The 144,179-nt window shown below is 38.4% G+C and overlaps 7 protein-coding genes across 7 annotated transcripts; 6 read left to right on the top strand and 1 right to left on the bottom strand.

The window, feature by feature from the left end:
* Positions 1–15,891: 15,891 nt before the first annotated feature.
* snw1 (SNW domain containing 1) lies at positions 15,892–24,160 on the top strand. Its single transcript, XM_020919110.2, has 13 exons — positions 15,892–15,986; positions 16,566–16,719; positions 17,138–17,395; positions 17,485–17,591; positions 17,840–17,944; positions 18,064–18,133; positions 18,210–18,275; positions 18,383–18,499; positions 18,582–18,726; positions 19,762–19,864; positions 20,814–20,931; positions 21,316–21,479; positions 23,320–24,160. The coding sequence occupies exons 1-13, from the start codon at positions 15,973–15,975 to the stop codon at positions 23,510–23,512; spliced, it is 1,614 nt and encodes a 537-aa protein (XP_020774769.1). The 5' UTR covers positions 15,892–15,972; the 3' UTR covers positions 23,513–24,160.
* A 16,126-nt stretch (positions 24,161–40,286) lies between these two features.
* On the top strand, positions 40,287–76,051 carry LOC110155067 (rho GTPase-activating protein 18). The gene is made up of 18 exons (XM_055149642.1): positions 40,287–40,742; positions 56,600–56,936; positions 58,220–58,346; positions 61,509–61,591; positions 62,847–62,996; positions 64,156–64,225; positions 67,246–67,361; positions 68,298–68,369; positions 68,793–68,886; positions 68,976–69,067; positions 69,726–69,803; positions 69,981–70,140; positions 70,425–70,507; positions 71,512–71,718; positions 72,717–72,851; positions 73,500–73,621; positions 73,799–73,854; positions 74,255–76,051. Exons 1-18 carry the CDS (start codon positions 40,642–40,644, stop codon positions 74,344–74,346), a joined length of 2,175 nt encoding a protein of 724 aa, XP_055005617.1. The 5' UTR covers positions 40,287–40,641; the 3' UTR covers positions 74,347–76,051.
* A 1,441-nt stretch (positions 76,052–77,492) lies between these two features.
* Positions 77,493–90,687, top strand: sel1l (SEL1L adaptor subunit of ERAD E3 ubiquitin ligase). Its single transcript, XM_020919111.2, has 20 exons — positions 77,493–78,054; positions 78,126–78,172; positions 79,205–79,373; positions 80,625–80,792; positions 81,382–81,487; positions 82,207–82,369; positions 83,044–83,157; positions 83,272–83,353; positions 83,830–83,984; positions 84,236–84,292; positions 84,383–84,451; positions 84,774–84,851; positions 84,931–84,993; positions 85,351–85,438; positions 85,664–85,812; positions 86,417–86,582; positions 87,858–87,932; positions 88,058–88,230; positions 88,552–88,680; positions 89,122–90,687. The coding sequence occupies exons 1-20, from the start codon at positions 77,967–77,969 to the stop codon at positions 89,347–89,349; spliced, it is 2,367 nt and encodes a 788-aa protein (XP_020774770.2). The 5' UTR covers positions 77,493–77,966; the 3' UTR covers positions 89,350–90,687.
* An 841-nt stretch (positions 90,688–91,528) lies between these two features.
* si:dkey-177p2.18 (phospholipase B1, membrane-associated) lies at positions 91,529–98,609 on the top strand. Its single transcript, XM_055149301.1, has 13 exons — positions 91,529–91,673; positions 91,842–91,949; positions 93,297–93,361; positions 93,828–93,918; positions 94,646–94,704; positions 94,804–94,871; positions 95,859–95,902; positions 96,315–96,435; positions 96,531–96,582; positions 97,307–97,387; positions 97,533–97,598; positions 97,710–97,801; positions 98,483–98,609. Exons 2-13 carry the CDS (start codon positions 91,892–91,894, stop codon positions 98,607–98,609), a joined length of 924 nt encoding a protein of 307 aa, XP_055005276.1. The 5' UTR covers positions 91,529–91,673; positions 91,842–91,891.
* A 689-nt stretch (positions 98,610–99,298) lies between these two features.
* LOC129407711 (phospholipase B1, membrane-associated-like) lies at positions 99,299–101,992 on the top strand. The gene is made up of 4 exons (XM_055149643.1): positions 99,299–99,580; positions 100,087–100,182; positions 101,206–101,277; positions 101,346–101,992. Exons 1-4 carry the CDS (start codon positions 99,425–99,427, stop codon positions 101,448–101,450), a joined length of 429 nt encoding a protein of 142 aa, XP_055005618.1. The 5' UTR covers positions 99,299–99,424; the 3' UTR covers positions 101,451–101,992.
* A 1,691-nt stretch (positions 101,993–103,683) lies between these two features.
* Positions 103,684–119,934, top strand: chga (chromogranin A). The gene is made up of 8 exons (XM_055149300.1): positions 103,684–103,788; positions 104,046–104,095; positions 107,874–107,967; positions 113,186–113,254; positions 113,339–113,395; positions 115,004–115,074; positions 117,680–117,835; positions 119,830–119,934. Exons 1-8 carry the CDS (start codon positions 103,743–103,745, stop codon positions 119,932–119,934), a joined length of 648 nt encoding a protein of 215 aa, XP_055005275.1. The 5' UTR covers positions 103,684–103,742.
* Positions 119,935–125,298: 5,364 nt separating this feature from the next.
* On the bottom strand, positions 125,299–129,922 carry ccn2a (cellular communication network factor 2a). The gene is made up of 5 exons (XM_020919109.2): positions 129,559–129,922; positions 128,977–129,193; positions 128,249–128,503; positions 127,521–127,732; positions 125,299–127,310 (listed from the first exon to the last, which is right to left on the bottom strand). Exons 1-5 carry the CDS (start codon positions 129,613–129,615, stop codon positions 127,014–127,016), a joined length of 1,038 nt encoding a protein of 345 aa, XP_020774768.1. The 5' UTR covers positions 129,616–129,922; the 3' UTR covers positions 125,299–127,013.
* Between the last annotated feature and the right edge of the window lie 14,257 nt (positions 129,923–144,179).

The raw sequence follows: 144,179 nt of genomic DNA, 5'->3' as shown, positions 1-144,179 counted from the left end.
ATAACCCCGGACCTTTAAACGCTTATATTTTTATAGCAGTTTAAGTGGCGATTTACATAATTACTGAATGGTGGCATATAGACAGTGGATTTTTCATACCATTGCCAACCAAATTATGCGTCTCTGTGTTCTAATTATAAGACAGATGTGCAGGCATAGCTAAGGAACTCATAAAAAATTCAAAGTTGATGTGATATGCAGTTTCTATTCTTTAGTATGGGGTTGTTAGACCAGATAACAAAGTCCCTATAGCTACAGTAACATGAAGGGTGAGAGTCTGTGAAGGGGCATTCAGCGGTCATTAAAATACTGCTTATTTCTTCAGTGTCAAGCTGTGCCACTGTCAACCTTAATTTGGTGATGTGCCCGCTGGGTGACCTGTAATTCACACGTGTTAGATTAAACTGGTGAACTGTTACAAAATCCATTCTTCTTTTTTGTTATATATATATAGATTTTTAATCTACCATATCTGCTACTTGAATATTATGTATCCATGATTTTCTGTTCTTTTTTCACGCTCTAAAAAGGCAAGGCAAGGCAAGTTTATTTGTATAGCACAATCTGTACACAAAGTAATTCAAAGTGCTTTACATTATAAGAAATACAATAAAATCACAATACAAACCAATCAAAACATAAATAATTATCATAAAATTAAAAAGAGAGAGTGACATTAAATTAGAGAGAAGAGTGTGGAATTAAAAATGAAAACCTTTCAGTCATATGCACTGTTAAACAGAACAGTTTTGAGCCTGGATTCACAGAAGAGTCTGTCTCACATGTTCAGACTGTTCCAGGTTTTAGCTGCATGAATCTGAAACGCTGACTCCCCTTGTTTAGTCGTGACTCTGGGCACCAGCAGGAGGCCGGTCCCTGAGCTCCTCAGAGTGTGAGATGGTTCATATGACACTAACATGTCAGAGATGTATTTGGTGCTTGGCCATGGAGAAACTTGTGCACAAGCAAAGCCGCTTTAAAGCCTCTGAGCCACAGGAGCCAGTGCAGAGACCTGAGCACAGGAAGCATGTAGTCAGACTTTCTAGTTTGAATCAGGACCCAAGCTGCAGCGTTCTGGACATACTGCAGCGTCTCACAGCTTGTTTGGAGAGGCCAGTGAGCAGACCATCACCGTAGTCTAACCTACTGGAGGCAAAAAAAAATGCTGATCATATAATAACTGTATCTTATATTTTACATAGAAAGATTGGATGCTACATCTCAATATATTTCTTAAGACATTATAAAAAATGTATTCAAATTCTCCATTCTCCACTACTTGTAACTGTCCAGGTCCAGACTATCTGACATCTTCATCGGGATGTTATTATGTTAAAAGCTCCACAGTAAATCCATGAACATGTCTGTCGCCATGGAGACAACCAGCTGCTGCCACAAGTTCAAGTTATATAAGTCAGATCTGTGAACAGGTGACACCACTACGAATGTTTTTCAAGATATTATTAAGCAACGCAACACCTGTAATTGAATAAGTGCATGAAAGGTAAGTTTAAAGTCATACTGTAGAACAATTCCAAGCGAAGCAATAACGTCTCTGTAGAAACAAGTGGCAGATCACTCACCAGAAAAGTCTCCTTAAAAAGCTTAGATTTAGACAAACTTTACTGATTCACAAGGGAAATGACTTGGACACAGTCACTCAAACTTCACAATATAATATGATAACAAAAAGAAAAAATCTAAATTGTAATAATACATTCTAAATAAGCAGCAAAAATAGAAAGAGACTGGGGTCAAATAATGTATATAGATGTAGTAGTAAAAATAAAATATTGCTCATTGTGTCATCTTATATTTGACCACGCTGCTACAAAAAAACATGTTGGCAAATCTCTCCAGGAATCCAAAAATTTTAGTCAAAAGCCCCCGCATCTTCTCTGGGCTGAGATGGGGAGTCGAGTAAATTCCGTTGAGGAGGAAAACACTGTGTAAAGCAAGAGAGACAGCCACAAACAGCCAAGCACATGCACTGCAGTTCTCCACAGCTGCCCAGTGGGATTAGAGAAGACCGAGGATTTAAGCAACATTCAGCAAAACACATGCGTTCAAGGAGCTACATCAGTATCAGTGCAGAGGAAGGAGATAAAAGCAAGGGCACTATAATCTCCTCATGTTTATGTTTTATATTACTGTACATACCTTATCTGGGCAATTTGAAGGGCCTATATTACGCTGTTGTCTGATCTATGTTATAATGTTTCCTCATCACAAACATAACTGGAGTTGTGTTTTTTTATTCACACATGTTTAACACACAAACTTTAAAGCATATTTAGGCAGAGTTCGTTTCTCAAACAGAAAACACTCTTTCTTGAAGTGCTCTGCTGTCTTTTTGTGCATTTCACAAGGGCGTAGGTTTGTATAGGGACGGTGGGGACATGTCACAACCAATATATGACAAAATAGTCCCTACCAATATTTCCATTTCAATATTTTTTTTATTATTTTTTTTTTAATAAACAAAAATATCAATTTATTCCAATATTTTTTCAAACTCAGTAGTATTGATTTAACATGTTTTAGTTCAAATTTTGTTTATTAGACGTTCTGAGATGTATTCAGTGAAATGACAGGGTTACTCCTGCCGCTATTTCATTGGCTGCAACAGAGTGATGTCATTAGTGGAGCACCTGAAGATGTCGGCTTGGGCAGGCGTGAGTGAAGATGCTGCGCACCAAACTTTGAAAAACTTTTCAAAAACAACTTACGTGGCTTCATCTTCAAATAAGCTTGATTTATAATGAGTCACCATGGAAAAAGAGTGACTATCACTACAAGTGCACCTCCCAAACAGAGCCCTACTCGTGCACTGTCAGCAGCCGGACTCTATCGACAATATTCCATGGAAAAATGTTTGGACATTACCTCACAAATATCTCATCACCAACAAGCAAAAGAAAATCTGCTACAAACTTCTACATTGCTGTTATCCACTAAAGAATCATCTTAGAAGTTCATGGACACAAACTGTACATTTTGTAACTGAAAAATGAAACCTGCTCAGACTCTGTGTGTTTTTGGAAAGAATTCATAAAACTTATTCACCAAAGCTGAGACCAAACGTACGCCCTTGATGTTTCATGCAACTTCATTAAAATCATTTGGATCATTTCAGCCCTGGAATTGCCAATCTCGACTAAAAAACAAAGGTAAAAGGTTGCTGCTAACTTGAAAGCTACCACTTCATGACATCATACGGTGGAACAGAACATTTTGAGCTTTGGAGATTCAGACAGACTAATAATGCAAGATTACTCAAATGTACGTGAATGAAACAAAACACAACCCCAGGTATGTTGTTATTAGGGCTGGGTATCATTCAGAAGCTGCCAGTACAATACATACCTCAATACATGGTCACATTACCAAAGATATCTCAATAAGTTTCCTTCCTCTAAATGAGCAACAAAATTGTAGCACTGTAACAAAATATTTTAGTAAAATATACCAAAAAAATACTCTTAGTGATATATCGATACAGCAGCCCACGATACTGTATCATCACATTAAACTCATAGGATATATATTTCTATATTTTTGCACACCCCTAGTTGTTATGTTGTCAAAGAAGAAGGCGTCACCTCTACAAATCTGATCTGTAACTTAACCTATTGGTGAGATATACAAGTTAAAGCAATACTGTGGAACTTTCCAGGCAAAGGAATCGGGCAACACAGAAATGACATATGCAACTCTAGTTATATATGTTCAAATGTTGCATGTGGATGCAAAGTGAAATATATAGTGTTTATAAAGTAAGTTCAAGAATGACTGTGTTAATCCCAGGTTTAGAAAAAAGTCAAATAACGTGGTTGCTGTAATGGGCTAATTATGTCCATGTTCTGAACAACTTGCAAACATGAACAAGCAAAGTTTCATTGGTTTTCTACAGGGAGTAATAAATGTCCCTCTGAGTACATCTACACAGGCAAATGAGCAAAATGAATTCACCAAACCAGGAAATGCAGCTCTGACCCATTTTGAGCTGTTTGCAGATTTCATTTATTCGCTTTCTCCACTCCTCCGCACAGGCTCCCTCCCTCACTGTATTTACCTTCTCATTATTCTGACATGAGAACCTGGGCTTTGACAAATTCTCCCGAAAAAGTTAAAATTGTGACATTCCGTAAATTAGAAGTAATGAGGGTGTTATTTACCCATAGTATTGGTCTAAAACTTTCACCACCAGTGCAGAGCATGATTAAAACTGTTTGAGTAACATATAATAACTATGTAACAGGCCTAATAGTATTGTTCCTTTGCCACTTTAAATGGGTGTGTTTTTTCTCTTTGTGTGTGTGGTTTTTTTTTTTGTTTGGTGTGGGGAAATGGTCATGTAATTGGCCACTGGAAAGGGGGCACTTCTTATTGTTTAAAAACCCTGTGAACCTTCTTGTTGTCTCTCTGTCCAGGTCAGTAGGAAGTAGTTCACCATATTGCACCTATGGGACTCATTGTAAATGTTAAAGGGATGCTAATGTTAAATTTAATGTTGACCGGATTTCACTTTGTTGTTTTTAACTGAATGTCTGCTACTCTCTCTCTCACACCCTGCTGTCTCTCTCCCTGCATTCGATTATCCTCCCGAATCGACACCCGTGACACGCCCCTTTTCCTGGGACGGCGCAACTTGGACCTCACTGGAGGAAAAAGTAGACAGAGCAAGGATTCTGAGTCAGAATCCAAGATGGCTACACCTACTGTGAGGTGTAAATATGAACTGTTTTCATTGTGTTTGGACACTTTGGTGGTTTAAATGATAGTTTCAGTCACTTGTATTACTGCAATACCTTACCGCGTCCGTATCACTGCCTATGGGTATGGTAGTCAGTGTTGTGGTGAGGCTCTCTGAGTTCGACATAATAATACACTTCAAGCTCGGACATGAAGTCAAATCCAAGGTCCAAGTGGGAGTTGGAAGATAACAAATGCAGGGTCAGTCCAGAGGAGGTCCCCAGGTAGTCCTAAGACATGTCAGCTGCTCCGTGGGTGAAACTGGGACACGTTGAGGCCATGGTGCCATGACTGTTGACTGCCCGCCACGGAGCCACGTTAGCCGACCAAATGCCCGGACCTCTGGACAAGCTATTAACCATCTTTTTAACAACATTTTTTACCAACTCCCTCTCCCCTGGGCAGGTTGATTCCCCACTTATACAGAAACTGCTTCTGGATTATTGTAAATAAAACCCTTAAAATTAACTCTGCTGTCCATGGTTCTCTGATGATCCACAACACCTGCTGTGAGGGGTGGTCGAGCACTTAGGGGGTGTTACAGCTACTCTTTTAATACCCTTTGTAGTAGCCATAACAAAAACTTAATTCATAATGAACAAATAAGGTGCACTATGTAACTTTCCAGATGAAGGGTCCGCCACCTGCTTGTTTCCATTTCGATTGTATTGCTTTGTCTGTAATGTTCCACTGTATTGGCATTATGTTTCCATAGAGACAAGAATGTCACCAGGTCAAGTGACAGGTTTGATCTGTGGAGAGGCAAACACACTCACAGAATGTTTTTCATTTTCACTGAATGTTTTTTCGTGTATCTGATCTTTTAATGATCAGATTTTTTCAAATGCGACCCAGGACACTTGGATATGTGCTCCTAAAACCGATACATATCTGATCTTGATATGCGACTTCAGTCTGAATGGCCAGGTCACATTCATTCTATCTGTAACAAATGTACACAAAGTTCTTCTGGTCATACAAAAATTGTGTATGAACTTCATGTGAGTGAAGCAGTGAAGCACACATCAATCCCACCACTCTTGGCTGCGACTCTGCACCTACATGTTCCTTTCTACGGACGCTGCTGCCACTGCCCCACAAAACACCATGGCCAAAAACCTTGTTCTTGCCCTTCTCAGTCTCCTTAAAACAAATAAGCTGTACATGTTCTGGCTCCAGTATGACAGTAACTTTAAAATCGCCAGGTGCTCAGTGCTTGCGTCAGTGTGTAAGTTTTGCTGCGTGTGACATTGTCGTGTCCTTCAATGCACATGCAGGACACTTTTGGAGCTTTTAAAGTTCACACTGGAGATCACATACAAGTCACATTTAACTGGAAATATAAATGACCTCGCAAAAAATCGGATTTCACAAAAAATCTGAATTGAGCATTAAGCCCTGCAGTCTGAACGCAGCCTAATTTAATACATGCAAGAGACATACGTGTAATACCATACTATGGAACATCCAATACAGAACAATATCATCTTCATGGAGATCACCCATAACGTTCAGCTCCAGTGGAATGAAACTCACGAGGCCAGCAGTTATAGGGGCAAATTTGGAGGCAATTTCCATATCAGGACTAGGGATTTATTAACGAACAAAATATATATGTGTAGAGCGGATTTTAAGACCTAAAGCAGGAGCCTGAGTAGTTACATTAATTAAACTCTTATATATATATATCTTTTTTTTACCCATATTGTCATATTACAGTGCAAATTGGTGTAAAGTTGCTGGAGTTTGACCAAAGTGCCCAACAGTTCATAGAGTCCACTTTAAAGCCGTTGAGAGAGTTCTCCAACATGCCCCGCAGGACCTGTTCAACAACACGCAGGTTTAAACAGAGAGAAGCAAGCGAGAGAGAAACGTAGAGCGGGAGAGGGCAAGCAGAGAGAGAGAGAGAAAGCGAAAGAGAGAGAAGCTACCGATACAATCACTGAGGATGAGAGACTGAGGATGTCATGATGCAGCGAAAAAGTGGCAGGGCCTAAAAATGTCTGAAACTATGGCTAACAAGACAGAAGCTAAATCTGGGTCAATACTTCAGGGGAGAAGAGCAACTGAACAGTAATAACCAAAAGTAAGAATCAACCAACAACTCAGCAAATCTGGACTTCAGAAAGAAAACTAGCTATTGGGATAAACTCTGGTGCGGTTTTATATAGTTTAAAGGTTTAATTGTGCATAAAACTTTTGAGCTTTAAGTCATGTTACCTTATCGAAAATATACGCTGAGATGTGTTTTGTTTCATTCATCCATATCTGAGTAATCCTTTATTATTAGTCTGTCTACATCTCCAAAGCTCAAAATATTCTGTTACATTTTGTGATGTCATGAAGTGGCGGTTTTCAAGTTAATGACTACATTTTACCTTTAGTGATTTCCAGAATTCCAGAGGTGAAATTATCCAAATCATTCTAGTTTATGGAGTGGAATATGGAGAAGAATTCAACCTAAATATGCAGGAATTGTGTGTTAAAGATGTGTGAATGAAACAAAACAATGAAACAAAACACAACTCCGAGTCCAAGATTATAACATAGATCCAAAAATAGCATAATATCAGCTCTTTAATGTCTCCACCTTCAAATAAAGACTAAACTAAACCAGGAAAAATGGTTCTGAGAGTAATGAACCCTGCTCTCATAATGGGCACAGTCAGTATTCTGAGAAGGGCACCTTGAAACGTAGAAAATTGTGATACATGAATTGGTTAACAGCACCTGACAACCAAGACTCACAATGTAATGAATGCATCAATAGTATTATAACAAAGAGACTGAAATGCCGAATATGTCTTCAGAAATCAACAGCAAATCAACAGCAGAGCATCTTCTCTCATAGATTTGTCTCCATGGAGGTTTCATGGCCTTGTCTGAATGGTTTCACAGTATGAAATTCAGATTGGCTATCTTGGATGTATTTCACTCAAAGTTGTGCAACAACATCTCCAGTGTTGGGAAGGTGACTTTTAAAATGTATTCCCCTACAGATTACAGATTGCATACCCCAAAATGTATCTTGTAATGTAATCCATTAAGTTATTTAATGTGAGTAACGTAATCTGAATACTTTGCATTACTTGATATTGTCATCCTTTCTAAAACTACGTGAATGTAGCAAGTACATACTGAAAATTCTTCTTTGTTCTCTTCAAATTGGCTGTTGAGCCCAAGTCTCCATGAACAGGCTTTTGTTTGCTGTAGAGAAGCAAAGACGAGGATCTTCACATAAGATATTTTGTCTGCTAAAAGACAATAAAAAACAAGTCTTTACTTAAGCAGATTAAAAATAGTATTGATAAAGAAATACTTTCTTTATGAAATCACTGCTGCCTTAAAGTATGTCCAGCCTATTGTTAAGTGTGTCATACTGTTTAGACCTGGTTTAGTCCTGGTTTTAGTCCTGGTTTAATCCTGGTTTAGTCTTGGTTTTAGTCCTGGTTTTAGTCCTGCTTTAGTCCTGGTCTAGTCCTGGTTTTAGCTTGGTTTTAGTCCTGGTTTTATTCCTGGTTTAGCTCAAAATGTGAAAACAGGAAAATACCGCCATGTAATCCATTTATTTCAACAATGTAACTGTAATCCAATTACCACTCATTAAAACTGCAACTGTAACTGAATACAGTTACTCATAATTTGTACTCTGTTTATGTAATGCTGGTACATGTAATCCGTTACTCCCCAACACTGAACATCTCTTTAGAGGCAAGAAGATGCTCAGAAAAGTTACACAGTGTGCCTTTGCTGCATTCAGTGGCTCTGCAGTAGAACTTGCTGCCTCACCATACTGTATCATTCAAATCCACCTCTCCCCACATCACTCACATTAAAAGTACACCGACTCCATGTAGATGACTTAATGCAAACTGTCTGTGATCCTAGTTTGCAGGCCGGCCTCGTCTCCTTACAGGAAATAGATGTTTTTCCTCTGCTCTGGAACAACTTTGTGTCTTCCTTTAGGCCATTCCACGTTAGATCTTATTGATTGACCTTCATGCTCACATTTCCACATTGCTGCAAGGGCCAGATGGAATTAGTTCATGCAGACAAAAAGAAAACTCAAAGCGTTTTATGCCTCAGCAGTTTCCTGGATTTAAAACTAGAATCGATCATGTTTTGATTAGAGTATGAGAGGTTGTATCCTTGCCAGAAACTCAGATATTTACATAAAGTTCTTGTATGTATAATGCAGGTAAATAATCATATCAATTCTCAATAGATTTTTGATAACGATCGTAAGAAATCGATGATCCATTAAAATCTTAAAGCTACAGCAGATATAAGGAATGAGTTACTGTCTCTCCAGTTGCTGTATAAGATTTTGAGAAAGGGAAATTTGTGAATAGACTGTGTATAATTAACACATTTTTGCATAATTTGTGTCAATATTTTTGAATAGATACTCTATGGGATATTATGATAAATAAGGTAGCTGTAATGCATTTCACTTGGGGAAGACTGGAGGCAAATTTGAGCATTTACAGATCATAAATATACAGTATATATATATATATATATATATATATATATATATATATATATATATATATATATATATATATATATCCGCGGTTAATCCGCGGGTCGGGCGGATGACGTGACGAAAAATTATATTTTAATTAAATTCGGGCGGGTGGCGGTTTAACTACAAAAAAAAAAAAAAAAAAAAAAAAAAGTTATTGTTAGTATTGTTACCGTACATCTGAAAAGACGAGTGTCATTGTCTATGCTTGTAGTATGAAGTGTACGTCATGTCCTTAATTAGCCCATTTGACCTCGTTTTTATGTTCTGAAGGTTAAGGTTGTGTCGGGTTATTGATGCCTAAGGTTTACGAGGCACATATTATATGCAGTTTATTTTATTATTTCTAATTTATTTCAGCTGTTTTTTGTTGTTTTTTGTTTCGATATCAGATATATTTTAAAACACGCAGACATTATAGCGTAGACTGCCACTCGGGGTATTTAAAACTTAAAGAAAGACCGATGGAGTGAGGCTATGACTTTGAAATAACATCGGGCAATGGCAGAATGTTCAGAATGTAACAACATCCAACACGAAGGCAAGAAGGTTCAAAAATAGCCTAGTTGAAAAACGTTGTCAATTAATTAGCTGCGCAAGAAAACCAGGTAAGTTTGGGGTTGTTTCGGACAATTCAGAATGTGAACATACACGCTGAGCGAATTTTGGAATGAATGAGCTATAGAGTTTGCATTTTTATCGAGGCTCCTTAGTTTGTTTGCTGTATGATTGTTCTAAAATCTAAAATCAATCGGCGGATGGCGGGCGGGTGCGGTTTTGAAAAGCTTCGGTGCAAAATGGACAGCGGGCGGATGATGAGTTTTGTGTTGCGGTTGCGGATGAAAAAATAGCCCAGCCGCGCATCTCTAGTGTAGCACCAAATTATTAACCAGGCTGGTGCCACCTAGTGCCTCTGCTCAATTGCATTTCTCTCCAGCGACTAGGTCAGGAATCAGAATACACGAGACAGTTCGCAAAACGCTGGAAGTGCAAGTTCAGGCATCAGCCAATCAGCGAAGAGCCATACATAATGTGTTGTCAACGATTCCCGAGATCGAGGATTTAAAGCCTGAATAAAGACAATGTTTGGTGAATTTCATCAAGGAGAAAGACGTTATTTCCCTTCTTCCTATGGAATTTGGGAAAAGCTTAATATACCAGTTAGCCCCGTTAGAGGCACATTACAAATGTCATGACCAACTAGCAGAGATTGGTTAAATGATAAAAAGTACCCGCCTATTGTCGAGCGAACGAAATCTAAGGCTGCGAGGTCAGACGGTTTATACGAAGTGAAACAAAGTAAAAACAGGCTGATGAATCAGGCTACCAAATTATAGGGCCTGTATACAAATCATATTGGTGGGCCCCCACTGCATGTTGTCTAATAAAAAATGCAAATCACAGAATTGATGATAACTCTGTTCAAAAGTATTATTTCTTGGCTTTCAATATAATTTTCTCAAATATATATATGAATTAGTAATCAGTAATCAACACAACAACATTAACATTAATCAACACAAAGCATACACATTATCCCTCCGAACTCTGCTCCATATTCTTCCCCAAAACCTCATTCTACTGACTGTGACTGACTAACCGTTCCATTAAAAAGCCCAAAACATATCATTGATAATTTCACATGATTGGGTCTTGATTTGAGATAAAAATTCAATCTATTACCGAGTCATACCATGGATCATTTTACAAGATACATGACATTTGCTCTAAACAAAATCTGTTTCTTCTTTTTGCTTTGAATCACGATCCTCTTACAGCCATTAAAACATACTCATAGGCTGGTTTGCTTGATGCTGCAGTGTCCGATCTGCAGGTAGGACCCATAATGGAATCGATATAGGTTTTATAACATAGAGTAAACAGAGCTATCCCATCCTCTGGCCAATGCATTAAAGAAGTGGACCTCTGCATGATAAAAATCTAAAGGCTGCAGCTTCCTCTAACAAGCTTTCCTGGCTCTGAAAGCAAATCAATACAGACCTAGTGCGTTCTCTTTCTTATTTATTCTTTCCTCTTTGGGTAGGTCCGTGCATTTGCAGTTTTACAGTTGTAGAATGGCTCTGTTAACATTGGATTCCTTCGGTTTGTAATCAAAGACAGCGCTTTTCCAGATTTCTTATGGCCAGGAGCTCTGAATTAGCTGCCAGTGCTGCCACCTTCATGTCAACTTGAATCAAAGTGCTGTGATGCCTGAGGTAATAGGAGTTTTCCATTATAGTATGACCTTAACATTATAGAACATGAGGCTATGGCTCCCTGCACACCATGAGCTTATGTAGTATGAAGAGAAAGTAAAAAGAAATGTACAATAAGTAATAAAGATAGTATAAATAAAAAAATATACTGTAATGAGTGAATCTTTATTTGGTGCATTTTTATATTGCATTTTTAGTCTAAAATCTATGGATCATATAGTCTTTTTTTTTTTTGTTTCTAACTTGCCATGCACAAGCTGTTCTTTGTCTTACTCCCATCTTCCTATAGTAGGCAAGGCAAGGCAAGTTTATTTGTATAGCACAATTCATACACAAAGTAATTCAAAGTGCTTTACAGAATAAGAAATACATTAAAATCATAATAAAAACAAATCAAAACATAAACAATCATGAAGATTAAAATTAAAAAAGAGAGACATAAATTGGAGAGAAGAGTGCGGAATGAAAACCTTTCAGTTATATGCACAGTTAAACAGAAATGTTTTGAGTCTGGATTTAAACAGCGTCACAGAAGAGTCTGTCTCACATGTTCAGACTGTTCCAGGTTTTAGCTGCATGAACCTGAAACGCTGACTCCCCTTGTTTAGTTCTGACTCTGGGCACCAGCAGGAGGCCGGTCCCTGAGGTCCTCAGAGTGCGAGATGGTTCATATGACACTAACATGTCACAGATGTACTTTGGTGCTCGGCCATGGAGACACTTGTACACAAGCAGAGCTGCTTTAAAGTCTCTGAGGCACAGGAAGCCAGTGCAGAGACCTGAGCACAGGACTTATGTGCTCATACTTCCTAGTTCGAGTAAGGACCCGAGCTGCAGCGTTCTGGATGTTCTGCAGCTGTCTCACAGCTCGTTTTGAGAGACCAGTGAGCAGACCATTACAGTATCTAACCTACTGGAGACAAATGCATGGATAAGTTTCTCCAAGTCTGATTTAGACAGTAAACCTTTGATTTTTGCTATGTTTTTTAGATGGTAAAAGGCTGCAGATGTTATTGATTTTATGTGACTGTTAAAGTTCAAGTCTGAGTCCATTATTACCCCTAGATTTCTTGCCTGATTTTAAGGTTTTAGAGTACTACATTCAATGATTTCTTCTATAGCCTAAAATCACAGCAGCCGTTTCCTCACAGGGCTTCCCCAGATTTATTTAACCCACATAAAATTCAACTATGAAACAGTCACTGGTCAATAAAAGACAAGCAGATTAAGTAACATTTGCAGGAAAGAAGAAAACTGCCCCAGAGCACCACCTGTCCTCTCAGACGCTCCTCCAAGGTAAAGGAAAAAAGTGGTGAAAACAGAAACCACGAGGAGAATACAGTGAAAGAGAGAGATATACTCACATGGATGTACGGGCTATAGATGTGGCCAGGACATTTCGCATGATGCCTCAAACCCGATCTGACCAGTGCACTTTGTTGCGTCCTTGGGGCAAGACCTTCACTTTGCATGAATGCGGTGCGTGTGGTTGGTGGTGGCTGAAGAGGCAGATGGCGCAGATTGGTAGACTTGCTTCGGTCAGTTGGGCACCTGTGGCTACACAAACACAGGGAGGCAGTAGCTCAGTTGGTAGAGCGTTTGTCCACTGATCTGGTTCAAAAATCGCTCTCATCATAATCATCAATCAAGCACTTTATTGCTTGCAGTTTATTCAGAACTCTGCTGCGTGTCTTTTAACAGGGAGCAAAAAGCGTGATCACATTACCCCCAATTCTTGCGTCCTTGTACTGGACTTCCTGTTCATTTTAGAAAGGATTTTAAGATTTTATTATTTGTTTTTAAAGCTTTGAAGGGAACGCCCCACAATACATCTTGAACCTCATCCAGATTTACACCCCCACAACTGCACTGAGGCCCGAGGGCCAGCTCCAGCTCGTGGTGCCTAAAACGAGTCTTAAAACCAGGGGGGACAGAGCCTTCTCTGTGGTCAGCCCCAAACTCTGGAACAATTCGCATACGAACAGCCCCACAGTGGAGTGTTTTAAGTCTCCTCTTAAAACCCACTTTTATTTTCTGGCTTTTAATACCGCGTGAGTTGTTGGTCCTCTGTGTCTTTTATTTATTAATTTATTTATTGTTTTTATCTAATTAATTTTTTTAGTACTGCTTTTATATATTGATTGTATTAGTTTCCTCATGGTTGAAACATAATTCTGCAGATTTTTTTAAATTTAATTGTATTTATTTTTTTTAGTAAAATGTTTTACATTGCTATGTGAAGAACTTTGGAAACTGTCTTGTTTATAAAATGTGCTATATAAATAAAGTTGGATTGGATTGGATTGGATCAGTGGTTGAGTGGTCAAATCCACTGACCAGTAGGTTGGTTGGTATTATTCCACCTCCCACAGATGAATGCTGTTGTTGTGTCCTTGGGCAAGACACTTAACCTACCTCACCCCCAGTGTTTGCGTACACTGATGTATGAATGTGTGTGTGAATGGAGTCAGACTTGAAGGTGGAAAATCACTATATAAAAATGTGACCATGACTATTTACAAAAGTAGTTTATCACCAACAAATGTGGAGTGAATGAGTAATGACTGCATTTTAGTGCTTTGAAAGGCTTTTAGAGTTTGTAAAACAAGTACAACCCATTATTGCACTGAGAAAGTTTTTAGTACTTCAGACCAAACAAATTACTTAATAGACTCATTATGAAAATGTGAGCTGAACTAAAAAATATTTTAAAATAATCAAAATTTGCTTTTGAAATAATTGAATATATAGCACAAACTTTCTCTGAACAGGACTATACAATACCTGTACCACTTGTCATCATACAGCAGGTCTGTTGGGGGTCATGACATTTCACTCAAAGGTAAAGAGCGAACAGCATGTGAAAAAGAGCCCAATGATTGGTTTATTAGAGGCCTGTGTCCCGGGCCAGCTCTGTGTGATGAATGGGAGCTGACGTGTCCTTTTACCCACTGTCACATTAATGATGGAGTCTGCTCTGAGCTGGTGACAGAACGCCTCCTGCTACAGAAACATGCAACCAGAGGAGAGAGAGGGAGAGAGGGAGGAAGGTAAAGAGGAAGAGAGAGACAAAAGGAAGGAAGGAGAGAGAGAGGGAAGGGAGGAGAGAGGCAGAGAGAAAGACAGAGGCAGAGAAGGAAGGTAGGGAATCAAGGAGAGAAACAGAGAAGGACAGAGGGGAGAGACAGAGAAAGAGAGAAAAGGACGAGGGTAGGTGAGGAAGAGAGGAAGAGATAGAGAGGACAGGGAAAGAGAGAGAGGGGGAGAGAGGAAGGGCAATAGAGAGGGAGGACAGGAGGGAGGGGGAACGAGAGAGAAATAAAAAAAAAAGAAGGAAGGTAGCAAATCTAAGAGATGACAGAGAGAGACAAAGAGAAAAACCAGGAGAGAGAGAGAGAGAGAGCAGGTGACAGAGAGAGAAGGAAGGAAGGTAGGGAATCAAGGAGAGAGATAGAGAGAAGAACAGAGAGAGAAAGAGAGAGAGAGAGAGAAAGAGAGCAAGAGAAAAACCAGGAGAGAGAGAGAAGGAAGGTAAGGAATCAAGGGGAAAGACAGAGAGAAAGACAGAAAGAGGGAGAGAGAGAAACCAGGAGAAAGAGAGTGAGAGAGAGAGAGGTAAGGCAGGAACTCAAGAAAAGAGACAGAGAAAATGGCAGAGTGAAACAGAAAGATAGAGAAAGAGAGAGAGAACAGGAGAGAGAGAGTTTAACAGCTTGTGTGGCAACGTACAGTAGGCTCAAAAATGAGCACTAAGCATTTTCTTTACAAACACATGAGGATCATGTTTACTAATAAAACATTGAACCTTAATTAATTATTTTGTTTACACATGAAAAGGGAAGAAAGAAAATAATAAATATGTAAATTACATATCGGGACTTGGAGGAGAGAGGTAAAGAGACATAGGGAGAAGAGGGAGAAGAGAGCAGGAGAGAGGAAGAGTGATGGGGTTAGAAAGGGAGGAGAGTGAGGAGTGGGGAAGAGAGAAAAAGAGAGATACAGAGAAGAGGGATAAAGACTGGGGAGGGTATGAGTGGAGGGAGACAGAAAAAGAAGAGGTGAGCGACAGAAAGAGAAGGAATGAGAGAGGAAGGGAAGGATGGAAGGGGGTTAAAAAGGGGGGAGAGTGGATGGGGGAGTGGAGGGTGAGAGAGAACACAAATAAAGAGATGAAAAGAGAACAAAACACACAATAGACAAGGGGAAAGGGACTGGATTTGAACAGATGTGGTAACATTTTGGAATTTGTGTGCATATTGTTGTTGTATTATAAATATAACTAAATGCTGAAACCTCTGGAAATATTCAGTGATGCTGCCTACCTACATGCCTGTCAGATCCATGCCTGAAACCCATGTACGAGCCAAACCCGGGCCCCCAGAAGCTGGAATAACGCGATACTCTGCTCTGAATGCGTGGACAAATACGCACTACTGCGCATGCTCAGTCCAGCTGCTACGGCAAACGGCAAAGATGTCTCTGGCGGGGTAAGCTCTAAAACGAGGCCTTTATTCGTCTTAGAAATCATAATTTGTTCAGGCTTTATCTTAAATAGTGATTCTATTGTGGGATTGGTTGTATTGTATTATACTGAACTTTTAGATTGCTTAGATACCGTGTTATGCGGCTCCAAAGCTAAAGGATTAGCATTAGCATTAGCAAGTTAGCTTCGCACCACAATGTCGTGATCGGCGCAAACTTTCACGGCTGCGGTTCTGACACTTCTCGATCTGGGGTTCCGGCTTTTTAAGTGGAAAGTAACCCGGGCCCGATATCATATTAAAATAATTATATTTGACTGGTTTGGTGGCCCTGAAGGAGGTGGTCGCGGTCCTACTTTGGGCCCCGGCCCCGTGGTTCAGGATCTCTGCTCTACCGTTATTACAGTTTAAATGTTAGATGTTGTTATTGTAGTTTAACGGTTCCAACTTCAGTAATCAGTGTTGAATAGTCATTACTCTAGAAGAATACCATAGTCAAAATGAAAATGTAAATGGGAATCATGTTTTTTGTAAAATGCTAAACCATGATGCTAATAACTGATCGTTGCCATTTCGTTTGTTTAGCTTTTTACCGGCTCCCACGCAGCTGTCCCAGGACCAGCTGGAGGCCGAGGAGAGACAGCGGACTCAGAAGGCCTACTCCACTGCCCTGGTCTCATCCCGGAGAGAGCCACCCCCGTACAGGCACCGGAAAGGCTGGGTCCCCCGTGCACTTGAGGTAACTATAATAAAGCACAAGGTGAAACTGTCGAAAGTAACTCTGAAAGTGACCAGTGTTTAACGGTAGAGTGTGGTGATCTCTTGTCTCAGAGTAGCTTGTATATATTGAGGATTTTTATTTATTTTTTCCTCCAATATCGAAGTGAAAATACCACTTGAACTTTTGTCACTGGATATATTTATCAGTCCAAATGGAGTTTGACAATGGTCCTTTGATTAGCAAGAACAGTTTGTCATTTGCAATCAAAATGCATACTTTTTTGGCATAAGTAAAGATAAATTCAAAGAATGATAATTTGCACACCGATTAACACACACTAAAGACTACGAGCCTAGAGTGTAAGCATTTGATGTAAGATAAATAAATAGCTGTAAAAGAACACATTACTTATGGTTAAATTCTCTTGTGTCTTTAGGATTTTGGAGATGGAGGTGCTTTCCCTGAGATCCATGTGGCCCAGTTTCCCCTGGAGATGGGTCGCAAGAAAAAGACGTCGAATGCCCTTGCGGTTCAAGTGGACGCGGAGGGGAAGATCAAGTACGATGCTATTGCGAGACAAGGACAGAGCAAAGACAAAGTGGTGTTCAGTAAATACACAGACCTGCTCCCCAAAGAAGTGCTGAATGAGGAGGCTTCAGAACTACAGAAACCAGATGAGGAGGCCATACAAGAGGCAAGACCTACATTAATCAATCAGGGTTTGGTCTTTGGTTATTGCTTCATCTAAAGTTATACTTAATTTGCTATACATTTATTTTGTAGTTGACAGAGAAGACCCGTGATGCCCTGAGCAAAGCTGTGTCCCAAAAGATTGCTGCCGCCATGCCAGTGAGAGCAGCAGACAAACTAGCCCCCGCACAATACATCAGGTACCTTATCATTATCAGTTTGTCTGTTTCTCAGTTGTTGTTTTTTTTTTTTTAAACAAAGCATTATAGGAAAAGAATAATATTAGGGTTATGATGTTGTGTTCTTATACTCTGCCCGCAACAATAATCTCATAAATCAGAATGACTGCTGTAAACACAATAAGTTATCTTGGTCATTGTACTGGTCAGACTCTCATGATGGCAAAAAGCTTCAATTAATGATTTTTTTATTTTTTTTCCGTCTGTAGATACACCCCATCTCAACAAGGTGTGGCCTTTAATTCAGGGGCCAAACAAAGAGTGATTCGAATGGTGGAGATGCAGAAAGACCCAATGGAACCTCCACGATTCAAGTATGTAACTTGTTTTGTTATGCTTTTATGACGTGTATTTCTTATTATAATGTTTACATGGCACTGTTCATCATTCATAATTTGACTAATCTCGGTGTATCTTTCTTTTTGTGGTTTAGGATTAACAAAAAGATTCCCAGAGGACCTCCTTCACCTCCTGCTCCTGTTATGCACTCTCCAAGCAGAAAGGTATTATAGATTTTTGCTGCTGCCATAATTTTCTCAATTTATTATTATACTGTAATTTTCAATAATTGTCTTCTAGATGACAGTAAAGGAACAGCAAGAGTGGAAGATTCCTCCATGTATTTCAAACTGGAAGAACGCAAAGGTATGAAATTGAATAACAGTATTTGCATGAATTCAGTGATCTATTTCATATTTACAAAAACAAACAAAAAAAAAAAACATCTTACTAATTACCTTTCTCATTCATAGGGTTACACAATTCCACTGGACAAGCGTCTAGCAGCTGACGGCAGAGGGCTTCAAACTGTACACATTAATGAAAACTTTGCTAAACTGGCTGAGGCTCTCTACATTGCTGATAGAAAGGTACTACAATGCATTTTATGAACTACAAGCACATACGAAATTGTGTTCCTTTTTGTATTAAGTTTTTGTTGTGTGCTTATAGGCCAGAGAAGCTGTGGAGATGAGAGCGCAGGTGGAGAAGAAGATGGCACAGAAAGAGAAGGAGAAGAAGGAGGAGAAACTCAGGGAGCTGGCTCAGATGGCCCGAGATCGCAGAGCCGGCATTAAGACCCATGGAGACAAAGGAGGTAAGGCTTATTCAGTTTGAACCAGACACATTTTACACAACTGAATACCTCCACTTAAACTTAGACAGGCCATATCATATTCAACATTATCTACACGTCTCTACTGTCAAATCAATGTAGTGTTTCCTAGAAGACAAAAGTACATTTATGAAAAATTAAAAAAAATGAATGGAAAAAGATTGCACAATATTTCAACAGTTTTTTACTATATATTCAAAATGTGTATCTGCATTTTTGACACCAGAAGTCGTACCCCTTCATCAACCTTTATTTGGTGTGTTTCAAGAAATTCTAAGATGGGTACTGAATTCAATGCTTAAACTGTTTTGGATCTATTTGTATCCAAAAATGTTACATCAATGATTACAACATTGTAAAACGTGAAACCTTCAAAAACAAACAAACTTGTAACAAGTCCATTTTACTTTGAAAGCCTAGATGAGAGAGGAGCATGACTGATTGGTCAGTTTAAACAGCCCTTCACCTTTTTCTTTTAACAGGTGCGAGGTGTTACTGGCAGAGCTCAGAACGCAGTGTTAGAACTAAAAATATTCTCAAACGTCTGTTTTGTGCAATTTTGTGTTCTCTTCAATGTCAAGCATACAGTTCTCTTCAGATGAAACTTTGTTAAAGAACATGTTTTTTCTTGTACTTAGTAATTAATTTTGTACCTTGTTCTGATGTGGTCAATAGTGGAACGTAACAAAGTGGTAGTAGTGAAGTACTGTGCTTGGGTGAAAGCACTGAAGAATTTTTTTAAACAGGTACTTAATTAGGTGAATTTTTCATGTGATACTTGAGTATCTGTATTTTTACTTAAGTGACAAGACTTCTTCCACCACTTGGTGGTATATACCTTTTTTTTTTTAAAAAACCTTTTTCTGTACATTGTTTGGACTTAGTAACTTGACCTGATAAATAATTACATAAAAAACAGCTCATAAACATAGACTTTACATAATATGGCCTCTTTTTAAATCCAGTCTTGTCTCTCTTCTAACTTATGCAAACCCTTTTTTTCTTCTTCTGTGGCAGGTGTCGATGACGGCGAGGCCAGGGAGCGTGACGAGATCCGCTACGACAGACGGAAGGAGAGGCAGCACGACAGGAACATCTCCAGAGCAGCTCCCGATAAAAGGTGTCTGAACACGCTCTGTTCTTACCCCCTGAATACTCCCCGCTGAATAATTCACACTAATGCCCAACAAAGCCAGCAGGAGTCTGCACTGAGCCAGGTGCTGTTGGCACACACTCTTGTTGTGAGAAGTTTTAGGTCCCTGGAGAGGAGGGGGAAAAGATGTTCAAGAAATAAGGCTTATTACAATAACAGAATACTTAAGGAAGGCCAAAGACAGTGCTGTATTAATGATGTGACTGGTTTAATTGATTTAAAGGTGCACTGCGCAACATTTCTGGTGGAGGGTTGCTTTATCTATCGCGAGGGAGACAAACGGGTTACAGCATTACACTACATTACATTTCAGATCTGTGTAGAGTCACCCCTATTCACAGAGGGAATAACTATTTTTGAGCAATAGAAACACCCATAATGAATAAATGCTAGATGGATATGTTCAATGTCATCCTATGGAATATTTCTGGGAAAGCAATAACTATAAATATCTCCATGGAGACGAATACATAGCGGACCCTCGACCAGAGAAGTTGCATAGTGCACCTTTTAAGCTCAAAGACTGTTTTTACCTTAGCGTGGCTCAACATACACTTTAAATAGAGTACTTCTGCTGGTTTTAACTGCTAAAATGCATGTGACAGTTGACTGAGCTACTGCTGCCCTCAGTCTGCAGTTCTCCTGAAATTACTTGGCTGCAGTCTTTTAATTTTTTTGGTGTTGCCTTTAATTTCAAAATGGGGCCGTAATGTACTACAGAGATTGAATTAGGTCCTTTTCTCAACAGTGTGTTCAAGGCAGTGCTAAACAGTGTTCTGATCTGGGAGTGCAAGAAGTGCAGCTGCAAGTTAAATTACAACTTGGTCAAAATAGTTCTTGCAATACAAAAAAAGAAAATGTGGTTTGTATTCTATAATATGTTTTGTCAATGCTAATCCAAATTGTGTTTCATCAGGTCAAAGCTGCAGAGAGATCAGGACAGAGACATCAGTGAGCTCATCGCGCTGGGAGTCCCCAATCCGCGCACCTCCAGTGAAGTCCAGTACGACCAGCGCCTTTTCAACCAGAGCAAGGTCAGACCGGTCATTTCAGTTATTTTTATTTTGCGTCTTAAAAATACATTTTTCAGTGGTTCTCAAACTTTCCGCACCAAGTACCACCTAAGAATTTATTTGACCTTGTGAGTACCACCATATCTAAACTAAGTCTGAAATAGGACTACACTATACTAGACCTAAACAAGGACTAACCCAAAGGACAAAAGTGTAGACTCAAATTTACCAAAGTTTGAGAAATACACATTGAGCATCAGTATAACTGTAAACACAAGAAATGATACCCAAAAGTAACCACCACAGCAACTACTACAGTAATTTCAGTACTAAACTATTTGTCTACCAAGTTCTTTAGCCCCTGACTTATTTTGGTAACACATTTCTTTTCATATACGATTCTAGGGCATGGACAGTGGTTTTGCTGGTGGAGAGGATGAGACGTACAATGTTTACGACCAGCCATTCAGAGGCAACAAAAACATGGCGTCCAACATCTACAGACCGAGCAAGAACATCGACAAGGACGCATACGCAGATGACCTGGACTCACTCATGCGTAGCAGCAGGTACCGACTTCAGTCCTGTGTAACCACTGAAATTCATGTGTGCGGGTGTGTATATCACATTTGTAGAGGCTAATGCGTAATGTAGTATTGAGGGATGCAGTGATGCAGGTTTTTCAGTTCCAATACTGATATCAGTACAGTGTCTTTAAAGGTGCATTGTGTAACTTTTCTGGTGGAGGATCCATCAAATGGAGATGTTTTTGCTTTGTCTGGAATGTTTCACAGTATGGCATTAAACCTGTCTATCTTCACGCAAACAAGGTTACAGGTCAGAACTGTGGACAGGCAACCCCGCTCAGTCAGAATGTCTTGTTTTTTCTAGGTGTTTTTTGAGCTATAAAACCACCTGTAATTAAATAAATGTAAGGTAGAGCTGTTTAATGTCATAGTGTGGAACATTCCAGGCAGAGCGAGGACATCCATAGAGACAAGCACTGTGACGGACCCCCAACCAAAAACTTACAACTTTTTAGTGTCTGTTGATATCGGATAATACTTTATCAGTATAGGGATTGAAAATTATTATTTTTCTCTCAAAATCCAGTTAACTTATTACAAAATGTATCTGATTGTATTGTGTAACTGTCATTTATTATACAAGTAACCACTGAACAGCTTTGTATTAATTCAAGTTCAAACATCATGAGACATCCCGGGCCTGCATCAGTCAGTAAAGAGTCCAACCATGAACCGATATCATTTAATTGTTACCCTATGCAAATTTAGCTGGATGTGCACCAATATTTGTTATCGGTATTGGTGCATCTCTAGTAGCCTTCAGTTCAGAGAAATTTTGAGAACAAGTGGACCCACGCAAATTATTCAGAGCAAGATTTTCTCCCAAAATATGGAAGCCTTCTTAGAAACTCTTATACTGGTCATAAATCATTCAGATACAGAATTAACCAATTTATTAATGAGTATAATTTCCTTGTTTGAACCTTGTTAAATTGTTGAACTACTTAACAAAATAGCCTGAAAGATTTGAGGTCGTTCCAGCTTTTTGGGACACAGGAGGTCCCAGCAGGAGCTCTTGTCCTGGAGCAGTGGAGCAGATTTGGCCCATATGCTTAAACCACACTTGTCATTTTGTGCTGCAGGTTACCACCTCTGTTATACAGGCGGTACAGATGGCAGGAGCTTGTACCAAAGTCTAAAACAAGGATTTAGTGTCAGAAAAGTGTAGATCTGAAGTAGCAAATGGGGACTTTCTTACCCCAATGTGTCAACTCTCCTTCATGTTTAAAGTTACTAAAGCCTGGATTTGTAACCGTAGTAGTGGAAGTAGTGAAACTCTACTTTTATCTAACTAGTTTCCTGTTGAATAAATTCTTATTTAGAAATATATAATATATATATTTTGGGTGTACTTTCAAATGAATAACGTCAAAATATCCATACAGAGACAAACAGAAATTCATTGGTTTGATTTTAATTCTAAAATGTTTGCCAGAATGATTTGGGGAAAAATATACAACTGCTATTTTTCTGACAAGCAATTTATTTTTTTAATGGGATTCTATTCAGTGTTTCCCAGTAACAGAATAGACAATTATGTACCAATTTGTACAGAACTTTTAATGCCGAATAAATGTTGTTTGTGGAGGAAATATGGCACTTCAAACATTGCAGCCTTTGCAATTTGCAAATTCTGTGCATGTAAATTGTAATTTTGATTTGATTGAATTAATCTTGCAGCACTCTTAAAATGTTTAAAATGTTGCTGTGTTGCTGATTTGAGAGTCTTGAAAAGTGCTATACAAGTGTGTTATGTATTATATCATGGAAGTCTTGGCTTTCAGTAATATTGCATATTAACCCAGTCCCGTTGCCTCCTCAGGTTTGTTCCGGACAGAGGCTTCACTGGAGCGGACCACCAGAGCAGACCAGAGGGGCCAGTCCAGTTCGAGGAGGATCCCTTTGGTCTGGACAAGTTCTTGGAGGAGGCCAAGCAGCACGGAGGCTCCAAAAGACCCTCCACCAGCGGGCGCTCCAAAGACGACTATCACGACAAGAAGCGCAGGAAGGAGTGAAGAAGAGCTACGCAATCACTCAAGGTCCTGCTCGGGCTGTGGGGAGGATGTGAGAAGACGCCAGGCATTCTCCAACCACTGGAGAGGAGTTTTAATATACTTGTTAAAATGAGTTGTCCCTTTCTCATTATTTGTGAAGCTTATTTTACCCAGTTTTTCATAATAGAATTTTGTGTCATTCCTGGTATATGTGATAAGGATGCAGGCTGTAAATTTAATATGTTGATATGAAACTACTGGTGTTGTCATTTGTTTTGGTTTGTTCATTTTTATTCAAAATTAGGAACAAAAACAATAACTTTTGCCCTATATTTGAAAAAGTTCTTCACACAATTTTATAAGAAATAAATGGTCAAATGCAGTTTTAACTACCTCTTATTATAAAATCTACAAACTGTTGTCAACACCATTTTTCTACCAAACAGAAATTAAATTAACAAATTACAGCACTTCGGTTCTGCTTGTATTTGACCTTTTCTGTAATTACGCTACAAATAATTCACCATTTCACAACTTTTTTTTAAAGTAAGTTTTTATTTAAAATTGTTACGTCTGCGCTCCAAATATGTACAGCACTATAGCCTGTAATCAATAAAAGATCATTCTTGTACAGTAGCACCAGTGGAATAAACTTCATATCATGTCCAACTGACTCAATTGATTTTATGCCATTGCCAACAAATAATTCTAATACATTTGAAGCATGTCGTATACAGCAGCTTGGATACGATCATGTTGTTACCTCATCAAACCCATACCCGGAGTTGTTTTTTGTTCACACACACATATTTCAGAAATCCTGTGTTATTAGTCTGTCTACATCTTCCAAAGCTCATAATACTCTTCCACCTTGAGATGTTATTTAGTGGTAGTTTTCAAGTTAGCAGATACATTTTAGCTTTAGTGCAGTAGAGATTGGCAATTCCAGAACTGAAACCATTCAAGTGTTTGAAGGCGTATGGAGTTTAAAAACAGTGGAGCACTTCCTGTATTTCCACATGACATCACAAAGTGTAACGGAGTATTTTCCGTTTGAGATGAAAACTCAGCCCACATATGCAGGGTTTGTGTGTTAAACGTGTGAATGAAACAACACAACACCAGGTACAGTATGTGTTTGAGGAAGAAACATTTTAACATAAACCAGAAAATTTTAAGAAGTAATATGGGCCCTGTTGGTTTCCACAGTAATGACTGATTATCAATTTTTTTAACAGCTGATTTTGAAAAGGTTTTCTTCCTTATTACTTCATTAGAGGTTTAATTCTCGCAATACATTTTCCTCATTCAGAATCGCTCTCTGCAACTCATTTCCGTAGATGATGAAATGGGCAGAACCCAGTCACATAAGCCATCAACTCCACAACGTGAGTGGTGACATTTTCCCCAAACAGGCTTCGCGATTAATGTCGTGATTGGAACAAAAGTGGTCCCATTAATAACAATTATTAGTGATTTATGCAGGCTGACAGTTTTATTTTCCTCTGTTGAGAAATAATCAACAATAATAAACATCCTGGCACTCACACACACTCAGTGAGAGCCATCTTTGATTTGAGTTTGATTAGGACAACATCTGTTAAAGGAGCCTGATTCATTAATTCTGCTTTATTGTTTTGAGTGGTTAGAGTTAGCGTTACTTTTATATTAGCCTTAAGTTACTATAATACTATATTTAAAGGTGTACTGTGGAACTTTTCTGGTAGAGGTCATGTCGCTTGCCAGAGTCCTTGAAGATCAAATTTTTATACTGATAGAAAAACATACCTTGAAAACATGAGTGGAATAACTTCTCTACAAATCTGACCTGTGACTTGGAGATAAACTTAAAAGTGCACCTTGTAAGTTTTCTGGTAGAGGACCCGTCAGTTGCTTGTTTCTATGCAGCTGTTTTTGTCTTGCCTGTAATGTTCCAAAGTAGGGCATAAGTTATTTTTCTCCATACAGACAAGCAGGAGATCCCAGGTGAGATCTGTGAAGAGGAAACCCCACTTGCAGTCAGAATGCACGTTTAAAGGTATTTTTGAGCAATTAAAGCACCCATAATTGAATAAATCCATCTTATTTAAGTTAAATAAGTTTAATTACTTTGCCTGTAATGTTACATATTATGGAACATTACAGGCAACGTAATAGCATCTTCATAGTGGTAGATGCCCGACCTGAAAAGTTACTCAGTGTACCTTTAATGGAACCATATGTTACATGATTCAATTGTGACCTGTCTTTCTCCCTAGACATGAGGTAAACATGTTTAAGTCAAATAAACCTTTACTGATATGATGAATACAACTATCCAATCAGAAAACAGAATGAGCCTCACAAGTCTCATTTGGGTTAAACTTAGACAAACTTGATTGATTCCACAAAAGAAATTATTTGGACACAGCTCACACATCACAATATATTATATTAAATAGCTAAAAACATATGGTAATAATAAATTCAAAACAAGTGCAATCAGAGATAGCAACCTGGTCCCCCATGAGTCATCGGTGGGGGCAGTTCATCACCACAGAAGCAGTTTATGAGGAGCCCAGCCCATATTACATGATCGTTATATCCACAATACAATGTGTGTATCTGTACAGTGCCCATGAACATTTGTGTGATATTGGTCACACATGAGAATGTCTGTGTTTATTTTTTCTGAGATTTTGAGACCACTCCCGTTGCTCTAGCTCAATCCTTCGCGGAGTTATGACCAAAAATGCATATTTAACCTTTGTTACCTTGATCTTCAAGTGATCTTGACCAGTTTCAACCTGTAACATCCAGTGTACCCCAGTTATGTGTGTGCCAACTTGTGTGATGATTGGGTGAATATTTTAGCCCGGAGATGGTCCAGAAATTGCTGAAATTGCCTTTCCTTTATAATGGTGTGACCTCAAATGACCTCGGATTGTCACCAAACTTTTTTTTGCGGCATTGGGCAGAGTGGCTTGACCCACGTACCAAATTTGGTGACAATTGGTCCATAAATGGCGGAATTATCGTGGGTGGACAGACACACACACAGACATACAGGGTGAATACAAAACCTGGTCAGCCCTTCAGGGACCAGGTAAAAACAAGAGAATTGTGTCAAATAAGACAGGACAGAAATATAAAAATATAGTATTGTTTTGGGACTATATAAAAAGAGGTCTACAAAAGGAAAAACAGTGCAAAGATTAAATAGTGATTGCTGAAATCCAGTTGGTTCAAACCTAAACTGTTTCTCTCTGATCTGAATGATCTCTACCTAAACCCCAGCACCAGCAGGAAATCATAAATCAGTGCCAGTGCAGCCTCTTACAATCAATGCACGTAAACCAAAATAAGTCAATTCAAATGAGTAGCCCTAATATCCTTGAAGCAAATTTAACAGTCAAATTTTGTGTGCAAATGCTAACCTTACAAAAGCGCTGAGTGGCTTTGACCTTTCTCATATTGATCCAGAGTCGATGCCGGTCGCTGTGAGAGAAGGGGAACATTGTCAAGTCTGGAGCTGTTTACCGCACGCACGAGTCATGGAGTTAATAACATTAAGGCCACACTGGGCAGAGATAACTGCTCTAATCTGATCCCACACCAGTGTAAACACACAGGTCAGACAGCCATATGTCCTTATACAGTATTGCCATGGAAACATAGTACATATTATAGAGCTGGGAGGGGTTTGATAAATGGCAAAAAAAAAAAAGAAGAAAAAATTGATATAAAAATAAAATTTTAAAATTTGGATTTGGCATTTGAGCTGTTCTTCATTGCCTTTGCACAGTTTGACAAGAGCAGTGTGTGACTGCAGTGCAGCCCTTAGAAATCATCTCCAGATTTTGAGGTGTTTTGGTTTGAACATTTAGCTGGAGGATTAATAAAGTGTAAGTTTCAATGGTAAAACTTACACAGACATGGGAGAAAAGTTTTACAGTAATTATGTTGCAGCTCTCCAAAACAAAGTGCAAAAGATGTTGCATTATAAATTATGGCTTAATTTAAAAATTGTTAGCAGTGGCTCACACCTGGATGGCTGAGAGGCCAGTTGACAGAAATTTGGGGGACCAGGGGCAAAAGGGCTTACATGGGCCCCCCTGTAATATACCTGTAAGTGAAAAGGCAGAGCTTCCAATTCTGGGCCCCTTTGAGGAATCATACAAACAAGGTCCACCTAACCTAGAGAATCGATCTTATTGTTGAGAGGTAAGTGAGTTTTTTTATTGTTGTTTTCAGCCTGTAGTCCCTTAGCCAGGCTGGAGTCACCTACTGCTTCTGCTCAATTTCATTTCTCTCCAGCAACTAGGTCAGAAATCAAAATACATGAGACGGTTTGCAAAAACCTTGGAAGTGCGAGTTCAGGCACCAGCCAATCAGTGAGGAACCATATATTCAGTATGTCAACAGTTCCTGAGATCGAGGATTTAAAGCTGGAATAAAGAGAATGTTTGGTGAATTTTATGAAGGGGAAAGACGTTATTGCCCTTCTTCCTACGGGATTTGGGAAAAGCTTAATATACCAGTTAGCCCCTTTACGGGCGATTGGTTAAATTTAAAAAAGCACCCGCCTACCGTCAAGCGAACGAATCCTGATGCTGTGAGGTCAGACGGTTTCCATGAAGTGAAACCGGCTGATGAATGAGGATAGTAGTCACTGGCCCACCTCAGTACAAAAAAGTTTGGTCACAACTCTGCAGTATTTACCAGCAGCGTGACAAGGAGATGAAGATCGGGAGAGATATTCAGCAAGTTGCCAGAGCTGGGAATTAAACTCCAAACCATGACTAACCAAGTGGACTAAGATAGTGTGACGTTACCCATAGCAGTGATGGGGAGAATTTGGAGCCGAGGTCTGTATAAGGAGTAGGAATTGTTTTACAAACAAAATAGTGAAATGAAAACACCAGCATCATGTAGAGAGGGTTAATATGAACATTCTAAGATATGAAAATGAGGACCCTGACAGCAGAAGTTAGACACATGCTCACTTTATTTGGAATACAGAAGCTGGGCAGGTTATCTATGTCCATTTATATATAAAGTCTATGAGAGGAAACACAAATTTGAGCTATAACTGGCCATTGTTCAGGGTCTGTATAATGTTCCACAGGAGTTTAAGTAATATAAAGTCTAAGGCTATTTAGGAACACGAAGCAGGTCACCACCAGGGACACAAAATCCTCCAAAAAAGCAGTTCAATCAATGTAAACTTTTCACTTTGCCCCTCTTCAGTGAGACAACAGAAAGGATGTGCTGTGTTTGGACCCAGTCTGTTGTCAAAGTGTAAAAGACAGTTTGATAATGGCCCTCCACTCAGGCGCTGTCTCCCTTTAGGAACGAGCCGAAGACGTACGAGATCCTTATTCATGAAGGTAAAGAAGGAAATTGGTTCCTTGGCATCGCTTTTGTGTTCTCGCTCAATGTAAATGCTGACCGCAACGAGAAGAAGTGTAATGGAATCTGCACACAAACAAGACGGCAGCTCCTTATCTGAAAGCAGCGAGGAAAAATATACTAGAAATAATAAACACTGAGTTTCTGAGTAGCTTTTCTCTCACATAGTGCACCTTTAAGTATACATTTTAAAGTTGGACTGTGTAACCTTTCTTGATGGAGTCCATAAAATCCAACCTGCAATTTGGCTTGCAAGTCATGTTTATGTTTACGGCTACATATTCTACATATATACACATTCTGGGCACATCTCCATAAAGACAAATCACTACATTTGAAGCTTCTGTGTGTGACCTTAAGTACCCTTTAATTGCAATAAAATAGATAAATAGGTAAATACAACACATAAAATGACCTAAGGCCACAGGTAAGTATGTAAAATAAGAACAGAGACGTGACTTAAAATGTTTAATTAAAGTTTATTAAACACTAAAAAGGAGCAAGTAGAAAGGGTAAAAGTATTTACTCTATAAAAAGGAGCCAGGTGGAGGGTTAAAATAATAAAATGGCCAAGATACATAAAATATACAAAAATAAAGATAAAACCTTTGCAACCCCTGGGTGAAGGAACCAAATCTGGAAGAAACAGAAATAAATGTTAAAAAATAAACCAAACAAGGACGATTTAAGAGAGGGTCGCCCCACCCAGGACAAAACAGAAAGTGCTACCATGCAATCACATCGAAATAAATAACTTAAAACCCAAAGTGCAAAAGAAAAGGTACAGGCTAAACTCCTCCTAAGCACAACCCGGGAACTTAAACTGATTAAACTAAAAGCTAAAAGCCCAGGGACGGCAACTCTAAAAACACGTTTATTAAAAGGTGGAATAGAGCTAAGATACAAACATTTAACAATACTAAACAAAACAGTAAAAATAAAAATAAAACAAAATACAAAACCAAAAAAACAAACCCCAAACAAAACAGAAGCAGACCACACTCCTACAATAAAAAGGACAGATTACGACGAAAACCAACGATTAAAACCATGTTAAAACCCTGATTTAAAAAGATACCTGTCCTACCTTCAAAACGTAACTACTCGGGGGAAAAGGTCTGCCATCGGTAATATTTTAGCTCTACAACGATAAAAACCCATTAAAACCAAATTTTAAAAGAGATAAAATAATTAAAAAAGAGAAGATTGATTAAAACTTTACCTGACAAGAGCCAGCAGAAGTCAGGACTGAACCTTTGCCACGTGGGCTATTTAAGCCCGACCTCCGCTGGCACAGGAAGGTGGTGTCAAAATACTTTTACCTTTTACTCTTTAAGTATGTTTAAATGGGCACTTTAATACTTTTACTTGAGTATATTTTTCCTGTGATACTTTAACTTTTACTATTCTTTTGCTCTGGTATCTGTGTTGTTTTTGAGTAGATTTTCTGAGCTCTTAGACTTTTGGGGGCCAGAAATGCCTTGGTTTGTTTTTCGTGATGTCTTTCGTGATATTTGCTTCCTTCCTTTTTTCAGCAGTGAGGGAAAAGCAATAAGTTTGGTGATAAATGTGTGCGCCGCCGCTGTTGACCTGTCCAAGATGGCCGCAGCGGAGATGTTATCAGACGAGAGCAGATTTGTTTTGTTAGTGTTGGTGATGGAGAGCAGTTTGCTTACAGAGGAAATGTTAGGTTTTGTTTTTGGGTAAATGTTGAAGTTGTGAAAGTGCACTGAGTTTGATTTTATTCAAAACTGAAGGAAACTTAATCTCAGAAATGCCTCCATATAATTTAGTGGATTTTTTATAATCCTTACATAACAATTTTACTGCTTTTAACCTACAATATTTGTGTACATATCTGTGAACTGAACCCCTTGCCTCCTGAACTGAAGGCAACTACTACTGCTACTACTAATCAGAGGTGAGGACTTGCAAGTAGTGACTTGGACTTGAGTCTGACTTGAGTCACTATTTTTAGGACTTGAGACTTGACTTGGAACTTGACTTGGACTTCAAGGTCAGTGACTTGGAACTAGACTCGGACTTGAAGCCTGTGATTGAGAAGACTTGAGAAGCACTTTTAAATCTGAATTCTTTCTATTCTGAACATAATGATTCACTCAAAGACAGGGGTGTCAAACATACGGCCCGGGGGCCAGATCCGGCCCTCCAAGACCTTTACTCTGGCCCTTGGCAGATTTTCTACAAAAATATTTTAATTATATTTTCTATAAAAATATTGGTAATTTTCTGCGCTGCTTAGTATAGAGGCATCTCCAGTGTCTCTGTACGTGGCCCCTCCCACCAGAGCAGCACAAATGAAGACTTGTCTCTTTCCAAACGCTCTTAAAGGACGATCGTTTTGACTGTTGACCATGAAACCCTCATCAGATAAATATCCAAAATGAGAAAAGTGTATGCCAAGTGCAAGATTTTACAAGAAAAATGTATTTATTCCTATTTGCATACAAGTTCATGTCAAAACATTGTGTTGAAATGGCCTTTTTTTTAAAGTTTCAGGTTTTTCATAATATTTTGTAAAAGAAAAAGTTCATCAATTAAAAAACATTTCTGTAATAGATTTGCATTTCTCTGCACAAATATTTAAACTTATTGCTATTTTTGGGGTATATATGACATTATTTTTTTTTTTTTCCCGGCCTCTTTGGGATCAAAGTAGGATGGATACGGCCCTCGGACCAAAATGAGTTTGACACCCCTGCTCTAAGATCTTGTCAAGACATTTAAAAAAGAAAAAAAAAAAATTATGAATTTCTGCAAATCTTATATACTCTAAAAATACTAATAAATATACTATGTCACATAAATTGCAAAAATCTAAGCTATATTTAGTACTTTGGTTTAAAGACTTGAAATGACTTGAAGCTCAAAGCAGACGACTTGGTCTGAACTTGGATTTACATTATGCACCACTGACTTGAGACTCGACTTGGACTTGCCTCTATTTGACTTAGGACTTGACTCGGACTTGAGGTCAAAGACTTGAGACTTGCTTGACACTTGCAAAACAATGACTTGGTCCCACCTCTGCTACTAATACTATTAATACTATTAATACTATTAATACTACTAATACTACTAATACTACTAATACTTCTAATACTACTAATACTACTAATGCTACTAATACTACTAATACTACTACCACTGCTTGTTATAACTTAAAATTATCTACCAGTAGTGTTGGAAAGTAATTGAATACATGTACAGAGAATCTGTATTCGCTCATTAACTCATATGTATTTGCTCATAACTATATTCTAATACAGTTACTTTTTAATTTGGTACAGATACTTCAAATCAAAGGAATACATGGTGGTACTTGATCACACACTTTTGCTTTGAACTGCACATTTTTAGTAAGAAAATGCAGCTTTCGTAGTGTGTGTGCATGGAAAATGTCCTTCTCTAATTAGACTTAAATCAATAAATTAAATGAATGACAACACATAAAGCTGTTTGTAATTCTGTTGTATGTTGTGTGTTTTCACTATAATATTATGCAACTCAATGTAAAATTATTCCAAGTATTCAGAATGCAGTATTTTGATTGGACCATGTAACAGAATATGTTACAAAAAACAAAAACAAAACATGAAACTTGAATTTGGATATTGAGCATTCTGTAACTAAACATATTTTATTCCCATCACTGTGTACCAAAACCCTTCATAACCTGCTTTTATGATCCAATTGCAATGTTTCTGACCATCATTTCTAATAGATTTGAGATTTATATACTAATATACTATAATTCTACTGCCCAGGAGCATTAATACATGGAATCCAAAGCATGTTTGTAAAGGTCAGAGTTACACGGTTTGCAGGTTTAATACAGATTAGTTTTGTATCGACAGAATCAATAATATTACTACACAGTTTGCCAATTGCGTCCATCTTGCTTGCATATTTAATGACATAAAATTCCTCACTACTTTTCGACAGCCTTATAATAAATCATTAGCCTGTTATAGACCTGTAAGATGCTCATTTGTTTTACAGCTCAATTAAAGCGCTAAACATAAAAACAAATGCACTCAACATTTTCCAAGGGCAGAATTTATGACCCAACCCACGAGACACTGTAAATCAAGCTTTGACTTCACACTCGCTTCACAGTTTATGTCGACTTGTCAATATATAAAGCTGAAATTTATGACGCAAATAAGGCTTGAATACAACTTAGCAACATAGTAAATTGAATCTGCCATTGTAACATCCATCACTGAGGAGAAGACTTTCGCTCATTCACTTTCTTATCATTAGTTCCTTCTCTGTGCATATTTAGGCCAGGATTCACTCATCAATTTACCAGATATGAACGGCTACTATAGGAAATGGCTGCCCTGTCAAACTGTCTTACCTCTCCTGGAATACCTGAATGTGTAGATTTGGTCTCGGCGTTCACCATGATGTATTACGGGGAGTGGGGATGTAGACAGGCATAACAATCTCTAATGGCGTTGTCAGTCAGGAGGGAGCCAGCCGGGATAGCAGCTACATGGAGCGGGGCGGATCTGACCATCTGTGGAGAGAGTGAGAGGGAGCTGTTGATTTGTTGTGACAGAAATGGACTTGACGGGCAAACTGACAGCTTCATCCAAAGAAATGTTGAGGAAAGAAAGTATAGTGCGGATGGAGCTTGACAGTCCAGCCCACTTCAGTGTCCTCTCGGCTTCCAGAAGTACATCACCGAGACATTTTTCCCATAGACATTTGAGAAAAAATCTAGTATTAATAGCCAAAAGGTGCACTGAGTAACATTTCTAGTGAAGGGCCCGACACCACATGAAGAAAAATCAAACAATACAATAAATTTTATGGACGTGAACATTACGCACAGGGAATACGGCAGCATCAAAATAAAACTACACAGAAAACCAACTCACACTGACCAGTATCTCTTATGGACATCGGAACATCCCACAGCCCACATAAACTCTCTCGTCGTAAGAAAATTATTTGACAGAACCGACATTATAAGAGATGAACAAGACAAAGAGGAAGAAGACAGACATTCAAAATGCTCTGAGGCAATGCCAGTACACAAAATGGGCTATAAACAAAGGGAAACAACAGGTTAGAGAGAAAGAAAAACTGAAAATACCGCACATCAGGGACACAGAAAAAGAAAAAAGTGGGGAGACCAATGAGAAAACACAATATTAACACACCAGTGAAACCATACAGAAAACTCACACAACTACTCGTCCACCCAAAAGACAAAATAGAACCATAGCATAAATGTAATGTCATGTACGAAATACCCTGCATGTCCTGTAATAAAACATACATCAGGAAACAAAAAAGGAACAAAAGACAGAAGGCGAGAAGGAAACAGCGAAGGCGAAACACGAGTAACAAAACACTAAGCAGAACAGGAACAACTCAAATTGGCCATTTCTGACCCCTGTAAAAGAGAGAATCACATTATGAACTGGGATGGAGCAAACATCATTGGGACAGAGGAAAACAAACACTGTCGCTGGATTAAAGAGGCAATCAAAATACAGAAACGTGCCCACGGGACTATAAACCGGGACGAGGTTTTTACTCTCACACACCTGGGAAACTGTCCTGAGGAAGTCGGACTGCAGATGGCGCTGTCATCCTGCCTCCACCGGTAAGAAGACAGCGTCAAAACCTGTATCAATCAGCTGACCAGACACATCACAGCAACATCATGTGACCACTCTGAGGAAGACTCTAGTGAGCAGGAATGAAAACAAACTCTTGGTCTGAAAAAAGAACCTAATAACATACCTGTCTGTCTCCATGGAGAAGTCAATGCTTTGTCTAGAATGTTCCACAGTATAAATTAAACTCTGATCTACCACAAGGGAGACAATCAGGTTACAGCACTATGCTACATTACAGTTCAGATCTGTGGAGAGGTGCTCCTATTCACAGAAGGAATTATTGTATTTTTGAGCAATAGAAACACTTGTAATAAATACATGGATATGAATACGTTTAATATCATATCACGGAACATTCCAATAATAAGCAATAATAGCAATAATATCTCCATGGAGCCAAGTAGGTGGCAGATCATCCATCTGAAAAGTTGCGCAATGCACATAGCAGATGTTAGGCAGCTATGTAGTAACACACTTATTTTTACTCTAACAAACAATCTTGGGATTTGTATTTATCTATTATTTAATTTAACCTGTAGGAGCCATAATCTGTGTTTGATTGGTTGCTATGGCAATGCATAAGGGGTGGGCGTCACATGGGCAAAGGTGAAGTGATGTTAGTATTCAAAGCCACTGGCAAAGGCTAGTTTTTGTTAAATCTTAATTCTAAAAGAAGTTATTGTGAGTTTGTTGTTTGATACACTGCTTATGTGTCAGTCATAGTTTTGAAACCTTCAGTGAGAATTTACAATGGAAATAATCATGGAAATAAAGAAAAAACATAAATGCAAAAGAGTGTCCAAGTACGCTGGTTATGTATCCAATCCACTTTATAAGCACTTTTCACAAACAAACAGTTTCCAAAGTGCTGCACAAATACATACTAATAACAACAATAATAATATAATGATAAAATAAGCACTCAGATTTAATCATATTAGTCCTAAATCAATAAAACCAGTCAAATAAAATAGGAGTAAAACCATAGAATAGCAATAAATTAATAAAATCAATCAAATGCATTAAAAATAAATCAAATAAGTAAAGATACAGAGGACCACATAACTCATGAGATGTTAAAAGAATAAAAGTGTGTTTTAAGATGAGACTTAAAACATTCCACTTCCAGTGTACTTTTGTACCAAATTATTCTACAAAATTAAAAATTAACTTTTCAAAACTTGTCAAATTCAGTAATTCAGTAACTCCTCCCTGTGTTCTCTCTCAGGGACTTATTCACCCATACACTGTACACACTCTTCTTTCTGCTGTACAACATGTGGTTTCATGCTATTACACTATGGGCTGGGAGAAAAATGATGTCATACCTTGTCACCCGATGGAAAATCATAGGTCGAGTTCACATGACATCACATTTTAATCTACCAATAGTTTAAAGGTATATTACACAACACTGACTCTTGTGAGCTTTAAGCCATGTAAAAATGTTGTTAGTTCCTCAAAAACATACTCAGAGTTGTGTTTTGTTTCATTGGCACATGCATGAGTAATCCTGGTTTATTATCTGTTTACATCTCCAAAGATCAAAATGCTTTGTTCCACCTTGTGTTGTCATGAAGTGGTAGTTTTCAAGTTTCAAGCTACCATTTACCTTTTGTTCAGTAGATGTTGACAATTTCAGGGTTTAAATCATCTAAATGATTCTAGTGAAGGTGTACGGATTTTGAAAACACAGTGGAGCTCTTCTTGTATTACCACATGACATCACAAAGTGGAACAAAGTGTTTTCTGTTTGAGAGAAGAACTCAGCCTAAATATGCAGGGTTTATGCGCTAAACATGTGTGAATGAAACTAAACACAACTCCAGGTATGTCTGCGGTGAGGAAACAAAATTTTAACGTAAAACATTAAAAAAAATTTAACATAGTGTAATACTTTAAAACTGATCTGAAGGACAGGCCAGAATTTACTGTTTAAAAGTCCTATTATAATGTTATTTTCTCATCAAAAACTATTTATTTTGTTTTGGAAAAAAGTTATTCTCACTGACATATTTAGTTTTTTGTTCCCGGTTTGTCCAAAATGCAGAGGTTTAGACCAAGTCCTTTTCTGTTTAGTGACAAAGTGGAAGCCAGCAGCGCCCTCTGTTGGTCACTGCCTTTAGGGTCATGAAAAATAAGAAATATTATAATGTATGATGAAATGATAACGTATAAAGCCAGAGAAGGGTGCAGTTTATTTAGTTTAGTTTCAAGATACTCAAATCTCAATCTCAAATCTGATCTCAAGGAAAAAACAAATATCTGATACCACACTAAAAATCACCCTCTTTTACAAATGAACATTGATTCATTTAGTTTTTTATTGTTTTACATGAAAGATTTTGGGGACTGGCATTAAATTGAGAAGCAGGTGACTTCTCCAGGACAAATTACAGGTCATATCTGTGGAGATGCGAGCCCATTCATAGTAGGAATGCAGTAATTTTGAGAAACAATAATAGAATAAACACAAGATAAATTTGATTAAAAAGAATAAACTGTACTGTGGAACATTCTAGCAAAGCAAATGGGGCAGACAGGACATTGTGCAGCTTTACTGGAACCTACAGTTTACATACAAAACAATAAGAATAATTATATATGTGAGACTTGTTTAGCAGCACAAATCAGCTCACTTGTATGATCATGATTGTGCTACGATAAAGCACAGATTAAAGTGTAATAAAGCCTCAGACAGAGCAGAGCCTCCAGTTAGCATCACACCCCCAGGTAATGTTGATGACAGCAGCCGCAGAGTATCAGTTGAAGAATAAGTTGATGTAGTAATTACGGTGCCAAGTCTAATCTGGGTTTATACTGAGGGGGGATCCCGCAGGCAGATGGTGCAGGTGGTAGTCTGACCTTTGGGTTAATCCTGGGCCTCTCTCTGCATGTGGATTTGTCAGTGCGTTGCTCATGGGCACGGTGTCAGGCGCAGGACAGCTGAATGGATACTACAGCAGAGATATGGTCTTCAGATGAGCTCTCTGTCTCCATTTAAGGTAAACCAACCATTTTGTAAACACAAATCTGGATGTGATTTTACCAGAGGGGCAGTAGGCCTACTCATTTACTTTTTAAAGAAATAGTACTTTTCTAGCAGCATACTTTACCCCTACTTGAGTTAAAGCTGTGGTTCCTCTTCCACTGTGAGTAAGTCTACAAGTGACAAGAACTTTATGTGACAATATGAAATGATTTGAACATTTGTGTTTCTTGCAACGCTCCTTCAGATATGATTGAGTTTGTCTCAGTTTTGTATCTGTCATTTGAAAATACCAGATTTTGTGCATTTTTTAGTGTTTTGTCCCTCAAATTACATTCACTTAAAATTATAAATCAGATGTTACGTCCTGACAGTTTCTCTTACTTGAGTAGTAGCTTTTCCAAATACTAATTATTAATTTCTTGGACCACTATTTTGTACTTCTCCTTGAGTAATAGTATTTTGAAGTAACATTACTCTTTCTCTTACTACCCATCTTTGCACACTACATGGATAACCAAATTCAACAGCCGTATTCAAACAGCGTTAGCTAAAATAACAGGTCTATTTGCAAGAAATTCATCTAGGATTTAAATAATGGGAATTAAATTAAAATTAGTCCAAATGTTCACATTTATAGCCTGGTAAAGGTTCTATGTTGCACACAATCGACTGTTGTGAGCTTTGAAACATGTTGTTTCCTCTTCAGAAATAGGAGGTAGTACTCATTTACTTTTTAAAGAAATTGTACTTTTCAGACTTCTTTTCTAGCAGCATACTTTTACCCATACTTGAGTAATAATTTTTTTTGAAGTTGAAGTTATGGTTCTGCTTCCACTGCGAGTAAGTCGCTCCTTCAGATATGATTTAGTTTGTCTCAGTTTTGTGTCTGTCTTTTGAAAATATCAGCTTTTGTGCATTTTTAAATATTTTGTCCTTCCAGTTATTCAGTGTGTAGGACTATTGTTTTAAACATATGTGAATGAAACAAAACACAACTCCAGGTTCTGTTCTTCATATAAAAAGTGACACGATGCACCTTTAGTTTAAGATTGATATTATGTTTACTTCTGAGCTCATTTGAATTTAACTGTCTTTATTTAAAACTTACACCAGTTATTTGCAAATATGTGTGCGTGCAAACAGGCTCGTGAAGACATCTTATTTTAGCCAATGCTGCCTGAATAGTGCTGTTGAATTTGATTATCCCTGTAGTGTTGACTGAGATGGCAGCAGGTTGAGTGTCTCAAGTTAATCTGCAGATGTTATGGTGTATCAGATGCCCTCCCGTCCTCCTATATCCCTGTAAAGACTAATATGGGAGCAGTTCAAATGTTGGTAATTAAAGGGCCCATATTACGTTATTTTCTGATCAGTTATAATGTTGTTTGTTCATTAAAAACAGACCTGGAGTTGTGTTTTGTTTCATTCTCATTACATTATACATTACATGTTTAACACACTAACTCTGTATATTTAGTCTGAGTTCTTCTCTCAAACAGAAAAAACTCTGTTCCATCTTATGATGTCATGAGGTAGTACAGGAAGTGCTCCACTGTGTTTTTATAGTTCATCCGCCTTGACTAGAATCATTTGGATAATTTCAGCCCTGGTATTTCTAATCTCTACTGAACAAAAGGTAAAAGGTAGCCACGCTTCATGGCATCACAAGGTGGAACAGAGTATTTTGAGTTTTGGAGATTGAACAGACTAATAATAAAGGATTACTCAAACGTGAATGAATGAAACAAAGTACGACTCCAGGTATGTTTCTAACTAAGAACAGAAGTGGGACCAAGTTGTTGTTTTGCAAGTATCAAATAAGTGTCAAGTCTTGACATAAAGTCCGAGTCAAGTCCCAAGTCAAATACAGGCAAGTCCAAGTCACATCTCGAGTCACTGGCTCATAAGTCCAAGTCAAGTCCAAGTCATCTGCTTTGAGCTTCAAGTCATTTTAAGGCTTTAAACCAAAGTACTGTACGTAGCTCAGCTTTTTGCAACTTATATGCATTTTAAAATAAATTGTACTTAAAAAGTCAAGGTATAGGCCTCAAGTCCGAGTCCAGTCCGAAGTCTTAGTCAGTTTTATCAAGTCAAATCTCAAGTCCTAAAAATAGTGACTCAAGTCTGACTTGAGTCCAAGTCACGACTTGCAAGTCCCCACCTCTGCTAAGTAACATTATAACACATTTTAAAACTCACAATTGTCAGTTGTGTAGGACTTTAAATAGGACAAACATGCAAACTTTTGGACAAATTTGAATATCATTCCCAGTATTTAAATCCAGACCTGTTATTTTAGCTAACATCAGTTTGCTGCTAGAAAAGTACTCTGAAAAGTACAATGTCTTTAAAAAGTTACTCAAGTAAAGGCAACTGAGTACTACCCACCTCTGGTATTGTGTATCTGTGGGTATAGGTCATGTCTCTAGTTAATCTGCAGATGTTGTGCTGTGTCAGATGCCCTCCCATCCGTTTGTATCCCTTTAGTGTCAGACTAAGATGGAGGAAGGCCAAATGTCTCTAGTTAATATGCAGATGTTGTGGTGTGGTTGGATAAGTACAGCGGAAGAATGGATCTTGTAATTAAAAGAAAAGATCACGGAAAACATTTGTGGATTGAGCGCTACATTTCTCGTCTGTTACCAGCAGAGAGCGCCATTCCTCCGTTTGTTTCCCGAAACTCTCAACAGAATTTCTTACCCAATCGCCGAGCTGCTTGTATCTGTTACGCCAATCCCTCGGTCCAGCGGTCCAACCCCGTCTGCAGATCCCGGGGACAAGCCGAGGAGAGGGAGCAAAGACACAGAGGGAGAAGGACCAAAGAACCGTGCGTAAAACTGCATGGAAATATGACGTCTTCGGGCTAATTCAGACCTGGTTTAGTCCGGGAATAGTCTTACTTTTAGACCCTGTTTGGACTTAAAGATGGAAAACTTGGAAATATGAATTGGGCACGAACGAAGCACAGCAAAGCAATGGAAGTTCCGTATAGATAACTGGACAATAGATCTCTCCAAGAAGACAAAGAGAAGGGGAGGTTTGGGAGCGCGCTTTGGATGTGAACTTTTTACGCACGGAACAACGGGAGAAGTGACGCCAGCGGAAACATGAACCGGCAGCAGCAGCAGCAGACCCAGGGAGTGGTTTTAACGGGTTACCATAGCAACGCAGAGCTCCTGCCCAAAAGCGAGGCCCCCGGTGCGCACAGGTGGGAAGCACGAGCGGCTATTCAATGAACTTCCGTGCATGTACTGTCGTGGTTTAGTCCTCTTTCAGTCCTGTTTTAGTCCTGGTCTAGTCCTGATCTAGTCCTGGTTCTGTCTTGGTTTGATCCTAACTTGGTCCTGTTTAAGTCCTGGTTTAGTAGTCTAGTCCTGGTTTAGAAATTTTGGTTCAGCCTAGTCCTGGTCTAGTCCTGGTCCTTGTTCTGTCCTTGTTTGATCCTCATTTAGTCCTGGTTTAGTAGTCTTGCTTGAGCCTTCATTCAGCCAATCCTAATTATGTCCAGTTTTAGTCCTGAGTTAGTCTTATTTCAGTCTGTCCTGGGTTGGCCACCGTCTAGTCCCAGTTTAGTCCTCGTGTAGTCCAGGTTTAGTAGTCTTTGTCCAGTCCTGATCCAGCTCCAAATGTGTCCTGTTATAATGTTACTAATGCAATGATTGGAGTCCCAGTCTAGACCTAATTTAGTCCAGGATAAGTCATAGAATAGTCTGGGATCACCACAGTCTTTCCTCATGAAGCCAATTTCTTGTGGTTCAGTCCTTCCTTAGTCCTGATTTGGAAACAATACAGTTCTTATTTTATCCTGGTTTAGTCCTGGTTTTAAGGAAATTGTGTGTGTAATTGTGTAAGTACTGGTGTTGTTTCTTTGTTTATCTTTTAGATTGTGGTCTAGACCTGCTTATGTCCTAATATTTACACCTTGCTTTGTGTTTTAATAATCCTGTTGTAATTCTGGTTTAGTCTTGGAGGAGTCCTAGTTTTGGACATGTCCAGGTTAAGTCCTGCTTTAGTCCTGCTTTATAATAATGTAAATAGTAGCTTATATAACATTGTTTACAAGCACTGGAGACCTGGTTTTGTCCTGGCTTAGTCCTGATTTTCAAGATAAGTTTTGAGATAAGGCTATATGGCACAGTCCTAGAATCAGAATTATTATTACCTGTTCTAGTGCCTACACCAGGATTAAACTAGCACAAAATTTTAGTTCTGTTGTAGTCCTGGTTTAGTTCTAGTTTAGTCCTGGTTTACACTCTGTGCATTCAGTCCAATAGTCTATAACTATAATTACGGTGATGTTTACGAGCGCCACAAACAAGGGGTCAAAGCTCAGTGTGATAGTAACATTTCCTATTTCAGACAAGAAGACCTGATTTGGACCTGGTTTAGTCCTGTATTTATCTTTTAGTCCAGTTTTGGTCTTATTTTGATCCTGGTTTAGTCCTGGTTTAGTTTTTAGCAGAATTTTGTCATGGGTTGAGTTATTCAGTCCTTTATCCCTGGTTAAGTCCGGATTTGGTCCACTTTCAGTCCTGTTTCAGACCCTTTTTAGTCTTGGTTTAAGTGCTAATTTAGTCCTATTTTGATCCCGGTTTAGTTCTATTTCATTCTTGGTTTATTTTCCTTGTTTACGCCTTATTTCGCCTTGGTTTAGTCCTGGTTAAATCCTTTTTAATCCTTGTTTAGTGCTGTTTCATTCCTGGTTTAGTCAAGGTGTTTAGTACTGTTTTAGTCCTTGTTTAGTTTTGGTTTAGTCCTTGTTTAGTCCTGATTTAGTCCTTGTTTAGTCCTGGTTTAGTCCTTGTTTAGTCCTGGTTTAGTCCTTGTTTAGTCCTTGTTTAGTCCTGGTTTAGTCCTTGTTTAGTCCTGTCTCAATCCTGTCTCAGTCCTAGTTTAGTCCTTGTATGTAACCACTACAGTCCCTCCCTGTATTATTGACATTAGCTTACTGCTGTACATACATATGCACGCACACACACACACACACACACAAGCACATGCACACACACACACACACACACACACACACACTCACACACACGCTAGGCCTGTCACGATAAATGACTTCATCCACTTATTGTGTAGAAAATTACATCATTTTTGGGGTCATTATTTATTGTGGGTACTCTGCACCTGCAAGATTCATCACAATTGAATTGAAATTGATGCAGTAACCAAATATCCTGTCTTATTCTGCACAAAAGCTGCTAACCCTGTAATTTAACCTGTTCTTTGTTTCACTGACACATGTCTGAATAATCCTGCGTTATTAGTCTGTCTGCATCTCCAAAGCTCAAAATGCTCTGCTCCACCTTGTGATGTCATGAAGCAGTAGTTTTTTCAAAGTTAACAGCTACTTTTAACCTTTTGTTTAGTAGAGATTGGAATTTTCAGAGCTGAAATTATTCAGATGATTCTAGTGAAGGTGTATGGAGTTTTAGCACAACATGGAGCACTTCTCATAACACCACATGACATCACAAGGTGGAGCAGATTGTGTTCTGTTTGAGAGAAGAACTCCTAAATATGCAGGATTCGTGTGTCAAACATGAATGAATGAAACAAAACACAACTCCAGGCATATTCCTGAAAACAACATTAGTATTATACAGGGCCTTTAAAACATAAATCACAAATGTAATCACAAACAGATTTTTTTTTTTTTTTTATTGTTCAGCTCTAACAAATGGATAACTTGTAACTTCTATGACTTAAATTCCTTAGAATATAATATTTGTGAACAGGTTTGACCTCTGGCTGGTCTTTACCTCTCACACACTTCTTACTTCCTTTTATCAGCAGATTAGAGACTTCACCTTGACATTTGGCTGGATTCACTTTGATTCTCCGCACTGTTAACACGATAAGAAAGTAGCCATTTCACACTTACAAATGCTGATATGTGATTGGGCAGTGCTCTGTGTGAGTAACAGGAGGATTTCAAGGTCCTATATTACGCAAAATAGACTCTTGTGAGCTTTAAGCCATGTTAGAATGCTGTAACCTCCTTAAAAACAAACTTGGAGTTGCATTATGTTTCGTTCACATGTTTGACTAATCCTTTATTATTAGTCTGTCTGCATCGTCAGAGCTCAAAATGCCCCTTGTGATGTCATGAACATGTAAAAATACTTGCAACGTACTAGTTACCAGGTACTTTTAGATTTTAGATTAGTTTGTAATCCAATACCTGTTTAAAGATAGAGTATTTCAATTCTATGTGTCTAACATATTTAGATCATGTTACCCATTCTGTTGCTCTTCTTTCTAAGTCACTTCCCCTTCAGAGCAATATCATAACACAATCAGCACGATAATGAAACCACTGCACATCACATTAGGGTTGTCAAGTTGCTGTGTTCAGTTTTGTGTCATGTTTTTGTATATTTATGGAAAATTGTCATGCTGGAGGATAGATGATGTAGGCTTGTGGGATGAAGAGGGTTTAAATAGAGCCTGGGAGAGATCGATAGATTACTCAAACATGTATGGATGACATCTAAAACCTAGTAGATTTTTGCAGAATACCCTGTCTTTAATTAAACTGTACGCTAAACGGTAAAGAAATGAGCAGATGGTGCAGTGAGACTGACTGTATTCACTGTAAAAGCTAAATAAAATTTCTTCTGCTGGACCTGACTTGACTCTGGTCTCCTGCTGTAACTTTAATCCTGGAGGTCGGATGTCTCACGTCTGTGTGTCTGTGTCATTTCCTCCAAAAACCACACCGGCTCATGCACTCTCTTCTCATGCACGCTCTTCTCATGCACGCTCGTCTCATGCACGCTCATCTCATGCACGCTCGTCTCGTGCACGCTCAGAGCGCACATAAAGGCGCTGCTGTAACATGACGCTGTTGTTTGGTCCTGGACGAACCATCTGCAACACGCCACACATCCTGTCTCCTCTCTCCTCTATCCTCTTTCGCCTTTCTGTCCTTTTCTCCCCTAACCTCTCTCTAGTCTAAAGTTTCTCACCGGATTCTGAACTAAGAGAATCTGTTGGGAAAAGTCATGGCGAGTATTTGAATTTGATTGGTCAAAGTGGAATAAGCCGAGAAATCAAACTTTAGTAAAACCAGTTGAGAAAAAACACATCTTTCTCTGTCCACAAATGCTCCACCTGGCTCATGACGACAGATTGGCATGTGTGTCACTCTGCACTGAGTTCTACACATTATCAATCTGAGATGGCTCTCCCTGAAAGCGTCATGATAACTATGTGAATCTGATTCTGAAGGGCCACAACAGCAGAACAAGTCAAAAAATCAAAACTTTTGTCACATCCAGTTTAAGCACAGATATCTCCCCTGTCCACAAATCCAAAAAGCAATTACCTTCTGGACCTTTTTCTCAAACAAAATAGTATGCAGTGACACTAAAACAGGCTGAAGTACATCTGTCAGTGCTGCCAAACCTCAGTGCTGCTCTGTGATTGATCGCCAACCACCTGTCAGGCCCTATTGCACCAACAGGCACGTGCCAAGATGGTTTCTCGCGAGATACTGTGAAAATTCATCTATTCTTCTTTCCCATCTCAGTTAAACATTATAAGCTGTAAAAAGTAGATGAGGTTTGAATCTTCTCTGTTTGACATTGCACTTGGTCTGTGTTAGGAGTGTAATAAATCCTAATGTAAATGTTGGTATTGTCACTTGAGACGCTGCCATGTCACACAAACAGACAGTGAATGGGTGTATGTAAACTGTACACATGAGGCAGGTGAGACGGCGGCAGTTTCCATCATTAGCTCCTTGACAAAGACAGGAGCCAGAGGATTAAACAGGAGAGGCTCAGGTGAGAAGGGGCAGGTTAAACTACAGCTCATGTGTTTTTGTACATCTTATGGAGCTCAAAAGTGACACCCCACCCCTGGTTCTGGAAGTAAATTTTTCATTCATTTTTCTCTTTACCCAAAAAATGTATATTAAAGGTTGGAAAAGCTCACAGTTAATCAGCTCTGCAGTAACTAATGACCAAAAGAAGACCTATAATTTAATTTCAAATCTGTTTCTGAAACTTGATTAAAATGTTTTTGCAGCATTTTGCAGAATCTTTTGTTTTAAATGTGCTTTTTGAACTTAAAACAACCATGTTATTGATATTAGTTAGTACGTAACTCCTTAACTCGAACTCTTAATATTTGAATTTTTGTAAAAGTTTATTGGAAAAACAAATGGAAAATTGATTTTCCAAAGTTGGAGTGCACAGTCACTGTTGGGCTCCATTGTTCCTGTTGGCTACTTTGTCCTCTGACCAGCCACTTCCTTCTACTTTGTGTTTGAATCCAGAAGATACTGGAACCGGACAATAGAGCGTGAAAATCCTTTGTCCAAACTTTAGACAGTCCAAAGCTGTTAATTTGTATTTCGTGGATACAGTATCTCCTTTCCAAAATTCTCCTTTCAAAATAAATTCAGAACAAAATATAGCTTCTTTTAAGTAATAGTTTGGTGCTTTGCAAATTCCACACAGTTTCTCAGTTCTTTAAGTAGATTTTTTCACTTTTTTATGTGTAATCAATCAGTTTGTTTGTCACCCGGACCATGCGTCTTTCTGATTGGTTAATCCGCCTGTCAATCACACCCTCTGAAATCCAGTAGACAGGATACAGCTCGTCTTTGTAAAGTTTGTTTCAAAATGATTGGGAAAGGCTTAGTCAGGACTACTGCACCTTAGCTGGAGATTTGACCTATTGTGCATGTTTTGATTTACTGCTCTGTGAGTCTCAGCTCATGTTTTGGAGCCAGTGAATGGACCAGTTAGAATGTTCAATTGCAGTTCTTATTATTAATAGTTACAATTAATCGCCTCATATCCCAAAGGACAAACATTTCATTTACCCCTCCTCTCTGTGCCCTCTGTTGATGGGACAGAGAAGTGTCTAAACTGGGTCAGACTCAGAGGAGCAGAGGAACAGTGGAGCCCTGTATGGAGGCTGCACCTGCTCTGCTCTCTGGGAACTCATACTTTAACTAACTGAAGGCTCTGCGGTGTCTGAAGCTCTATCACTTGAGTTCGACTTTAATAGGAGCTTTATTTTAACACAATGTGACCATAAAGTACTGACTTAGTTGGAGCTACAGCTGGTGAAATGATTTGTACATTGGTTAACAAAAGGATTCTGTCAAATTTCCATTTTAAACGTGTCCAGAAGAATTGACAAAAAGACTGAAATGTGACAAACTAATACAAGAATCACATTTTAGATTTCATATTTGTACAGATCTAAACTACAGAGTTATGCAGAATAAGACAGGAGATTTTGAGGACAGGACACTCTGGAGGGACTATGTCTTTCGGCTGGCCTGGGAACGTCTCGAGATCCCCCTGGAAGAACTGGAGGAAGTGTGTGTGGATAGGAAAGTCTGGAAGTCCCTGCTTAGACTACTGCCCCCGCGACCCAGCCTCGGATAAAGAAAATGGATGAATGGATTTTTTTCGCATGTGGAGGAAGTTATGGTGCTTCAAAAACTGCAGCCTTTGCGATTTGCTAATTGCATCCATTTAAATGGCAGTTTGGATCCGATAATGATTCATCTTGCTGCCCTCAAGCATGTGCTCAAGTGGGAATCAGACCAGCAACCCTCCAGTTCATAGATAAATGTTTAACCAACTACACCACAGATGTAACTCCTGCATTTGTATAAGTAAATGCAGTAGCACCTCCCTCAAACATAAATCTAAGAACAGTTTAGTTTAGACCATCTGTCTGTCTCACATCTAAACACTGGTCTGAACAGGGCCATGACAAAAATACAAGTGACAAAGTACACTAAACGGTAATGGAGGGAATACTTTGAAAATGTATTTAGTTACAGAACACTGAATACTCGTAGTAAAGGTGCATTGTGTAACTTTTCTGGTGGAGGGTCCATCAAATGCTTTTCTTTATGGAGGTGTTATCGCTTTGTCTGGAATGTTTCATAGTATGGCATTAAACCTTTCTGTTTTCATGGAGACCAAACCCGGAGAGGGAACCTCACTCACAGTCAGAAGGCCTGGTTTTCAAGGTCTTTTTGAGCTATAAAACCACCAGTAATGTAATAAATGTATGATAGAGCTGTTTAATGTCATACTATGGAGCATTTTAGGCTGAGAAATGATATATCCACAGCAACAAGCAGGTCCCTCCTTCAGAAAAGTTATGCAATGCACCTTTGAAAGTATTTTGTAACATATTTTGTTATATGGGCCATTTAATTTTTATTTACACACCAAGTATTATAGCTTTGTTTTTGTTGTTTTGGATTAATTTATGTTTAATTAGAGACAAAAAAACCACACATGCACATGTTACCAAAGCTGTTTTCTTTATTTCTCACAAATCCCACGGAGTTAAAACCTAAATTACATGATGAAGTACCACCAAGTATCCCTTTGATTTTAACTCCACCAAATGAGAAATAACTGTTATAATACAGTTAATCAAAATCACTATTCAGAATATTTTGGTACATGTATTCAATTACTTCCCAGCACTGACACTAAAGTCTGTTTCAGTTCTCACAAATGTCTTTACATATTGTATTGTTTTGTATTGTTTTGTACTGTTCATCAAAACAAATCTCATAAGATTTTCACCATGTGCGCACAATCTTGAGAACATTTTTGACTTAGACAAACTTTATCGCTTCACAAGGGAAATTATTTGGACACAGTAGTTCAAACATTACATTATAACACAGAGTAGAAAATAATAAGTAATAAAAGTAATAAGTAGCAATAAAAATAGCTAAAGACTAGTGACAAATAAGGCATAATTATATAGATGTATGTAGGGTTGGGCGATATGGATCAAAAAATATATCTTGATATATTTTTGCTATATCTCGATATACGATATATATCTCGATATATGTTCAAGAAAAAATAACCCCCTAAAACTGAAAACTGCAAAAACAAATCTGCCAATTTCACAAGGTCTTTTTTTTATTTTTATTGAAGTGTAAGAGGTCGACAGTTCATATAGGAACATTTAAGATTACAAAAAACCCTAATTACATAAATAATAATTTAACTGTAATGTAATGTTAATAAAAGAAATAAAACATATTTCCTTCTTTTCATTCATAAATAAAACAACTCAACACAAGTTCATCTTTGCATTAACTCTGTTATCCAAACCAGAACCAGAACCATGAGCTCATTTAGCAGAAGAAGCTCAGGATGTTCCTTATTTTAATAGATCCATGTTATTATCCAGCAGTGAGGAGCTCTGAGGTTTAATCCCACAATCCACTGCAGATCAAACCCAACGTTTAAAACACTATTGTACAAGTGACACTGCAGCAGATTATTCATTAAAATCTTCGGCATAAATAAACTTTACATTGCTAAACTTTACAATATACAAAGCATAACGACTCTAGAGCCACATCAGCCCGTTTGAGATAATAATGTGTTTAATGCAGTTTTGCGCACGTGTGTTTACATTTTACAGAAACGAAACTTAAGCTCATGGCTCATTTGCATAAACAGCACTTCTCCTGCAGCTCAGCTGGTTTAGCTTCTTTCGGGCTAAAGGACGCGACTCGGTGGAATATGAGGATGTGCTGCTGATGGTTTTGTTTGTAAATGGTGGAAAAGGTTCGTGGTGCTTGAAGTTTTTCACTGGCACCAACTTTCGGCGTTCACGGTGATAGTGACGAGTGAAGGAGACACGAGCGAACAAACTCAAGGAGGCGGGAGCGATGAGAGAGAAGATAAACAAGCGAAGCGGCGAAATCAGAATTGAATATAAGCATTATATCGATATATACGATATGTCAGAATTCATATCGAGTTTAAAAACGATATATTTAAAATATCGATATATCGCCCACCCCTAGATGTATGTATGAAAGTATAAATTAGAAAATAACTAATAAAAATAACTATATACAAGAGGTCGTAAGGAAAAATAGTGCAAAGATGATATAATTGACAGAACATAGGGTTGTCTGTTACATAAGGGTGAGTTGTGGTACAGGTGTAGGGAGTATTATCTGTTACATAAGGGTGAGTAGTTGTACAGTTGTAGGGAGTATTATCTGTTACATAAGGGTGAGTTGCTGTACAGTTGTAGGGAGTATTATCTGTTACATAAGGGTGAGTAGTTGTACAGTTGTAGGGAGTATTATCTGTTACATAAGGGTGAGTAGTTGAACAGTTGTAGGGAGTATTATCTGTTACATAAGGGTGAGTTGTTGTACAATTAGAGTATGATATGAATGTAGTCCTGTATCTATAGGAGCCTGTTGGAGAATGAGCTCCTCTGTCCCTCTATACGCTCGTCTGTTTTCATCTCATGAGCTCTTGCCCCAGCACCATTATCCCCTATATCCATTATTCACAATCAAGAATCCATGTAGTCAGGCTCCAGTCTCTTCTTCACTCTATTTTAGTGCAATCCCAGTTAGGCTTGTCTCAATAATTACAATATCATATTATCTTCCACATAAGAAAGCTCGAGCAATATTTTGTCACTCAGTATTTATCGTGTATACAATTTATTTTCAATAGTGGGGAGATTTTAGCCATTCTTCTGCAATGTCATAAGGTTGGAGCTGTAGACGGTAGAATAAATGAATATATAAAATGACAGTATTTTCAAAATACCACAGAATTTCTGATTGCTAATATATCAAGCTTCAAATTTTTTTTGTAACAGGCCTAGTCCTCATCTATTTTGTCTTTAAACATTGTGAGTATTTGAACTCTGACTCACTTCCTTCTTTGTGAAGCTGCTGACCGAGAATTTTTTTACTTTTCCCCATTGAAATCTACTGGTGTTATATTAATTAACATTAAAAAGGGAATATTATGCAAAATGTACGTTTATTTTTCTGCCGTGTTATCATGTTGTTCCCTCATCAGAAACATGCCTGTATAGGTGTTAGATGTCATCCATGCATGTTTGAGTAATATAGTGATCTCTTCTGGCCTCTATTCAAACCCTCCTAAATATAAAAAAAAATATACAAAAAACATGATAGAAAAAACAATACACAATACACTACAACTTGACAATGCTGATGCAATGTGCAGTAGTTGCATTAGATACATGGGATGCACGCTGACTGTGTTGTAATAGTGCTCTGAAGAGGGAGTGACTCAGTGCGGAGAGCAAAGGGAGGAGAGATTCAAAGCTCTGAGCATCAAAAATGAAACTGAAACTACTTACACATTTTAATACATTGTTTTCGTCAAATCTAGCATTTTCAAAACAATAAAAGATAACCTGGTGATCGAAATATGTTATGTGTTAGCAGTTAATACCCTATAGAAGTGGAATACCGTCTCTTTAACCATCTGAACTGTGTTAGTCTGAGGCGCCCAGTCCACATTAACTTTAACAGGCTGCCCCCCTCCTCTCCGTCAGCACCTCAGGCTGATAACAGTTTTGCTGATAAAAGAACAAAGAGGGAACAGCTTTAGCGCAATAACACAGCTGTGGACGTGTGCTGCTCTCAAAAGGACGTCAACTTAGATAACTTCACATTAGAGTTGATTTCAGTTGTTTAAAAAAAAAAAAAATTCACTTAAAATTAAAATTTGAATTTGAATTTATTTGTTTGGAGGATAAGCCCCTTGAGATGTGTCACCATCTCGTTTTCAAGGGGGTCCTCATAAATAAATACAACAACAAAAGACAGATACAGTAGGACAGACAGTAGGAGACATAAATCAAATAAGCATCAAAACAACAAAATCAACACAACCACAAACACACACACACACACACACACACAGTCACACTCACTGACACTTGACTGTTTCACACATAATAAAACTAATTTGAAAGAAAAAAATAAAAATAAAATAATAATAATAATAATAATAATAATAATAATAATAATAGACAGAGTTCAAAGATTATCACAGGATACAACAAGATAAACAACAAAATTCAGCAAAATAATCAAAAACAATGACATGGGTTATGTAAATGTTGAACCAGAGCATTTTTAAATAAAGGGACAGAAGTTAAAGCACGAATCGATGAGGGAAGATTGTTCCAATCAGAAGGAGCTTTATATTTAAATTAGTATTTTCCTATTTGTTTTTTGACTCTTGGGACGACAAAAAATATCTGATCTGCATGACGTAAACTATAAGAGGATCTGAATGGAATTAAATACTGTTTAAGATATACCTATATCACGCTATTTTCTGATCTATGTTATAATGTTTTCTCATCACAAACAGACCTGGAGTTGTATTTTGTTTCATTCACACATGTTTAACACTTCAACCCTGCACTTAGTCTGATTTCTTCTCTCAAAGAGAAAACACTCTACTGCACCTTCTGATGTCATGTGGTAATGCACTAGAATTACTTGGATAATTTCAGCCCTGGAATTGCATATCTCTGCTGAATAACAGGTAAAAGGAGCTGTTAACTTGAAAACTACTGCTTAGTGACATCACAAGGTGGAACAGAGCATTTTGAGCTTTGGAGATGTGGACAGATTAATACTAAACAAACATGTGTGGATGAAACAAAACACAACTCCAGGTCTGTTTTTTGATGAAGAAACAACATTATAACATGGCTTAAAGCTCACAAGAGTCAGTTTGAATTGATTTGAATAAACTTTTTGTTTATTATCCCTTTTTGTACTAAAATTATAAACTTCATTTTGATACTAAGGAATAAACACTGTACTCAATACGTATTCCAATACCACTGTGATAATAGGCACATTATTTCTTTAGACAATAGGATGTCATTTCCAACATTAAATCATACTTTCTTTTACCATTTGGCCTTGTATCTGTGTAATCCCTGAATCGGCCAGGTACGTTCCATAGTGGTCCATGGGTGTCTTATGTGTCTTATACTTGCTCTGATACAGCTCAAGATCTTTCTAAAGCTATTCAATAAAGGTTCATTTCTGTCCTGTGAAGTGAGTTAGATTTGTTCTTGTTTTGTGCTCTTCAGCAGCCCTGTCTCCTCTGCATTAGGCTGGAGTTGAACCCACAGCTCTGAGTCAGTCTTGTGGTCACATGATCAGTGTACTCAGCAGGAGGCAGAGACACCACATGTTTTTAGCTCCTTAACTTTAACACAGAGTTTTGCTGACTGGTTTAAACACTCACAATCTGTTAAACGCATTGTGTTAATCTTTACCTCATTAATACACACTTCACAGAAAAGCACAGACTATGGCCTTCAGTAAAGATAGTATAACAATTACATGATTTTAAAAGTGAAACTAAATTATTATGGGCTATAATTAAGTGTAAAACTTGACTAAAGCAGTACTAAAGCAAGACTAGAGAACCAAGACTAAAACAGGTCTAAACCAGGACTAAACCAGGGCTAAACCAGTTCTACACCAGTTCCAAACCAGGACTAAACCAGGACTAAAGCAGGACTAAACCAGGACTAAACCAGGACTAAACTAGGGCTGAAGCAGGACTAAGCACACTTTACCCACCCATCTTGCCTTTTCTGCAGTGTGTGATTGATGGTTAGAGGACGTCATAGATTATAAGTATAAAGCAGACAAGCACAATAGGTGTTCTTTTAGGTACTACAAAAGCAATATATAAAACTACTATTATTTTTTCACTGAAACTCTGTTGGACACATGTCTAAGAGCAGCTTTGTTTCCTTAGGACAATATTAAACTGGAGAATTATTAACCTGCAGCCTGCTGTGGACCTTTGATTCTGTCTTTGTACCATTCTTATCATTCCTCTCATAGCCTCGTATTATGGGCTTTTTTAAGAGGCCATAATGTGCTTGTATCTGCTATATAGTTATAATCTATGACGTTGTTAGAATTTGAATATGTTAAATCACAATATTCATCTAAAAGGTCCGCTGACTTCTCCATTAGAAAACTGTGGTGCTCAGTGGGAGCTGATTGAGTAAACATTGAAACAAAATCAAATCTCTGTTTTAAACTCATCGCAAAGGCTGCAGTAATTTAGGTAATAAAATATCATCTTTGAAAGCTAACTGTCCCTGTGTCACCATGGGATCTTATTTTGTGTAAACGCTTTCAGCCCTGTAGTTTACACATTTACAAACATGTTCTGAAATGTCCCTGTGAGCCAGATGTCCTTCCTGTGTGTCAGATGCCCTCCCTGCATCTCCATGGGGTCTTACTCTGTGTAAAAGCTGTTAACTCTGTGGTTTAGAACTCTACAAACATGTTCTGAAATACATGGGATTCTTGGATTAGTTTAAAGTTCAGATTTCAGTCTCTCAAATGTTAATGCTTCTGGAATGGGTTTAAAATAAATGTGGATTAACATATTCTCAGTTGCAATTACTGGGTTTCACATGACATCATAGCATTCTACAAGTCATTAATGTTTAATACAGATGAGGGGCAAGCAACATTAATGTTGGTTAAATGCTCATTTTGGTCGTAATACAGTTAGTTATTGAGTTTAGTCATTAATAGAAATGCTCAGGTTCAACATTTGTGAATTTTACTTTGTCTTATAAAATGTATATTGTTTAGCTTTGTGGACAGTCAGAGCAGATGTGGAAAGAGAAGAAATAGAGAAAGGGATAGAGGGACAGAGATGGAGAGAGAATGGAGAAAGAGAGAGATGAGAGAGATGTTGAGAGACGGCGGGAAGAAAGAGGGAGCGATAATAGACCAGTGTGATAATAGAACAAAGTCCATGTCCATTTGGTTTTGGTGCTATTTTTACCTCCACAGATGTAGCGTTTGTATATTTACACATTTGGCAGGAAGTCCGTTCTGCTTTTTTATATTCACCAGCTTCCCTTTTTGTCACGTTTAAGCCGGATGCCCTTCCTCCTATAAACCCCCTCATCCTGTGGCACAGCGGCGGTCTAATCCAAACTGTAAAAATCTCACCCAGTAAATAACCAGTACTAAACCAGAACTAACCCAGGACTAAGCCAGGACTGAACCAGGACCAAATCATGACTAAACCAAAACTAAACCAGGACTAAACTGTGACTGTCATGATTTATGGTCCACATCTGGGCTTTACGGGGGTCATTAGAGTAGCAGCTGCCAAACACATGACACACAGAGAAAGAATGTGCATTAGAAGAGTGCGTTTAGTGCGAAAGTCATCTCAATCTAAAATCATTCAATGGTTCTTTTTTTTTTTCATATTTCATATTTTTAGCTGAGCTGTCTCTAGTTAATCTGCAGATGTTGTGGTTGGATAAATAAAGTGGGAGAATGGACTTTCCTTGTCATTAATACAGTAGAAATAATCTTGGGAAACATTTGTGGATCCAAACAGAAAGGCCAAGGCAGCCTGTCACAATAATTACTGTATTGACTATCTGACTAATATAAACTGGAACAGGATATTTTGGGGTCAGTATTTATTGTGCATACATTTTCTTAGCAAAAGTAGGGAGATTTTTGTCATTTTTTTGCGCTATGATGAGATTTAAGCAGTAGAGAGTAAAATAAATAACTTCTTTGGCTAATTATTAATTCACTCTGCTATTTATTAGTCGCAGCTCAAAACTTTTAATGTTACAGTTTATTTAAACATCAATCTACTGGGATTATTCTGCTTTGTGTTAGTGGCATAAAGTAGTAACAATCAATATTGTCAGTTTTTGTCTATTTTCTTGCTTCAAAATGTATTATCATGACAGGTCTACCCAGGAGTTGAACCTGAAATCTTCTCATGTGTGGCATAAATGCTAGCCACTCTGCCACCGTGCAGTCTAGTTACTGTATTGTTTTCTCTGTGCTGCTGTTCTAAGCTGGTTCTGGTTTTTAATTAGAGAACACTAAAGGAATTCAACAAGTCCCTTTACAATGGCCTCACTGACTGACCTACTTAAGTTATTAGGACACACTCTATCTCTGATTTATGGGCTAGATCATACTCTATACTATCAGTGCACAGAGATGCTGAGTTCATGGTTGATTTTCCGTTGTATTCACTGCAGTTTATTTTCATGGGTCTGGACTTCAGGGTTAATGTGTTACATTTCTACACAGTGTCTGTAAATGAGACAAAGTCCGAAAGTACTGTTTCTTTTACTGGGTGATCTGAACTGAATGTGTCTCTATAGTCCTCTACACTTGTGGAATACATGATTTTTGTGTTTTTATCCCTATATATTGTAAAAGCAGCTCTTCTCGCTCATAAACATTTCCAGAGGAGCGTAATATGAAGTGATGCTAACAGAAAACTACTCTGCAAAGGATATGCTGTCCTAGCCTGATTCATCAGCCGGTTTCACTTCGTAGAAACTGTATGACCTCGCAGTGTTAGAATTCGTTTACTTGATGGTAGGCGGGTACTTTTTATCATTTAACCAATCGCTGCTATTTGGTAGTCACGTATGTAATGTGCCACTAACTGGTATATTGAGCTTTTCCCAAATCCCGTAGGAAGAAGGGCAATAACATCTTTCCCCTTGATGAAATTCACCAAACATTTTCTTTATTCCGGCTTTGAATCCTCAGTCTCGGAATCGTTGACAACACTGAATATATGGCTCTTCGCTGATTGGCTGTTGCCCGAACTTGCACTTCTGGGGTTTTTGTGAGCTGCCTAGTGTATTTTGATTCCTGACCTAGTTGCTGGAGAGAAATGAAATTGATTGGATGCACTAGGTGGTGCCAGCCTGGCTCTATGCTGTCCCACCTGCCAGTCCCTAATCCCATAGGAAAACAATGGACAAATAAAACCAATTCACAATATACAGAGAAAAACTAGTCTATTAGCCTCCAACTAAGTCAGCTCTTTCTCATCAGATTGTGTTAACAAAGCTCAGATTAAAGTCTAACTTGAGTAACAGATCTTGAGACAGAGCAGAGCCTACAGTTATCATTACATCCCCAGGGAACGTTGATGACCTCAGCTGCAAAGTATCATTTGCAATACTCAACAGAAAAACTGCAATTTAATATTTTTACAAAGTAATGCAGTCCTAGCGTACATATCACTTCCTTTTGTGGTTTTCTTCCGGGTTTGCCACTGATAACATGTCAAAAAGTGCCCCTTTTAAAATAACCTCTTATCAGATTTAAAAGAAAACATTTTAGTCAATACAAATATTCAAATCTATCATAAAGGTTTATTGTGATAATTGTTGTTTTCTTTCTTCCAGCCGCAAAACGGGTCACTACATAGTCCAGCAGAACCAAAGCAACAGATATGGGCAGAATATCCCTGTCGCCAGCCCAAAACTACATGAGCCACAATGCACTGAAGCAGAGCTCTCTTCCCGCTCCACTAGTCCCAAACCGGAGCAGTCTGCACTACATTACCCACGATCCTCCAGCCCCAGACCACAACAAACACAACCCGCCATCTCCAAACCTGAGCCGAGTGGACTACATCACCCGCAATCCTCTGGGGCTCCTCTGTCCTCCAGTCCCAAACCAGGGTCTAGTCCAAACACTAGACTCAGACCACGGCCGGCCTGTCTGCGATCCACCTCACAGGTAAAACCACATGTGAACGCTGTGTTTAAAGGTGTAATGTGCAACTTTTTTGGTGGTGTAAGGGGTAAAAGTCTTCATAAAGGAGTTTCAATGCATGTTAATACAAAACTCATTTGCATTGCTGAATATCATATTTTTTTGTGAATCAACAATGGGTGCTACTATTAACCGGCTGATGAGGTCACAAATTCACAGTCCACTGGCTTCACTGATGTAATGGTGCCTAGGCCAAGAATATCAGACCAATCATAGAGCAACATTGTATTTTGGGTGGAGCCAAAGTTTGTAGTAAAACAAGGTCGGGGGTGAGTGGGTACTAAATTCAAAAATCACATCAACTATGAAAAAACCCATATTGGTCCGTCTCTACTATTGAACCTACTTAGATGACTGAGAGATTACCATAAACTGTATCTTTAAATGAACATAGCTAGCTGCCATGTTCCGAATAGGAAGTGAGCATGGGGGCGCTTCTGGCTCCAACTGACTTGACTACATTGAAAGTTGTTGCACCTCTCTCTGTAACTGCTGATGTCAGGCTCCTCATTTTGTTCATATTACCTGTTCTACATGATCTTGGTGTTTTTATTTCTCTTTTTTGTCTATAAATACATTTCTATTCCAGGGTTGTAATAATAACTGAAATATCATGATATCGTATCGTCAAAGTTCTCACAGTAATATCGTGGACCATCAGAATATATTGAATTACAAGTCTGTTTGCTTAAATTAAGAGTTATGGTGCAGCAATAGCTAAAAAAAAGACAGAGGGAACTACATAGACCATGATCCTTTGCTCCATTTCACCGTAGACTACAAGAAGAAATAACAGGTATAAGCACTTTTAAATCATAGTTCTATGGATTAAGCCTTGTCAAGGCATTTTAAGAGGAAAAAGTAACATATTAATAGTTTTCTTAGCCTCTAAAAAATATCACAATAAATATCATACCGTGAGGTTCATACCGTGACAATCTCGTATCGTGAGACATGGATATCGGTCTATTCTTTTGTATCGAAAGTAGTATTTTGACAACACTATTCCAGACTGATTAATATGTACAGTAGAACTCAACTCATTATTTGAGGAATGTCACCACTATTTGCCTTTAACTGTATTCTGTAGCTCCAGTTGACCTTAGGAACAAGCTAAGACATGCACGAGTATGTAGTGACGCTGGTGCAGATTTCACCTTGATAAATAAGCCCACAGTGTTTTTGAAATGGTCTCCAGTCTGTAGCTCCTTTCTGATCTTAGTTTTATTGTGTGTTTTGAACGTCAGGACTCTCTGGACGAGCTGGAGATGGACGATTACTGGAAAGAAGTGGAGAACATCACCAGCTCGACCGATGGAGAGAGGAGGGGAGAGGGAGAGTCACAGGAGGAGGAGCCGAGCAAGACTCCAGAGGGTACGAACTTCACACGGTGTTTCGGGGGGCTGTTTAGGATTTACCATAGACTGTATTTATAAATGGACATAGTTAACTTTCTAGGCCGCACGTTCCAAATAAGAAGTGAGCATGGGTGAGAAGTGGTTCCTTTGAGGTCTGGTTACGGTTCACTTTCTATTGAAAAACCATTGCCCCTCTCTCTACAGCTGTTGCTGTGAGCACTGTCATTTTGCTCTTAAAATGTCTGTATTAAGACACTCTATACTGTGTTTTTATTTTGGTTTTTTGTTCCTAAATCAAGATATGAGCATTAATAATAGGTTGCCCTGCTAGCATTAGCATTAGCAACAGGATGGTTGACAGCCACATTGCCGGCATCGGTGGTTAGGGCAGACTTGGGAACTATACACTTCCCGGGCCCCATACGACCCTTTGGCTGACTCTGACTGGCCCCTTTAATCTAATTTGGAATTACAAGATAAACATATTTTATCATTTTACCTCATGCATGGACTAAAGCTGCATTGCTTTTATTTTTTTTTAATTACATTTTTTGTAAGGCAACTGCACTTTTTCATTGCTTAGTCATAACATAAACTCTTACCAGTCTGACCAGCTTGTCAAAACAATGCTATTTACTGCTTTTCATAAAGAAACACACATAATATTATGCAGATAATTGCTCTTCCCTAGGTTAGAGGAACCAACCCCCGGTTTGGGGTGGTTGGTAATAATAAAACTGTGAAATGAGTGTGAAAATTGTTCCACATGGCCTATTCATGACTAACATGTGAGCTAGTATAGTCACATTTTCTTTGAGTTTGGTCATTGTTTTTCTGTATTTTACTGAAGCTAATGACAGTTTATGCCTCTGTTTACTGTTGGCAGGGGTCAAATTGGTCAACAATAGGGACATATGGGATCATCGTATAAAACTGGGCCTAATCAGTGGTTTTGGACGAATATGATGGGACAGGGGACACTGCTCAAAACTGGGACTGTCCCGGGTAAATAGGGACATCTGGTCACCCTAGTCAATCTGTCCTTAGGCAATACACTTCACCCACATTTCCTAGTATGGTAGTGGTGTGTGAGTGTTGGTGGTGGTCAGTGGGGACTATATTTTAACCCAAACCATACACAATTAAACCAAATATAAATAAAATGTAACAAAAGTTTCCTTAAATATAAAAATAAATTATCTTGAGTTAAAGGTTGTTGTCTCCATGAAGATGTCATTGCATTATCTGGAATGTTCAGCATTATGGCATTCAACTTATCTAGCTTTCATTTATTTAATTACCAATATATTTACTGCTAAGAAATACATCACAAAAGCATGCATGCACACTGTAAGAAAACTCCCCTCACCATGGAGATGAATAGGTTTAATGCCATATTGTGAAACATCTCCATGTAGACAAGCAGGTGGTGGACCCTCCAATAGAAATGTTACATTGCCTATCTTTAATAATGACAGTTTTTTAATGATTGCTCCGGGTCACTACTGAAAAAACAAATTAACTAAATAATTCTAATTGTCAAATATACACACAGAACTTTTACGTACAATAATGTGTTACTGTAAAATGTAAGGGGCGCTGCAGAGAGAAAAATGAGACAAAACCTGTGACCTTACAAGACTTCAGCTTTTTAACTTGCATGATAACTTCACATCTGTCAAATCTCCACAAAAAACACACGCTGTTATCGTCTCACTATATCAAGCTGGGGGTGTACTACATGCATCTCTATAGAGGATCAACAGATACCATGGTGACACAGTGCACACCAAAAAGTTTTTTGTCTGAAAACTCAAGAAGAAGTACTAAATTTACTTAAACAACAACATTTCCAGAAGCCTGTGATCAATATGAGCTTTAATGCCAGCTAGCTTGTGACTGTAATTGTGTGAGACTTGTTTAACAGCACAAGTCAGCTCAACTGTCGTAGTTCCAGTAAGTCTGTTCTTTCAGACTGTGTTAAAATGAAGCTCAGATAGCCTCAGGGAGATTAGTGCTTGCAGTTAGCATCACACACCCATGGAATATTAATGACATCAAGTATCAAATATGGATCTAGAAATAGTGACAGAAAACAAATGGTCTGAGTGCAGGGACAGGTTTAGACTAGTTCTGCCAATGGAGGAGCAGGAGTCTGTTTATGAACACTATTGTTTCAGTTAAACATCCACTTCCTGCTCAGATTCCTCAGAAGTGTTTGTCCTGGTTTATCATTCATAATAAATATGACGTCAACTGTTCAAATATTTATGTTATATGAACATACATTTTAAAGGTGCACTATGTAACTATTTTGGTAGGATTACATCACTTTCTTGTCTTCATGGAGATCATTTTGCCTTGCCTGGTATGTTAGACAGTTTGACATTAAACCATTAACTATCTTTTTTATTCATTACACCTGTTTTAATGCTCAAAAATACATTGAACTGGTGATGTCACCAGCTTATCTCTACGGAGACAGATAAGTTTAATGGCACACTTGAACATTCCAGACAGCACAATTTCTTCATCATGGAGAACACTATTCACCAGGAAAGTTACATAGGTCTATGTAGGTCATCCTAAAATCTATTATCTGCAGTATTATTTCCATAGTATTAAAGGGTACATATGACACTATTTTCTGATCTATGCTGTAATGCTGTTTCCCCATCAAAAACATACACAGAGTTGTGTTTTGCTTAATTCACACATTTAACACTCAAATCTTGCATTCTTAGGACTTCTTCTCTCGAACAGAAAACTTTCTGTTCCCCCTTGTGATGTCATGTGGTAATATGGGAAGTGCTCCACTGTGTTTTTAAACTCCATACAGCTTCATTAGAATCATTTAGATGATTGGATGATTTCAGAATCAGGCCTGGAAGTGCCAATCTCACTGCCAACATCATAAGGCGATGAAGATGTAGACCCATAATAAAGGATTACTCAAACATGTGTGAATGAAACAAAGCACAATTCTAATGTATGTTTTTGAGGATATAACAACACTATAACATGGCTAAAATGTCACAAGAATCAATTTAGTTGAATAGGCCTGTAGGACCTTTGAAAGGCAAAATGTGACATAATATATATTTTTATTGACTTTGTATTGCAGTAGTGATGGACACACAGCTTTTATTTCAACATATTATTTTTGTGTGCATTTCAGAGGGGGAGCAGGAAGAGGCGTGGCTCGTGGAGGCGGGACTTGCTCGACTGTTTGATGACTCCGCCCCCCACGATCAAGAGCAGGTGCCAATCAAACCACGTTTTAATCAGAGCTGATAGATTTCTGTGTGTGTGCGCTACGCTGTGTGAATGAATTTTACTGTTCAATATTTGGTCTTGTTGACATAGTCACTGTATTTATTAATGATTTTAACATTTACTAGTGGAACCTTGATCTGTTTAAATCCCTCCTTCAGACTGGTGTTGGAAATTAGTCTATGCTATAAACACTGTGATGGTCGTATTAGATTACTTCATGTTAATCTATGTTTGTTGGAGCTGTCCCTATTCAAATAAACAATACATAATTAAATATCTCCATTATGTTCATAATAGCCTAACCCTGATTCCCCAGCAGTGTGTGAGAAGGGAAAGAGTCACCCTGCGTTCGATTATTTTCCGACTCCCACTTGGACCTTGGATTTGACATCACATCTGAACTTGAAGCGTATTATTATGTTTCGTGTGTCAGACTATGTGGATTATGATTATGACTATTCCCTCATTTTATGAAAACGCTGCCACTTTAATTAATTTACTTTTTGAAATTTGCTCTTCATTTTATGTTATGACTTCTCTTCCATTGCAACCTTAGGGACGTTAACGCCCATTAAATGAAGTATTTGGTCAATATTGGCCACACCACAACACCAACTACCAAACCCACAGGCAGCGATACGGAAGCGGTAAGGTATTGCGACTATATATATATGTATATGTATATGCATATATGTATATATATGACTGACTGAATCTGTAATTTAAACCACCAAAGTGTCCAAACACAATGAAAACAGTTCATATTTACATATCACAGTGGGAAGGGCCGTCTTGGTTTCTGACTTGGAATCCTTGCTCGGCCTATTTTTTCCGCCACTGAGGTTGGAGTCGCACCATCCCAGGAAAAGGGGTGTTTGCATGTCGCTAGGCAACTTCCTCAGAAAATCGATTCAGAAGGATAATCGAACGCAGGGTATGTGCCATAGACTGTGTGTGGGCTGTAAGTGAACTGTGATGTCACTCCGGGCGTTCTGCTCCAGCCAAATGAAGCTCCTTGAGGTTAGCAGTTATGGGGCAAATTTGTAGATGAGTTCCACTGTTTAAGCAGGGAGCAGACACTTAGCAACACTGTTAATCAAACCTGTTGCTAACGCTGATTTGTCTGTTAATAATGATTATAATGACTTTAAAGTTTTGTTTTTTTCTTCTAAATTTCAATCATGTGAATCTGTTGGATCAGTCCCTTTGTCTCCGTTAACCCTCCTTGTGCCTCCTGCAGGACGAGGACAGTGCTGCGTTCCTGTCCACTCTGACACGCTCTCAGGCTGCAGCCATAGAGCGACGCGTGGCCCAGACTCTGAGGAGGAGGAACAGACAGCATGTACCTGATGTGAGGGACATCTTCAGACCTCCAGAACAACACGAAAAGGTAAGAGCCCAAAACATCAAAATCTCGTATATTTAGAAAAGGTAAAGTTAGACGTATATGAGACAAAAACCCTATTCTCTCCCATATTTAGGCCACCTGCTAGTTGCTGTTTGCATTACAATGACAGCAAAACTCCACTCCAGTTTCAGTTTAAAAAGAATTAGTTCTGTTTTTTAAAACTGTAAAAATTGAAGATCATATATTAAAGATTTAAATTATGTTATGATGCGCTTACCTCCTCAGAAACCTCAAATACCTGGAGTTGTGTTTTGTTTCATTCACATGTTTGAGTACGCCTTTATTATTAGTCTGTCTACGTCTCCAAAGCTCAGAATGCTCTGTTCCACCTTGTGATGTAAACAAGCTGTATTTTTCAAGTTAACAGCTGCCTTTTAACCTTTTGTTCAGTAGAGATTGGAAATTCATGCGCTGAAATTATCCAAATGAAGGTGTATGGAGTTTAAAAACACAGTGGAGCACTTCCTGTACTACCACATGACATCACAAGGCAGAACAGTGTTGTTTTTCTTCATGGCTGGTCATGAACACTATAAAAACAATTATCTGTTTGTTTGTTTCGTGAGAAGTGCAGTGGCTCTAAACTTCTGTCTGGTCACTGATTAAAATGTAACTTCATCTAAATTAACTGGAATTCCCCGTCTGTGTAAACAAAGCTTTTCCCTAATATGAGATTATTAAAAACAGAGATTATGCTGTCTGTTCTATTAAAATGATATAACGGGAAGAGGATGCTACGACTTACACTGCAAAAATTATGCAATCCAAACTGGTGATCAGTCAAATGTTAAAAATTCAGACACAACACATGACAATAAAAATACTTGAGTGGACACAATTAACAAATCATAAAGGCTGCAGTGTTTTTGTACAATAACAGACAGCAAAACATCTTATTCTACATAAAAGCTGCTAACCCTGTAGTTTAGATCTGTACAAGCATGTTCTGAAATGTGATTCTTGTATTAGTTTCTCAGTACACATTTCAGTCTTTCCGTCAATTCTTATGGATCTGTTGTGAATGTGAAGGTTCAACAGAATCACAATGCTTGTTTACAGGGCTGCATCCTGGTTTTTGGTCCTGTCCACATCTACTCCATGTTTAGTCCCAGTTGTGATGCTTGAATTTTGTGTTTTTAAGGAGTTGGTGAAGACGAGTGAAGTGAATGGAGAGAGTGATAAAGAGAAGAAAGACGTCTCCTCTACCACTGGTACATCATACACACGCATTAAAGGGCCCATATTACGCTAAATTGACTCTTGTGAGCTTTTAACCATGTTTTACCTGTACCTGTAGTGTTTTTCATTCACACATGTTTGAGTAATTCTTTATTATTAGTTTCTCCAAAGCTCAAAATGCTTGTGATGTCATGAAATAGTAGTAGAGATTGGCAATTCCAAGACTGAAGGGGGAGTGACTTAGCATGGAGAGCAAAGGGAGGGGGCATCAAAAAACAAAACTGAAACAAATTAAACATGTTCATACATTATTTACAGCAAATATAGCAATTCAAAACAAAAAAAAGGATGATCTAAATCAGAGGTGTCAAACTCAAATTCACAGAGGGCCAAAATTAAAAACTGCGCCAAACTAAATGTTGAAAGAAAAATTTCAACAACATCTGCATGTCTTCTTTCAAGATATGTAATGTTAAACAATATCTTATTAAATTTAACATTTAATAATAGTTTTGCTTTAACATTGAATCCAGAACAAGCATAATATAAAATAATAACAACATTTGAAATAAATAATGTCTCTATAGTCTGTCTGTAGCCGGCGGGTCTGACATGTCTGATCTAAATGATGATCTAAATATGTTATGTTAGTAATTATACATGCAGCCATAAAGTGGAACTTTCCAAGCAAAGAAATAACATCACCATGGAGACAAATAGGTGGTATAGCAAAATGTTCCATAGTGATTCTTTACCACTCACATTCAGACAAAAATACATTGTTTGTCATTGTGGCATATTCTCTCCTGTAGCTTAGATTGCCTTGACTCATTGTCTGAATCATTGTTTGAAGGAGATGGTCTATAAAGAGACAGAGGAGCTCATTCTCCAACAGGCTCCTACAGCTCTGCTCAAACAGAGAGAGATACAGGACAACATTCATACCATACTCAAAACAACTGTACAACTCACCCTTATGCAACAGATAATACTCCCTACAACTGTACAACAACTCACCCTTATGCAACAGATAATACTCCCTACAACTGTACAACAACTCACCCTTATGCAACAGATAATACTCCCTACAACTGTACAACAACTCACTCTTATCCAACCCAATCCACTTTATTTCTATAGCACATTTCACAAACAAACAGTTTCCAAAGTGCTGCGCAAATACATAATAATAACAACAATAATAAAATTATAAAATAAACTACTAAAATAATCATACTAATCTTAAAATAATAAAACCAGTAAAGTAAGAGCAAAATCATAGAATAGCAATAAATAAGCCAATAAAAATACATTAAAAAAAAAAAAGTTACTTATGTAACAGATAATACTCCCTACAACTGGACAACAACTCACCTTTTTGTAACAGATAATACTCCCTACAACTGGACAACAACTCACCTTTATGTAACAGATAATACTCCCTACAACTGGACAACAGCACATTCTTATGTAACAGATAATACTCCCTACAACTGTACAACAACTCACCTTTATGTAACAGATAATACTCCCTACAACTGGACAACAGCACACTCTTATGTAACAGGTAATACTCCCTACAACTGTACAACAACTCATCTTTATGTAATAGATAACCCTGTGTCATGTGCATCGCTATTTCATCTTTACATTGTTTCTCCTTATGATCTCTTGTATATGGCCCAGATAATTTTTTTTTACTATATTCCTATATTTTTATTTTTCTTGTACATATACAAAACTTATGTCTTATTTGACACCAGCCCCTTGCTACTTTTGCTACTTATTTTGTATGTATTATTGCCATTTATATAGGTGCTTGTTGTTATTACTGTGTCCAAGTAATTTCCCATGTGGATCAGTAAAGTTGATCTAAGTCTTAAGTCTAGATGGCTGTCCTGTGGTGGTTGACTGCTTCTGATGGGTAAAATGCAGAGCAAATATCACCCTACATGGACAGAGTAATGGCAACAGTAATGACCCTGACTGTGTGTAACTTAATTTTTATAGTGCAGTTGTTGCTAAAAGCTAAAAGCTGTCATCCATCTAATAGTGTCAAAACCACTTTAAACTCTCCTGGCTCCTGTGATGGTTCATGACTCAGACTCGGAGGAATGATCAGAATGAAAACTGTGTAAACTCTGTTTATAAACCAAAATGTTTTTCCCAACACTTTTAAAGAAGGCCTATTGAACATTTTAAAACATTTTATTCCCTGGGGTTGCAATGCAAACTGAAGGCATACCCTGTTTGAGGTTTTGTTGGTCATTGTTCTGAGCTTTATTTTAACACAATCTGACCAGAAACAACTGACTTAGGTGGGACTACAACAGGTGAGCACCTTTTTTGCTTTGAAATCAAACATCTAAACAGGCTCATGAAACTTGTGTTGTTTAAATTTGTTTAGTAGGCTATTTTTTCTTAAAACTTTTTTGGCAGTACTAATGTGTGCATTGTGTCACCATAACTGCTGAACATTTTGCATACACATTACATGCCCTGGCCTGATGTCCTTTTTTTTTTTTCTTTACTGAGAATGACATAAGAACAGAGCAAAGGGCGTGTTAATGGTGGCAGTGAGAACAGGGGTGGACCGGAGCAATGACATCTTCAATACACTACAAATAAAGATGACTCAAACATGCATGAATCACTCTAAATATAACTGCACAGGGTAAATTAGATGGAAACAACTATAACATGGTTAAAGTGATAATATATAACATTCTGGAGGTCATCTGCATCATGAGTTTGAGCCAAAGGAACAACATTTCCATTTAAACAAGTAGGAGGAGGCCCAGGTTTGTGGAGATACAAGCCTGACTCTTTTCACTGTAAGGACACCTGCAATAAAAACATCCATTATGAAAAAACATGTTTTTATTTTAGCCTATTTTGGGGGAAAAAACTTAAAGGATATATTCTTTTAAACAACCCTGGCCTCGCAGATGTCACATAACTCAGACTGAAATTATCAGAATCAGAACAGTTTGTGTATTTCCAAACACTTCTAACACTACTCATCTTCTTTTTTTTCCTTGTTGTTTTTCAGAGGCTGACACAGAGCTGAATGTTGAAGTGGCCTTTTCTGAACAGGCTTTAAACTACAAAGAGAACCACCAAGGCCCCATACAGAGAAACAGCATCCACGCAGATGACAAACTACCAGTGAGTATACAAGATTCACTCCAAATAATCAGTGGTGGAAGTATTCAGTTTTATCACTTAAGTAAAAGTACAAGTACCGGAACAAAAAAAACAAAAAAAATCTAATAAAAAAGTCAAATAAAATTGTAAACTAAAAGTATCACATGACAAAATCTAATCAAATATATTAAAGTACCTTTTTTTAAAAAAAAATACTTAAGATTTTGAGGTCTTATGAAGATTAAAAAGTATTGATTTTGATTTTTTTTTTTTTTTTTAAAGAAAAAAATTGAAAAATTTTATTCATTTCATTTATTCTTTTTTTCTAGTTTTTTTAATTTGTATATTTTTGGTTTGCTAAAAATATGAATGTGTTAAAAATAAACCCTCAGGTCTTAGAGAATTTTATATATATAAAAAAGTGTCCACTTTTAAATCTGCTTAAGTAAAGTACAGAAACCTAAGATTTATACTTAAATACAGTAGCCTTCTTTACTACCTTTGCTTCACTTATGTTCCACCTCTGGTTAAAATGAAAGTGTGTGTTGTAATACTGCAAATTCTTAGGTCTAGTTTCTAATAGAAATGATCAGATTCAAAATTTGTGGATTTGCCTTTTGTTTATTGACAAAGAACAATGTAATGAATAATAAAATGATGACCAAGCTCTGAATAATTAGTTAAATAATGTATGTACATAATTATCTTAATGTTAGGTTTGTACTTGAGGTTAATAAGTGTAAAATATTAACTTGGTCCGTTGTTTTGGTGCACTTGACACCTGTTAACCTGCTCAGAATCTATTTTTAGCTCCGTGTAGTGTTTATGCAAAATAAATGAGTGTGTATGCGTGTGTATGTGTGTCGCTCTGTGGTGACATCTAGTGGTGAGAAATATATAACTTCTGCAAAAGTTTCTGAATGAACTTTTTTTTTTCTTTTTTTTTTTTTTTTTCAGAATTTCAAGTTACTTCGAGATAAAACGGGCCAGACCAGAATTGGAGACTTATCACCACAGGATATGAAAAAGGTAGAGTTCTTTTTGTATTATTTTTGGTTTGATTCCCAGTACATAGGAATGCAGTATCTGTGTCGTTGAGCAAGAGCACAAACTTTGCCTGATTTAAAGCTGTTTTGTAACCTTTTTACTAAAATAGACTTGGGTTGTGTTTACTGCACTCAAAACTTTGAAAAACATGTGACTGTGAGCAGGCTTGCATCGCCACAAACCTGACTTGCTGTTTCCATGAAAATGTTGTTGATATTATGTAAAATAAACTTTTTAAAAACGTTTTACCATGAGGATGAGTTGAATTGAGGAGTAAGTAATGTACCAAATTCTAAAGCAGTTAGAATTTAAAAGACACTCTAGAAACATGCTTTATAAAACTAATATATTAATCACAACTATTTTAATTATTAAACATTATATTTGTTATTTCCTTCTCCTCAGGTGCAGCGCTTGGTTCTGGTGGAGATGACGGCTCTGTTTGACACAGCAGGGATCGACATCAAGGCTCAGAAGCCAGTTAAGATCAGGGCAAGAGGTAAACAAACATACCCCATTCAATACATACATATGATTTGCACATACACTGAAATAAAAAATAAATTGCATATTTTTTCCTCCATTCAGAAAGCGGACTGTTCGGAGTCCCTCTCATTACTTTACTGGAGCAGGACCAAAAGAGGATCCCAGGAACCAAAGTGCCAATCATCCTACAGAGAGTAAGGCCTGAACTGAACTGTCGGCATTACAAGTTTAAAGCAGACCTATTCTGCAAAATCAACTTCTCAGAGCTTTTAATTATCTTATTGTTTCTTCCTCATTTACCCTCTTGAAGTTGCAATTTGAGCAATCTTTAATTGCTTGTTTCTTGTTTCTTTTATTAAGTATTTTTAGATGAATATTGCAATTAAAATGGCCAAGATAAAACATACAGATCCCCAGGAGTTACAGATTATAACTATGTTTTGGCACATATGAATAATGCTTTACACTTTGCACTTTGTCCTTTGGGTCCAAATTTGATTCAGTCTTTGAGGACCATAGCAGTTCATTTTCTTGTTCTCTCTTAAAAAAACAAAAAAATTATTACAATTACAACTGACCCTGATTTGCCTGAAGACATATACAGGTTTTTCTCATTTTCAGCTGCTTTCTGATTGGATAATCTTATTAGGTAATATATTAGTTGTGTATGAAATTTGAAATGCAATATATGCTACACTCTCCCTATATGGATAAGAGCAATGTGCGACACTCAGATTAACAAATTTAAAAACATAAATAAGGGAGAATAGACAGATTTGAGTGAAAATTACGGTATGTTAAATTTAAATTTCTTCTTTATTTTCTCATAAACTCTGTGTTGTCTTTGAGCAGCTGATCAGTCACATCGAGGAGGAGGGTCTCGACACCGAGGGACTGCTCAGGATCCCAGGAGCCGCCACAAGGGTCAAGGTCAGTCCTGGTTTAGTCCTGATTTAATCCTGGTGTAGTCCTGATTCAGTCCTTGTGTAGACCTGGTTTAGTCCTTGTGTAGTCCTGATTCAGTCCTTGTGTAGACCTGGTTTAGTCCTTGTGTAGTTCTGATTCAGTCCTGGTTCAGTCCTGGTTCTAACCCTTCTGTCTCCCCAGGCTTTGTGCCAGGATCTGGAGTCCTCCTTCTACGATGGCCGTTTTTCCTGGGGTCAGTTAAAGCAGCATGACGCGGCCAGTTTATTAAAGCTGCTGATCAGAGAACTGCCCCTCCCCCTGCTCAGCGTGGAGCACCTCAACGCCTTCATCGCCGTCAACAGTCAGTTTATTTACTCATCATTATTATTTATTTATTGACTTATTATTTATAATTCTGTTTATTATTTATATATATTATTATTTGTATTTATTATTTTATTTGTTGTTTAATTAAATCATCACATCATAGAATCCCTATAGTTTAAATTGAGCTGAAGGACAGTCCTGGTTCAGTCCTACTTTAGTCCTGGTTCAGTCATGGTTTGGTCCTAGTTTAATCCTGGTTATAGTCAATCAATTCAAACATTATAAAACAAAATATTTCATTGTTTTATGTTTGTCCAGAGCTTCCCACTAAAAAGCAGCAGCTACAAGCTCTGAATCTCCTGGTGCTGCTGCTGCCAGAGCCCAACAGAGACACACTCAAGGTCAGAATCTACTCTACTGTACTCATGTTTAGAGGATCCATATCACACTCTCTTCTGATCTATGTTATAATGTTGTTTCCTCATCAAAAACATACCTGGAGTTGTGTTTTGTTTCATTCACACATGTGTAGAATTCCTCAAATATAATATTTTGGACTGTGCAATGATGGGAACTGTGCAATGAATGAAGTGTATATTTTATTGTTTGGCCCCCTGTGATCCCAGCCCCTTGGGACAATGGATGGAAATTAGCCTTATGCTACAATCCGGTGTGTTTACATTCATGTTGTGTCATGTTTGTTCATTAACATGCTCTGTCCCAACCAAATAAATAAATAAATTATCCAGATAGAATCCATAGCAGAAGAGAAATTTAATTTGTCACTCACTCAGTACAGATGAATAGGTCTAGCTAACTAACATAAACTGTAAACAAATAGGGTGTTATTTTCAGAGTAGTTTCAGTGTAGTTCCTCCTCCCTGCAGGCAGATATAAGGATCCACCAGCATTCTGCCCAGAAATAAAGAAGCAGCTTGGATGAGGTGCGAAATGTTTTCAACCTAAATAAACATTTGTCCAGTTGACAAATTGAATTTCTCCTTTACCATTCATTCACACAAACCCTGCCTATTTAACCTGTGTTCTTGTCTCAAACTGAAAACACTCTGTCCTACCTTGTCATGTCATGTGGTAATACAGGAAGGGCTCCACTGTGTTTTTATACTCCATACACCTTCACTAGAATAATTTGGATGATTTTAACCCTGGAATTTAATCTCGACTGAAATGAAAATAAAAGGAGCAAAACAGAGCATTATGTTATATAACAGTTGAGATGCAGACAGACTAATAATAAAGGATTACTCAAACGTGTGAATGAAACAACACTCCAGACATGTTTTTGATGGGGTAACAACATTATAACATGGCTTAAAGCTCACTAGAGTCCATTTTGTGTAATATAGGCCCTTTAACTGTAAATACTCCTCATGTTTTCTTCCAGGCTCTGGTGGAGTTTTTCCGTCGTGTCATCGAGCATCAAACCCAAAACCGCATGACCCTGAACAATGTGTCCGTCGTCATGGCGCCCAACCTCTTCATGTTCAAAGGTCAAAGGGCAAAGGTCACGCAGCAGCAGGAGGTTGCCATGGCAACCAGCACCGCTAACATTGTGCGACTGCTGATCCGCTACCAGGACCTTCTCTGGACTGTAAGGACACACACAGGGACCATAGCTAAATTTAAAGTGCCCATGACATGTCAGACTACTAATTTTACTAAAACACAGTTAAGATTTTTATATTTACAATTATGCTAAGAATTTTATTTTATTTTTCCCTAGTTTGGCCATTTTTTAGGTTTAAAATTTTACTTCCTGATTGGAAATTATAACATCATACTAAGGAATGTCTTGATTTTTATCTAGCATGATGTGGATGTATAATGGGCCAAAACCCGTCTAATGTACACAGATTATTTTTTGACAAATAAAAATGTAAATTATGTGACATTTATTTTGTTGAAATAAGTATCAGAAAAATGTGTTTATTTGTGAAAAATATGCCTCAATTTTGAACAGAATTTCCTCGTGTGATCATCAATATGGACCTCTCTAAAATAGAACTTTCCACTTCCTGTAAATTGTTGAACTTATCTTCACAAATTGCTTCTTGATTAGTGCAAAACTATAATTTATATTTACAGTAGGTTTTATTCCACCAAATTAAGTCAATATTAGATAATCATACGCACTTAAATATTTCAAAACCAAATGTTTTATCTTTCGAGTGGGTCAAAGTACAGTACCCAAAATGTGGTGTTACAGGGAACTGAAACCGGTGAGTTTTTTTACAGGAAGACAGGCAAACCGCTGTGGTTCTTGGCAGACCAAAACCTTGCTGTACTCAGATGTGATGAAATAATATGTGATCCTGTTTTGAACGTGTAAAATGTAATTTCACTCATATGCAACTCTTTGGACTTCTATTGGTCAGCCTGTCATGCCGTAAGTGAGGGAAAGTGAACAGTGAAAAATTGTGTTGTCACCGAACTTTCAGTTAGCCTAATGTTTGTCCACAACCCTTTTGTTTACTTTTAACAAATGGGTATTATGCAAAATGTATTTATCTTTAAGCTTTTTTGATACATCTGGAGTTTGCATGTTCTCCCTTTGTCTTGTTTTAAGTGTATTTTTCATGTATTCTGCAGATTCCAAAGTTCATCCTGACGCAGGTCCGTCAGCAGAACATGGAGAGTCAGAGGAAACAGAACAAAGAGCGTGCAGTCAGGAAACTGCTCAAGAAGATCACCACTGACAAGCAGCCGGAGAAGAGTGCTCCAGAGGTGAGGAGGGGAAACTGCAAAAAAAGTCTGAATAAACAGAAGAGACAATAAATCTATAAGTGCATGCCAGAGGTGAGGTGTGTCTAAAGGCAGGACATGCTTCCTTGTTTCCATGGCCAGTCCAGTCCACACACTTTTTAAGATACTTGCTTTATCCAAGATTTTTTGATGGAGCTGATTGACAGGCGGATTAACAAGAACACAGAAATAAATGGTCCATTTGTCCAAACTTATAAATAAGAAATAAGACAGAAAAATATGAGCACAGAGGACTAAGAAACACCGTGGCTTTCTGTAGAATCAGCATTCAAAACTTACATGTGAGGTTTTCAAATTTTCGAGAGATGTCTTCTGCATTTGACAGACATGTGTAACAAATAACGATATGTGACTGAACTCCCTGAAATGTGTGACTCTGCATTCACCAAGTGAAAGAGTCAGTTACCTGTGGACCTGACTGAAAATATTCAATTATTTCTTATTAGCTCCGGAGGGAGACAGACTATGAATGAAACAAAAAAACAACTTGATGAATTCCTAGTTTCTCCTATTATGGTCTGTGTTTAACTCCCTCTTTCTCCTCCTCCTCTTCTCCTTTTCTCCCCTTGCACTCTCTCTCTCCTTCTCTCTCTCTCTGTTTATCCCCAGGAGAGTTCTCAGGGCTTCATCCGTGTTCAGGCTCCTCAGTTCAGTAAAGTGTCGATGGCGGTGCAGCTCACAGAGGACCTGCAGGCTGCAGACGTGCTCTCACGATTCCTCAGCCAAGACAGGTACTTCTGTTATAATAATACACTTTATTTATATAGGACTTTTCAGGAAAAATATTAAAACATGTTATGAACAAGTCGACAAACTGGCACATTATTTACTGAAATTGTTTACTCATAGTAATAATCTGTGTAAAAGTTCTTCTTATATTACTCTCTAATGCTCTGTTTTTTCTTCAGTTCAGTGTCTGTGAAAAGGGATGAGCTCTGTTTATATGAAATCGGAGGCAACATCAGTGAGTATTTCCTGTTCATTAGTGACCAGGATTAGTTTAAACTCGGGCCGAACGAATAAATTTGATTAATTTTAATTTGATAAATTTTTAATCAAGATTATGAAGATTGTGAAAATCGTGAAAATTGAGGATTTTTATGAAACAAGTTTACTTCTGACTTTCGTACTTTCAAAGCAGAGTTATGATGTAATTACAGTTACGCATCTATTATACAAATGTAATTGAAAGCGGTTTACAAGTTATTAAATAACAGGATATGAAAAGAATGAGAACGTAAAGAGCTTCCCCTGTTTGAAAGACAGGTGTAACCCAGTGGCATTAAATGGGTCAAATACAGAGAACAAATTCTTAATAAAAGCCTATTGAACTCTGACCTGTGCTTCCTGTATTTCTTCCCCAGAGGAGCGGTGTCTAGACGGGGAGACCTACATGAAGGACCTGTTCCAGTTGAATCCTGCAGCAGAGTGGGTGATCCGTGTGGTCCAGCGATGATCCCTGCTCTCACCTCTGTACCTGTGTAGTTTTAAATACCTTCTCATTCAAAGGGAAACATGCTGCCTCTTCTCTCAAACGGACACACACGTTTTTAACCCGATTAAAGTCTTGGCACTGGTTGTCAATGGCTTATTATTATATATATATTTTTTTACATTTTTTAAAGGTGCTGTACCTGATTTTTACTGTCTTAAAAACAGATCTAGTTCATTTTAAACATTTTTCAATGGTTCCTCATTTACATTATGCATTTAGAGCATCCAGTTATTCACCATGATGAGGTAAGTTTCACAGCTCTCAGAGACTAGAGTGGACGATTGCTGTCAGAGTAATGCTAGCAACTAGCATGCCAACATCAAACTTCCTGTTTATCAGTCAATAAAACACTTTTTAATTGGATACAGACAGCTCACAGTGGACTAATTTTGACTTCAGGAGCTGCTTTTACAATGAATATGTATATACTTTTGCTCAAATATATGGAAGAAAATCAGGTACAGGCCCTTTAATGTAATGCCTTACTACCACCTTTAACCTTTTCAGCCTTACTGTACATAGGTGCGTGGTGGAAGAGTAGTTAGCACTTCAGCCTTACAGCAGAAAGGTCCCTAGTTCAATATATAATAGGTTGTGTTCACATGATATCAGCACATTGTAGAATCCCTGTAGTTTAAAGGGGCACTATGTAACTTCTATGGGTCCGCTTCTTGCTTGATCCATTGAGATGTTATTTCTGTGCCTGGAATGTCTTCTAGCTTAAAAATACCTTTAAAAACATGAACTCTTACCATATGCAGACTCGCTTTTCCATAGGTCTGACGATTAACCTGTCTCCATTGTGATTACCAAGTTTATTTTCATACTGTGGAATAATCAAGGCAAAACAGTAATGTCTCCACCGTAACAAGAAGGTTTCAGAACCTTTCAGAGAAAAGTTACATAGTGCACCTTTATTAACACTTCAGAGAATGAAGGCTACTGATACTAAGATCATGCCTTTTTTTCCAAATTAATTCATTTATATGGAGCAAAAATTCAAACCACTGTCTTGTATTCATCAATGACACATGTAATGCACTGTGATTTAAGTCCAATTATCATTTTGTTCCTGTAACCACTGATTAAGTCTGATATTTCTGTATTTATTTCCTAATGAAGTGTTAAAGCTGCTCATGTGATTTCTGTTGAGTCACAACTTTAAATATGTTTTTGACAATCATGGTCTGAACTAAACCACAGCACAATGACAACTCTGCAGGTCAATGTTTGAGTTGTGGGAACTTTTTCAGGAGACCTAAAATATATGGTGAAGAAATTTGGTTGCCTTTTAGACTTTTATTTCACTAGAAAATGAAATTTTGAATGAAACAAAACACAACTCCAGGTATGTTTTGATGAGGAAACTACATTATAACATAGATCAGAAAATATCATATGGGCACTTTAAATACAACTCAAATCAAGATTAATATGCTGAATTAAAGTCATTTACACAGAAACACAGATTATTTTTTTTACAGTGTGGTCTTTTGTTTTCATTATTTTGATAAAGTTGTATTTTGAGTATTGCTGATCGTGAACAGGCCTGTGAGATTCATTGTAACTGTGAATGAAACTTTGGGATGATATTTTTTTGTGTTTTGCCTTTGAGATGATAACCACTAAAATATGTACATTATGTAAATAAATTCTTTTGATTGTTTGTGACAGAGTGTATTTTAATATTTCAACCACAAATATTGGATTTTATTAAAGTAGATGCTATCTATGTTAGTTAGTGTCTGACATTGTGCCAGCTTTGGTCTGACAGAAAACAGAGAGCAGGTGAGTTTGAACAGAGGCCAGGTAAGGGGAGGGGCCTAGGGACTGGGGAGGGGCTTGGATGTTTTCAGCCCTGGAATTTCTAAACACTACAGAACAAAGGATTTTAGGTAGCAGTTAACTTAAACTACTGCCTCATGACATCACAAGGTGGAACAGAGCATTTTGAGTTTGGGGGATGTAGACAGACTGACAAACCAGGATTTTTCAAACGTGTGAATGAAACACATGTGAAACATGTTTTTAATGAGGTAACAATATTATAAAACATCTTAAAAGCTCACAAGAGTCCGTTTAGTGTATTACTGGACCATTAAGCTAAGTGCGGTGTTCTGATTACATTTGAATTTATATATGTAGAAATTAGTTAACAGTGATGACATTACATTCACTTAAGTACACCTAAATTGCATTTATGATATAACATTCTTAATGTAATACTTAATATAATAAAATTTAATTAGGCTACTTAAGTATTTTTGAAATAGATAGATTAGAGAGCTTTCTGAAAAGCTTTGAACTATGAAAATTATCATTGTTTTTAGGCTTTATATAAAATATAAAATCTTTACAGAAATCATGATACCATAAATCAATGGCTGCATTTATACTCAGAGCTCATTTAGGAAATAATTGACTTTTAAAAAACAGTGTAGTTTGGACTGATAATTCCCTCTACTGCAATATTATTTTGAAGAAACAGTTAAAGAGGGAAAATTTTGCAAAGTCGACTTCATGCCACTTTGTAACATTTTTCCTCATCAAAAATATGACAGTTCTACATAAATATAGATAAACATCACCCAATAGCTTACAATAGCTATTGTTACAACAATAGCTTTACAAACCTGGATGTGCACTATTTTCATTAATGCAGATTGTAATATGACATCGCATTTAGTAAGGTGGAGTTCTCACTAAGAGCGTCAAAAAAGAAAGTAAAACTTAGGCAATAAAACATGTTAAGGTAAAATGGTGTTCTAAATATGTTGTGTAAGCAGCAGTTAATACCACATTAAATAGCCCCTCTTTAAGCTGATAATCTGTTGAGTCAATGCAACTGCACTACTTTATGTTAATTATTTCATTTAGGGGAATTTATGTATTAATTTTTATCATTCTTGTTTTCTTTACTGAATAACACTCTCTTAAAAACATCTCCAGACTCAGAACTGTAATATTAAAGATTACCTCATTTCTGTGTTTTGATGTCGTGGACCTGCAAATAATTGTGGACGTCTCTGACTGGCTGGCTTCTGTTTGCTCGAATCCCATTGGCTGTCTAGGGACAAACCCGCTGTCTGATTGGTGGAAAACACAAGGCCCGGAAGTGTCTGTCAGAACCGTAGTAAAGCAGCTAACTCGCAATTATATCACATTAGATCCAACATTTTTGCCTTTTACTACTTTTTCTAATAACCAGCAATCATCGGATCCGCTCGTCTTTTGTTTCGCTTCTGTAAACACACGGATTTTGTTGTTTTTCTGCGCTGTTTGTGAAGCTGTCTGACATTTAGCTTGTTAGCATTTGAGCTAACTGCTGCAAACGAAACAGACATTTTCTTTTCTTTTTTTTTTTTTTTAATTCAACCCCACTTTCTATTGTGCTTTGACTTCATATTTAGACTTATACGTCTTGTTAGTTCGAGGGGGACATGCACGTTTTACAATCCAAGCCTTAAAAGCATTGTTTAGCATGCATTTGTACAAGTTATAACAGTAAAATTGTACTTAGCCGAATGTTGAGCTGCAGTTATTCCAGCAGATCCAGGTAGCAGATTTTTAGTTTTGCAATAATGGGGCATAAACGTGGATTAAAAACGAGTAGGACTTTATTTTATGTGACATTTCTGCTTCTACTCGTCGCCAAAGCAATAACAGCTGGTAAGTTTTAAATCACCAATGCAATGTAAGTAACACCATGTACTTCTGCGCTAACTTTTCATGTTTTTAAGACTTCATAGACACCAATCACGATGGAGAGGAGGAACCCCAGCTCAAGGTGTGTATACATGTGCACTTCCAGATATATATAGACTATTGTGACCAGATTTCCAAAAGCAAAAACTGGGACTCCCTTGGTTTGTGGTGGTTGATAAAAAATAAAACTGTGAAACGAGTGCGTAATTAAGGAAAATAGTTCTGCACTCTGCCCATTCATAGCTAACATGTGAGTCAGTATAGCCACATGTTCTATGTGTTTTGGTCATTTTTAAGCAGCTTTTCTGTAGTTGTCCTCAACAAATGACTATTTATGCCTCTCTTTACTGCTGACAGGTATCAGATTGGCCAAAAATAGTAACAACTTGGGCATTTCTTGCATAAAACTGGGACAAATCAGTGATTTTGGATGAATCAGCCCTGACACAGGGCTCAAAACTGGGACTGTTCCGTGTAAATAGGGATGTCTGGTCACCCTAGTATAGACCTATAAACAATATTTCAGTCAATGATACTACCAGTCAAAAGTTTGGACACACTTCATTTCATTTATGTTTTGTCTTTGCATTGTAGATTCTCACTGAATGCATCAAAACTACGAATGTACACATATGGAATGTATCAAACAAAAGTTGACTCAAAATAATTTAAAACTTGTTTTAGAGTTAGATTTTTTTTAAAATAACCATGCATTACTTTGCTCACTGCTTTGCACTTTTGGTGTTTCTTGACCCTGACATGGCACAGCTGTGAAGTGACAACTATTTCAAGAGATTTCATCATGAAGCTCATTCCACATTCCAAGGGTTTACAGCACTGTCGACAAAGCAGAGGGTGGCACCTCTGAGGATTTTAATTAAGAAAATACAAAAAAATATGTGTTGAGTTATTTCATTTTCCCACATAATTCCTTATGTTGCTAAAATTATTTATAATCTTGTAGGTCTTTTAGCTGGTCCAAATAAGTAATTTGCAACTTGTTATAAGTACTGAAATCCAGATAAATTTAACTAGGAACTATACCTGTGTCTTTTAATCTACTTGTATTTTGAATCTATGTGTTGATCTCTGTGTTGCTTCCTCTGTGACTCAGTCTTACACCGAGGCAAATTCAGAAGAGGAAGATGTCCATGTTCGCTCTGAAATCAGTTCTGAAGCGGGCCCAGAGGCAGAGAAAGCCCCAGAAGAGGAGGGTCTGAGAGGGGAGGAGAAGGAGGATCTGCCCCTACAGCCTCCACCTGTGCAAGACAAGCCCAAAGAAAGTAAGAGCCTCCTCCAAACAGTCAAATGTCAAGTGTCTCTAGTTAATCTGCAGATGTAGTGGTGTGGTTGGATTAAATATAGTGGGAGAATGGACCTTGTTATTAATAGAAATTTAAAAAAGCTACTAATGATAGCAAAGAAAAACAGTCTTTATATAAAGAATTTTAATACCATTATTCAACTGTATTGTAGTTCAAGATAATGATTAATACAACTGGTTCAAGTATCAAGTATTGAAAACCAGGTATTGTTTGAGTACCAATACTGATATAAAGCAGGGCTCAATTCGTGAGAGATGCATAGAAAACTTGTTTATGTTTCAAGATAGAAAATATCTATTCACAGCAGTAGAAAAGTGATGTAACAGTGAGTACAGCAGGTGCAGGGAGCGGTTGGGTTCCCAGGGGGTTTGTCTGTTTCTGTGGCTCTGTTGAGACCACACACTATTCAAACCTTTGGCTCTGAAGCAAAATGGAAACTGTGTGTATCCAGGTCTCAAGGTTCAGTAACATTTAAAATAAATTTCCTTTCTATTAACAGTTATTTCGGTGAAGGATTTATATTTTTTTATATTAATCTGTGATTATGATTGCTTTCACACTGTATTACACAAAATTGACTCTTGTGAGCTTTTAGCCATTTGTTACCTCCTCATAAACATACCCAGAGTTGTGTTTTGTTTCCTTCACACATGTTTGAGTAACCCTTTCTTATTAGTTTGGCTATATCTTCAAAGCTCAAAATGCTCTGTTCTACCTTGTGATGTCATGAAGCGGTAGTTTTCAATGTTAAGAGCTACCTTTACCTTTAGTTCAGCAGACATAGGTAATTCCAGGGCTGAAATGCTTCAAATGGTTATAGTAAAGATGTATGGAGTTTAAAAACACAACCACCTGACATTACAAGGTGTTTTCTGATTGAAAGACAAAATACAACTACAGGCATATTTTTGATAAGGAAACAACGTTAAAACAGAAAATGGTGTAATATGGGCCCTTATATGATATTGTACATTTCTAAAAGTGTTTTGGGGGATAATTATGTTTTAGTAATTTTGTCAGTGTTAGTTATCAGTATTATTGGTTTAAGCAAAATATCATTCTTAAAATTTTGAATCCTGATAGGCCTACTCTTAAATGTTGACTATGCTAAGGCACCTGCAGTTCAGAAGCCATGCCAAGACATGCCTAATTACTATATTTTTTACTGTAAATTTCCTTCATTAACTCATGGTGTGTATTCCTCTGCAGTCCCAGTGGTGAATGGTGGTACTGCACACGGGGAGCCCTGCCTGTTTCCCTTTTACTTCCAGGGAACCGAATACTCTGACTGCACCACAGATGGAAGAGGAGACAGGAGGCTCTGGTGCTCAACTACATACAACTACGACCAGGACAAGAAGTGGGGATTCTGCGAGAGTGAGACATCATTTTTTCACTTTCACACATACACAAGTAGGGGGCACACTTCAGGGGGGTCACAAGTTTCTTGGTATTGATGTGGAGAACTGCTCCATTTTCAGTCTTTTTGGTTTTAGTGTCTATAGAAGCAGTAATTAACTGACGGCAACTTGGTTATTATTTTCTAGAGGGATCTAGGTTGATCTTAAGTTTAGAAGATGAGGCTCACCAAGACGTTGATGGCACAGATTTCCAGCCTTGCTTCCATCAGTCTGCCCCAGGGCAGTGGTGGCTACAATATTAACTTACCACCCTCAAGTGTGGACTGAATGAATAATGTGCACTTCAAGTGTCTTGAAAGGCACTATATAAATCCAGTGCAATCCAGTGTAAATAGAGTTTAATCCTGGATTATACACAGAAACAAGAATGTTTATCCAGAGGATGACCACACCAAGGTTGATTAAAATGTATTACTTCAAACATTCCAACATACATAGTACAAAAAAGTGATGGAAATTAGATAATAATGTTTAAAAGTAAAACTCTGAAATCACTGCACATAAAAATAAAAGTCTAAATCTCATGGTTGTTGTTTCTGTCTCAGCGGAGGAGCAGGCGCAGCAGCGGCTGGAGGCAGAAGAGGCAGAGGAGCAGTACCAGACTGTGGTTCGACTGCTCAATGCCACCACACGCAAGGCCCACAAGAGAGAGTCAGTACTTTATTTTATTATTTATATATAGTTATAAAACACAATTATCTTAAAATAATGAACCATGAACCAATAATGAATAATGAGCCTTTACCAAGTGAACCTTTTTAGAGAGTTGTGTATACTAGGGCTTCTTGTAATTGATATAATCATTATTTGAAACCAGGGCTATACGTTTTCTGACAAACATCTCAATTGTAATTGGATTTGTGATTTATGTTTTAGTAGGCTTCTGTCCAGAAGAATTGGCACAAAAGACAAAGAATCACATTTCAGAACATAAAACAAGTAATGTGAGTGATCAGTGGCTCGTGTAAATGTAAAATCTTCTCCAGGACAAGCAATTAACATTAAATTAGAGCTCAGCCTCTTACTGTCATAGCCAATATGTCACACAGGGTTTGAATGAAATTTCTGAGACATCCTGATGACAAAAATGAAAGTCCATTATTCTTACAACGGGACAGCAACAGGTTTCGGCCATCATCAGGGCATTTTAGAACATGTATGTACAGAGTAAGAAAGGAGATGTTGTCCTGTCCATAACGAAGTTACCGATAAATAAAACATATTATTGTTTCTTTTATTAAGTTGTTTAAGATTAATATTGCCATTTAAAAAGTCCAAAATAAAATGCACCACAAATGATCATTGTCTTCCCTTTTTACCTTTTAAAGTATCTTGTCTCATACTGTGTTCTCTTGTGTATGTTTTTCCAGTCTCTATGAGAAGCTGGTGTCTGTAGCAGAGAAGGGCCACCAGAAGGCTATGGAGAAGGTTGCCTATGCTCTGCTGTTTGGAGACTTCCTGAACCAGAATGTGTCGAAGGCCAAAGACATGTTTGAGAAACTCGCAGTGGAGGGCTCCCCCAAAGCACAGACGGTAAGGACGATTCTCATTATATTTACATTTTAAACTCTTTGTATATTTTGTGGGAAAAGATGTGATACTGAGTGCTGATTATGATACTACAATGTTAATGTGGTAAATTGGAATGTTATTTTCAACACAAAATTGTAATTTCTCTAAAGCTACCTTCTGAACATTTATTTTTTTCTTTTTTCACCAGTAGATGGCAGATGTGAAACCTGTTTTCAGTTCTGATACTTGTTCAAAGTAATTACTTTTGATTCTAGTTTTAGTACTGATTTAAAACTACTTAAATGAATAAATACATACATTATTGTCTACTCCCCCTTTATTATCCTTCTGTATACACTTATTAATGGATGGGACAAGATTTCATACCACAAGATTTCGCAAGACAAAATTTCCATAAGATTGTACACACAAGAGAAAAATAATCTTGGGAGATTTTCGTATGTTCCATTTGAATTAGAATTCAAAATTCTGAACTGGATTGGACAGTTTTATTTATAAATCTTTCAGAGTCTCGTCTTGTTTTCGTGGGAATTGTGTCTCATCTCATCTCTAACACTTACACATTTTATTTAATCCTTTCTTACTTTGCATATGTCTAAAACAACAATTTCATATTGTAGACATATTGCCAGTCTCTTTGTTGTTCTAAATAAGTTTCCTTTTCTTGCTCTCAGGCTCTGGGTTTCTTGTACGCAGCTGGACTCGGGGTGAACTCGAGTCAGGCCAAAGCTTTGGTTTATTACACTTTTGGAGCTCTGGGGGGAAACCTGGTCGCTCATATGATCCTGGTAAGATTATGTTGGATTTGTGAGATGTTTACCTTTTGATCTGAAGGGCAGGTCAGAACTTCCAATAGAAAAATAATTTCTTTAATTTGTCTCCTCTCTTGTTGTGGTCGTCAGGGTTACAGATACTGGGGAGGAGTGGGGGTCCCTCAGAGCTGTGAATCGGCACTGACTCACTACAGACTTGTCGCCAATCAAGGTAATATTTCTTTATTTGATACCACTTGAAAGAAAGTTGAATAAGTAGAATTTTAAAAACATCTATAACAAACCCATAGTGACGTTATATATATTCTGCCGTGGGCTGACGTTTTTTGGAAAAATATGTAATTGCAAGTTATGTGATTTTAATATCGATTTCAAGCTTTTAAACACACTGAGAAGCATAATATGTGAGAGAAGACCAGAATCTGAAATACTAAACTAATCCAAGAATCCTATGCATTTCACAACATGTTTGTAGTGGTCGAAACTACAGGGTTACACAGAATAACACCTCATGGAAACAGAGGAAGGGCATCTGACACACAGGGACCAAGTTTGTAAAGGTTTAAACTACCGGGTTAGCAGGTTTTACACAGAATAAGACCCCATGGGGTTCAGTTAAATCTAAAACATTAGAATATTATCTGAATAAGTACAATTATAGATCACACTTTTCCACTGCACCCTCAGTGGCCAGTGATGTGTCGCTGACTGGGGGCTCGGCGGTGCAAAGGGTGCGGTTGCTTGATGAAGTGGAGAGTCCAGGCTCATCCAGTGGGATGTTGGAGGAGGATCTGATCCAGTATTACCAGTTCCTCGCAGAGAAGGGAGATGTGCAGGCTCAGGTGAGATACATTCTATTCAAAATAGAACCTGCATTTTTGCCTAGGACTGAGAATACACCAGTTATGGAATTCTGTTATGGACAGTTATGGAATTCCCTAGCATGATGTCATGACTTCCAACCAGGAAGTAAATTTCAAACCTAAAAAAAACTACCCAAAAAAAACTGTCATAGGCACTTTAAAGAAGACCTGTTGTGCTTGTGTTTATGGGTAGTTATATATATATATATATATATGACATTTTCCTGTAGGTTGGTCTAGGTCAGCTGCACTTGCATGGAGGACGCGGTGTGGAACAGAACCATCAGGTGAGTGTTTAAAATACAAATATAAAAATATATTTTATTTACCTATGGGATATAGGATATTAAAATTATCATTCACCTTTTAACCACCAGAGGGCGTTTGACTACTTCACTCAAGCTGCTAATGCAGGAAACACACACGCCATGGCTTTCCTCGGGAAGGTGAGGAAACGTTTTTAAGAATGATAAAAATGTATTTGAGATATTTATATTAAATAATGTGATTTATATATATTTTCATAAATATATAAACATCTAATTTTAAGTTACTTAAAGGTGCACTAGAAAAGACTTAAACATCCAGAAGAAATGTTACGCAGTGCAGCTTTAAATTCATGACATGAAAAAATGAACACACTAATTGTAGTATTCATTCATAATTTTTTTGTAAAATTGTGACACTGATCATTAGAAATGAGTCCTGATCTGGGTTATAATTAGATTAACCATACATCCTTAAATGAAGCTGTCATTTGTGTTGCAGATGTACTCAGAGGGCAGTGACTCCATTCCTCAGAACAATGAGACGGCGCTGCAGTATTTTAAAAAGGCCTCAGACCTGGTGCTCAAACTTAACAGTAAAATAAACCCCTGTACATCCACAGTGTCTCTGACTGTCCTGTCCTCTGTCCTTTTCTCAGGGAAACCCAGTGGGACAGAGCGGGCTGGGGATGGCCTATCTCTACGGCAGAGGAGTCCCAGTGGTGAGTTTGGGCCAAACAGCTCATAATTTTACTCCGCAGCCCTGACAAGACACTTCCTCAGAGTAGTGAAGTGTGAAATACGGCTGCAGTGGTCCTCCTCGATGTACAAAAAAACATTGCTAGAATATAATTTCTACTTTTTTTTAACTAGAGGAGTGCACTGTATTGACAGTAACTGAGTTTATTGTCATTTCAAATAATACAAGCCATGAAAAAAAAGTTTTCTATTAGCTTTAAAAATCAGATAAAAATTGTGTTTTCACATCAACTCCTGTTGGTTCATTTTTAGCCATATATGTATATTCTGATACTAAATAAGAGCAGATATAAAAGTACATTATTTGTGTGTTTTGTCAGAACTATGAGCTGGCTCTGAAGTACTTCCAGAAGGCAGCAGAGCAGGGCTGGGTGGACGGACAGCTGCAGCTTGGCACCATGTACTACAGTGAGTCTGTTACTTTTCACATTTCAGTGTAGTTATCGTCTTATTTGTTTTTAATTGTTTAAATCAGCGAGAACACCATGCTAATTCAGGCTTGGGGTTCTGGGGTTCACCCATAGGATTCAGCTCCAGTCTAAGGAAGCTTATGAGGAATTTATTTACAAACAATACAGAAATAAAAACACAAGGATAATCTAGAGTGAGTTAATATGAACATTTCTTCTGCAGATGGCATCGGAGTGAAGCGAGATTATAAACAGGCTCTGAAGTTCTTTAACCTGGCGTCTCAGGCTGGGCACATCCTGGCGTTTTATAACCTGGCACAGATGCATGCCACAGGAACCGGAGTCATGCGCTCGTGTCACACCGCTGTGGAGGTAACGCTGTTTACGTTTCTCGAATTGTGGCTTCTTTTGATAGTACTGCAGGTTATCTGCAGTAGCATTTGCTGAATCAGTTCTGCTATTCTTACCGTGGCAATGGTATAGTCCTGTTCGAGACCTGGATTATCAATAGATTAAACCTGGAATAGTCCTAGTTTAGACCTGGTACTTGGAAATAGGGATGCACTATTCCAGTACTGGTATCAGATATCAGTGCTGATACTGAAAAATGTGGCTTCCAAATACCAGTTCTATTGATATCATGGTTGCATATATAAATTGATGCAATAAGACTATTTACTGGTCATAGTGGGCCCAGAAAGTCTCATTATTTTTGTAGTTTCATAAAACATTTTGTCTTATTTTGTTTTTATTTAAAGGAAATGAATCCTGTTTTCAGTCTCTGCTCTGGTATTTGATACTTAAAGCCATAGTATTGAAAACAGTATTGGAATTTTCCTTTAAAACGTTTTCTCTCTCACTTCATTAAACCATAACAGACAGAAAAGAAATAAATTGACTGGTTTAGGTGTATTTACTTTCTAATTTCATGCTGTTTCCATATAGTATTAACGTGTTCCTCTCTCCTCTGTTGCAGCTGTTTAAGAACGTGTGTGAGCGTGGGCGCTGGTCGGAGCGTCTGATGTCGGCCTACAGCAGTTTTAAAGAGGGACACACAGATGCGGCTCTGGTGCAGTATCTGCTACTCGCCGAACAGGGATATGAGGTCGCCCAGAGCAACGTTGCCTTCATCCTCGACCAGAGTGAGTAGTTTACGTTAACATGTTATAATGTTTTTATCTCCTCAAAAATATAGCGTTATGTTTTGTTTTATTCTCACATGTTTGAAAAATTCTGGTTTCTCAGTCTGTCTACATCCCCAAAGCTAAAAATGCTCTGTTCCACCTTGTTATGTCATGAAGCAGTAGTTTTCAAGTTAACTGCTACCTTTATCTTTTGTTCAGTTGAGAATCCAGAGCTGAAATCATCCAAATGAAACACAGTGGAGCACTTTCTGAATGACACATGACATCACAAGGTGGAACAGAGAAGAACTCAGCCTGAATATGCAGGATTTGTGTTTTTAATCATGTGTGAATTAAACAAAACACAACTTCAGTTATGTTTTTGATGAGCATACAACATTGTAACATAGGCCTTTAAGGTAAAGGCTGTGAGCTACTATTGGTTTAAAAAGAAAATGTTAGCTTGAGAACCAAATCACAGAATGTAAACATATGCATACTTTTTTGTTTGCTTGACACATGTGAATTGAACACACAATCTAGATTTAGTTGTTTACTTCACTGAGTCAGTCCTTCCTCAGTTCCTCATTCACCCCAAACACTGCACCACATGAGAGGCTGTCAGGTGACCAAACAGCTGTGAACAGAGGGCATATGGACATACATACACACAGTCACTTGACTGTTGCTGTACAGTCTGGTCTTTGTTTTCACCTGTTGTAAATATTCCATAAGGACACTGCCCCCTGGTGGAGCAGAGAAGAGGCACACACAGACCAAGGCTTCACTGTACAGAGGAGTCTCGTTGATATTAAGTTGAAGTCTAATTTGCATCAGACAAAGGTTTCTAACAAGAGGTGCAAGGATTCATATAGATATTGCTAAATTAAATGTGCACTATGTAACATTTTGGTTGGGAATTCTGTCACCTGATTGTTTCTGCTGTTTGGTTATGTAATTGCTCTGCCTGGAATGTTCCACAGCATGGCCTTAAGCAGCTCTATCTTACATTTATTTATTAAATTACATGTGGTTTTATAGCACAAAAATACCTAGAAAAACAGGTATTCTGACTTTGAGTGGGGTTGCCTCTCCACAGATCTGACCTGTAACTTGTTCTGGTTCGGTGTCCACGAAGATGGAAATGTTTAATACCATACTGTGAAACATTCCAGACAAAAGCAATAACTTCTCCATGGAGAAAAGCATTTAGCAGGCCCTCCATCAGAAAAGATACACAATGCACTTTTAATGACAAATCTAAATAATCACTGTTGTTTCCCTTCAAATCAGAAGGAGCAAAGATCTTCAGTGAAAATGAGACGTATCCACGCGCATTACTGCACTGGACCAGAGCTGCCGCACAAGGTTTGACCAATCACAATAATATTTTAAACATGTACATCACGCGTCCTCTAACCTTTGCATCTTTGTCCCTGTCTGCATCCTGATCGGCGCCTTTTCCCCGTCTGCGTCCTGATTGGCGGCTGCAGGTTACACCGTAGCCCGGATAAAGCTTGGGGACTATCACTTTTACGGATACGGCACAGATGTGGACTATGAGACGGCAGTGATCCACTACAGACTGGCCTCAGAGCAGCAACACAGTGCCCAGGCCATGTTCAACCTGGGATACATGCACGAGAAAGGACTGGGAATTAAACAGGTACAACACACCTCTACTCTCACATCTCTCTCTGTCTCTGTCTCTTTTTCTGTCTCTTGTCTCTCTCTCCTCTCCTCCTCCTGTCTCTTCCCTCTCACTTTTTCCCTCTCCTATTTATGTCTCTTTTCTGTGTTTCTCTGTCTCCCTCTCCCTCCTGTCTCTCTCATCTGCTTCATTTTCTCCTCTCTCTCCCTCTCTCCTCCCTTCTCTCTCTACTACTGTATGATTGCTCATTATTATTATTACGTAGTTCATCCTTCTTAGTTCCCTTCTTCAGTCGTCTAAATAAACCTTGTGTTTGTGTTTGTGTCTCTTCGTCAGGACATCCACCTGGCAAAGCGTTTTTATGACATGGCGGCAGAGGCCAGTCCTGATGCTCAGGTCCCCGTGTTTCTGGCTCTGTGTAAACTGGGGCTGGTCTACACTCTGCAGTATCTACAGGACCTCAATGTAAGCGATTTAAATAGGTCCCCCCCCCAGTATCCGTACTTGTATGTTACACAGTACACCTTTAAACATTTGTAGTGAATTGTCTGCCACCTGCTCGTCTCTAAGGAAATGTTATCGCTTTGTCTAGAATGTTCCACAGTATACATAAAATCTGTCACGACAGAGACAGGCAGGTTACAGCACTACGCCACAATACAATTCAGATTCACAGTAGAAACACATGTTATGAATAAATACTAGATGTATATGTTGAATGTCATACCATGGAGCATTGCAGGCAACAACAATAACATCTCCATGGAGACAAGGCGGTAGCGGATTCACCACCAGAAAAATTGTGCAGTGCATCTTTAAATGAGTTTCTAGTTTTAATATTAGTTTTAGTATCAGTTAGTATGTGATTTTGGACATTTTTGACACCGCTTTCATCCTGTGTTCTAGCTACAGGAGCTGGTCTCTCAGGTGGACTTGGACCAGCTCTTAGGACCTGAGTGGGACCTTTACCTCATGACTGTGATCGCTCTGCTGCTGGGAACTGTAATTGCTTATCGCCAACGGCAACACCAAATCATACTGCCCCCTGCACCTGCCCCCGCACCTGCTCCTGCACCTGCCAGAGCCGCCCCGGAGCAGAGGGACGCCGAGGGGCAGGCAGGAGGGGCAGAATGAGACGCCCCCTCCTCCTCCACCACAACAACCGGACCCTCAGTGAGAAGCAGACACTGGCAAAGAAATGTCTCCATGAGTTAATATGACTTCAAATCATGACTAAAGGAATTTGAACTAGTTTCGATTTATTTACTTTAGTTCCTATATTACTCACAGTTGACTGTTGTGAGCTTTAAGCCACGTTACAATGTTGTTACCTCCTCAAAAATATACATAGAGTTGTGTTTTGTTTCATTCACACATGTTTGTAACATCCTTTATTATTAGTCTGTCTATATCTCCAAAGCTCAGAATGCTCAGTTCTGTCTTGTGATTCATGAAGCACTAGGTTTTTTTTTTGTTCAGCAGAGATTGTATTCTAGGGCTGGAATTATCCAAATGAGTGTAGTGAAGATTTATGGAGTTTAAAAACACAGTGGTGCACATCATGTATTCCCACATGACATCATAATTTGGAGCAGAGAAGAAAGAAGAATTCAGCCTAAATATGCAGGGTTTGTGTGTTAAACATGTGTGAATAACAAAAAAACACAATTCCAGGTGTTTTTGCTGAGGAAACAACATTATAATAAAAATATGAAAATGACGTCTTTTAACTCATGTAAGTATCTTCTTATGCAGTGCTCCGTGATACTGATAGGGGGCAGTGCAGGACAGACAAGAGAGACTGCTCTTCTTTATTTTAAACATCACTCTTTAGGCTCTTCCTGTTTGTTTTTTTTTCCTATTTTTTCCTCTGGAATGCCCCCTGCCGTTTAAGTGGAGCACTGTCACCAATACACTCAAAAAGACTACTGAGTGCTCCCTCTCTGCATTGAAAATCACCAAATGAATCCATGTTTTGGACTGTTCCTGTCCCAGAGATGACCAGCAGGGGGAGATAAAGACAATATATTCATGCACAATTCAGTTCACCATCACAGACTCTTAAAAATGCTACTTAGTTCTGTTTTAAATCGAATTAAAGTCTGAAAATGCAATGACGTTTCAAGAGACATTTTTGGACAGTTTTTTGGGGGGATCTGCAGACTGCATAGCAAATGGGAAATGGATTCACAATATGATTTCTTATCATTTTGAAAAATCATAATTTGTTGTGTTGAAATTTCAAAGATTTCTGCATGTTTTGATCCATCTTTTTCATTTTAATTCAGCCACAGACACTGTAAAAACATTGTGCATTGTCATTTTGGATTTTGAAATTTTGGCTTCCTTTGTTTTTAGGTCAGTGAAAGTTTGCCAAGAAAACTAGTCCAGATTAAAATGGAAATCTTTAACATTGTTTACTTGAAATGCTGGAATTGATGCTAATGTAAAATAAATAATTTAATTTATGAAGATATGAAATTCAGAGTTTGTTGAACCGTCACGCAAGCATAAGTTTACAGATCTGCTGTGTAACTTTTCTACTTTTACCACCTACTTGTAGAGCGTTTTCAGTTTGAGAGCAGAACTCAGCGTAAATATGCAGAGTTTGTGTGTTAAACATGTGAATGAAACAAAACACAACTCCAGGTATGTTTGTGATGAGGAAACGACATTATAAAATAGATAGGAAAATAGTGTAATATGGGCTCCTTAATTTAGATTAATTGTTCAATTTTAAGTTGTGAATTCCATGGAACATTCTAGGAATTGTAGTTTTCCTTCTGTTGTGAGATTGTCCCACCCCCTCACAGCCCACTCTCCTCCATCTGAACATCAAATAATCAAAGCTGTATTTAGATCAGACAGGACTTCGACCATCTGAACACTTATTTTTACTCATCCACATAACACTTCCTGTGTTTCTTCACTCAATTAGATAATTCTATTCCATGTACAATAATAGTAGTAATGTTCTCTCAATTGAATCAAATTAGTCTTTAATCTGAGTTTGATTTTAACACAATCAGACCAGAAAAGGAGCTGATTTAGTTGGAACTAGAGCAGGTGAGCTGATTTGTGCTGATAAACAAGGCTGTTGCACATAAAATGATAGTCTCGTGCTTCCTTGCATTAGCCAACAGTTTTTCAGTTAGTCACTTTCACCTTTTAGTTGGAAATCACATTGAAAAACATCTAAACAGGACGATAAACACTCACTGATCACAGGCTCCTGAAAATGTGTTTTAAGTCCATTTTGTACTTTTTTTTTTTCTTGAGTTTTCAGGTGATCTTAAAATTATTTATTTTTTTGGCAGTGTTTGTGAATGTGCTCATTGTGTCTCCATAGTAACTGCTGTACCTTCCACCATAGACATGCATGTAGAGCACCCCCAGCATGATGTCACTGCAGAGTATCAATAGAATGTGAACGTGATGTCATCTGAAACGCAGCAATGGTATTTAGACTTGTCCCTTTATGTGAGTGTGCGTGTGTTTGTACGTACGTGTGTGTGCTTGTGTGTGTGTGTGTGTGTGTGTGTGTGTGTGTGTATATGTGAGTGGGAGGGGTGTTTGAACAATGGTCCCAGGGCCTCTGAGGCGAGCGGTGCTTTGTTCGGCTGCAGGTCACCTCCCGTCTGCTCCGCGCTTGTCACTATGGGTCCATAACACTGCTATGGAGAGACTGTGGATCACCGTGGCAACATGTGTGCTAGTGTCCCGGGCAACAAGAGGTAAGTGCTAGAACTACACTGCAAAAAGTATCACTAGGAGAGGTAGAATGTGTTTTATAATGACTGGGATTTGTTTATTTAACTTAATGAAGTGGAGTCAGATATATTTATTTCCATTCATGGGTTTCAGTTTCTTGTTATAGGTGCCATTTTGAGGACTACTGGCCATTCAAAAGATAAAAAAATTTGTTCTGAATTGTTTATTCCTATGGTGATGGCTTTTCATCATTTTGAAACGCATGGATTTGCTTGTGTCAATTTACATTTGACATTTGACAACTTGACGAATCTACTGAAAAAATCTACTTGAGGTATACTGTTAAAGTGAGAGGAATTTGTGGAATTTTAACTTAATGGAGTTGAGTTGTATGGAATTTACTTTTGACAGGACTACCTTATTATTACTACCATATTATTACAACAGGTTATAATCCACAAATTGATCAATTTATACACAAATTGATTAATGTTATAATGTTGTTTCCTCATCAAAAACATATCCAGATTGTGGTGTTTTCTTTCATATACATGTTTAACGCACAAACTCTGCATATTTAAGCACTGTGATTTTAAACTCCATATACCTTCACTAGAATCATTTCGATAATTTGCCAATAATTGCCAATCTCTATTGAACTAAAGGTAAAATGTAGCTGTTAACTTGAAAACTACTGCTTCATGACATCATAAGGTGGAGCAGAGCATTTTGAGCTTTGGAGATGTAGACAGATTTATAATAAAGGGTTACTCAAACTTGTTAAAAATCCAGTTTCCTGCCCGCTGTTTTCAGTGTTTTCAACATTACTAAAGTTATCATAGTTTGACACTAAAGACAAGCCCAACCCTTTTCCTGCCCTTAAACGTTATAGATTTGTGCCAAATCTTATCTACACACAAAACTTACTTCAACACATTCACAGACAAACCACATCTAATATGTTTTGTTAAATATCTGTTTTGTTTGTGACATTTTAAACTTCTTTACAGGTAGAGTAGAGGAGAGACAACACAAAGCTCTGGTTAATTTCAAACCAGGGGGAGTCGACAATATGTTAAAAATAGCATAGTAATAATAATGTGAGTGAACATAGGATCATTATTGTAAATCTGGTCCACTGCAGAGCGAAAAATGGTGAGGGACGTGTGGGTGGAGGTGTAAGCCAGACTCTCTTGCGTTGTTTTAATTGATGAAAAAGATACTCAGGATTTCTCAGTTTTTCTCTAGTGTAAAAAAAAACTTCACAATAGATGCTGACTGCGTTTTGCATGTAGAATAGTTCTTGTATTTGTTCCTGAAACCACAGTTGACTTGGATCATGTCATTTACTCTTTAGTTTTCTGTTTCAGGCAGTGAGTGGTGGTGGGAGTATGAAGAGGGAATACGCCACTACAGCAAAGAAGCTCTTAACCAGGTACGGCTCAGTTTGATAAGAGAAAATGCAGAGTTCTCTAGTGGCTCATGTCACATGATCAGCAGGCATCTGAAGTATGTGCAAAGCAAGCACACCTGAGCCACTAAAAGAAAGTGAAAATACATTCACATATTAAGAATGTCTATCTCAAATAACAAAGAATTTTCAACTATAAATATGTTTTTGTTGCCATATTTGTTGTGTGTCAGATGCCCTACCATCTATTTTCTTATAGTGTTGTCTCTAGTTAATCCACAGATGTTGCACTGTGGTAAATACAGCGGGAGAATGGAGCTTGTCATTAATAGAAATTATTAGGGGAAAAAAATAGTTGATTTGATGAAAATATCACTGAATGAGACAGAAAACAGTCTCATTGTCACCACACTGCACTGTCTGAAAAAAAAGTATTATAAAACTGTATGCCTACTACTATAACTGTATTTTTTATGTGTTTTATTTCCAGGAGTTTCCAGAGAAAACTCGTCCTGTGAGTTTCAAACATCCAGTGTTTGAGTGTCGTGACATGACCCCATCCCCCTCTGTCCCCAGCTCAGGTCTGAACTCCGTGAAAGAATTCTACAATGCAATCTCCAAGCTCTAACATTTCTAGTGGAGAGTCTGTCACCTGCGTATCTCTATGGAAATGTTATTGTCTAGAATGTTTCACACTCTAGATTATGCATCTTTAAAGTCGTAGTATATACCTTTCTTCTTCTTTTTTTTTTTTTAATGCTCTGAGAAACATGTGTCCTTACTGTGAGCGGGCTTGCATCTCCACAAACCTGACTCTCACTTGACCTGAAGGAAAGACTCTTCCTGTTTATTTCCATAGAAATGTTGACATGCTGAATGTTGAATGTACATTATGGTTTTAACTTTCTGTTTCCATGGAATCCTGCAGGTGATTCCAGAAAGTTACATACTGTACCTTTAAGTCACATTTGTTATTAGGTCTAGATTAGATGATCAATAATGAGATTGAGGAATGACCTTTTGTCTCATTATGAATCCAATCTTCTTCCTTCTATTATTGATAATTACTTTAAATTAGTTATTAATAATATAACAAAGTCCTGTCAAAAATATTCCAGCAAGTGACAAAATACTAAATATTGACAAAATAATTGTTCTCAATTGTTCTCATTTTAATTAATATTTGTAATGGTCATAAAATTGCAATTCTTCCTCATTTTAAACAAAAAGTCAAGGATCAGTTTCGTTTTTTTAATCGTATATTCTTGTTTTGCACTCACTGTGTGTTTCTAATGTGATGTGTTACAGTGGAATTGGTGAAAGCCGCTGATATCAAGATCATCGCTGCTTTGGGGGACTCTCTGACTGTGAGACCAAGTTTCATATAAGGATTTACAGTACAATAAAATCATTATGTATGATTTCATTTAGTAATAAAAGTGGTGTAATGATTCCGGTTGTTTCAGACAGCCATAGGAGCCAATGCTTCAAACGTCCTGGGGATCCCTATCGAGTTTCGACACGTGTCCTGGAGGTAATGAGGTTTTCTTGTGTTCACGTTTTATTGTTTCTAATTCGTCCCTGTAACTGTCAGCATTGTGAGTTTCATTTGACTCAAACTCTATGAGCCCACTTTTTTACGCAGTCTTGGAGGTGCTTTCTGGTAGAGATCTGAAGTTGTTTTAATTAATGTAGATTCTCTAGATTCATCATGATTTTTTGCAGTGTAACAGGCTTTACAGTGTATCCTAACTGGATTTTTTGAGTGGAATAATTGTTGCATTTGGTCCCAAAGTTACAGTTGACTTGGATAATGTAATTTTCTGTATTCATGTTTTATTGTCAATCTGAGTTTTTGAGTCAAAGTCACAATACAACTATTAAAAACATAGAAAGCAATAAGACACAAGGTAGGGAAGAGATGATGTATTGCCTTGTTTTCTTGTGCTGAGATGTTGTGTGCCTCAGGGACAGAACTGCAGCGTTTATACGGTACAGGGACTTTCATTGTGATTTAAATTGCCTGAAAATGTTTAAATTAGATTAGATTACATAGATACTTTATTATCCCAAAGGAAATTTGTTTTTCAGGCAGCATACAATGCATAATACAATGCATAATATAATACATAATATAATACATATAAAGCATCAATTTGTATAAATGTATAGTGAAGCACTGGACTTTATAAATGTATTTATTTATTTTACATACATACATACATACATACATACATACATACATACATACATGTTTTATATAGAGCTTTTCAAGGTAAGACAAAGTTGTTAAAATCAAGATGTAGTTCTTATGTTTTAAACTCATCCACTGAAAATCTGAACTTTAAACTAATCCAAGAACCTAATGTAGTGTATTTCAAAACACGCTCTAAAGTAAACGAAAGGATTAGTAGGTTTTCACAGAATAAGACCCCATGGAGACACAGGGACATTTCACAACGTATTTGTAGTTTAGGCGTAATTGCATCTTTTGCTGTTGAATGAAGTTTCATTTTTGCAGCATCGGTGGATACGGCTCATTTGAAGATGTCATAACTCTGGCAAGTAAGATCAGCTAATCTAAAATATTTCACCTGAGTGGTATCATCTAGTTTTTCTGTCTCTCTCCTGTCCTCTATTCCTGTTTTCTGTATTTTCTCCTCCTTCCTATTGTCAGACAGAATCAGATTGTTTAATCCAGACTTGTTCTCTCTCTCCTCCCTCTCTCTTTCTCTCTTTCCTCATCCTGTCTTCTCTTCCCTCTCCCTCACTCTCTTTCTTCCTTTCCCTCCCTCTCATTCTTTATCTTGACTTCTTTCCTTTTACAATTTGTAGTTTATTTCTCAGATATAAGCAACCTGTTTAACCCTGGCTCTTTTTTTCTCTTTTCTCCTTTCCTCCCTCTTCTCTCTCTTTCCTCCCTCTCTCCTCTCCTCTTCTCTCTCCTCCTCCCTTTCTCTCCCTCTTTTTTCCATAGACATACTAAAGCTCTTTAACCCTGGGCTTCTGGGGGCTGCTCGGGGGAAGACGGTTCACGGGATGCAGGCTCACATCAGCGACACCGGCTTCAACCTGGCCGTGACTGGACACAACACTTTGTAACATCACTTTAAATCCATTTATACATTTATATATATTCTTCTTAGATCGCTTTCTTTCTGTCAATGAATAATGACCTTTGACCTTTTTGCAGTAACCTCCCGGGACAGACCAGGAACCTGATTGACACACTCAGAGGATATGAGGTATGACATGACTCATGTAGTTCAGTAGTATATTTGTAGTTTTGATACATTGATGATTTTTACATATTTGTGTATATATTTGTCATTTCAAGTTTAAAGTTGCACTATGTAACTTTTCTGATGGACAGTAACCCACCTGCAGGTTTCCATGAAGATGCATTGAATGTATCTATCTCCATGGAGACAAGCAGGTGATGCGACCAGGCCTTGTTACACGATCTTGAACACACACACAAAGTAATAAATGCTAAATGAATAAGTTGCCAAACTGTGGAACATTTCAGACATCTCCAGGGAGATGAGTGGGTGAGGGACTGTGCATCAGAAAAGTTACTTAGTCCATTTTTTTTTTTTATTATTATTATTTTTTTTTAACCTTTAATTAACTTGGATATTCTACCTGGGATTCGGAATGTCTTATAAATCCATGGAATGATTTACAGTTATGGCTTGGTTTAGTCCTGGTTTAGTCCTGGTTTAGTCCTGGTTTAGTCCTGTTTCAGTCCTGTTTCAGTCCGTATGCAGCGAAAAAGTCTGGCATCTCAGTTTAAGTCATGGAAACAGGAAACATCAGTTATCCGTTTTTCATAGTTTAGTTGTTTTGTCGTTTACTTATTTTTGGTTTTATTTTGAAAAACAAATGAACAACTGATACACGGATTTGCCCCATACTTCCAAATACTACATTGGTAAATAAGCACATGTCATACATTGTTTTGTACAGGGTCTGAACTTTGAGGAGGACTGGAAGCTGCTGACCATTTTAATGGGAATGAACGACATCTGTGATTACTGCAAAGACAAGGTCAGAAAGATTCCACTGTTTCCACAGAGGAGGACTTTGTGCCAGTTTTAGTTCCATGTGAATAGGCCCAGTAATTACAGAGATATTAAAATAAACCAGGTCAAACTGCAAATTACACTGAAAAGGCAATATCCTGCTTTTCTAGGCTCTGTTTTCTGTGGACAACTTCATTCACTACATGACCGTCTCCCTGGAAATGCTCATGAATGAGGTTTGTGAATTTGACATTAATTAAAACATTAAAATGATAAAATGAGAGGACATCTGATACAGGAACACATGAGACTGGTAGGGCATCTGACACATGTGGTTGTGCTTGCAGGTTCCTCGTCTGATCGTAAATGTGGTTCAGATTCTGCCCATGAGGAGCCTGAGGGAGGTGCAGAGGCCCACCCCGGGGTGTCTGCTCCAGAGGTCATTACAAACTCCACACAATCAGTTGATGTGTTTTCTTATGGGGAGACAGTAGCTCAGTTGGTTGAATGTTTGTCCATTGATCCGAAGGTTGGTGGTTTGAATCCCGCTCTTGACATAAACATAACTGGTTGACTAGTCAGCTCCATGAATCCACAGGTTGGCAGTGCGATTCCAGCTCTCACAGATTAATTTTGACATTGTGTCCTTGTGCTTATTATTATAAATTATTTCAAATATAACTATATACTCTTTGGGAGGAGGTATGGGGTTGATTTTGAAAGAAATTTGCATACTCCCACAAATGCTAAACTTTATCATTATTTGTTTGGGATTGGTTCCACAAACTTGTCATGTTAATATTGTGGTTTAAAATCCTTTCATCTGACAACAGTCATGTCTTCGGGGTTGAATAATGGCACCACTTTCTGAAGCTATTGTGAAAAAATAGTTTATCTTTATTTATACTGACAGGGAAGACGTTGTGCCAGTTTTTGTTTTTGTTTTATGTGGATAGGCCCAATAATTAGAGAGATGTGAACCATAATCCAGCTCAACAAATCTGACAGTTAAAGAGCAAATTCCACCATTCAGACCTGTCCTCCACCTCAGTTTAAACTATAGAGATGCTTGGATGTTGTGATGTTAAGTGAACATGACCTTTTTGACCTCTTGTTGCAGATCTTTCTGTTCATGTCTGATCGAGCCGGTGTCTGGCTCTGCTCAGCTGAAGGAGTTGCTGGAAGTCAACCTGGAATTTCAGGTCAGGAGCAAAAAGAAACAATCATATTTAATGATGCACATTTAAAGTTGCACTATGTAACTTTTCTGTCCACCACCTGCTTGTCTCCATGGAGATGTCACTGCTTTACCTGGAATGTTCTACACCATGACATTGATCTTCTAACTCCATGGAGAGTTAGAGATGCTCCTATAGATCAAGTAACAGATCTGGTCTGTGGAGAGGCAAGGCAACACCTTTAAAACACCTCTCAGTATCTTGGACCTGTCTCTGTCTCTCTAAACTCGCCAAAACAAAGTCTGAACACTAAAAATAGAATTGAATAGTGAGACGAGAGAGCTCAGTACAAAGCCATTAAAGCTGAGTGCCTTATGCAATGCTCTGCACAAAATGGCAACAGTGACAAGCAGTTTGGCTAATGTATAGTCATGGGCTTCAGACAGACAACTCCTTCCTGATTTGAAGGACTTTGTGAAGACCCATAGAAGACCTTTCCCCTTTGAAAAGATAGAACATTTGGATTTGGATTGCTCAATTGCTACGACCACGGAGAGTGTTGCCAGAGCTTGAAACCCCATGACTTCACAACATTGTTAAATCCCTATTGATACTTTGCAGCTAATGTTATTCACAGTCCCCTGGGGTGTGATGCTAACTGTAGGCACTACTCTGTTACACGCTCTTTTACTCAGGTTAGACTTAATTAACACAATCTACCTAAAAAGAGTTGACTTGGTTGGAACTACAACAGATGAGATGATTTGTGCTGTCAGGTGATCTTAAAACATTTTTGTCTGTGTTTGCTCATGTTTGGATTGTGTCACCATAGTAACTGATAAACATTCCACAAACAGAGATACATGTAGAATATCTCCAGTGTGATGTCTCTGCAAAGCATCAATATTTGTGACCGGTGCCTAATCTTTTTACACAGAAAGCGACTGGAGGATCTGCTCTACACCGACCGCTTCTTCAGACAGGACTTTGCTGTGGTCCTCCAGCCTTTTCTGAAGCACGCCGATCCACCACGCCTCCCGGTAATTCAACTACCAACCTGCACCGGGCTCCTGATGTCTGCAGTTCAGCTACCAAACTCAATTCAAACTAGAGAGGCTCAGACAGACAAAGATGTTTTATTGAATGATGAAGGGTGTTTCCGGTTAGATGACCTTTAGGAGAGGTGTTTGGCCCGGACAATGGAGGTGGTAGAGGTGAGGATGAGGAGAGTGAAGTGGACCATGAGAAGATGAGAAGTCAAGGAGGAGATGGAGCGTGGCACAAACCAAAGCAGCTCTGCAATTGCAATGGTGGTTTAAAATGGGCAGACTAGCCACTGACTGGACAAGGAGGTACAGTGAATGGCAAGGAGGAATATTTAGTGTGAGGATGATCCTGAGGAGCAGGTAAACTGTAGAGAAGCAGTGCGCTAGACAGGAGTGAAAATAGTTCTTCCAGGCTGAATTTAGGTTAGCTCCATATGCACTCTCTGAACTTAAAATACAATGTAGAAAATCTAAATCTAACAGTGTGTGTCTGTTTTCAGGATGGGAGGATTGACATGTCCTTCTTCACTCACGACTGTTTCCACTTCACCATAAAAGGACATGAGGAACTGGCCAAAGGGCTCTGGAACAACATGGTGAGGTGTTTGTGTGTGGTTGTGATGGTGGACAGTGTTTACTCTCTCACAAAAAAGGTTGACAGTTCAAAGACTAGTGTTGTCATGATACTAAAAATTCAATCTTGATTTCTATATGATGGAATAGACTCGATACTCAATGCCGATTCCGATACCACAATTTGTGTGAATGTGACTTTTTAGTATCAATACCTGCTCAAATGAGTATTTAGATTTAGTATTGATTACTATCTGATTTTTGATCCTTTTAACAAGACAGTTTGCAGTTTCTTCTTCCAAGAAGCAGCTTGGATGAGCTGCGAAACATATTTGACCAAATAAACTTTATCCAGCTGAAATATAATTCAACATTTAATTTAATTTCTTGGATTATACCTGGATGACTGAGGGATTTTTCACACTTTTGACAAGACGTATATTGGGCCAGTAGTAGTAATATTGTTTTTCACACATTATCTATGCTGTTGCTTTAAATCTCTCGTGAAGACCATTGTTTAGGTTTCCACACCTGGAAAACCTGAATAATCCAACCTGTTTTCCTGACATGGAAAACACATGAGAAATTTAAAAAAAAAAATAAAAAATTCCTGGATAATGTAAAAGTTTGTCCTTGAAATTTTTCCAGCCTTGGCTTTTTTGGATATTTGAATATCAAATCAACAGAGACACTGTTATTGAAGTCATCACAAAATACCCACCAAATGTAGGAAATTACACCTACTTTGTACAAAAATTATTTTAAAAACTTAAGGGAAATGATCAAAAATCTGCTGTAGATTCTAAAAGAAACTAAAATATTCACTTCTGAACAGTCCACGAGCAGCTCCACAGCTGAGTGTTAAACTCATGTCTATTTTTCATTTGCTACATTGCATTTGTGTCATAGTTTTGATGCCTTCACAGTGAGAATGTAAATAGTCATGGAAATAAAGAAGAAACATAAATGAAAACATGTGCCCAAACTTTTGACAAGTCATGTAAGTTTATAATTAATGATTCATATTTGTGTTTCCTTTGCCTCAGTTTCAGCCTTACAGTGAAAAGACGATCGTGAACAGTTTCTCAGACCCCATCTCCCTCATCTGTCCTCCTGCTGTGAGTCACAATTAAAATATCCAAACATCATAAGGTATTTTTCAATCCTGCTCTTTTTGTCTCTATAGGAACATCCGTACATCTACACCCGACCCATGACACCGAGGTCCAGCTCCTCTTCTCCTCACAGCTTTCTCCTCCTCATCCTCCTCTTCATCATGATCCAACTGTAACAGCTCTGTGTCACTGTGTCGTCCATTACATAAAATACACTTAAAATTTCCAAATGTGTGAGTTATTTTGACCCAGACTGTGAATCATTCATAAGATCTTGATACTGCAGCTGATGTCATTAACATTCTAAGCGGGTATGACGCTAACTGGAAGCACTGCTCTGTCTGAAACTCTGTTAGATTTTAGTCTCACTAGAAAAACTGAATGAGTTGGAATTACAGCTGATTTGTACTGTTAAACAAGTCCCACTCAAAAAACATCACAGTCACAAGCTCCCTAGCGTTAGTGAACAGTTTTTCAGTTCCTTTTTTTGTAGAAGCACCTGCTGCACCTGCTGCACCTGCCGAACCTGCCTCAGTCAGAGTAATTACACTGGTCAAACATGAGGATATAAAAAGAGCTCAGTATGTTTGACTATAACATGGCGGTCTATTGTCTACTGTTTTATGTCCCTGTGTGTCAGATGCCCTTCTGTCCTCTTATATCCACATGTGTCAGATGCCCTCCCAGCTTCATGTATCAGTGTGTGTCAGATGTCCTCCTGTCCTCCTCAAAATCCAATATTTTTAATGACTGCTGGTAATAATAAATACTCATATGAATTTTCAAAGTAGATCTGTCAGTTAGATTTTCTGTAACTATGATTTTCAAAGGATGGAACATACTAGCCTGATTCATCAGCCGGTTTCACTTTGTAGAAACCGTCTGATCTTACAGCGTTATAATTCGTTCGCTTGACGGTAGGCAGGTACTTTTTGTCATTTAACCAATCACTTTTATTTGGTAGTCATGTACAGTATGTAATGTGCTGCTAACAGAGCTAACTGGTATATTAAGCTTTTCCCAAATCCTGTAGGAAGAAGGACAATAAAGTCTTTCCCCTTGATAAAAATCAACAAACATTCTCTTTGTTCTGGCTTTAAATTCTTGATCTCGGGAATCGTTGACAACACTGAATATATGGCTCTTCGCTGATTGGCTGGTGCCCGAACTCACACTTCTGGGGTTCTTGAAACTGTCTAGTGTATTCTGATTCCTGACCTAGTCGCTGGAGAGAAATGAAATTGAGCGGAGGCACTAGGTGGCGCCAGCCTGGGTAGGAAATTACAGTTTTTAGCCTCAAAATGATTTGAACTTCACAAAAATTTATAATTTGTGGTAATATATATAATGTATCTGTAGATAAAATGAAAAACTATTGTGTGGTCAATAGGGATGTTACAATAACCGAAATATGGTATTATATTGTCAAAAATCTCACAATAATATCGAAAGCTGTCACAATATATCGAATTACAAGTTCCTTTGCTTAAATGCATGGTTTTATAGTAACAACAGCTTATGAACATTGGAAACAACATATCCCATGATTCATTTCAGTGCAAACAACATGAAGAAATATGTTTTTTACTTGAATTCTTGGGATTATGACAGAAATAATTCACACAAAAAATAAATCTTGTCAAATCCTGTATTTTAAAAACCAAAAAGTGTCCCATCTATAATTATATTAGCCTCTTCAAAATATCACAATAAATATCATATCGTGATAATATTGTACCGTGAGATTTGGATATAGTTACATCCCTAGTGGTCAACATTTCAGTAAGTATCTGTCCAGTATAACTTAAAAATCAGAGTTTTACCTTCATCAAAATACAAGTGTCTGTCATAATCTCATAAGTCCATGTGACATTTCAGTTAAACATGCATACTTAACATATCTTTTAATCTTGATTACCACAGGTGATTTCCTACCAAACCAAAACAGAATTAGAAAACCATAAAAATCATGTAAAATTGCTTACATAATGAGCCCTCTCCACACTTGTATTGCATTATATTCTGAGTGAAAATCCTGGCACAAAGCAATCTTAACGATATGAAACTTTAATAAGGGTTAATTGACAGATTTATATAATGAATAGAGACTAATGCTTTGATTAACCTGATAACCTTCGTATGAGCAGGCTCGGGGGGTCTCGCTGGCTCTCTCCTGTCCGCCCGTGATGTCATTTCCTCGGCTCTCTCTCCTTTAAAACCCGCCGGTGCCGCGCGGAGCTGTCGGTGGATCCAGAGCGCGCAGAGCGGAGAGGACGAGTCCGTTTGACCGACGCAGCGCAGCGAGGGACCGGCCAGAGCTCTCCACAAACACCGAGGGACCGGCAGCGGTTTGGGATCAGAATGCGCCCCTGAAATCACCGCAAAATCACCAACAACAGCGGGATAATTCTGACATTAAACTGCGCTATTTTTCGATTTTTGGAGCGATTTTTCCCATCTGACAAAGCATGATCGGCAGAGTGTTTGTCCTCTTTGCAATACTGTGCACCAGCGGTAAGAAAAGACCGTTCAAGTTTTTTACAAATTCTAATTAAATTAACACAAAAAGCGTGAATTGTCCTCGTAATGAAATCAGCACCAAGGACAGCGACAGTGGCAGTTACGAGGTGCCAAGATGCAGTTTTCTCCGCCGCGGGGACAGATAGTTCCATGTCATTTAAATATAAAACTCACAAGCAAATATGTATGCAAAATAATTCTAATATTTGTTTATTCTAATATTTTTTGTGCATGTTTTGTGTGTGTTGCAGTTCATTCATTGCCAGTGACTTCGGGTCATCTGGAGAGTGAAGATGTCAAGGTAATGCAAATGATTAATGTTCTGCATTAGATCTGGTTTTGTCCTGGTTTTGTCCTGGTTTAGTCCTGGTTTAGTCCTAGGTTAGACCTGGTTTAGACCTGGTTTAACCTGGTTTAGACCTGGTTTTTGACCTGGTTTATTTCTGGTTTAGTCATGGTTTATTCCCTTTATTCACTTTTGCATTAAACCACATTTAGTCCTTTGATCTAATTTGGTTTAGTCCTGGTTTAGACCTGGTTTAGTTCTTGTTTAGTCTTGTTTGAGACCTGTTTTGTCCAGTTCCTTCATTTGCTTTGAGGGAATCCTATTTATAGTCCTGATTAAGCCGTGGTTTAGTCCATGGTTTGCCCTGGGCTAGACCAGGTTTAGTCCTGATTTACTACAGGCTTTCCTTTGTTTCTGTCCTAGTTTAGTCCTTTAGTCCTGTTTAGTCCTGTTTTAGTCCTGTTTTAGTCCAGGTTAGGTCCTGCTCTAGACCACATATTCCATAATTAAACCTTTTTGTTCTTGTTTTTTAGTGAAATTTCTCTTCTAAACTTGAACTAGAGGAAAAGACGGAATTTGAACAGCACAATATTTAGACTTGATAAATTCTTTTTCGAGCAGATAGAAAAGTCGTGGAGCAGATTTGACCCCGTGTTGATGCTCTGTAACACTGTGAACCATCTCTGCTCCATCAGATCTGTGAATATAGAACATGAAAAACAGACCCGTGCTTTGAGCAGCTCTCTCTTTGATTTTCTGACCCATAAAAGCAGACACACCAGTGCACCAGCTCAGAACAGGCTGTAGATGTTTTCTCTAGAAAGGAAATGATGACTTGTGTAATCACTTTTGGGGCTTTTAACTCTAATCATGTTGTTTACTCATCAAACATCCTGCAGACTTGACTTAATCTAGTCAAAATATTTAGTTGTTCTTCTTCTTCACCTGATACTTTGCGATGACATCATGTTGGGAGTTTTCTGGGTCTATGTGTATGTATGGGATATTTAGGAGTTTCCATGGTGACACAATAAACACTTTAGCAAACAAACCAACAAACAAAAAAGTTTGAAGAAGCTGGTGCAGTTGGTTTCTGGTAAAAAATGCAGAGTTGTTGAGATAAAGATTGATTTGAACTGTTTCTGAACACAAGAGTGTTTCTGCTCAAGGCCAGATGGAGGAGGAAGTGTTTCTCTCACTCTGTCACTATCTCCATCTCTCCATCTCTCTTTTTATCTCTCTCTCCCTCTCTCCTCTTTCTCTTCCTTCTCTCTTCTCTCCAACTCCCGTCTCTCCTCTCTTTCTTTCTCTCTCCCTCTCTCTTTCTTCTCCCCCTCTCCTCTCTTTTTCTCTCTCTTCTCCCTCTTCCCCTCTCTTTCTCCTTTCTCCTCTTTTTCCTTTTCTCTTTCCCTCTCACTCCCCTCTATCTTTCCCTCCACCTCTCCTCCTCCTCCCTCCTGTTTGATTCACACATTCCTCACCTCATTCTTCCCCCCCTTCCTTCTCTCTTCTCTCCCTCTCCTTCTCTCCTCTCTTTCTCTTCTCCTTTTCTCTCTCCCTCTCCTCTCTCCTCTCTCTCTCCCTCCCTCTCTCTTGCTGTCTGATTCACACATCCCTCAACTCATTCTTTTCTCTCCCTCCCTCTCTCTTCCCTCCCATTCTCTCTCCTCTTCCTTCTCTCCTCTCTCCCTTCTCGCCTCTTCTCTTTCTTTCTCTTCTCCCTCTCGCTCTTTTCTCTTTCACTCTCCTCTCTTTCTCTCTCCCTTCTCCCTCTCTCTTTCCTCTCTCCCGCTTCCTTCTCTCCTGTCTTCCCCTCCCTCTCTCCTCTCTCTCTCCAGCCCTCTCTTTTTCTGTCCGATTCACATATTCCTCACCTCATTCTTTTCTCTCCCTCCCTCTCTCTCCCTCTCTCTCCTCTTCCTTCTCTCTCCCTTCTCACCTCTTCTCTTTCTTTCTCTTCTCCCTCTCTTTCTTTTCTCTCTCCCTCTCCTCTCTCTCTCTCTCTCCTCCCTATCTTTCCTCTCTCCCTCTTCCATCTCTCCCATCTTCCCCTCCCTCTCCCCTCTCTCCCCCTCCCTCTCTTTTGCTGTCTGATTCACACATTCCTCACCTCATTCTTTTCTCTCCCTCCCTCTCCTCTTCTCTCCTCTTCTCTTTTGTTCTCTCTCTTTTCTCTCACTCTCCTTTCTTTCTCTCTTTTCTCTCCCTCTCTCTTTCCTCTCTCCCTCTTCCCTCTCTCCCGTCTTCTCCTCCCTCTCTCCTCTCTTTCTCTCTCTCTTTCCTCTCTCCCTCTCTCTTTCCCTCCCTCTCTACTCCCCGCACTCCCTCTCTCTTGCTGTTTGATTCACACATTCCTCACCTCATTCTTTTCTATCCATCCCTCTCCTTCTCTCTCCCTTCTCTCCTCTTCTCTTTCTTTCCTCTCTCCCTCTTCCTTCTCTCCCATCTTCTCCTCCCTCTCTCCTCTCTTTCTATCGCTCTTTCCTCTCTCCCTCTCTCCTCCCTGCCCTCCCTCTCTCTTGCTGTTTGATTCACACATTCCTCACCTCATTGTTTCCTTTCTCTCTTCTCCTTCCCTCCTTCTCTCTCTCCCTCTCTCTGCCTCCCCCTCTTTCTCTCCTCTTCCTTCTCTCCTCTCTTTCTCTATCTCTTTTCCTTCTCTCTTTCCCTCTCTCCTCCCCCTCCTCCCTCTCTCATGCTGTTTGACTCACACATCCCTCACCTCATTGTTTTCTCTCTCTCTTCTCCCTCCCTCCTTCTCTCTCTCTGTCTGTCTGTCTGATTCACACATTGAGAGCTGTTACACATGGAGTATTAAGTGAAAGGCAAAACTAAATGTCACAATCTGGATTATTCTGTGTTACTAAACTACTTTACTCCTCGGGTATTTCACGTTTACTGCCCTCTGCTTGGACGAGTGCGCACTGCCACTGTGTCCTTCAGCAAGACACTTCACCAGCCCTGCCTTATGTATTAAAACGGCGTGTAAGTCAATGATTGGCAGTGATCAGAGGGCCAGTGGTGCAGATGTGTGTCCCAGGGCAGCTGCGGCTTCAGTAGAGACTTTGCAGCTGATGTCATCCACATTCTCTGGGGGTGAGATGCTAACTGTAGGCACTGGTCTGTCTGAAGCGCTGTTACTCAAGTTGGAATGTAATTAGAGCTTTAATTTAATACAGTTTGACCAGAAAGAAGTGACCTAGCTGGAGCTACAGCAGTGATCTGATGTGTCGTGTTAAATAAGTGTCTTGCACATCAAATGACAGTCACAAGATAGACAGCTTTGGCCTACAGTTTTTGAGTTAGTATTTCTCTCCTTTATGTTGAAAATCAAACACCTACGCAGGATCATGAACGTTCATATTGATCACAGACAGAAAAAGTGCTGTTTAAATCCATTTTGTATTTATACTTCAGTTTTCTTTGCTCTGCTGAATATAAAGTTGAGGTTTGTATTTGTATTTATTTACTAAAGGGACAATGCATATTAAAAGACAAGATAATGTAGAGACAAACATGTCCTTGTGAATATGCAGGATTGTAGCCAAAGCTCATTTTCATCCTTAGTCTCCTGTTGGACCAAGGCCAACCACACAGAAATGCATCATAGTAGGCAGTCCTTCCTGAAATCATGAATTAGAGCAACACAGACAAGCGCTTCCTGGATTACCACCTGATGACATCACAAGCTGAACTCGGTGTTTTGAGCTCTGGAAAAAAAAAAAAAAACTAAGCAGATTTTACTATATGACATCCAGTTTAGTTGAAATCTTCTGTTTTGTTGTGTTTTTAGGTGTTGAAGTGCATCGTGGAGGCATTGGCCGACGTGCTGTCCAGGCCCCGCCCCCTGCCCGTCAGTCAGGACTGCCTGCTCACGCTCACTAACGGTAACAATGACAGTAGACTTTACTCATCTACTCAGTCATCACCATGGTAACAACAGCACCACGGTAACCCACTTTACCCATTCACTATCACATCCATAACAACATGATTTAGGAGGTGACATCATGACATTCAATAATGTCCCATAGCTTTTAATGTTTAACTTTTCTCTTTCTCATCTTTCCTCTATTATTTGTTTATTGGTCTTTTAACTGTTTTAATATGTGTCTTTGAGTTTCCTGAAAAGTGTTATATGAATAAAATAAAATCTAATACTGTAAATGTTTTATTATTATTCCTTTTTGTTTTTTTTAATGCTGATGATATGAGCTGCAAAGGACCAATAAGAGAACAGCAAACAATGTGTCTATAATTGTGAAGATATGCTCAGGTATTCTTGTCTGCCATTGAAAAGGTCCAGAGCTTCTGTGTTAGTTTTTTTTTTTTTTTTTTTTTTTTTTTTTTTCAATTAAGGATAACAGAATATAACATTAAAAAATACAACAATCAACATTTAACAAATAACAATAATTAACATAATACAAAACACAAAAACATAAAGCAACACCCTCAACAAATACAAAACAACAAAAAAAAGCCCCTATTTCCCCCCGGCCACACACCCCCACACAAATTTGACTAAACAAAGATAATGTGGTAGTGCAACATAAACACACCGCTAGGCCTCCTTACATTGACACATTACAGCCAATTCATAATTAATAATTCAAATCATCTTTTTTTTTCCTCTCTCATTTTTAAACACACATTTTTAGTCCCTATACTTAAACTAATATTATTTTCATTTCCTTTGCTATTTATTACAAACTCCATTAGGATCACCTTTTGTAAATATAATATACAAGTATAATGTAATCATTAGGAAAACCTTGCTCTTAAATTCCTCTCCAAATCACCATGGTAACAGCCTTATTATACTGTATCTCTAAGTCAACATGGTAAAACAGATATTGTTCAAATGCAGATCTTTGTTGCAATAGAGTGAGTTCTGGGGTCTAGTCGCTAATACAAATGATCAGATTCAACATTTGTGAATTTACCTTTATGTATTTCCTAAAAAAAAAATCTATGTAATCAGGTAAAGGTAAAACTGTCTCTTGTCCCTTATCTGGGAGTGCGGCATCATCACACTCCAGCATCTGCAAACCACTAGTAGCACCACTAAATCACCATGGTAACAACACTGTACCCATCTACAGCCATTCAGATCGCCACGGTAACACTATCTGACAGCATCCTGCTAGACATCTGTACATCTAGAGCCATTGACAAAGCTCAGGCTCCACTATGATGTGATGCTACTGTGAGACATTGATTTGGTGTCAGGTTTAGACTTCTGCTTCTTCTGCTGTATCCTATAGTTCACTGCATTGAGTATTAGCCTAGTCTGGAATAGTCTGGACCTGTTTGTTTTGTTAGATTTTATCCACACTAGTCTTATACATCTCATATATTAACTTGAAATTGTATTTAGAGTGATTCAGTATTAGAATGTCTGCGTTCAAGACGTAATTCGCCATTGTTTTGAAGAAGTCAATGGAGCGTTTCAATTATTAAAGGTGCTATATTACATGAAATTGGCATTTAAAGCTGTGTTATAATGCTGTTACATCCTCAGAAACATACCTGGAGTTGAGTTTGATTTGATGTTTGAGTAATCCTGCATTATTAGTCTGTCTGTTCCACATTGTGATGCCATGAAGCGCCAGTTTTTAAATTAACAGCTACTTTTTTACCTTTTGTTGGCAATTCCATGGGCTGAAATTATCCAAATGATTCTAGTGAAGGTGTTCGGGGTTTAATATTATAGTGGAGTGCTTCATGACATCACAATTTGTTGAAGAACTCAAAATTTGTAGCATGTGTGACTGAAACAAAAGACAACTTCAGATATGTTTTTCATGAGGAAATTGCATTATAACATAGATCAGAAATAGTATAATATAGGTCATTTAACTCATATTAGATAATTCTTGTATTGTGTCTTTATAAATTTTAACAATATACGAGGAAGAGCATGTCCTCTTCAAAGCTACAGTGTGTACCAGTATGACAATAGCAGTTATTGTGGCTGTCCCTCTAGTGTTCTGAACCCTCTGCCTCCTCACTGCACGCTGTATCAGGAGGTTAATGGATTAAAACGGCCGCTCTGGTACCATAGTAAACCCTGTAGAGTTACGGACCAGTGAATTGCCATGATGTTGTCCTTGGTTAAAGAAATCAATGCTTTTGTGTGTGCGCGTGTGCGTGTTTGCGTGCGTTACAGAGCGTTGAAAGAAAAAGCAGGATTCAAATTCAAATGAACCCACAGAGAGGAGAGGATCAGAGCACTCCGTATGCTGTAAAAACAAAGAAGGAATGAATAAGTACAAGAATCGCCTGCATTCAGTAGAGGTAGAGGTAAACTACAGGGTCAACAGCATAGACTGTATGTATAAATGGACATAGTTCACCTGTTAACTGCTGGATTCCAAATAGTTCGTGGAAGCTTTTCTGGCTTCATCGACTCTGGCTCCAATACATGCATCCCGAATTTCAAACTTCCCGTCATCGTGCAGTGCATATGGGAAGGATCCTCCGAAAAAGTGAGCGTTAAACTGCCATGTTTGATTTCCCAATGGGATGCGTCTATTTTCAAAGCCGATATTTTCAAGTCTTTTGAACCATATCGCTTTTGTTTCTGGTTCTGATATTGTCATATTATAGTTATGGGATTTGGACTTTGTAATTGTGTGTTTGTTGAATGTCCTAACAGTGGAAAATGGCTTGAGAAGTGGGCTTGGAAGTTTGTGAACTCCATAAATGCAAAAGGGAATCAGATCTGTGTGACTGCAAACCTCCGTTGAAAAATAGTGAAAGGCAAAGGCGATGGGCAGTATTGATACACAGGAAGGACCAAAAATTAAACCCAAAGCCCATTTCTGGAGCCATTTTCTGCTGTTAGGACATCCAACAACCACACAATTATGATGTCCGAATCCCATAACTAAAATATGACAATATCAGAACCAGAAACAAAAGAGATATGGTTCAAAAGACTAGACAGGCGTTGACAATAGATGCACCCATTGGGAAATCAAACATGGCAGTTTGATGCTCATTTTTTTGGACGATCCTTCCCAGTATGCATTGCGCGATGACCCGAAGTCCGAAAGTCAAGATGAATATTGACTTTATACTGGAAAATTCTCACCCCTCACTCTATAACTGCTGCAGTGAGTCTTGTCATTGGGTCTTAAAATATTTATATTCAGCCGCTCTACATGATCCTGGTGTTTTTATTTCACCATTTTGTACATAAATAAATTCCTGTTCTTAATACAGACTTTGCTCTAAATTCACCCCTTTAACTGCTAGAATTGTGAGCTTCATTTGACTGGAGCTATCCCTTAGTCCACTCCTGTATACAGTCTATGGTTAGCAGCTTTTACGCAGAATATGCATTGTAGAGTGGTTTGTGCTTGTGGTCAGCAGCCTGTCCTCTCAGTCTCAGAGCTCTCCTGATGAAGCGTTTGGAAAGAGCCAAATCTTTGTACGATTTCACTGAGGCGTTCAAAGAGCTGAGTGTGTTAAATACTGCTGTGCTCTGAGGCTCCAGAGGTTTAAAAGGTGGAAAATCAAATGTGCTGTTAAAGCAACATTACCTGATTATGACGCTGAGGAAGGAGGAAGGAGGAAGGAGGTGGTGTTACGTTTGCTAGTATGTTTATCACAATTTTATCACTAGTAAACAACTGTTGAATTTTGTGAAATGAGCTGTTTGTTTTTCCTATATCCATGGAGCTCTATCGGAGTAAGAGGCCTTTCCTGTTTTGTTCACCTGGTTCTCCTTGGACACTGATGGGATGCTGCAGGACACAGAGGAGGGGCACTCTTGGCTCTTCCACATGATCTGCTGACCTTGCTTGACCAGTCCTCCTGTTAAACTGCACTGTGACCTTTAACTGAGAAAAGGGACTGAGACATGCAGTGGAAATGTTGCAGCAACATCAACTGCAACAGACTGCTGCAGCAAAACCTGAATATCCCATGGGATCAATAAAGTATCTCTCTCTTATCATTATAGTAATCTGGGTAATGAAAAATTGGTGTGTGTTTAGTTCTGCATATTTGAGCGGTAAAGGCAGAGCGTCATGATGAATATTTAAATCTGATTGGTGGAAGCGTCAGTGGAACAAGTGGGGAAATCTAACTTGAGTTAAATCCAGCTGAGAGAAAAGCACAAAGAGCACTTGTTTTGTTTTTCACAAACTAAATATATTTCTGTCTGAGTTTGTATTTAAATTATCTTTTTTATGATGTTGTTTTTATTTTTATGCTCTTTTCCACCATCATGAATTGTGTGGTTTTATGAATTGTTTGTTATCACTGACGGCGAAACGGCCCCTCAGGGACCTAATAAAGGGTTGAAATATTTTGTTTTGGTTTCACTGTTGACTGTGCCCAACCACAGTGCTGCTCTGTGATGGGTCTGAACCACTGGTTAGCCACAGCCAGGCCAGAGGGATTCTCTCTGCTTTTGCCATTTTTTTATGACCATAGTTTTTATGATAAAATGACTTTTGAAGTGTGTTTTTGAGCACAGATAATAATGATTAACAACAAAATACCAGACCATATATATATATATATATAATAGTCTACTGATCAGCAATTAATTGTCATAATCCTATTTACAATATACTCTAAGAGCAGCAAAAATCACCTTCTCTCATTTAACTTTAAACTTTAAAATGTAATATCAGTAAGTTGGCTTCACGTGACATAACATTTCCAGTTTTGAATTGAGCTGGTGGACAAGTCAGAATTCTGTGGGGGAAAAAAACCTTTAACCCTCTCCAGGCAGGCGTTGCAGATTTGCAACAGCTAAATTCCAAGTACCTACTGACTCCACATCCATATTATATGAGCTCTTTTTACTCAGGAGCCTTTTCTCCCATCCATGCTGATAAACGTGGGCAATGCAGACTGTGCAAGAATGACTCCACGCAAACGGCCTGCCAGAAGTGCAAAATACTTTTTTTGTTAACAAAGGATAAAAAAGTCAGAGTTGTATATTACTACCCCATATTATAATTTTCCCCAAAGAGAGGGTTAAAGTGTCAAAACACACGTCTTTGACCTGGATTCATGGTTAATATCCCTTACTACTCACATGAAACAAAAACTACCATGATTATTTTTGTTTTGTTTTTCCAGATGACCGGCTTGTTGCAATCCTTCGACACCAGAACTTCCTGAAGGAGCTGCAGGAGATCGCTCTTGGAGGTGAGCTTCAGTGAGAGGGAGTCTGGGAGTGAAAATGTTAAATGAACAAGATTTAATGAAACTAATCTTTAATGATTTTATTAGGCCAGAAGACAGCTCACGAAGACCCTCCCCTCCAGCAGAGAGCAGAAGACAGCCCGGGTAAGAGCTAAAGAGAGGTGATCCACTGAAGTGACATAAGCAGGGCCCTATTCAAAATACAGTCATTTAAAGGGTCCATATTACATTATTTTCTGATCTATGTTATAATCCTCATCAAGCTCATCACAAACATACCTGGAGTTGTGTTTTGTTTCATTCATACATGTTTAACACACATCCCCTGCATATTTAAGCTGAGTTCTTCTCTCAAACAAAAAGCACACACTGTTCCACCTTGTGATGTCATGTGGTAATACAGGAAGTGCTCCACACCATACACCTTCACTAGAATCATTTGATTGATTTCAGCGTGGAATTGCCAATTGTTACAGCCCTGGCGTTTGGTTCTCTGCCTTGTTTAGTGTGTGTTTAATTTCTTTCTTGTCTGTATGGATTTTTTGCTGTGGGAGCCCTTGCCCCTGATTGGTACTCTGCTCTTCAGTCCTGTTCACAGTAGTAAGTCAGACAAAATCTAGGAAAAATGAGAAAATGGCCCAGTTTTCTTCATCTCCATGTCATTGTAGTGTTCCGTTATGTTTGGCTAATCAACCGTTACAACCACATCTGAGTTTTCATCATTTCCACACTGACACACAACTCCGAGTGCACTGGACACAAGTGATTAAAAGAGATGTGGACACTAAATTCAAGATGATTCCAAACCGCACATACGTGACATTTACTTCAGTGGGTTTTATCACAGTCGGTCGATGAGCCCAGTGTTGGTAACTACACCAGAAGTTGTCATCGCATCTTTCCAAACGTCTTCCTGGTTTGTGACATAAGCGTGAATAGAGCCTATCTGGTTCCTAACCTGTACACCCGGCCAATCCTGCCTCACCTGCAGCCACCTCCCCCTATTTAAGAAGATCAGCCACACCAGTTTTGTGTCTGTGTCTCATTAGTGTTTTTAGTCTAACTTACACTTACACTAGTTTAGTTTAGTTCTGTTTTGTGTCTTTTTGTTGTCACTCAATTCTGTTTGTAGGTTTATGTGAGTTTTGTACACAGACTTGTTAAGTGTTATGTGTCTTCTTAGTTTGATACTTGTTTTTTATAGTACCTAAGTGACATGTTTTGTTGTTTTGGTTTGGTTTTTTTGTTGTAAATCCTGTTAATTTGCTTCTTAGTTTAGATACCTTTGTGTATATATTTAAAATTCCCATTGTTAAATTAACTTTTTATATTCCTGTTCATTAAATTGTCACTTTATTTAACCATTTTACATTGTTGTTGTACCACCAATCGCTAGTGAACAAAAGGTAAAGGGAAGCTGTTAACTTGAAAACAACTTCTTCATGACATCACAAGGTAGAGCAGAGCATTTTGAGCTTTGGTTTAGAGTCCTGGTTTAGTCCTGATTTAGTTCTTATTGCCCTGATTGAATCTAACAATCCCTGTCCATACGGCAATTGACCTTCCTAATGCACCCTGTCCCTTTACCGTAAGTACACCGTGACATACGGTTTTATTCCCCCATAGAAGTCCCTCTTCTCTCACACACATTTCCCCTTTAAGATCCCATGGTAATAATCCTCCCCTTTAAGGCCGATCATAAAATCAATGGGTTCTAGTAAATGAAAGTGTTTTTTTTTTTTTTTTTCCCAGATCGATCTATGCTGCAGTCCGTGGGGGGGCCAGGGGAGCGGTCAATACTGTCCCAGGAGAGGAGGGGGTCAGTGGAGGAGAGGGGGGAGGAGAGGAGAGGTGAGGAGGTCCAGGTCGTTCCAGAGGAGGAGAGGAGGGAGGAGAGTCAGAAGAGAGGGACCAAGGAGAAGAAAGGTAAGGAATTCATATCTCTGTAATTACTGGGCTCATCCACATGAAAGAAAAACTGGCACAAAGTTCACAGTGTTTGTTTAATTTACACTTTAGTTTCATCTTCAATAATTCTGTTCAAAGTTCACATTTTAAACACATCCAGAGCAATTGTCCAAGAGTGAAATATGAACTGACAAACAAGAATCATATTTCAGTTTGCACAGATCTAAACTACAGGGTTGGTTATCAGTTTTTATGCAGAATAAGACAAGATATTCTGTTGTTTGTGGAGGAAATGATAGTACTTCAACATGGCAGCTTTTGTGATTTTGCTAATTGTGTCCATCCAAATTGTGATTTTGATTTGGGATTAATCTTGCAGCCCCACTTTTGGCCCTTGTCTCCAGTTTAATGCTTTGACATCAGCTCCAGAGCACTCTTTATAATGAAACAGGGAGAGCCAACTGGAGTGTGGCCCGCAGGAGTGAGATCTACAGGAAAGAGGAGAGAGGAGAGAGGAGAAGGAAGGAGAGGGGAAATTAAATGGAATAAGAGAGGTGAGAGGAGAGTTGAGGAGAAGTGGAGAGGAGAGAGGCAAGAGGATGAAAGGAGAGACTGGATTAGAGGAGAGAGGAGCGATGCATATATCAGCAATTCATACTTCTCTTTTTTCTGTGGCTCTTCTGAAACCTGCTGAAGCTCATTCTCCACAAGCTGAACTGTGCATGAACCACAAAAAATGAGTTACAATGGCCCTGCACACGATCCTGTACACGATCATTTCCATGTAACTGAGCATAGTTCATTTTGCCCCAGTGTCTTTTTCACAGTGTAGTGTGCAAAGAGTGCTAAAGCTGCCTGTCTCTCACCTCCTCATTAAATCTCATGTTAAGTGAGTGGTGTTAGCGCAGAGACTCATTTGAATTCTGGGCCATGGAGCTTTCATCATTTGTCTGAGTGCTTCTGTCGCGGTGCCAGAGTCCGCCTCCAGGGAGCGCCACTTCAGCACCAGGGCAGGGCCGTCCATCCATCAGTCATGAAAAATATTATATCATATACCCATGGGTCTGCACTTACTTCATTCTGATTTTCTTTCCATATAGTGATAGACTGTGCGCAGGATTCAGCATTGCATTGTTCGGAATTTTAAAGAGGAGTATTTGAAAAAATCGAGTTTTTAAGCTTTCTAACATGCCTGAAGAGGTTTTAGATGTCATCCATGCATGTTTAAGTAATCTGGTGATCTCTCCCTGGCCATATTTGAATCCCTTAACCCCCTATAGCTGTAAGATTTTGTGCAATTCTCAGCTCACAACAAACCTACATCATTCATACAATATACAAACCAATACACTACAACTTGCTGATGTGCATTCTGATTGTGTTGTGATAGCGCTCTGAAGGGCGAGTGACTTAGCATGGAGAGCAAATAAAAGGGAGACTTACAGCATCAAAAATTAAAGTGAAAATGATCAGTTATTAGTTAATACACTGGTTTCAGCAAATATAATATTTTACATGTTACAATAAAAAGTGACATAGTGATCAAAATATCTTATGTGTTAGCAGTTAATACCCCCTCTTCAAAGCTGTAAGAGGACATACTACATACAGCTCCTTTAAAGAGATGGAGGTCGGAACCAGATGCTTTTAGATCTGGAGAATGAAACAGACTAACAAATGCACTATGTACTGTGCCCACAGTGTAGACCTCATGTGTCTGTGTGAGTTTTCCAGAGATGAGATGTATTGTTTTTATTCTTCCAGTTTCTGAACACGGTGAAAAGCGAGATTCAACCAAAACAAAATCAATATCGGAAAACGGAGAGAGAGATGAGAAGAGGGGAGGCGACAAAAGAGGAGGAGAGGAGAGAGAAGTGTCCAGTCTGCACTCGCTCAAATCAGAGGAGAAAGACAAGAAGAGAGGAGAGAAGAGAGAAGGAGAGGACAAAAGAGGAGGAGACGAGAGAGGAGAGAAGAGGAGTGGACTGAAGCTGTGGAGCAAGCGAGCCAAAAGCACACAGGTAAATGTCAGGATTTGTCAATGTAAACACCTTCTACACCTTCTGGGTACAACTCCACATCGTGAATTGCAAACTGGGAAAATGTAGGCTATTTTATTTCAAATGTTTTAGGTGCATAGATGAATTCAGTACTTAAAGGTGCTGTACGTGATTTTGCAGAGGTCCAAAGTTATTCCCCGTTAACTTTATGCATTCAGAGCATCCTAATTATTATTTCCACAATGAGTTTATATGAGTACTTGTTACAACTTTCAGAGGCCAGAGTGGAGTTTCCCCGTGACAGTAAAGCTACCAACAACTAACATGCTATCAGTGCACTTCCTGACTCTCTGACAAAAAATATAGTTTAAAATTAGATGCAGACACAGCTGACTTATTTTGATGTCAAGAGCTGCTTATTATTTGCTCAAATGCATGAAAATAAAAATCATGTACAGGACCTTTAAATGTCCATATTCATTGTAATAACAAAGACATAACTGATTTCTGTACATGTCAGGTTCAGAAGAAATCAGATGATGAGGCTGAGATCCCTCATCACTCAAAAGAAATCACAAACGAGGAAGTGAACGCAGAGCGGCGGAGCCCAGAGGAGGAGGAGCTACAGCTGCTCGCCCGCTCCGCAACAGAGGAGGAGGGCAGCGGCAACAAGAAGGTGAAGACATACAAACATATCAATACTCTGGCTGTGTTTACTCTCTGGGTTTGGTCCAGTTTTAGTTCGGGTTTAGTTTCAGTTTAGTCTGAAATTTGATGTGGGTGCAGCTACAGTATTAAAGCTCAGCAAAGATGTCAAAGGTGCTTGTGTCTGCTATATAGTTATAATCTATCACACTTTAGGAACATTGTGTTATAATGTGGACATGTTAATTTATAATATTCATCTAAAACAACAGTTGAATGAGACATTTCATTATGTCAATACCTGTGCTAGCAGGGAGCTGACTGTTTTCATTTGTACCGAAATGACATGACAAATTAAACACCTGTTGGATAAAGCCACATTATGTAACTTTTGAGTCAAAAATAGACTAAAATAAAAGCATGTTTTTTCATCCTAGTTGTGTTTATTGTACTAAAAATATGCATCTTGATTGTGAGCGGACTTGCATCTTCACAAACCTGCTTGATAATATTGTTCTTTTGGCTAAAATATTTCACTGTATGGCATAAAATTTGTCCGTTTCCATGTAAAATGTTCCAAAGTATGGCTTTAACTTTCCATGGGATCATACAGGTGACGTGCCACCTCCATAAAGTTCCACAGTGTATCTTCAACAGAGTTGATTGAGAGATGCCCTGCACTGGTGTGGGCAGAGACAGAGGGTTATATAAGCAGTGAACTAGGCCGTGTCTCTGAGCTCTGACAGTGAAATGTCTTTATTTAGTCTGAGCAGAAACAGTCAAACTCCAGAGGAACAGGAGGTGAAAGAGGAGAGGTATTTTTAGCCCCATCGTGACCAGCCCACTGCATAAAGAGTCAAAGTTTATTTTTAGCTATTTTGATCTAACTCTAGAGAATAATCCTTTAGATGTTACTATAATTAAATATTATAATGATACGTTGGTGTTCTACATGTATGTGCACGGCGGAATGTTCAGCAGTTCACCATAGAGACATAAACACAGCCAGAAAAGATTAAAGATCATCTTAAAACTCAAGACAAAATACAAAATGGATTTAAATGACATATTTTCCGGACTGATCAATACAGGCAGACATGTTAGTGTTTAGTAGCTCTTGGCTGATTGGCTGGTGCCCGAACTCACACTTCTGCGTTTTTTGCAAACCATCTACTGTATTCTGATTCCTGACATAGTCGCTGGAGAAAAATGAAATAGAGCAGAGGCACTAGGTGGCACCAGCCTGGCTAAGTGTTTAATATTTGATATTCAACAAAAAAGGTGAGAGTGACTAATTGGCTAATGCTATAACCTCACGACCAACTTCTAATCGGCAATTGTAGGTCGCAAGAATATCAAACCTGTTTGAAATCCAGTCACCTCTCATGAGGGTTTCGCCCTGTTGAAGTAGTTTGTACAGTGTGAGAATGTGAATCATGAGCTGTGAACTTTTAAACCCTGCCATTTGGGCGAACAGTTTGAGCTGGGGCTGAGTGAAACAATTGAAAATATCGCACAGTGTATGTCCGGCATAAGGCAGTTCATTCTGGTCAGACTGTGTTAAAACAAAACTTGGATTATAGTCTAACTTGAGTAACAGAGCTTCAGACATATCAGTGCCTTTAGTTAGCTTCACACCTCCAGAGAATGTAAATGACCTCAGCTGCAAAGTATCAATAGAGTGAATGAATAATGAATGATACTGTAGAGCGACTTTATAGATCTACATAAGATCAGATGTGTAACAGTAGAAACATGTTCAATTGTAATTCAGTTTCAAAACATAAATATAACAGTGAATATAAAATGTAAATAGTTAATTATTCATTCTCTCTCCTTTTTTTTTCTCTTACCCATCTCTTTCTGTCTCTGTCTCCCACTCTCCTCCTCTCTCTTCTTTCCTCTCACTCCCTCTCTACTCCCCTTCCCTTTCTCTCTTTTCCCTGCCCCATCTCTCTCTCATTTCATCTCCTTCATCATTCCAACATTCTCTCTCTTTTTCTCTCTCTGTCCTTCTCTTCTCAGGAGTCAGAGATAGAGAGCTTGGCCACCATCGAGTCAGAGTTGGAGAGTGTGGCTCAGAAGCTGCACGAGCTGAGCCGTGCCGACAGGGGGCAGCAGCGAGCCTGACCACTCCTCTGTAACACAACCACAACCGCTTTATCAAAAAACACACTGGGAGAAACTAAGATCTGTGAGTTAAAATGACCAGCCGGGAATGTTCCACACTATGGCATCAAACTCATCAAGCTTATCTAATTACACAGTTGAATTACTTGGAAAATACATTGAAGCTCCTTCATTTTACATGCATCACTGAAATAAACAAATCTGATTGGATGATCATGTTTGGCTGGACTTAAGAAGCAACTAAGTGAATGGTGACCAGACTGATATCCCTCTATATAAAAACACAGGGTGATTTCAGTTTGGATTTGGCTGGCTATGAGTTTAATGCCATGCTGTGGAACATTCCAGCAGATAAGGCAATAAAATCATGTCAAATGGAGACAAGGCGCCCCAACAATGTAAGTGTTCCTTAAATTTTAAAACAGTTTTAAATTGAAATTATAAAAAAAAAAAAAAAAAAAAAAAAAAACTGGCAAGGAAAAGAAAAAAATACACTGCACCTTTTAAAAAACACATATTATGCATTATTTGTGTAGTTACCGAGAAGTGTGCAGTTATAATGAATGAGACTGGATGACAGAAATGCTCAGATTTTCATTTATGGACTGAAAAACTGCACAGGAGATCTATGAACTTTTACCTGTGACGTAACAATCCTGGAAAATTTTAAATGGTGTATTTTCATAGGTTTAAAAGGAGGAGACTTCATCAAACAAGTGGATAAAAACTCAAAAAGGTCAATTTGCAAAATATGTGTTGAACCTGAATTTAGAAAAGAAAGAGAGAGAGAAAACTTTCCCAAAAATTTCAGAACTGAAGTCATTTTAACTCACATCTTGTATTTTGCAGTGTGTTCATGGGTGACCAGGTCTTTAGTCTCTCCAGGGTACAATCTATCACAGCCTCTCTGTGTGAAGCTTAGATTAGCATAAACAACATGCTAGATTTCCATTTAAAACAATCATAGAGGTTTTAAAAAAGAAGCATCAGGTAGAAAAGGGTTAACAACTTTTATTTCTTTTCTGTTTAATGTAACTATAGATTTTAACTTTAGGCTAAATGTGAGAAACGTGGGACTGATCGCTATAAGATAAATGCAGTATTAACATCACAAAAAACACCAATAAGTAAGTTCAGTTTATGATGCTTGTCTCTATGGAGATGTTATCACTTTGCCTGGAATGTTCCACAGTATGGCATTAAACTGATTAGTCTTATTCATTCCATTACAATTGGTTTTACTACTAATTGTGAGTGGGCTCGGCCTTCCACAGATTGGACCAGTAATTTTGCCTATATATATGCTTGTTTCCATGGAATTGCATATGCTTAATGCCATATTGTGGAACATTCTGGCAAAGCAGTAGCATCTCCATCTAGGAAGCAGTTCACTAGAACAGTGACACAGTGTATCTTTAATAATAAGAGCAAAAGATTAAACCAGGATCCAAACTAATAAAAACTTACTATTTTAATTCACAACACATTTAATTTTAGCCTTTGTGAGAAAAGAAAATGCAAATCTTTATCAGGTGGAAAATTTGCATTATTATAATATTGAGTATATTTTTTCTATTTAAATTCAGAGTAATTATTCTGATTTGAGTCATTTTGAGTAGGATGGCTACAATATATTAACACTGTATTTATGTAATTAACAATCAAATCATAACTAATAAAAACAAACCAAATCAAGATATCAATTCTAAATATTTCATTTTGGTTTTTACAATGTACAGACTAACCGCATGTTCAGCTCATGTACAAAAAGCTCATTCTGGGAGTTTCTGAACAGGCCAGACCATCATAGCTGCTTCTTTGTTGTAGATAGTCATCAGGTCAAGACAAAAGCAATCACTCTTAGACCACAGATGCTGGTTCAAATGTACAATCTACAGATGTACTTGTTTAATGATGAAATAAATACTTTTGTTTTGTCAGGAAAAGTGTTGTGTGATTTTTAAAGTTTATTTTTTAATGCAAGAATCTGGTAAAACTTTGTTGCACTGATGCAGCTTGGTCTGTTACGTTTTCAAGCATGATATACTGCCACAAAGACAACGCCATAAATGATAACATAGAAACTACTAGTGGTATAATATTAATGTGTATATACAGTAACTTTGGACATACAAGCTAACCCCCTGACCACAATGTTTCAAACAGGAAGTGAGCATGGAGGCGCTTTCGGCTCCATCGACCCTGGCTCCAAATGACGTTGGCGATATCGCCCTTCTCTCTGTAAGCGCTGTAGTGAGCCTCAGCATTTTGGTCATAAAGGGACAATCCGGAATTTTGGACATAGGACCTCATTTCCTAGTGAGTATTTGCAGAGGTCGCTGGTGCTAGGCTAGTGCATGTCAATGGCCATAGTTAGCCTGCCACTAAAAACAGTCTTACCCACTCCACAAAACACCTGAAGCAAATTTATTATTTCACCAGACTGTTGATGTGAATGTCTGTGTTGATAGAATAATGTTTGAAATAAAACTAACCTTTCATCACATGAATCGTGGCATGTTGAGGGACTATTTCCTCAGCAGCAGCAGAATTTTAGGTCGCTGCCAAGTTAGGAAGTACAACTTGCTGCTGCTGATCAGACATAAATCCTTCAAATGCAAGGTTGGTTTTACTTTAAAATCATTCTATCGACACAGACATTCACATCGACAGTCTGGTGATGTAGTTGTTTTGCTTTGGGTGTTTTGTGGAATGGGTAAGTGTTTAGTGGCAAGCTAACTATGACCATTGGCATGTGCTAGCCTAGCACCAGCTACAAATACAAGGACTGGATGGAACATCTCCACACATCTCCAACACTCTGGCTCACTAGGAAATGAGGTCCTATGTCTAAAATTCTGGACTGTCCCATTAAAATATTAGTATTAATTCACTCTACGTGAGCCTGGTGTTTTATTTTGTGATTTTGTCCATAAAGAAATTTCTCTTCTTAATATGGAACTGGCTCTATAATTTCAGTCTCGATGAGCTTCATTTGAATGGAACCAAATGCTGTGAGTGACACGCCCTTAATCCAGTCTATGGCAGCAACAAATAAATAGCAGAATGAAACAATAATTAGTCTTAGAATTTACTTTTTCAACCAGCTGCAGCTCAAATCTGATCATATTACAACTAAAATTCCCGCACTATTGTAAAGAATTTGTACACATGATAAACAGTGAACAAAATACAGTATATAGTTCCAGCTTTCATGGAACAATAAGTTGATGTAGTAATTATCGTGACTGGCCTAGATACATCAGATACATTCAAAATACAGTTTGTTCTATAAATGTGAGCAGTGAGTCATGGAGCGCCCACTCTCTACACTCACTTTACATTCACACATGACTCAGGTAAAAGTCAGTTTGGCTCCATATAAAAACGCATCCATCTTTTTCTGTATCTGGGGCTGGGTCACTGGGTTTGAGCGGAGACCCCTACCTGACTTCCCCCTCCCTAGACACTTCCTCTGAGGTGTTCCCAGGTCAGCCAAGAGCCAATCCCAGGGAGGGTTGGACACCTCTTTCTGGAACACGTCTTTCTCTTGTACATGTAAACACATACCAAACACCCACTTGGACCAAGTTCTATTGTTGTGTCCTTAAGCAAGACACTTCACCCACATTGCCAAGTAAGAAAGTGGCATGTGAGTGGATGGAGCTCAACAGTAAAATAAATATTAATAAATATAACAACAGTGAAAGTAGTTGGAAAGCCTGCATGGTAATAACAAGAAGATCTATCATTTTATTTAAAGTCTGTTTCTGAAACTTTATAAATCGCAAAGTTATTTGTTATTTAGCAGAATCGTGCTATGGATATTAATTAGCACGTAGCTGCTTAGCCTCTCTGATGTCTTTGAACTCTTAATATTTAGGTTTTTTGGAAAGTCTATGGGAAAAATAAATCGAAAATGAACCTGAGTGAGCAGTCACTGCTAAGGTCCGTGATTGGTGATGGTTGGAGTGGCTGATTGGAGTGTAGATTGGCAGCCTCCAGTCTGTCCCAGGGCATCTGTGGCTACAATAGTACATGGAGTGTATGGAATGGAGTGAAAACATGTGAAAAGTGAAAAGTGAGCGAAAAGAGTATCAGGTATCTGTTTTAGTATCTGTTTTAGTGGCATGTAAATAAACCCACTGCTGAAAATAACAAACTCGAGACATCTGTAAACAAGAGATTCTCCAGGAGCCGTGAGTCACTAAGACGTTATCAATTATTCACAAAGGTCAGCAGGGGGCGCCATTTGACTTCCTCTGAAAAGGTTAGAGTCTGAGTGCTACTATTTTGGGCACTTCAATTAGAGTCTTCTACAGGATATCAATTACTATGTGTCAGATGCCCTCCCCTCCACCTGTACCTCTGTGTGTCAGATGCCCTCCCATGCACCTGTATCTCTGTGTGTCAGATGCCCTTCCATCTTCATACTGTATTTTCATGTGTGTCAGATGCCCTCCCATCCACCTGTATCTCTGTATGTCAGATGCCCTCCCATCCTCCCATTTTATATCCATGTGTGTCAGATGCCCTCCCATCCTCCTATTTTAAATCCATGTGTGTCAGATGCCCTCCCTTCCTCTTCTATTCCTGCGTGTCAGATGCCCTCCCATCCTTCTTCTGTATTTCCATGTGTGTCAGATGCCCTTCCATCCTCCTATATTCCTGTAGTGTTAGACTGAGATGGTGCAGGTCAAATGTCTCCAGTTGATCTGCAGATGTTGTGGTGTGGTTGGATAAATGCACATGATGAACCTTGTCACTAATAGAAATGATCAGCGAATTTAAGAGCCTTTAATTGGGTTATATTATTTTATTTGTAGTGTTTAAAACCCCTTACCATTCTGGCCTTTTTCTCCTAATGTCTGGACTCTGTAAAGCTGAGGCTCTGTAGTTTTAGCCTCTGTCTGATCTGCTCTCATTATAAGTGGGAAAAAGCGCCACACAGGGGAAAGTCAGATTTCAAATTTCGCTTAAATTATTCAGGGTAAATATAAAAATAGGTATAGCCGGTGTCTCTGGAGATGATCTGAAAGACACGAGACTGAGGATTTGTTGGGTCTTGACAATTCTCATGTCAAAGATGAAGCATATCTCACTAAAAATGAGATTTAGAGACTTGTTATTAGGCCAAAAAGTCCAGGGGGAATTCATATAAAAGTCCTAGTAAATGTTATTTGTTACAGATCTTCATTAATGTTTTACATGTTCATGAGTTTAATAGTTCCCTTTTATCAGAAGGGGGATAAAGAGAAATGAATCAAGAAAAAGCACATGGTCCTTCAGAATCGTAAGAGCCTGGAGATGATAAGAAACAAGTTGAATGTAAAAACAGTGAAAACTCGTGAGCATAAGTTTGTATAAAAAATATAACATTTTATTTCCAGCTACAAAGTGAAACATGTAACATCTTTGTCACATTTCTCAATAAAATAGTACAAAATAGAATAGTCCAAATAAAGGTACATTTAAGAAGCACAGGACACATTTAAATTAACTTAAACTGTACATTTACAGTATTTACAAAGTTTTACAAAGGAATGAACACACCATTCTTCCAGTCTTTTTTACATCTATTTCCTCATAAAATAGACACTTTTTGTTACTAAGGTTTTTCCTTCAAACCTGACTCAGTTTTCCTTATTCAGTGCCGTGGCAGAATTCCCACTGTCTACGTTAAGCTGCTTTTTCTCATCCACATGTTGTTTAGGACGGAATTTTCAGGTCACATGTTACATTTTTGGATAGTTTTAAAGCTATTCTTTAAATTTAAGTCCCATTTTCACAAAATAATGTCATTCTAGAACTAAGTTAGGTCTAAACTGGGTCTAAACCAGGTCTAAAAGTGTTGCTAAATAAGAATAATTTCAGATCTAAACCAAGACTAAAACAGGTCTAAATCAAGTCCAAAAACAAAATCAACATGCATCTTTTTCTGGACTGAACAAGGTCTAAACCAGGACTAAACCAGGTCTAAACCAAGTACAAATCAAGTCTAAACCTGACTAAACCAAGTCTAAATTAAACTGTCTCTAACCCAGGTCTAAACCAGGTCTAAACCAGGCCTAAACCAGGTCTGAACCAGGTCTAAACCAGATCCCAACGAGGTCTAACCCCGGCCTCCCCACCTCAAACGTACAGACAGAGTATACATTCAGAGTTGGCCTATGCGTGGACACAGGGCCCATTGACGGCTGTTTGCAGATGGGAGGGGCCGCTCGCTCCAGCTGCTTTCACTTAACACTTTACAGTCTGCAAATGGAGGGTGGGACTGTTTTTGGACACCTCCTTTAAACCAGGGTCACGGTTTCGATAAGGTTTCAAAAGAATAAGGCCTTCACTTCACTGCAAAAAACGTCAACATCGACACCAGGTCAAATTACTTAGGAATGTTGAGTAGTTTTAACAAGGTTGGCTTAATAGACTGTTTACTTTTCCGCCAGTGGACTAAGACAGTATTTTTCTTACTTTCTGTGCAATTCTGTGCAATAATCATACTGGCTAAACCGAAGTTGTGAAAACTACTCAATTCCAGTAATTTTAACAATAATAACTAGTCATTTTTGCAGTGTTCAAATGGACGGTTTGTTAAAATGGCAGTAGGTTGTTCAAAAGTCTAATAGTGCAGAGTCTTTTGGAGCTGCTAGGCAACTCTCTGTCTGAGTTTTGGCTGGAAAAACTCCAGCTGTAAAAAAAGACATTTAAATATAGCGCTTTGGCTATTTCAATGCTTTCTACATTGCAAAAAATAGCATGTAGTTTAGTTAAAGATGACTTGAACTAAGAATCTTAAGTAGGTGTTAAGGCCTAGTTTACTTGACTTGTTTCATGAGATTGCAACTTTTTTTTTATCTCAAGTTAAATGTTGTTCTTAAAAAATTCAGACTTGATTAACACCAATAATTGTGTTAATTCAAACCAATTAATCTAATCTAGGCAATACTACTCAAGATTTTCAAGTCATTCAAACCAACTTACACATGTTTCTTGCAGTGTATCAAGCTACAAGCATGAGATGTTTTTAGATTCAAGTCTTAAGCTGCCCATAGTCTCTAAAATGTGTAATTTCTAACTTCTCACGCCATATCACCGATCATTTTTTTGTAGTACATGGACTCGAAGATGTCGTTTTCTCCGGGGCAGTTGTGATGGCACGCGCACGACTTAATGAACATCATGTGCTTCTTCATAATCTGCCCGTCCTGGCATTTAAACTCCATGGGCAGAGTGGTGGTCCGATGGGGGGTGCAACAGCGACCATCCAGGCACACGCCGCAGAATTTGGGTCGGTAAGACTTGGTAGTGGTGCAGCCGGAAATCTCGAATTTCATCGGTTTGGAGACTCTTGGTGTACGGATGCACTTTTTGCCTTTCTGTAAACAAAAAGAGACAGAGAAGTGTTTGTTAATACATATTCTTAAGACAGTCTATCTGAAGGATTAGCCTATTGTCCATGTTAAAATATCTTAAAATAAATCAGAGGATCTACTTTGAGTAAGTCTTTCAGTCAAAACTACTCAAGATTCTGAATTCATTCTAACTCATATAGCTAGTGTTTCTTCTGTTATATTTTGGTGACTCACCCTAATGCTCTGCTCCATCTGGGACTCGCAGGGTCGGACCATGCAGAGACGTGTTTGCTTCTCCAGTCTGCAGTCGCGGTTGTCATTGGTTACTCTGGTCGAAATGCCCAGGCCACAAGTCTTAGAACAGGCACTCCATTCGGTGGTCTGGACTAAGCAGTTTTCTCTCATCAATGAAAGATCGGGCCCATAAGTCTCCTCCTCTCTGTATGCTGCAAAAATCAATCAATATCTGATTAGTATTTGAAGTAAAACACCATTCACTGTAAAAATTTAAAATAAAAAGATCCACTGTCTATTGATAATACACTGCAGTGTATTTGTGTGTTTACATTACTTAACCTGACAAGAATTCACCATATTGACTGATTATTTATCCAGTTATCTTAATTCCTTGTACAGTAAATTACATGCACCACACAATCTAGTTTACTTTATAATTAAAATTTTAAGTTGTTTTGACTATTTTACTTTAGTTTACTTATTATACTTAGATGAATAGCTTACTTCAGCAGCAACTGTCAGTCAAATTTGAATATTCTTACTCAAATTGGATGAAGAAATGTACTGAAAGTGATTGTTTTAACTGATCTAAACTAGTTCACACAACTCAAAATACATAGTGAAGTCAATTTAACTAAAGCAGAGCATTATCAGTGTATTATCAATTAGATATTAGATTACATTAACAAATATTAAACAAAAAACGTATTGGAAATTGGACTTACCAGGCAGGACAGATCCCATGAAGGGGTCATTGTACGTGGGGGTGTCGCAGACCCACTCTTCGCAGCACTTGCCAGGGACCTTGATCCTTCTGGGCATGGGGCAGTCGGGACTTGGCAGACGGACATCCATGGAGCAGAGAGGGACGCAGCCAACAGCGCCATCTAGGCACGTGCACTGGTACTTGCAGCTGCTCTGGAAGCTCTCCCCACTCTTGTACACCATGCCATTGAAGACACAGGTGGCTCCTTCTCTAGCTGGGAATAAAATATAAGATTTTTAAGTTTAATTCAGCATTTTCGCTGTAAAAATAAATTAACACTGATTAAATGTTGAAAGTCTATGGGTACATTTTTTACGATAATCTGTTTTCGATAAGTAATCTAAATGAGTTAAACTGACTTGAATTCTGATTAATCTACTTTTTGCATAGTTAATCTCAATTTACAGTTTTGGCACAGCATAGTTTTGTCTTTTTAGAATGTGTTTCACTGCTTTAACCTAAATTCTAATATAAAATCTTCATATTAGTTGAATAAGACTTTGTACATGACTGTCCTAACTTACTGACTTGGAATTTTGCACAATATGCCAAAATTTAAAAACTTTAACCTTAGTAAGTATATAAAATTTAACTAGTCAAACAACTCAAGATTACTCAAGATTTTAAGCCACTTTAATTCAATTTTCCAGTTATTTTTCATGCTATTTTCTAATTTTCCAAGCTTACCTGTACAGACACCGATTCTTCTGTTGATGGGGGCTCCAAAGTCGCAGTAAAGGCCTTTGTGAGGGTCGCACACATCTTTCTCAGTGCAGAGTTCACCCATTTGTTTGGCACAGACCCGGCAGCACCCGCAACCGTCCAGAACCAGGCTGACCCCCGGGGGGCACTGTGGAGGCGTGGAGGGGCAAGTGCACTGGCCACTGCACTCCTGACCGGCAACCTTAGCAACAGAAACAGACAATTTAGTGAAAAAGTCAAAATGTGTTTTCAAAAATTACAAAAGTTATTATCTTGGGAGATTTTTATCTTCAGAATGTATCTTCAAACTTGACAAAGTTTGTTGGGAATATTTTAGGTAAAAATATAGATTTTTTTGAACAAAATCACATGTTTTGTAATGCTGAAAAAGAAACATTTAATTCTGTCATCTGGACAAAAGTTTTTAGAGTGAAGACAAAACTTTTGCCCAGTTGACAGTATTGATTTTGATTTAGATTTTCTTTTGCTATATGAATCATACCTGGACAACTGGGGGATTACACAGACAATGCTGAAAATGTGATCAAATTAAAATAAAATACTTACCAGATGTGACAGTGCGATGCACAGGAATGGCACCAAAATCCTCATTGTGGCACTCATCTTGCTCGTCTTCAAATCTTTAAACTTTCTCAGTTAAGTCGTTGGATAATCTCAGTAAAGTTTGAGCGTTGGTAGTTCGTTGTGATCAAAGCGATCTCTTGTCTCTCGTAGTCAGTCTCAGAGTGTTCGTAGCGTGTATCTCTCTCCGCTGCTCCGCTTGTCTCGTTGAAAGTTGTAGTTGTAGTTGGAGGTGAAAGCCAGAGAGTAGCTTCGGTGTTGGTGTTCTGAGTGTTGGAGGAGATCTGTGGAGCTTTTATAGAGCGGCCGGCGTGGAGGTGCCAGGCCTGGACAAACATGCACATTCTTGGCATTCTTTCCTGGCTTCGTGACCCCCTCTCCCCAGACAGCCCACATTCCTGCTGTCTGAAAGAGAGGGCCAAGATCCAAACAACAAGACCCACCTACTCTACTCTCCCTCCTCTCTCTTCCTTCATCTCTCTTTACCTCTTCTTCTCTCTCCCTCCTTCTCTCTGCCCCCGTCTCTCTCTTTCTTTCATTTTCACTGTTTTCTGTCTACTTCTACCCCCTTTCTCTCTTTTTCTCTCCCCCCACTCTCTCTCTGTTTCGTTCATTTTCACTGTTTTCTGTCTACTCCTCTCCTCCTCTTTTTACCTCTTCTTCTCCCTTCCTTCTTCTCTCACTCTCTTTCCTTCATTTTCACTGTTTACTGTCTACTCCTATTCTCTCTTTCCCTTTTTTCTCACTCTTTCCAAAAAAACATTTCCCATTCTCCTTCCCTCCTTTCTCCCCCTACTCCTCTACTCTCCCTCATTCACTCTTGTTTCATTCATCTCTCTCCTCCTTCCTTGTCTCTTTCTCTCCCCCTCTCTCCCCTCTTCCTCCCTCTGTCTCTTTCTCTCTCCCTCTCACCCCTTTACCCCTCCTCTCTCCTTCTTTTCCTCTCTCTGCCTCCCTCCATCCCTCCATCCCTCCCTCACTCCCGTTTTCATCCCTCTTTCATCCCGCAGGACCCCACACTGTGAATTCCTTTGCTCTGACTTCACTGACAGACAGCCGGGACCTATAAATATTAATCTGAAAAAAGCCAAAAGCGGCGTTAGTGGCACAGTTCAAAGGAAGCGGGAAAGGAGGTTACGGTAAAGACTTGTTAAAACAATGAGCGGACTGTTGTAAAAGTGTGAAAACATGAGTTCACAAACCAATAAACCAATGTGTTACACCAATGTCCACCTATATGTTAAAATGCCTTCAGTTCAGAATAACATTTGAGTAGTTTTGACTAATACGCTTTTATTTACTTAAAGGACTGTGATTCTGTGACTCCTTTCAACACATTTTTTTTCTTATTGACAAAATTATAGCAAGAAAATGTTATAGTTTCAGTGTTTTTTTTATCGGTTGTGTATTGTTGATCTACTGTGTGTTACAATGTTCTTTTTTATTAATGTATTTGGAGTTGTGTTTTGTTTCATTCACATGTTTACCCGCAAATCCTGCATATTTAGGCTGAGTTCTGCTCTCAAACGGAAAACACTCTGTTCCACCTTGTGATGTCATGTGGTAGTACAGGAAGTGCTCCACTGTGCTCCTCTCTGCTCCTCTGGCTCTGCTCCTCTCGCTCTGCCCCTGTCTGCTCATGTGACCCTGCTCCTCTAGCTCTGCACCTGTCTGCTCCCATGTCTCTGCACCTGTCAGCTCCTCTATGCATTTCTGGCTCTGCTCCTTTGGTTCTGCTCCTCTCTGCTCATCTAGATCTGTTCCTTTCTGCTCCTCTGTTTCTTCTTCTGTGAGCACCAGTCTACTCCTGTCAGCTCCTCTGTCTGCTCCTCTAGAACTGCTCGTGTCAGCTCCTCTGTCTCTGCTCCTCTGGCTCTGTTCTTCTGCTCCTCTGACTCTGCTCCTTTGGCTCTGCTCCCCAAACTCTGGTCCCCTGGCTTTGCTCCTCTGACTCTGCACCTGTCTGCTGCTCTGGCTCTGCTCCTCTGCTCCTCTTCTTCTGCTCCTCTGGCTCTGCTCCTCTGACTCTGCTCCTCTTCATTTGCTTCTCTGGCTCTGCTCCTCTGACTCTGCTCCTCTTCCTCATCTCCTCTGGTTCTGCTCCTCTCTGCTCCTCTGTCTCTGCTCCTGTCACTGCCCCTGTCTGCTCCTGCGTGCCCCTGTATACTGTACCGTGTGCTCATGTCTGGTAGAACATTCTTTACGCTTGACATCACAGGAGCAGAAGACTAGGGGTGAATTTTAAGCCAATAAAACCACATTGACTCCCTGCACAAGTTGTACCGAGCGGCTGTGTGGAAAAAACATTATTTAAGGTTTGTTTTTGTTTTGCAGACACAGTACTGTACAGTGGAGCAGGCACGTTTCACAAGCGTCATGGTAAATCTGGATTTCAAATACAGCGTGAATGGAACCAATTCATTCAGATGTAGGCCAAACACGTAGTTAGTATTTCTCAAATCAAATCCAAAATCTGTTCCATTTCAAAGTTTAAAGGGCCCATCTTGTGCTGTTATAATGTGGTTCCTCAGCAAAAACATACCTGGAGTTTTATTTTGTTTCAGTCACACTTTTATCACACAAACTTTGTAGATTTACACTGAGTTCTTGTGTCAAACAGAAAACACTCTGTTCCACCTTGTGATGTCATGTCAATAAAGGAAGTTCTCCACTGTGTTTTTAAACTTCATACTTCTTCACTTGAATCATTTGGATAATTTCAGCCTCGTAACTATTGCTTCATGACATCACAAGGTGAAACAGAGCATTATGAAATTTAGAGATGTAGACAGACTAATAAATAAGGATTACTCAAACATGTGTGAATGAAATGAAATACAACTACATTTTTTGTTTGTTTGTTTGTTTTTTTGATGAGATATACTGTGGGCTCGCCTCCGCATAGAACTGACTTGTAACTTAGCCTTCATCTTCATAGAGATAGATTTATGAGTTTAATGTCATATAGTGGCTCATTCCAGGTAAAGTAAACATCTCCATGGAGGCAAGCAGATGCCTTCACCAGAAAGGTTACATATTGTATCTTTAACTATCCATTGTAGGGATTATTGTCAACCAATAATATGCAAGGAGATTGCGCAGTAACTCCAATAGTTGGCAGTTCAATTCCTTACCAACTTTGCATATAGTTATTGTGCTTTTGTGCAAGACACTTTGAATGGGAGCGAGTGCGTTACCGTGACGTCCCTCTGGTCAGATGAGTAGACTGACCTTAGAAGAATGTGGATATTTGTGAATATTTGGAGAACAAAGCCTGATGCCCTGTTCAGCTGCATTTCCCCAAAATGATGTTTGCGAAAGGGACACAGGCCCTGGAAAAAGATCAGATAATTCTACAAAGTATCGTCGGGAAACGTAGAAGAATTCACCCTCTTGTCTCATAACTAAATTAATCTAACGATAACTAGAAGCTTTCAAATATCATTTTAAATTGTTAATTGCTTTTAACAGTGTCATGAGTTTGTCATTTTTCATACTTTTTAAAACTATGCAAAACATGAAGATGAACTTTAAAATTTAAAGTAAACTTATTGAGCTTGTGTATGCTATATAGTTATAATCTAAGATCACTATATTTATATTTTGTGGCCAATATCATCAACATTCCCTAGAAGTGTAATGCTAACTGTGGGCTCTTGTCTGTCTGAAGCTCTGTTACTCTTAGCCAGGCTGGCGCCACCTAGTGTCTCCACTCAATTTCATTTCTCTCCAGCGACTAGGTCAGGAATCGAAATACACTGGACGGTTCGCAAAAACCCTGGAAATGCAAGTTCAGGCACCAGCCAATCAGCGAAGAGTCATACATTCTGTGTTGGCAACGATTCCCGAGATCGAAGATTTAAAGCCGGAACAAAGAGAATGTTTGGTGAATTTTATCAAGGGGAAAGACGTTATTGTTCTTCTTCCTACAGGATTTGGGAAAAGCTTAATATACCAGTTAGCCTCGTTAGCGGCGCATTACATACGTCATGACCAAATAGCAGCGATTTGAGTAAATAAAAAAGTACCCGCCTACCATTGAGCGAACTAATCCTACAGTAATCCACGGTCAGACGGTTTCTACAAAGTGAAACCGGCTGATGAATCAGGCTACTCTTACTCAAATTAGACTTTAATCTGAGCTTTGTTTTACCACAATCTGATTTAGCTGGAACTACAGCAGGTGAATTGTGCTGTTAAAGTCCCTCTCAAATAAATTGCAGTCACAAGCTAAAATTGTTTTTCAGCTAGTCTCACCTTTTTTGTTGAAAATCAAATCCTTAAACAGGACTATGAACACTTGTATTGATCACAGGCTCCTGTAAATGTCTTGTTTAAATCTATTTGATATTTTTTCTGGAGTTTTCAGACAATCTTAAAACTAATCTATCTCTGTCATAGATATTCATGCAGAAAACCCCTGCATGATGTCACTGCGAAATACGTATATGTGATAGATGCAGACACAGCAGTCTTTTATAAGCTAAATGTTAAATATCAAGTGTGAGGTGGTCGAAAGTGGCTCCAAACACCTGAATAATCTTAATAATAATACACTTCTAATAAGGTTTAGTCTGTGCCGCCTTGAACAGCAGCTGTGAGTCCTTGGCCTAGTGGTTTATTTCACTCCATCAAACCCAAAGCGGCGCAAAGCAGGAAAAAGTCCAGACTAACTGTTATTTTTCCTTTTTTTTGAATGGTGGGATCAGACACAGGGCAGACTGTTATGAAAGCATGAAGACGGCTCTGCTCCTTCTCCGCTCGACCAATCGGAAACGCGAAAAAAGAGACAGAAATCCTGTACAAGTCTGCACCCGGGAATGTGAGAGCCCGGCCAAGCACACAGCTACTACAGCAGGAAGTGCGACCATAAAAGGACGTCTGCGCATTCCCAAATATGGACATGTTCTGTGTGAATGCTGGCTCAGGACAGTACAGTCAAAGTACAAGCACTGCAAAAACACATACTGTATGTTTGTATGAACTGAAATACACTCAATTCCCAATACTATCAATCTATTTCAAATGTGTATGTTTAAATAGATTAAATGTATTGATACTTTGCAGTGACATCACGCTGGGGGTGTTCCACTTATATCTCGACTGGTGGAATGGTCAGCAGTTACCATGGTGACATAATGCTCACATTAGCAAACACTGACAAAAAAGTTTTAAGATAAAAAATACAAAATGGATTTAAACAACACATTTTCAGAAACCTGTGATCAATACAAGTGTTCATGATCAGAGAGACTAACTCAGGGGTCTCCAGCCTTTTTCCTCTGGTGAGCTGCCTTTACAAAACAAGAATGCCAGAGAGCTACTCATTTTAGCGGCTGCAAAAATTGAGACGATTATCAGAAAGAGAGCAAGCCTTTGGGTACAGTTAGATGCCTATGAAATATAAACCACTGTGCATTGCATTAGTGCAAAAAGTTGGGCTTTAGAATTATACATTTACAATGGTAAGCATTTAATTAATGAAGTTTTTGTTGTTGTTTTTTTTAAAAAAAGTATTTCCTTCTTTTCCATTTATTTATTTGTTTATTGAATTTACTTATTACTTTATTGTTATTCTTCTTATTATTTTTTTATATATATTTTATTTAATTAATATAAATATATATTTTATTATTATTATAATTTTTTTTTTTTCCACTGGAGACAATGGAGGAAGGTAATTATATTACTACTAATTGTTGTTTCTCTGAGACATCTGCTTTATGTATGTATAAAAAACTGAAAAAAACGGTTGGCTACTGTAATTTTGTTGTGAGGGACTTGTTTAACAGCACAAATAATCTCATCTGTTGTAGTTTTAAGTCAGTTCTTTATGGTCAGAAGTCTAACTTGAGTAACAAAACCTCAAACAGAGCAGTGCCTACAGTTTCCATCACGCCCCAGGGAATGCTGATGACATAAGCAAGTGCATGCAAGTGAGCATTATTTTAATCCTTTATATAACCCAGACTAATTAACATTGAAAAAAATCTCTTTCCAAAGAACAACAGTTGACATTGCCAGGCCAATTTACAGGTCAGATCTATGGATTACATTCCTTTTTACAGTTTCAGAGCGTAAACAGGATGCCAGAGCTATCAGGAGGAAACAGCATTCTGTCTGTTTATACTGGACTGCAAAAGAATGTCACAGATGCCCTCCCGTCCTCCTATATCCTGTTGTCACATTCCCATACTCCTATATCTCTGTGTGTCAGATGCCTTCCCAAACTCCTACTGTATATCTCTGTGTGTCAGATGCCCTCCCCTCCTCTTATATCCGTCTGTGTCAAATCCTGTCCCATCCTCCTGAATCCCTGTAGTGTTAGGCTGAGATGGGGGCAGATCAAATGTCTCTAGTTGATCTGCAGATGTTGTGGTGTGGTTGGATAAATACAGTGTTAGAAGGGACTGTGTCACTAATAGAAATGATGGAAACGGGGAAAACTTTTGAGGAATTTCCTTTTAAAAATATTATATAATGGATACAGAACACAGTGGGAAGGACACGAGTATTTTCAATGGTTTGAAAAGAAAACAAAATAAACTGTAAAAGTCATAAATGTGGCGTCTCAACAGTGATCAATAAAACCCAAATGTCAAAAGTGTGGCATTTAAAACAATGGTACATTTATAGAGTTTTGCCCTTTAACAACAAAAACCTCTCTATAACAAAGGTATAATAATTTATTGCACAAAAATCCACTTTATTTAGGGAATGTCTGGGTCTTTCTGGCTGCTTTCTTAGTTCTGGTCTGGTGACAAAGTTCAAATCATGCATATTAAAGCAGACCTACTTTGCAAAATTGACTTTTCAGAGCTTTTAACCATATTATGGCTGATTTTCCTTCTCATTTACCCTCTCGAAGTTGTATTTGGAGAAAAATTAAAATGTAAAAGGTAGCTGTTAACTTGAAAAATACCACTACATGACATCACAAGTTGAATAGAGCATTTTGAGCTTTGGAGATGTGGACAAACTAATAATAAAGGATTACTCAAACATGTGTGAATGAAACAAAACGCAACTGCAGGTATGTTTTTGAGGAGGTACCAACATTAATACTTGTCTTAAAGGTGCACTGTGTAACTTTTCTGGTGGTCTATTATCTCCTTGTTTGTGCTCAATGTTGCTTTGTCGAGAATGCTCCATAGTATTGCATTAAACATACAGTATCAATCTCTATGGAGACGAAAAAGTGACACCACCAATCAGCTCTGTGGAGAGGCGACACTGATCATGTTTTATTTTAGTAATACAAACACCTGTAATTGAATAATTGCAAGATATAAGATTAATGCTACTGTGGAACATTTCAGGCAATGCAATAACATCTCCATGGGAAAAAAAAATCTGACAAAAATGACAGACCCTATAACAGAAAAGTTACACAATGCACCTTTAAAGCTCACAAGAGTCAGTTTAGTGCAATGTAGGACCTTTAAAGCATGTTGTTGCTTTAATAATAAAGGAGTTGCGTCATGCATGGGGACCTGTGTTTTCTCCCCTAAAGAGAGACAGGTCCCCAGTAAGTGTGTGAGTGTGTTTTTGGTCCCCACACACTCCCCCCTCTGTTGTAATGAGCCCAGAGCCGACTCACTGTTTCCACATTGTGTTCTTAATCTCACCTCAGCAGCGCTCCAGCAAAACCATGGAACAAACCGAGAATAGAGCCAGTTTTAACCACTACCACACAAATACGCACAAGCAAAGAGGCCATCCCAGGTCACCAAGATAGTACAAGTACAGTACTGCAGTAGTAGTAGCAGTTGAAGTAGTAGTGGTAGTAGTAGTATGCACAAGCACAGAAGGCATCCCAGGTCATGACTATAGTACAAATACAGAAGTGCAGTTGTAGTGGTAGTAGAAGTAGCAGTAGTACTTGTAGCAGTGCTTTTGTTCTCATCGGGTTACTCTGGCTATAGGACCCTGAGAAGTAGAAGTAGTAGTAGCAGCAGTAGTAGTAGTAGCCATAATAGTGAAAGTAGTAGCTGCAGCACTAGTAGTGGTAGTAGTTTATATGGCTAAACAGAATCTAATAAATGAAGAATGAAGCACATTTTTTGAGGCACTGTCATCCCTAAATCCATTCCACAGAACCCGCAGGTGAGGCCATTTTAAGATCTCCAGGCCCCAGTCCTGCAGTGCACAGGCTGTTCCTCCACCACCTCCTCCTTCTGGGTCACCTGCCTAGAAGCTTGCACCTGTCACATTCACCTGACACAGGTGAGCAAAGCAGGAGTCTCTGGCAAACAACAACATGCGGGAGTCAACCGTGAGGCATAGTTTCTTTTTCTCACTATTACTCTGGGTTATGATCTTTTTTTTTTTTTAAAAGTAGTAATACTAGTAGTAGCAGCTGTAATAGTACTTTCAGTGGTAGTAATAGAGGTAGTAGATGTAGTGGTAGTGATTTTAGTACTAGTAATTGCAGTTGTAAAAGTACTTTCAATCATAAAAATAGAGATAGCATCAGCAGTAATAGTAGTAGTAGTAACAGGAGTAATATTAGCGTAATGATGGAAGTAGTAGTAGTAGTAGTAGTAGTAGTAGTAGTAGTAGTAGTAGTAGTAGTAGTAGTAGTAGTAGTTTTATTAGTGGCAGGAGCCAATGCTGTAGAGTATTAATTAAAGATATTAGGAGTAGTAGTAGTAGTTGTGGTAGTAGTAGTAGTTGCAGTAGTAGTAGTAGTAGTAGTAGTAGTAGTAGTAGTAGTAGTAGTAGTAGTAGTAGTAGTAGTAGTAGTAGTAGTAGTAGTAGTAGTAGTAGTAGTAGTAGTAGTGTGGTAGTAGTTGCAGTAGTAATAGTAGTTGTTGTAATAGTAATAGTAGTAGTAGTAGTAGTAGTAGTAGTAGTAGTAGCAGCAGTAATTGCAGTATTAGTTGTAGCATTAGTACTAGTACTAGTAGTAGTAGTAGTAGTAGTAGTAGTAGTAGTAGTAGTACAATAGGAGTAATATTAGCCTAATGATGGTAGTAGTAGTAGTAGTAATTGCAATAGGTAGTAGTAGTTGTAGCATTAGTAGTAGTAGTAATAGTAATAGTAGTAGTAGTAGTAATAATAGGAGTAATATTAGCCTAATGATGATAGTAGTTAGGGCTGGGCGATATGGATCAAAAAATATATCTCGATATATTTTGCTATTTCTCAATATACAATATATATCTCAATATATGTTCAAGAAAAAATAACCCCCTAAAACTGTAAACTGCAAAAACAAATCTGCCAAATTCCACAAGGTCCTTTTTTTTAAATTGAAGTGTAAGAGGTCGACAGTTTAACATTTAAGAACATTAAAAAGAACAAAAGAACAAAACCCTAATTACATAAATAATAATTTAACTGTAAAATAAAAGAAATAATACATATTTTCTTCTTTTCATTCATAAATAAAACAACTCAACACAAGTTCATCTTTGCATTAACTCTGTTATCCAGACCAGAACCAGAACCATGAGCTCATTTAGCAGAAGAAGCTCAGGATGTTCCTTATTTTAACAGATCCATGTTATGATCCAGCAGTAAGGAGCTCTGAGGTTTAATCCCACAATCCACTGCAGATCAAACCCAACGTTTCCAAACACTATTGTACAAGTGACACTGCAGCAGATTATTCATTAAAATCTTCTGCATAAATAAACTTTACATTGCTAAACTTTACAATATATAAAACATAACGATTATATTATAATGTGTTTAATGCAGTTTTGTGCATGTGTGTTTACATTTTACAGAAACGAAACTTAAGCTCATGACTCATTTGCATAAACAGCACTTCTCATGCAGCTCAGCTGGTTTAGCTTCTTTCGGGCTAAAGGACGCGACTCGGTGGAATATGAGGATGTGCTGCTGATGGTTTTGTCTGTAAATGGTGGAAAAGGTTTGTGGTGCTTGAAGTTTTTCACTGGCACCAACTTTCGGTGTTCACGGTGATAGTGACGAGTGAAGGAGACACGAGCGAACAAACTCAGGGAGGCGCGGGCGACGAGAGAGAAGATAAACAAGCGAAGCGGCGAAATCTAAATTGAATATAAACATTATATCGATATATACGATATGTCAGAATTCATATCGATATATTTAAAATATCGATATATCGCCCACCCCTAGTAGTAGTAGTAGTAATTTTATTAGCAGCAGTAGCCAACTCTGTATTAATAGTAGTAGTAGTAGTAGCAGTAGCAGCAGTAGCCTAGTGACAGTAGTAGTATTCTCATATAGTACTATGACCTCATTTGGCAGTCAGCTGTGAGGAGTCTAACTTAAGCACCAGAGGTGACAGGAGTGTCTCTGCATTCTCATGACGACACACATCCCAACTTTAAACTCACATTTTTAGAATTCCAGTCCACAAAAATAACAACGATGCGAAGGGTCAGAGGTTAGATCCCCAATTATCCTGTCATTCTGTCCTTGAGCAAGACACCTGCCTTAGCGTCTGTTTAAGCAGTGATATGAATGTAAAGTATGTGCAGAAGTAGGTTACTCATCTTTTGAATATAATTGTAAGTTTAAGAGTACTTTTCAGACCCCAAAGTATTACTCATATATTTGACTAATATATTGTACAGTATAATACTACTGTCTACATTCATACAGAAGAAATTATGCATTATCTAAATGAAACGTTGCACTACAATATTAATTATGTAAAAACACACTGTTATTATGATGCCAAATATGTTTTTTATGTATAAATCTCTCACTCATGTGGCCAGCTCTGCTTCTGTGATGATTCTTGCGATATTTTTTCACTAATAGTATAGAAATGCATAAAAATTAGAATTAGGGATGTGCAAAAATATCGAAATATACAGTACCAGGATCATGGGCTATTTTTCAACATCTTTTAGCAATTTTTTGTGACCTCACTAGAATTTTGTTGCTTGTTTAGTGGAAAGAAACTTGTTTATGCAATACTCTTGACATATTTACTGTTTTGATGATTAAAGTACATGTATTTCCTATTAACTTTGCATAAGCAGTAGTTTAACAAAGAACTATTGTTACTAAAATGTATTTGGTTCTTAAAAAACAACAATGTATCACAGAGTATGATGTGCAATAAATCAATTATCGCCATATCATGAAAGTATCAAGTGTGGCATCGAATCCCCTAACCCTACCCCAACCTTAATGCTAAAAAATGTATAAAAATTAGAAAGAAAAACATCTGGTTCTTAAAAAAAATGAGATATGGTTTACGTTAAGGGACCTTTCACAAGAGCAGACTCATTCATAAATATCACATCACTAATTTCAGCCGATTTGGACAAGTAAACATCCTCTCTTTTGCAGTAGAGTCGTAGCTTGGTTAGAGTGGTCCTGGAAGCACATCAGTTTCCATGTGTTTGGGGGCAGACACACTGAGCACATTTAGCTCAACTGGTGTCACTTGCTCCTCACGTCCGCACCTTTTACAAAACACAGGACAGAAGAACCAAAAAACAGAGGCACCATATGAAAAAGTCTAGGTCACTGATCTGGGGGAGGGACTGGGGTGAGAGTTGGACAGTACTGGACGTCTTCTGGTAAACAATATGGAGACATATTTGGGACTTTTCCTGGACACTTTTAGCACAAAGTAGTACTAAAATGATCAGCTTTCATCTTCCTTTTGCAAATAAAACATCAGCTTTTCTTAGTCAGCAGAAACTTAAAGATTTGTTAATTTTACTGTGTGTGGCCCCGCCTCTCCACAGATTTGACCTGAAGCTTGGCCTGCTGCTTGTCTCACTGAAAAAGATACGTTTAAGGCTGTACCGTGGAACATTCTAGAAAATTTAAAGCCCCCATATTACACTATTTTCTGATCTATGTCATAATGTTTTTTCCTCGTCATAAACATACCCATAGGTGTATGCTTTTTGGTTGTTGTTGTTTTCTCATGTTTAACAAACAAATCCTCTCACTTTCTCCCTGTTCCACCTTGTGATGTTATGTGGTAATACAGGAAGAGCTCCACTAAACTCCATACTACACTAGAATCATACAAGAAAACACTATGACGTCACATCAGCCATTTTGGTAGGCAAAAAGCGTCCATATCAGCAGGTCAACATTAACTGTCATACAACAGTACAATGTCAACATCGTCAGCCTTTATTGGTGAGTTTTAACTTTTCAAAATAACATTCTGAATCTCTACTGAACTAAAGGTCTAACTTGAAAATGACAGCTTCATGACATCACAAGGTGGAACAGAGCTTTGAGCTTTGGAGACGTAGCTAGACTAATAACAAAGAGTAATTCAGACATGTGTGAATGAAATAAAACAACTCCATATATTTATTTGAAGAGGTAACAACATTATAACATGGTTTAAAACTGACAGGAGTCAATTTTGTGTAATATGGGACCTTAAATAATGAAGACAGGCAAACATGATGTCTCAAATCCACTGCCTTACTGAACCCACATAAAACAGTCTTGTTTTTAGCCTAGCGTACCTGGTCATGCCTTCCGCTAAAATAGCTCTTTGATTTCTCCTTAAACCAACTGTACAAATGTGACTCAGATATGTTTAATCTGAACAGAACATCCACGTATTCCCCAGCTCTGCCCACATGAAGCGCAGTCTGGGAGCTAACTTACCCCGGCCCGCAGCACTTAATTCCATTAGCGGTCTCTGGCAGCCCCTCTCAGGAATGTTCCCTGGCTTTGCCCATAGAACGGTGTGCAAACGGAACACGCGCCCGGATCAAAACCTCTCCCCGTGTCGGGAATATTTCTGCAGCTTTGAACATTTGGTTAAAACTACACAAGCTAATACCACATGAACAGGCCGCGAGCTAATGGGGCTTCTCAAACTATTTTGGAAAATCTGGGACTGGGGAAGGTGCAGGACACGTTCTGGTAACTTCACAGGATGGCCAGAAACAGATCCGCACTTTGAACTGAGTTTGACTGAAGTTGGACTAGGTCACTTTTTTCCCTGTTTGTTTCTATGCCATACTGTGGAATGGCTTGTATAACTATAACTGATTAGTTGCAGTTGTGGTAAACAGCATTTTTTTTTCTTTCTGGGGTCTATTACACAACACAGCAATTAACTCCAAAAATAGATTCAGCTACTCTTAGGGAAATTTGTTCACTGCATTTGATGCGTCCTTCAATGCCCCGTTAAGAGCAGTGCCTGGGAACCCTTCTCCATATCATGAGCTAGTCTTATTCAGAACTACCTTAGCTGCAGGATTTGAGCTAAGGTGCATGTTTTGGATGGATGAGTGAAACCCACCCAGACATAAGGAGAACATGCAAACTCCACACAAAAAGACTCGGGCGACCTGGGGATCGAACCCGAAACTTTCTTGCGGTGAAGTGTGAGTGCTAATCATCGAAGTTATACACAGGATTTAAGGTGCACTATGTAATTTTTCAGGTGGGTATGTCTACAACCTTCTTGCCTCCATGTCGATGCTATTGCTTTACCAGGAATTTGTTAAGCTTAAAGGAACTGTACCAGATTTTGACTGTCTCAGAAGAATAAAAAACAGAACTTGTTCATTTCAAACCATTTGCAGTGGTCCAAAGTTATTCCTCACTTATCTTATGCATTCAGAGCATCTTAATTATTCACCACGATGAGTTTATAAGTGCTTTTCACAACTGTCAGAGACCAGAGTAGAGTTTTGCCATCATGGTAACAACAACTAGCATGCTAACATGTACTTCCTGATTATCGTGGGCTTTCTAATTAGATGCAAAAGGTACACAGAAGACTCAATAGTTGCTTATAAAAAATATATCTGCACTGAGGCAAGACATATTTTACTCAAATACATGGGAAAAAATTGTGGACAGGACTTTTAAATTTTTAATTGCTAAAACATACTTTCAAAAACACACATTGTTTCTGTTAGCAGCTCGCCTCTCCACAGATCTGACAAGAAGCATCACCGGCTTGTCTTCATGGAGGTTTAATGCTATACTATGGAATGTTTTAGATAAGTCTCCATGAAGACTCGCAGATTCGCAGGTGGCTGGGAAAGTTACATTGTGCATCTTAAGACAGATTGCCTTCAATAATACAATATTATATTATATTATATTTTGAGCCATATTTTTGAACTATTTGGCTCTGGGTGGAGTTCATAATCATTTGTCATTTATATAACTGGCACTTTATGTAATCACACTTTGAAATGGAAGCCTCGCCTGCACGGTGTTTCTGCAAAAACACTTTCAAATGGGAAAAGTCGGTTTTCTGGCATTTCACGACGCACAGGGGAGCGGTCTCTTACTGTGCGATCAAAGACCTGGACAGTCAAGAGGAATTCTGCTTTGAAAATCCCGCTTTGGAAACCCATAAAGGAAGAGTTGGACGATGTGTGCGGATTTAACAATGAGCGCTTGGGTTTAAAATGGAAATGGTGCTATTTAAAGAGTCGAGCGTGGAGAAATATGTGCAGCGTGGGTTTTTTCAGGCATGAGAAATGGTTGAGTTTACTGTTACTCTGACTGTTGGCTGGGATATGTCGTATATTAACTGTGCGAGGGGCAGACTTGGACGGCGGACTGCATTTCTGTGGTCGATATTCCTCATAAATCATTTTTAAAAGAAAACCTTGAAATGTGAAATGTTCGTTTTGTCTGTAAAGAACTGT

Source organism: Boleophthalmus pectinirostris, unplaced genomic scaffold, assembly GCF_026225935.1.
Source record: "Boleophthalmus pectinirostris isolate CB_2022bp ecotype Guang Dong unplaced genomic scaffold, ASM2622593v1 HiC_scaffold_13, whole genome shotgun sequence".
Classification (NCBI taxonomy): domain Eukaryota; kingdom Metazoa; phylum Chordata; class Actinopteri; order Gobiiformes; family Gobiidae; genus Boleophthalmus; species Boleophthalmus pectinirostris.
This window is presented reverse-complemented; position numbering and strand designations above follow the sequence as displayed.

What these genes read in the sequence shown, in the direction of transcription:
- LOC129407711 (XM_055149643.1), top strand. Translation starts at nt 99,425, where the DNA reads ATGTCTCTGCAAAGCATCAATATTTGTGACCGGTGCCTAATCTTTTTA. An exon ending in AAGGGCTCTGGAACAACATG is followed by an intron (nt 100,183 to 101,205) that starts GTGAGGTGTTTG and finishes CCTTTGCCTCAG; the next exon opens with TTTCAGCCTTACAGTGAAAA. An exon ending in CCCTCATCTGTCCTCCTGCT is followed by an intron (nt 101,278 to 101,345) that starts GTGAGTCACAAT and finishes TTGTCTCTATAG; the next exon opens with GAACATCCGTACATCTACAC.
- chga (XM_055149300.1), top strand. Translation starts at nt 103,743, where the DNA reads ATGATCGGCAGAGTGTTTGTCCTCTTTGCAATACTGTGCACCAGCG. An exon ending in TGCAATACTGTGCACCAGCG is followed by an intron (nt 103,789 to 104,045) that starts GTAAGAAAAGAC and finishes TGTGTGTTGCAG; the next exon opens with TTCATTCATTGCCAGTGACT. An exon ending in GCAGGAGATCGCTCTTGGAG is followed by an intron (nt 113,255 to 113,338) that starts GTGAGCTTCAGT and finishes TGATTTTATTAG; the next exon opens with GCCAGAAGACAGCTCACGAA.
- snw1 (XM_020919110.2), top strand. An exon ending in GGGTCCCCCGTGCACTTGAG is followed by an intron (nt 16,720 to 17,137) that starts GTAACTATAATA and finishes TTGTGTCTTTAG; the next exon opens with GATTTTGGAGATGGAGGTGC. An exon ending in AGAGCAGCTCCCGATAAAAG is followed by an intron (nt 19,865 to 20,813) that starts GTGTCTGAACAC and finishes GTGTTTCATCAG; the next exon opens with GTCAAAGCTGCAGAGAGATC.
- LOC110155067 (XM_055149642.1), top strand. Translation starts at nt 40,642, where the DNA reads ATGAACCGGCAGCAGCAGCAGCAGACCCAGGGAGTGGTTTTAACGGGT. An exon ending in CCAACAGAGACACACTCAAG is followed by an intron (nt 70,508 to 71,511) that starts GTCAGAATCTAC and finishes GTTTTCTTCCAG; the next exon opens with GCTCTGGTGGAGTTTTTCCG. An exon ending in CGATTCCTCAGCCAAGACAG is followed by an intron (nt 73,622 to 73,798) that starts GTACTTCTGTTA and finishes TTTTTTCTTCAG; the next exon opens with TTCAGTGTCTGTGAAAAGGG.
- sel1l (XM_020919111.2), top strand. Translation starts at nt 77,967, where the DNA reads ATGGGGCATAAACGTGGATTAAAAACGAGTAGGACTTTATTTTATGTG. An exon ending in CGCAAGGCCCACAAGAGAGA is followed by an intron (nt 81,488 to 82,206) that starts GTCAGTACTTTA and finishes ATGTTTTTCCAG; the next exon opens with TCTCTATGAGAAGCTGGTGT. An exon ending in AAGGACTGGGAATTAAACAG is followed by an intron (nt 88,231 to 88,551) that starts GTACAACACACC and finishes TCTCTTCGTCAG; the next exon opens with GACATCCACCTGGCAAAGCG.
- si:dkey-177p2.18 (XM_055149301.1), top strand. Translation starts at nt 91,892, where the DNA reads ATGGAGAGACTGTGGATCACCGTGGCAACATGTGTGCTAGTGTCCCGG. An exon ending in AGTGTCCCGGGCAACAAGAG is followed by an intron (nt 91,950 to 93,296) that starts GTAAGTGCTAGA and finishes TTTCTGTTTCAG; the next exon opens with GCAGTGAGTGGTGGTGGGAG. An exon ending in GCAAAGAAGCTCTTAACCAG is followed by an intron (nt 93,362 to 93,827) that starts GTACGGCTCAGT and finishes TTTTATTTCCAG; the next exon opens with GAGTTTCCAGAGAAAACTCG.
- ccn2a (XM_020919109.2), bottom strand. Translation starts at nt 129,615, where the DNA reads ATGAGTGCCACAATGAGGATTTTGGTGCCATTCCTGTGCATCGCACTG. An exon ending in AAGAATCGGTGTCTGTACAG is followed by an intron (nt 128,504 to 128,976) that starts GTAAGCTTGGAA and finishes TTTTATTCCCAG; the next exon opens with CTAGAGAAGGAGCCACCTGT. An exon ending in AGATGGAGCAGAGCATTAGG is followed by an intron (nt 127,311 to 127,520) that starts GTGAGTCACCAA and finishes TTTTGTTTACAG; the next exon opens with AAAGGCAAAAAGTGCATCCG.